Genomic DNA, 120,819 nt, shown 5'->3' on the forward strand with positions numbered 1-120,819 from the left:
AAACAGACAATCCAGCTCATTTCCATTTAAAGCACCTTACCAGAGCACCTGCCCCATGTGAGATAGTGGTGTCTTACCATGCTTTGGGTGAGCAAGATGAAACCGATAGAGGAGCCTCTGACTTCAAGGAAATTAGCCTGTCCTCATTTAAGAGGGGAATGGCTGTGATGAATGGCAGCCTGCTCACAGTGATAAGCCCTGACATTTCCATTACCAACTACAATATGCAAAGTGCCTGTGGATGTGCCTGTGTGTGCACGGTTAGAAGGCTGCCCTTATCTCCTGCCAGTGGATGCTGGTGGTCTCAGATTGCTTCCCCACTGGTTCATACAACGCAGTGCAGAGAAAGACAATCAGCTGAAGTCTCAGGCTGTTGCAAAGGAGGAGTGGGAGGAGAGACCGACTGAAGAAAATCTAGGCTTTTGTAGTAACTTAGATCATGTCAAATGGGAAACAAAATGCAGATTTCTCAAAATCGCTGGGAACAATCGCCATGGTTTCTTACTCGAGTGTCCTCGTGGCCAGTTCACAATGCCTGTCACATACCTTCCTCTCTTGCTGATGCTCCCTTTCTCAAACCCCAGGTGCCTCCTGTGAAGGTGACAGACAGGCAGTAATGCAGATGACAAATGTCTGCCTTCAACCCCTGCCTACTGCGACTGCCCAAAGTGTCTCCCGTCCTAGAGCTCCGAGAGAGTAGTTCTCTTGCTCTTTGAAGAACAGTTTGCGTGGAGGAGGGGCTCCAAGGAAGGGAGGTTACCAGGAAGAACAGCAACCCCAGTTGGGTTACTTCCTGTTTTGAAACCCAAGGACTTGTTTGCAATCAGGGATGGGTGTAGAAGTTGGCTAGACTGTCTCTAGTGTGCCCTAAGGACTGTCTGTGGCATGCAGTAAGCATGCCTGGCAGGAGACTCTTGAACCTGTTGCTCACATAACAGTATGCACTACTTGAGAGGCTGCGTTGCTCTAGGTGCACAGCAACACATGGCAACGTGTGGCGATCCTAGGAAAGGGAGCCTCAGGGTAGCAGCTGCTCAACCTGTGATTTTCCTTTCTCACCCCTCGGAGAAGGAACTGTTGGAGCAGCTGAGAACTTTCTACTTCCTGCAGCTCACAGGAAGCACAATTCAGGATTCTCAAACCTGACACCAAAATCACCACCTTCTTTTAAGGCACTGTCGTCTTCTCCTGCTTTGATGCCTACAGCGCGCTCTGAACCTCTGCCTTCCCCACTCACACCCTGGCCTTTCTGCAATGCTTAGTCCTTACTGCTGTCAGTTCAGAATGTCACTCTACGACTCAGGCTTGGCTGGCCAGACTGTGACATCACCTGACCAGGGTGACTGGTTCAGGGATGGGCTGGAAGCTAAACTAGGGGGTAATTATAACTCCATCCATTAAGCACTTACTATGTGTCAGACACGTAACGTCCAGCACGTCAGTTGACTCTCCCAGCAGCCTTGTGGGGTCAGCACTCTTCCTGCTAGAGGGGCTAAATAGCCTGTCGGAGGAAGCTGATAAGGTCACTGCCTGAACCTGACTCCAGGACTCCAGGCTGAGACTTAGGTGTGAGAGACATCACATGCTCTGCGGGTGTTTTCTTCAAGGGGATTATCCATTTAAGTATCTTCCAGTGAGGCTGGCATTATGCTGTGACAGAGGCCAGCCTGGGAAGGGAAGAGATTGCAAGACAGATGGGCATCCGGAACTGGGAAGGTCCTTCTCTCCTGTTCTCCCCAGCAACATCAGGGCAGCAGGGCAGCACGTATACCTTCTATGTGTTCTTTCTCTCTCTCCCTCTCTCTCTTTCCTTATCTCTTTCTCCATCCCTCTCTCTTTCTTCCACAGATGACCACCATATTATATATCTTGATGCATTGACCAGTTTTCCCAGCTGAAACTGATATGTGTGTGTGTGTGTGTGTGTGTGTGTGTGTGTGTGTGTGTGTTCCTGCATTCATCGTAGTGTGAAATGTTTGGGATCTGCTCCTTTCAGTTCAGGGTGAATTACGAAGAGTCTTATCATTACTCATGCATATAAGGGGCTGATCTGAGAGAAGCTGATAAGGACCCAGGATATGGGTCACAAGGGTCAGTGTAAGAGGGGCATAATCTCTTCAAGGCATAGACCTGGCTAACCCCACCCTGATGGAACTGTTGGGCTCAGAAAAAACTCCCCCAAATGAAGCCTCAGAGCCAAGCTACTCGTTGGCCTTCTGTCTTCCTTTGGCCCATCACTCTTTCCTGCTGAGAGCCTTAGGAGCCAGAACTTCTCCACAAGGTCAGAAATCCTTCCTCAAAGCCAGTCAGAAAAGCCAAAAATACTATTCTAACCTTCCCCGTCCTTTCTACATGACAGTGGGCTATCAAACCAATGAAAACTCTCATTCTAGAGGGTCCTGCCCTATCCCAGAGAGGAGGAAATGCCACAGGAAGGGACTCAGAAGGTTCTAAACCCAGGCTTGGTTGGGTTGACCCCTTGGTTTGTCAGCATCCCCATTCATGTTGGTATTCTGCTGTCCCTCCTTTATTGAGTCTGAATGTAAAACTGGACAATTCTCTCTAGGGCTTGGAGTCCTAGTACGACCCCTGCGCCTGCCAAACTCATGATTACATCAGTGTGTTAACCTTTCTCTCGTTAAACTGTAATTTGTCCCAGGGGTGTCTACTGAGATTGTGTGGCAAGAGTGACTGTCCACTGCTCTCCTGCTGAGAGGGTAATGCCAGGTCTCAGGTCTGTGGGGATGAACCCTTTTAAGCCGTGTGCTCAGTGAATTGTAGCTCGTTGCATTCATTTTCCTACTGAGAAGAGTTGATGTTCACACTCGGGACTATCAGATTAATTTATCCTTCTGAATGCGAACACACACAGTTGCTACATCCACAGTATGGCATGCCTTTCTCCACACACTCCTTTTGTCAATGGAGCAATATTAATCTAATAAAATGATTGCTGTGCAACTGATGCTGGTTTCTTTAAAAAACTTGAACATACACATGGCATATATCTTATATGAGATTATAAAAGCCCATAACAAGATACTTAGAACTAGTCAGAATCGCAGAGATGGAAGGCAGGGTGTGGCAGAAGGCTGTGGTGAGGCAGAGAGGAAGCTACATTTAGGGACATATAGTTTCAATGTGTTTCAAGAAAAGAGTCGTAGAGACAAATGGTGATGTTTCAGCAACGTTAGGAATGTATTTATTGAACGTCACTTGAAATACATACTGAACAATATTGACTGAATTTTCAAATTGCTTAAATCTATTTGGATTTCAGCAAATGAATATAAAATATAAAATAAAATAAAAACCTTAATGTGTAGAAAACTGTCTACATGCCAGCATATAATAAGGGATCTCAGAAAATCTCCAGATGTTTAAGAAAAAATTTTAAAACATTGAGAAATAATCTTTAAAAAAAAAAAAAGTCTTTGACTGGGTATACTGACTCATACCTGCCATCCCAAGACTTGGGAGGCTGAGGCAGGAGGATCAAGCTGGAGCTCCATAGAAGTAACCTGTCAAAACTCAGATGATTTAATTTGGCCTTTGGCTATGACCCATGAGGAACTGAACAGAAACACTAGACCTTGTTTCTTCCCTCGCTGTTTTTCAGTGTTAAACTGTCAGTGATGAGATTCTTAGCCTTTTCTGCTTCGATGACAAAATCCATCAGCCCTTTAATGTCATTTCTGTATTTAAGTATGCTTGGTGCCCATCCCTGGGCCTTCATCCTGCATTTTAGAATTTGCTTTATGTGTCTCTTAAGAATCATTACGATGATGATTTATACAAATATTTTTCTATAATAAAATGTTTTAAAAACAACGCATTCAATTTTTCTGATAAGTATCTATGTGCTCTGGGTAACTTAGGAGTCTGAGGAACTCAGGCACTAATGTTGCCATTATGGCAGGTAAGAACTGTGATCGAAGACCTGGTTTATTTCCATTATTTTTTTTTCAAAACAGAGTCTCATTGTGTAGCCCAGGCTGACCTCAAACTCTCACTATCCTCCTGCCTCAGCCTCTCATGTCCTTCAAAATGTGAGCACATGTATATTTGTTTCCTTAAGATAAATAACATTATTGGTGTTAAATATGTGAGCTACTTTTTTGTTCCAATTTCTCCTGCGAAATTAGTATGTGCTTCTTTATGTGGTATGTATAGATAATATATGCATGTATATGTTCCAGCCTCATAGTTTTTCTACATTTCAAGCAGTGTCATGTTCTGGCTCCTAGAAGGCTCGGAAACCACATGTATGATTCTGATAAGAGCTGGACTCCCCAGATAGTTTGTTTATGCCCTATCGATCCTCCTGTCTCAGCAAATTCAACCTTTCTTTTCCTAATCCTCTTTGCAATTTCTCTAGCTTACTGTGGTACTGCAGTTATATGGTTCTAAAAGTGCAGCTTTGTATCAATTCTTGTGAGTGACACATGGATATGAGCTAATTTTATATTGCAAGGGTGACTGACCAAAATATCAATTTTTTAAAAATTGTACTAACCGCTTAGTCTAGTACAGATCATGGCAGAGTGCAAGGATGTCAGTGTCAGAAAGAGACAGAGACGGAGACAGAGACAGACAGACAGACAGACAGACAGCTTGCTGAGCTGCCACGCCCATGGCCCTCGATCTCTGAGAGTCTGGTTGACTCCCTTCCCCCTGGCCTGCACATGTGCCAAGCCTCCTGAGCACTCCTTGGACTCCTTACCCTCCATGTAAACCTTTTACATGGTTTACTTTTGTTTTTAATGCAAACACCAGCACATGGCTCTGCTGCCTTTACCCTTCAGGGTTCCCCCAGAGTGCACCTGGGCACTTCCTAAATTGGTGCCACCCCTCGGTGTGGAAAGAAGAGCGAACGGCAGAGATGGAGAGCCAGGCAGTGTTGCAGTCCAAAGCAGAAGGAGAGGTCCCCTCCTTTCTCCATTTGTTCCCAACAACTGTGTCTGAGGACTAACAGGTGTCAGACACACTGGAGGCTCTGGAGACACGGCAGTGACAAGGCGGACACAGGGCCCCTTGCCTTCAGACTCACACTCTGTAGGGACAGGATGCCAAGAAACAGGTGAACACAGAAATGGATGAGGAAGTTTGAGATCCCGCCGAGTGTTGTACAGACTAGATGTGGGTATCACACTGGGGAGAAAATGAACGGGGAGCGAGGTGGCGAGCAGCTCTCTAAAGGTGAGGTGGTCTGAAGGGTCTTGTTGATGGCCCTTTATGTACAAGAGACTGCTCTAGAGGACGATGCCTCTTGGCTCTTTGTGAAATGGGAAGGGTTCTGGGTAGAGGTGTGGACAATGAGGTTGGAAAGACGAGCAAGCTCTCCTATTCTGTCACCCGCCTTTCGTTCCAGAAGCTTGCCATGGACTCGAGGTGTTTCAGACCAAAGGCCTCAGCAGTAAAGTCAAGGATCCAGTGTTCCTCCCCTGCCCGTTCCAAGCTCAGACCCTTTCCTGCAGAGCAGGTTTAAACCTAGCCTTATATTTAGCTTCCAGCAAGCTCTCCAGCTCTCCCAACATCCCCTTCATGAAAGAAGAGACACATTTCTCTTTGTGGTGGGGACACACCTGCCAGTGAGAGGCAGCATGGCAACAGGAAGAAGCATTAGAGAGACGAGGGCTTGATTAGAGCCTTCTCCAAGTCCTCAAACTCAAATCCATGTTCAGTCAAGAATATCTCACTAGGTGACGGTGGCACACACCTTTAATCCCAGAACTAGATAGGTAGAGGCAGGCAGATCTCTGAGTTTGAGGCTAGAGTGAGTTCCAAGACAGCCAGGGCTACACACACACACACACACACACACACACACACACACACTTCCTATATTGAAAAAACAAACAATAACCAAAAAAAAAAAATCACCTCTCCCATATAGGGTCCCAATTAAGCAGCTGTATCACCCATCCTAAGATCTGATGAGGACAGCCACAAAACTCTTCTTCTGGGCAGGTTCTCCTTCCATTTTGTGTCTTATTAGTGAAGGGCATGTCTTCTGGGCACGCCCATTATGGAGAATTAGGTTTTACACAGTGAATCTACTCCAGCGTTGCAATCGACACTAACCCAAGGGAAATCTGGCATCTCCAGCTCCTTCTCAGTAGGCCATTTTTTGACAAATTTGTCAGCCAACCAATCAAATGCTTGGTACCATTTTAACTGTACGGGCTTCAATATCAAACCTGAAGTCTCCGCTCAATGGTCCATATCAACAAGTTTAGACTGATTATTTTTTATGTTCCTTCCAACATTATCCCACACCTTTAAAATTCATTCCCACACAAACTCCCCAGATGTGTGCTTGAATGAGTCAAAAATTTACAAATTTTAGGTACGTAGCATGCTTTAGAGTTTTGCGTCTTAACATGGTAACACAGATCTGATCTATAGCCTTAGGCCTAGTCCCTGCCCATACTTTGGTTGTGGAATGATACGGGCCTGGTATTGTTTAGAACGCCTAAGGGCATCCAACCTTGTGGTCCCACACACACCTCCCTCCCAGCAGGCACTGCTTCATTCCAGTTATAGACACACTTAGATATTCAGACACAGTAAAGTACAGACACTTGATTCTGTGGAACTAAGCAGTAGTAAATATTTAGTATGCCTTGAAATTTGAAACATAGGATATTAGCTGGTGACCTCTCTGCGGGGGGTCACTTTCCTCTGCTTTGTTTGGCAAGATATTTAAAAACCTTAAGAAATATTCATGTTCAATATTTAATAATGAAATATTATTATCATTATTATTATTTAGATTATGCCTAAAATTCCGATTTCTAAGTCCATTTGGAGAAAACTAAGAGTACTTGACCACTCTGAACCAGGCAGTGGGTGCTGAGTGGTGGTGGCTTCCTTTGTTTAGATGAGCTTTCTAACCTTCTCAAGCCCTGTGGCTCTCCACAGTCTCACACAGACCTTATCTCCTGCTCCTTGACAGCCTGCTCTGTGACAACAGTGGAGTCCAGCAGCATCTGCTTACATCTGATCCCTCATCCCTTGGGTGGTGACAGTATTACTAGGAAGTGTGGGACCTCCAGGAGTAGAACGAACTTTGGTTATTTGGGGTGGGGGCTGTGACCTTGAAAGAGATTATGGACAACAGCTTCTTCCTCTCTTGTTTTCTGTCCATGCAGTAAACAGCCAATGTCAGCTGGTATGCCCACCAGACTCTCAAAGCAATGGGTCCATCTGACCATGGATTGGACCCTTCCAAACATGAACTAAAGCGAACCTTGTTTTCTCTTTATAAGTTGATTATCACAGGTATTTTATTGTACTAATAGAAAGCTAACTGATACAATCTCTAAAGTTCCCATCACTTATGCCCCTCTTCAACTACTCTTCTTTCAGCTTAGGATATATAGTCCAAGCTGATCGCAGCCCCTCTGTCACCGGGACTCCAGGCTTGTGTCTCTAGGTCCGGCTTTTGAGGTCTTGAAAGGGCACAAGGAGCTCAGGTTCCCTCCTCTTCCCTCCATGCTATCTCCCCCTGGATCCTAGGGGTGCTTTGCTATTTGTTTATTAGGTGCCTGCATCAAGTCAGAGTTGGACACAGAATCCCTCACACGCTCAAAGCCTTCTGGCCAGACACCCCAGGAACACTTCTGTTTTCATTCAGCTAATACCTAGGGCCCAATCTTGCTTTAGAAAGATTATATGATATCACGATCTGGTACATACCAGGAGCCAGTCAAGGAGAGGAGGAAAAGCAGGGGAGAGCAGTGGGTGGGTGGGTGAATGGATGGACGGATGGACGGATGGACGGACAGACGGATGGATGGATGGATGGATGGATGGATGGATGGATGGATAAGGAAGACGTGATGATTGATGTTTGTCACTCTGTAGAATACCTCCAAAGACTCTTTCTTTAGACCCTTTCTCTCCTTGCTCCAGGATCTTTTCTGTTTCCCTGATCCTAGCAACTTCTTACTCTTGTATAGTGCACAGGCTAGTGCAGATCAATAAATGTAGTTAAGACAGTAAGGAGGGTGGTTCTTGAAAATATCCATTGAGTGTACCAACAGACCTTGTTAGTCCTATGAGAGCACTGATGTATCCAATCATCCATTCCTCTGTCCCTACCACCATAGCTCCATCAATCCTCACTGGGTCAATCCACACAAGCATTCCTCCGCTCTCAAAAACAAAGTTGTTTGTGGTCTTGAAAATAGTAAATAAAAGCAGGAGCCTGCCCTGAAGTGTTTATTATGGCTCAGGATCCTTTTCTCTTACATCATGTTTAGGGAGGCCAGATTCCCCCAACAAAGCTGGTTCTTAGTTTTAGCAGTAGCTCTTTCATAGGTTAAAATGTGTTACCCAAAAACATCTGTTGAAGTCCTGGCCTTCAGCATGCCCAGGTATGACTTATTTGGTCACAGAAGATGTAATTCGTTAGGATGAGGTCACACTGGAGTAGGTGGGCCCTAAATCCAATATGGTTGGTGTTATAAGACAAGAAGAGGCCTAGATATGTGGTCATGAGGGGACGTGCTCTATGACAACAGCAGCAGTGGGCAGCCATAGTTGCAGGTCCAGAAACCACAAAGATGAGCAGCCACCACTAGAAGTCAGTGAGAGGCAAGGAGATGTGAGCCTGAGTTTCAAGAAGAGAATGTGGCCCAGCTGATACCTTGACTTGAGACTTCTGAACGTTTCTGTTGTTTTCAGGCACCTGCGTTTGTCATAGCTGCCTGAGGCAGCTTGGTCTTTGGATCTACAGGGGACAAAAGTCTTTCAAATGGGACCAAACAAACCAAATAATTGATTCCAACTGGGCAAGTTTGTGTATTAGAAGCAAATACGTACTCTTGGAAGATTCTAGAAAAGGTCTGATTTCCTCTAAGTTATCTTTTTCTTATCTAAATCTAAACCAGTACTAATGAAGTCTAAGGATGAAGGGGTGGGAGGGAGAAATTGTATAGGCTGTGGGCAGAGACTCTGTGCACCCTAGGCCCAGCACATGATCAGCACTATGGTCTCTCACAAGACTCCAGAGGAAGAGGTCCCACTGCAGAAGGCTCACAGAGAGAAAACACATAAGGAGTGCAGCAGGGTGAGGGACGAACCAAGGAAGTGAAGTTGGCAGAGAGTCTATGAGACACTGTTCCACTGAGGGATACAGAGAGGGGCAGACACGTGACACCAACCAGGCAGGAGGGGAGGAAAACCTTCAACCTCTGTCTTCTCCTGCCAGGGCCTCCCATTGGCTGAACTGGCAGGGAGCCCAGGGGACACAGTAGCCTGTAACAAAGAGAGGGCAAAGGGCAGGGAGAAGATCCAGGGAACCACATGGAGAATTTTTCAGGGCAGCCAGGAATTCTTTCTGAGCTTGGCGTTCTCATCTCCACTCTGCCAACAGAGGATGAGAATGGCAACCTGAGAGAGGCCAGGGGCAGGGGCAGGGGGAGGGGCAGGGAAAGGGACAGGAGGAGGGGTAGGGGGAGGAGCAGGGGTGGGGGCGGGGCGGGGGAGGAACACTAAGTTGGTAATGAGTGTAAGACCCAGAGGTAACTCCTTACAAATATGAAGCAAATAAACAACCGACTCACAGAAGCAGCTCTCATAAGGCATGCACGTTATTTCGTTTTCTCCAATGATAGACTTGGATGAGTTATGCACAGAGGGAATTGTGCAGCATATTAGAGATAATTAACTTCAAGCCAAATCAGGGCTGCCAGAATTCAGGAAGGATTCGAGTCAATCTTCTCCTAAACGGGCACCAAGGCCCACGTACAGGAAAGAAAATAGAAGGCAATTGACTCAAAACATTCTGTACCTTGCAGCCTCAGGAGGTTGGGATTGGAGGCATGAGTGCCTGCGACTAAAATAGCAGGTTCATCTGGCAGCATGTGACAGATGGGGGGAGAACTTCCTTGGCCACTGTGCAGTGGCCCAAAGTGGTGTCCGTTATCTAGGGACTGTTAAAGCAGAGGTGGCAAGATGAAGCTTCCTTAGGGCAGCTGGGTTCTGAAGGGGAGATGACACAAGGCTGACTCTCAGCATCTCTGGGGAACTCTGTCTCAGCTCTCCTCTATCTGCAAGGACAGAACAATGGCTGACAGAGTCAGAGGCCCCCCGTGCTCTGCTGCATTGCATCCTCGGAAGCAGCACGGGCAGGAGAGGAAACAATACTCAGGAGCTTTGCCTGTGTGCTGTCTTAACTAGGAGCCAGAGAAGAATTCAGACTTAGGTTGTCCTCAGCATAGGTTGCTCTCAGCATCCCACTATATGACTCAGGCACATTAACCAGGCTCAGGGCATGGTCTTGCCGAGCCTTAAAGAAATGCTGTTGCCATACTATTGACAAAGATGAAGATCCCCTGTGGATGCTGGAGAAACCCACGCCTTCAGAAAAGGCAGCAGAGATGTTCTGCTTTCCCTTTCTCAGGGGTCCCCACGTCCATGGGTACCACGAGGAGACATGGAACCTGAAGGGCAGTGGCACAGAGGATCCCGGAGCCTTGATGGCAGGCCTGAGCCGAGACGTGTCCTCTCACTGCCCACCTTTTCACAGCAGCACTTCCTGCTCTGTAAGATGAAGGTGGCCTTCTTAAGGAAGCCATCTCAAGTTTGGCATCTCTGCTTCTTTGGACAGGGGATGGTGTTTTCTGTGTGTTGGGAGGTGGGGGGGGGGTGTTCTAACTGGTACTCAACTTCAGAGCTCTGTGACACTGTTTCCATGCATGACTCCTACTGATCCTATGGCATCCGTCAGGTCCAGGTCAAAAATTACTCCTCCCTGTTAACTATGCACATTGCCTATCATTCTATCCTATCCTGTCCTTTCTGCAGAGGCCCTAGGTCTCATTTGTGTCTCTTATTTGGAAACAGCAACCCAAGCGATATTAGAAGATGGGCCTGAGGGAAGGGGTGTGTCTGTCTTCTTCTCTCCACATCTCCAGGACTTAGCACAGTACCTAGCATATAGTAGGTACTAAATAAGTCATTTCAGAACCATAGGCAGACAGCTGGGGTTCTAACCCAAGCTAGATGCTTTTCAGATCTCTTTATCTGCCTCTTGGGATTCAGGTTTCTTGGCTCCCCAGCAGCACCTATTTCTGTAGCTCATGGATGCAACTTCCTGGTCCGTGCCGCCAACCACAAGCATGCTTTCTTTGCACATGAACTCCTAAGAAATAGACAAGCAGCACTTCCACCTGGCTGCACCTCACTTCTTGGCTCAGTTTTGGAGACTCTATTCTCTAGGCCAAGATCTTGGACACTGACCTGGAAGGGCCTTATCACCTCCCCTCCCCCCACCAATGCCTCTATCCAGTCTGATCCCAGGGGTGTAAACTGGGGTAGCAATGACACTATGGAGCCCAAGAATTACCCAGAAAATAGAAACTGAGGCTCAGATGGAGAAGTGACCTTGCTGTAAGCAGTAAGGGGATGATGGAAGAGAAACTGGGTTTCCTTTGTATCCATATTCCACGCTCTTTCCAGTAACCTGTGAGGTGGGGACAGAGAAGACTTCACCAGTTTTGATTTTCTCTAGGGTGATCCAGAGCCCATCAGGGTAATTCTGTTGTCTCAGTTTTCTCATCAGAAGATTGGGGTGCTGAGCCAATTTCTGTATGGTGTGTGTGTGTGTGTGTGTGTGTGTGTGTGTGTTTGCATGCATGTGTACACAGGTTCACACTCCTTAGAAGGCTGTGTGAAAGTTGGCATGAGGGTAATAAAAGCACCAAAGCAGCTTTCCCTTGACATCTAAGTTCAAAGATCAAACTGGGATTTTTGTGATTCAATCATTATAAATACACAGATGTGTCCTTCACAGGATGCCTGGTGTAAAGCACCCATTGTCTATTGGTTTCTCCACTGGGCCATCTATCTGTCCCCAGCTCCAGTACATCTGGTGCCTGTGGTTGATCCATTAGCGGTCTTGCCTGCCCCAGAACAGAGCAATCCAGGACACTATGAAATATTTAAGCAGTCTTGACAGCAGATAGTTCCCTTTAACTGGATTCTGTTAGGATCGTGGGTTGGGTTACAGATGAGGCCTGACCAGCTAAGGGTGAGAAGCTGAAGGCCTAGTGCAGGATTGCCCATACCCAGAGAACGGACAGAGAAATGAGCCAGAGCTTATGGTTCCCTTTTGAAAGACATGTGGAGCTGGAGAGCTCAAGTGTCAGCCTTGCAGACCCCTAATGGAGATAGCAAGGGCTTACAAATCCATCCCAGACTCTGAGTTAGATCTGGGTTCCAACCCAGCCTGGCCTATTTCTAGATCCTATGGTGAATTACTACAGTAAGCCAAGACTCAGTTTCTCAGCCTGTGAGTTGGGGAGGACCCACCTTACCTTCCAAGAATACCATAAAACTTAACTGCTATAAAGCGTTTGGAGGTGTGTGGCAGGCACTCAGGTTTATGTCATGTGTTCTCTCCTTCCATGTATTCAGGGGCTTCTTACCTGGCTCCATGTTAGAAGGTACAGCAAGGCACAGCCTGGGAAGTGGAACATGATTGTGTTCAAGGTCACCTGTGCTGGAACCAAACCCATGCTCCTGGGCTTCAGAACATAGTACTAAGTATATTTTATGAAACAGTAAGTGTGAGGAGCAGTTAATGCTCAGAGGTGTGGTTTGGGTACTGTGTTAAGTGCTTTGTCCACCTTGCTACAGGATAAAACATCATACAGCATACTGGCAAAAGCCTGTCTGCTAAGCACTGATGGCCCTCACTGGCTTTATAGGCAGACCAACCCTGACTTCAAGTTCATGGCTATAAAATAAATTGTTTCAATGGGACTGAGGAAAGCTGGTTGGGGAGCATATGAGAATGCTTTGGAGTCACAATAATGAAAATGATTTTTCCTGTAGAAATGCCAACACTGAAAGTGTTTTTATAGCTGGACGTTTATGGTCATAAAATCCAAATTCTCCTGGCTGCCCTAATGTTACCTCATGTTGGGCCTGCCCTTTCCCCACCAGCTCCGACACTGGGAATTACACTGGGCAGCCTCTTCTCTTCTTTGCCATCTTTCCCAGCATGCGATGATGACGTCTCTCCAACAAGGCATGTGTATGTTCACAGCTGCAGTCTTTTTTTCAATTTGTTGCCCTTGTGGTTTGGTGAGAGGAAGAGGGAGCCTGTAAAGCCAGTTGTGTGTCATTTGCAAGACAGTCACTCAGAGTGCAGAAGAGAAGCTTATAGCTAAGTGGCGGTGGCCTCTCTGAACAACTTGGCAGCCACAGCCCAAAGGGAAACTCTGAAGTCTGGGCAGCTCACGCTTGCTGAAAGAAGCAGATCCTCTGGGCATTGATCCCCTGTTATTGCAAAGCAGGGTTCTGTCTGACAACACTTTTGACTTGGTGGTAACTCCCATGGCTGCACATGGGGTCTGTCAGCCTCTATGTAAAAACCCAAACAAACAAACAAACAAAAAAAAAAACCCAAACAAACAAAAAAAAGTATCTGGAGGCCCCTCCCTCGAAAGGGTGCCAGATCCACCTAGATGCATGCACTTTATTTCATGGAATCTGGATGACTCGGATCTCCATTTAACAGCTCAGGAGGAAGTGAGAGCCTTCCCAAGTTCACACAGCAGGAAGCAGTGGAGTTGAGATCTCCTCCAGAGAATTATATCATGTTCATTCAGGGCAGAATTCAACCCCAGCTCCTACCAAACTTCACTACACAACCTGCTAGCTCCCACCACATGCCTGGGATGATTGGAGATATTAGAATATGGTGGTGAGCAAGAGAGACGGACCTGTGCCCCCAAGGGGTTCCCTTTGAGACAGAGAAGAAAGCAGGCAGGTTCTGCCTGAGATGAGTGTTGCGGTAAAAATATTCAGGCCTACAACAGGCAGAAAAGATGAAAGCACAAGGCCACTGTAGTAAGGGAAAGTTCCTCTGAGAAGGTGCTATTTATGACCAGAAAACTGTGTGGTGGGTAGGAGTCAGCCACGGCAAAGAAAACAAGGGTGAAGGTCCAAAGGTTAGAACTGGCTTACCCTGGGACAGATGTGGAACCAGAAGCAGCATGGCCAGAAGGTGATGAATGAACGCCAGAAGGGCTCAAGATGATGGTGGACAGAGGTTGACCACAGGGGACAAAGTAGTAAGACAGAACATTGAGTTCAGCACAGGCACGGAAGGTTCTGGCCTGGAGGTGACAAGTCAACGTTCTATTTAGCCGATCCTTTAATGCTGGTGTGTCCGTGTCTGCATGCATATGCATATGTGTGTCTGTGTGGATGTGCACACTTATGTGTGCTGAACTGGAACATGGGAGAAGGCTGCATATAGGTGAGGGAAGCAAAATGACACTGATCTAGGCATCAAGGCAAGCCGGAGTGAGCTCTGTGTCCTGAGATGGGGGAAGATGCAGGATCCATTTGGAAACACAGCCATCTGGATTTGGAAGGCTTGGAGATGAGCAGCAAGGGAAAAACTCAGATTTGCTGCCACACCAATGACTCCCGTCTTGCGCCTTGAACACAGCAGGTTAGGTACAGGGCTGCCTGCCTGGGACTGTTGTAGCACAATGTGGGAGCATAGAAGAGCCCTGTTTCAAGACAGGCATGCCCCGCCTCTGCCCACATAGCAGGCAAGACACACTCAAGATAACACTCCTCTCTGCCCAGTGTCTTCCCGGAACACCAGCCAGCCAGGCCTGCGGCAGCTAGGGTGCTGCGTTCTCTAGATTGGGTTCCTGGAAAAACTGTTCCATTATTGATAAGGAGTCCTTCTGACATCACAGCAAGATGAAGAGGCGTTTCCTTGCTGCCCTGCAGATCTGGGTTCTCTGGTTCAGCAGCAGGAATGTGGGGGAGGCTGGGGAAGGGACAGTGTAACTATGAAACTCAGCCATCTGAAAACACCAGAGAAACACAGCATTGTAATAACTCACATTTGCTGGACACTTGTTCTACATCAGCCATCTCCTTCCAAAGGACCATGATCCTTCTAAGAACTCTAAGGCAAAGGTCCAAATCCTTTCCACCTCACAGACTAGAAAACTGAGGCAAGGGGAGGTCAGGTAAGTTGCTCCAGGTTACCCAACCTGCAATGGAAAGGGCCAGGATTAAGCTCTACCCATCTGGCTCCAGTTTGCAGTGCCCCACGCTGCTGAATAGCTCCAGGTGCTAACAGCCCCAGTCCACTGAGAAGTGGGACAGAAGCAGAAGGCACTCTCTGCCTTTCCTAACTTAAAAGGAATTAGAGCTAGGGTGTTGCTCAGTGGTAAAGCATTAACCCAGCCATGTGCACAGCCCTGGGATCCACTCCAACAACACATAAACATGAATCCGTGAGATGAGACGCCAAGGGGAAACGCTGAGCAAAGGCCATCCAACACCAATATTAAGTGCTCACCTGCCTGTTTCACTCCTCCGAGTAAGGAATCACACCCCAAACCTGGGCAGCTAGGAAGCAGAAGTGCTGGGATCTGAGCACAAGTAATGTAACCCGAGGGCAGAGACTCCCCAACTCCACTGCACATACTCATGTGTGCATACTGTCTACAAAACATCCAAGTTCACTGCACAGAATATTAGTGTCTCAGTGAAGAGCACACACTGCTTCTGCCCCCTCACCAAGCCCAGTGGAAGAGTCACTCTGGAGCTGGGCTCCAGCTGCTCCTTATGTGTCTCATCCTCTGACCTGGAGTGAGTGACTTTCTTCTTGCAACCTCAGAAGAGAGGAACTGAGAGCCTAGACCCATTCCTCTAACCTGCCAGTACACTGCTTGGAAATACTTGTCTGTTTCTTTCTAGTTTGCTGGATCTCACACTTTTCACCTCTGCTTCTTTTCATCCCCCTCCCCCTCCTGTCTACCGACTGGCTGGGCACCTGCAGACTAGTGTGAGGCTGGGGGAAGATCAAAAGGAGGAGAATTAGGCTGACTCTCAAGGCCAGGCCCACCCTTTGCTACCTCGGTGGGCTTTTCTTTCACCCTTCTTCTCTACCTACCATGTCCACCATCTAAACTGTCCCCAAAGAGAAGCAGTCACATCTCTGGCATACATGACATGCTGCGTCCTACTCGGATGTTCTAGCTCAGTAAATCTGTGGTAGAATTTGAGAGTTTGGGTCTGGAAGGGGACAAAGAAGGACTAGATGTAGACCTGCCTAAAACTAGCTTCCTGCTTAACAAGGAATCGGATAAGGAGTAGCCCGAGACAAGGGTTGTCCCAAAGGGGCAGAAAAAGAGCCCCAAGGGCTCAAAGAAAGAAGAAACACTTGCTATGGAAAGCCTTAGGTTTCACAGACCAGCCTGAAAATAAGACTCTCGATCCCCAATCCCGCACCACCTACCAAGGTTAGGAAAATGTTTTTCTAGATCAGATCCATATCTTCTCTGAATCCTTAGTAAAATAGAGCAGATGATGATGAACCTAGGTCTGGTCCCACCCAAGGACAAGAGCCAGCCAGGCAGATATGCCCTGTGGACAGCTGCCTTACCACAGCAAAGCCTCTGGTCCATTGTCTCCAAGACACAGCTAACATATATGGGGCATGGACGCCACACATTTATTGAGCTTACTGAGTAGGACACAGTGTATCATGTGTGTCTGAGTTGTGTGTGCTTCCTCTCTGGGACAGTGTAGATGGTGTGAGTACACAGTAGGAGAGAGGAGAGAGGTGAATATGGACTGTGTACAACAGGGAGCAGCTTTCAGTAGTTATCCTCTCTTGACAGTTTTGAAGTTGTTTATTAGTGGTGGGAGGCAGTGCAGGCGTGTGGACCACTACTCCTCTGTGGAGGTCAAAGGACAAAGGACAATTGTTGGTTCTTCCACTAGGGAGCCAACTCATAATCCCCAAGCTCACACACTTACACACTGCTCAGACATCTTACCTGCCCTGTTCTCCTGCTCGCCTTCCCTCCTCCTCCTCCTTCTCCTCCTCCTTCTCCTCCTCCTCCTCCTCCTCCTCCTCCTCCTCCTCCTCCTCCTCCTCCTTCTTCTTCTTCTTCCTCTCTCTCTCTCTCTCTCTCTCTCTCTCTCTCTCTCTCTCTCTCTCCCCCTCTCTCTCTGTGTGTGTCTCCCTCCCTCTCCCCACCCCTCTCTGGTGTGTGATTCTTCTTCTAAGACAGGTGGATGTCACTGGCAAATACTTTTGGCAGCTCTATTTCAGATCACTGAAGGATGCACTTGACAGTTTCATCTCAACCACTGCACAGTTGAAACTGCCAGCAATGTGTGTGTGTTCTGAGCTAATGGAGAAAGCCAAGTGTGACAGCGCCAGGCTCCCTGCCTCCAATGTAGAACCAAGATCAGCGCCAGCATCCACCTTGCTCAGCCACAAGCTCGTGCTGCATAATGGGTTCTAGTTAGGCAGACACTATGAATGCTCTTGTTGGCAGTTCGCTCAGAGGAGATGAGCAGTTTGGGCATCAAAGACATTTAGACAGAAGGAATAAGTGCTAGTGTTCTCCAACACAGGGGAGGACTGCACCTCACAACGATCCATTGTCTAGTTTATGAATAAGTAGCGGAGAGGAGCTCAAAGGCCCCAAACAAAATAATGACAGAGAGGGAAACAGAAACTCCTTGATCAGTTCGCATGGTGTACATGTATTGAGATATCATGCCACAGCCCATTATTATGTACAACTATGTTAACTGAAATTATTTTAACTGTTTTTTTTTTTTTTAAGTAGGACTACAACTGCCAGCAGGCCAGCACACTCAGTGGGAGACTCAGAGATGCACAAAGCACACTGTAGACTCCGGGGGACTCATTCATGCAGTCAGTCCATGCATATGCATGAAGTAACTGTTCAGTGACCAATCCAGAGACAGGTTCTGAGCAGAAAAGGATGGAACATTCAATCAGGGAAGCAACCAGAAACCTTGTTAAAACCCACGTTCTGCCTCTTTCGTCTTTTTTGAGCCTTGGTTCCCGTGTTTATAAAAGTGAGGATAAGATAACATGAGTAAGGTTATGAATATTAAATTAGAATATTGAGATGAGAATGGCCCGAGATAATGCTTGGAAAGTAGGAAGGGCTTAATAAATGCCTCTCAATGGGAATCTGAGGGCCACAGAGACATACATATGTAACAAAGGCTTATTGGTGTTCTATGATATGTCAGCTTTGTGCCAGCTTCTGGACATATGGAAACAAATAAAACATGCCATTGTGTGTCGCAGGGGCAGCCCATACTTTAACTGGATACAATCATCCCTTTTTATCTATGGCTCCTGTATCCATGGATTCAACCCAATGTCAAGAACAAATGAAGAACAATATTATTACCAAACATATATAGACTCTTTCCCATTTTTACTTCCTAAATAATACAGCACAATCACTATGCATGCAGCATTTACAGTACATGAGGTGCTTAGGTAATCTAGACACATACACAGGAAGATACATGTGATTATATGTAGGTACTACATCATTGTATGTAAGGGACTGGAGCATGTACAGATCTTGGTATGGGGGGCTACCAAAGAGACTAAAGAATATCACATGCTTTATTTGTGCATATGAAATGAACACAAACAAGTCAGTGAAGACAAGCTGGTTGTGAGGGACATAAAGGACTAGCAATCCTCTTAAGCCACCTCTTGCATTCAAGAGCATGGCCGTTTTCCAGACCCAATTCACTTTGAGTGAGGTAAAAGAGTCTCATATCACATGGAAGGGACAGAAGGCAACGCCAGGCATCAGTTGGTATGTATGTATGTATGTATGTATGTATGTATGTATGTATGTGTGTATGTATGTGTGTGTGTATGTATGTATGTATGTATGTGTGTATGTATGTGTGTATGTATGTGTGTGTGTATGTATGTATGTATGTATGTATGCCTTAGCTACCTTTCTACACAGTACAAGAATCAGATTATTATCACTGGGATTCCAAACTTACACTTTGCCTGGAAATTTTCAGTTTCAAAGTCACAATAGCTTCCCTGGGTATAAATGTTCCTGAGACTTCCCCTTGCTTGTCCAGACCCTTGCAGCCTGTACTTTCTGTTTTCCTTCTCTGTGCCCTGGGAGGCCGTTCCTTCCCCTGTAGGTCCTGGTAAAGAAACAGGATTGGGAAGTCTGATGAAGTGAGGATGGTGGCTGGGATATTTACACCCCATCTTCTCACTCACAAGGCCACAATGTGTTGTGTGAGTCCCTCTGTCAAAAGCCACACTCCCTGCCAGGTGGCTGCCTCCAGGGTGTTCTCTATCCCTGTACCCACGGGCCCAGGGGAGGGGACAACACAGGGCTATGACCAGCCCCAAGGAATTGCACCTTGTCTCATGGGTCCCCCTCAATTTTGCAAATATCTTCTTTACTAAATGCTCCTCACATTTTGCTTAATTTGAATGGTGCCATCTGTTTCCTCCAGGCCACCGACTGACACCTCTAGGTACCGGGCCTGGAGGCTGCTATGCTTTGTGCATGTATTTTGCTGAACCAGTGGAAAATAAGGCTGGAAATTTGGCCATAACAAGGTTGTCCTTTCAAATCTTCACACGTCCTGTGTGCTGGTCAGCTGGGGCTGACAACTGGAGTTGCTTTTCTTCTCAATGCTTAGAAAAAGCTCTCAGGTCTGTTCTCAGACCAAGAACTTCAGAGGTGTGTGGGGACAGAGTTCTCACGGACCGTGGGAACTGTGCACCTGTCACACATGTGGGGACAGAGTTCTCATGGGCTATGGCGTATCACTCATGGTGTTTCTCAGGACTCCATGGCATCGTGCCTGCTAAGCTCCCAGTGGAGCACCGAGCACTCAGTAAGGAGTTTGGACCCTTCCTTTCTGCTTCCATAGCTGCCTGGCTTCATTTCCCAGGGACTCCATGGACACTGCTCAGAATAGCTGCTCTGCTCCGTAGCCTCCTTTTTGTTTATATCTTAGCAATGTGTAGAAATATCATTCACATTTTTTAAATCTCTTACTAGTGCCCAGGCACCTTGAACCATAGAGAAGACAGTAGCTATTGGCATGGTAAGGTGTCTAATTATCTTTCCACTTACTAACTTTTGGGTTGAGCCAGTTTCCTAACCCACGTGTCAACGCCTCCATTTCCTCATGTGTAAAATGCACATATTCCCTCTCCTTAGACTTGCCAAGGAGAACCAGTGAGTAAGGTTTGTGAGGCACCTCTGCTCGTGCATGGTTACACCCACTGTCCCAGTCCATCCCTAAGACAGTCCTGGAAACATGAGGCTGTCACAACTCTGTAACTTTCTGACTACGGAATCTTGGTTTCTACAGACTGTTACTAAGGATATGTTATGTGACAAAATCCAAGCATCAGAGTGTAAAAAATATATTAGCGATGGCTGCTGGGTATTATTAGGTCATTACCATGTACCAGGAACTATGATAAACACTTCATATGCAGTATGCTGATTTCAGATCAAAATGATTCCACAGAGAACCTGGGAACCCAAGGGTTAAGCTGCATGCATGAGGCCATGCATAGAAAGGGCCTCCAGTGGAACTGAAGCCTAGTCTCTTGACTCCATGCTCTTAACTACCAGGAAAAGACAGAGACCTCAGACCCCTCTACTTCAAGGATCCTCAGAAGTCAGCTCTGCAGTATAAACTGCCATAAACCAGGCTGGCTCTCTGCTGCAACAGTGAGAAGCAGAGCTTAGTGCTGAGGCTGGCAAACGCAGCATCTGATGTAATCTGTTCTATTATGGAATGTGCAATGGCTCACATTCAAACAAAAGATGGAGAAAAGCAGAAACACAGGGATGTCGAGAGCATCACCAGCTGAAAAGTGGCAGTTGACACCAGCAAAGCTGATCACAACACCCACCAAATGGGAGGCATGAGAGAGCCCTAACTATCCAGGCCATCATGTTCCCAGCCTGCAGAGCAAGGAAGAAGGGTGCTCTGACAAGGGCCATTCAGGCTCCCACAGCTAGGCCCAGCTGTACAAAGCAGCATCCCTGCCTCAGGAGAGCCCATCTAGGGAACAACAGTTGTAGTATGGTCACCCTTTCTGTGTTCTGTTATTCCTGGCTGTCTGAGCTTGTAGCTTGCAGCAGAACAGGGGGAGAGTCCCCACGTTCCTTTAAGAAGGTTCAGTCACTATCCTAGTTTTCTTCCTGTTGCTGTGACAAACCACAATGATGAAGAGCAACTCGGCAGGAGGAAGGCTTTCTTTGGCTTCCACTTCCAGGTCACAGCCCATCACTGAAGGCAGACATGGCCAGGACCTGAGGCAGAAACATGGAGGAATACTGCTTGTTGGCTCATTCACCAGCTCATGCTTAGCTAGACTTCTAAGACAGCTCAGGATCACTTGCCAGGGAATAGCATCTTCCACAGAGACCTGGGTCAGTCTACAACCATTAGCGACTAAGAATCTTTCACAGACAAACCCAAAGACCAACTAGATCAAGAAACCTGCTTGTCTGAAAGTGACTTCTCAGGTGATTCTAGGCTGTCAAATTGACATTTAGTGCTAACCAGGACACTTGGATGGAGAAGGCGAAAAGTCTTGGGGAAAGATGTGACTTAATCCATTACAACATGGTGGAATATGGAACAACTGTGGGTCAAATGTAGTATAAAGAAGGCTGAGATGAGGATAAAAATGTAGGGGACCCAGGACAGAACACCGATGGGACCTTGAAGCAGGCAGCTACCATAATGGAGGAGCTGACACTTTGTTAAAAGCAGCTCTACTGTGTATTGAAGGCTTCTGGTCCAAGGGACTTCCAGGACAGGCAGTCTGAACTCCTCGCCTGGCTCCTCCCCAGGAACTGGCCTTTGGCCAGGGCCATGTGATTCTTCCCCTGGGAATGAGGATTGGATTAGGAATAGAGATCAACTGACCATTCATAACCTCACTGGAAGTGTCACCTCCAACAGAACTGGGGCTTCTCCCTCTTTCTTCCCCTTTAAAATTTACACTACTATAGCCCAAGTGCCCCAACTAAGGTCTGACGCTAGCAGGTGCTCTTTCTGTATGTTTTGGGCCAAAGTTTGGCCAATTAGTCTCCTAAAGACAGAGCTGAGGTTCCTTTAACCCAGAAGTCGGGTGTCCATGCTGTGTAAAATGGATGGAAACCCTCTGAGGGACAAGAAAGAGGAGAAGAAGGAGAGGGATGGAGGTCATGACAGGCTTCCAAAACACCTTTCAATATTCTTATCTCCTTAAGCTGGCTTGCAGGGGCTTTGATATTTAAAACCAACCACATCACTGCAACCACAATAGCATTGTCTCCCTGAAAACCTTCCTCAAAGGGACTGAAGAGAATCCTGTGAACTCTAAGTATTTTTAGCTGAGTACACTTGGAGGCCCTAGGGACAGCTTCAGTGTTTCCCCAGATACCTTGTCTGACCTGCCTCTGGAGATAGGCACAGGAAGGTAGCAGGGCTGGGCTGCCAGCTCCAGCGCCTAACAGCCTGCTTCCAATCCTGGTTCATCTCAGTCACCCTGCAGCTAGAGACAGCTGATGCAACTGTGTTGAGTTTCAAATCCTTCCTAGTAAATGGAGGCTGAAGCTGCACCCACTCTGTGAGTGGTCTTGAAAAAAGAAAAACACCACAGACGTGCCAGTACTGGGTAATGTATGAAGACACAGAACAAGCAGGGCTTCTCCTTGCTCCCACCTTCCTTTGAAGGTGCTCACAGTGTAGCACGTGTCTCTTGCTCCTGAATGAGAGTACAGACAGATCCATGCACTCTCTGATCTTTGGTAGGTAATGACAATAATAAAAGGCCAGTGGCCTCTCTAAGTCAGAGACACTGCCTCCATTCATTGTGTAATTCTTCCTTCTTCTTCTTCTTCCTGCTTGGGCTGCTGCCAGCAAGAACCTGTGGAGCTGGCATTTCTGCTCTTCCACTAGCTTGGGGACTTAGTTTCTGGTCCCTCCAGGAATCATGTGCGGGTAAGGAAGGAAGTAAAGAGGGTGGAAAAACTCTTAATTGGTTGGTACTGTCAAAGGTCGGCTTTGTCCTCTCAGAGGCTGACAGGTGCTTTCAGCTGACATTCTCCTTCCTGGATGATCTGATTTGTACAGTTTCTGGAGGCAGTCTTCCCTGGGCACCTGTGATGCCAGCTCTGTCAATGTGGGCAGGTTTCTTGTTTGGCTAGCCCTTCTCATTTCCCAGCATGGCCTCTCCATTCAGGTACTTCCTCTTAGACAAGGTAAGTTCCTCCTAGATCCAAGGCTGGCATTGCTATTGCTGTCCTAAATATGATGTTCCTTCTTCCCCTTCCCCCTCCTTTACTTGCCTCGGAGCCAACAATATGGGTCACAACCCTACTTCTATGCTGCCACCAGCCACAGTAGCTTCCATAAGCAGGGACAAAACTCAACCCCATCTCATGCCCCAGCTGCAAGCCACAGAGCTCTCCAAGACCCTCCATGGACCAGAGCTGAACAAAAGAATATATTCCTTCAACAATAGTCTTCACATACTCACCCCTAGTCATCAACACTCCAATTTCAGCTTTGAGACGTGTGTCACTGGCTTTTATATTTTTTAAATTTTCTTCACTTGCTTGGCTTTCCTCAGCTAGCTGTAAAGTATAGCAGCCATGTGCCCCTAGGCCTTCTTGTGGGCCTGGGCACTACTGATTCTGAGGATATCCCAAGAGGCCTGCCTGAAGAGGCAACAGCATGTGAGACACAGAAGGGAACTTCCCAGAAGTGTATGGAGTCAGCTTGCACCAGACTGGAGCTGGATCCAGAGAACAGATCAAGGAAGACCTTTCTTCCATTTCTACACATTCCCTTCTCCACCACCTACACCGGCGGACTCGCAGATCAGGGCTGCAAAGTCTCAATAAAGAAACTGACATGGGAAAGAACAAGAGTGTGGGGTCTTCCCCCTTTTATGAACCCAAACCAGACTAAACACAGAATATTTATATGTAATGCTCATACGCTTTTAGCATTTTCATAGAGAAGGTTGAGATTACTTGTACCAAATTTTGAGGGGCAGATGGTAGGGGAGATATGTACAAAGATAGCTTAAGAGCCTATGTGCACTTCTTTAATGGGCAAAAAGACAGCAGCTTCTTCCTTCTCCCTGGCATGTGTTCAATACCTGCTAGCATCCATTCCTGAGCTAGCTAGCTATAGTACCATGAGATAATCAACCCCCTTCCCTCTTTCCAGAGGCACTAATTCCAGTGAGAAAAGCTAACATGGAAATCCAAGGCAACAGAGTAAGGACTGGTATGGTCTGGAGCCATGGTGACATCACAGTCATCCAAGGAACCACATATTTAACAGCGAGCCCACAAGGATAATAGAACGCTTGCAAAAGTCCTTGTTGGTTCAAATGTAGTGCACTTACTGAGTGTCTGTAATGCTGCAGGCAGAACGCCAGTGGGTAGTACATTTGGTTATGGACAGTACATAATTCTTGATCGCATAACACCACGAGTCTTGTGCTTTCTATTCATTTGTCATTATTTTAGAGTCTGCTCTGGTACTTATAAAACAAGTGTTTACTCTAAATATGTGCTGTTCCCTCAGTAGCAACCATACACTTCATATTTGTCTCACAGCATCAAAAAGATCACACCAAGAACTTGACCTGAAATTACAAGTACATTTCCCAGAATATTCTGCATCCCTGCTGTGGCCACTCAGAGCGAGGAGGGATCAGGTGAGCTCTGAGGTGATCTTCCTGTGTTTCATGACTGGTACTGACTGACCAGGCTGAAGATTGCCTGCCCATCAGAATGGATTGCAGCTCAGTGCTGACAGAAGCAGTTTTCACAGCGGACTGATACTCGTGCCCAGTCATGACTTGTGTGCTCACTCTGCAGACCTACTTTGAATAGGAGCGGCGCTTGCTAGAGCGCCTGCAAAGATGGAGGAGAAGCCTGTTAGGGGAATGTTCAGGACCTCTTCATTTTTGATCCACTGTAGCTGAATGCAGCTGGGAAATGTCAGTTGAATTTACAAAAGAATAGCAAGTGAAGGAAAGAAGAGGAGAAAGTGTGATAGAGAAGTGGAGAAGGCTGAACCGCAACAAGAAAGCAACAATGTAGCTTTCGTAGGGGTCCATCCTGCCTGCCATGGCAAGAACAGCAGCCACGATTAGGTATGTGAAGCCATAAGGATGCTTACACTAGTCCCTGCCACATATTCTTACATCGGGATTTGTCTTTTCCAGAGAGAATATCAGCTTGTACAGACAGATCTATGCGACCCAAATCTCTTCTCTTAGCCCATATTCCAGAGTATAGTAGAGCAACTGAACTTAGGTGAATTGGGCACAGAAAAAAAGCTGTAACAAAATATTTTTGGATTATGTGTGTATGTTTTGCATACAGCATCCAAGATGCAAATCCACTACATCACTTGGGTTTCAAAGAAACTACAATGAATTTGGGCCAGCTGTGGGAATCAAACAAGCCTTACTATGCTGTGCACACCCATTTATGAAAGATAGGATCCTTTGGGAGGTAATTTTGGTAATATGCAATGTAGTCCAAGCTATCTTTAAAAGGTAACAGACTCAGTAATTGCAACTGTGTTGTCTGTAGCTTCCTAGTTGAGGGGTGGAGAGTTGGTCTGTGGGTGAAAGGATCTTGGCAGCCATTTTGATGTGTTGGTGCCCTGTGGTCTTCTGATTCTCTTAGTGGTCAAAACATCCAAATATTATCTAAAATCTAGGGTTTTTTTTTCTAGCCTTGAGAACATAATCACGTTTAATAAATGGCTCCTTGGTTTTTGAGATGCTATTCCCAGGTTCTCCACAATCCTGGCATTTCTGTAATTAGCTTTCAGATCCCAGAAAAGGCTCTGCAACGGCTCAGGAGCTCTGAGGGTGGGACCTTCACCCTGACAACCTGTGCATCCCAGCTCAGCCACAGAGAGTAGCTACTGCTGGGTGCATCTCTCTGAAGTACAACTGCCCCACAAGGCACCAAAAGTTTACCTTGCAAAAATATTACTTTGTACAACAAACAGAAAAGGAAAGCAAACCAAGCTGAAAGCTACTCCCTGTGTTTCTTTTGAACACAACTGATTAATAACGCACCCTTCAAATGACAGATATGTTAAGGATGTGTAGAAAACCAGATTTGTGTGCATTCATTAACTCTGAAGCATAGTCTGGTACTAATTATTTTTAACTAACTAATCAGCACATTTCATTCATAAATCAGGATTTATCAGTATAGTACATGAAAGGAAAGAACACATTATTATTTTAATTTGGTTAACATGCAGAATTGCACTGTATATGGAATGCCCTGCTTTTGCTAAGTAGCAGCAGTAGAAACTTCAGTGGCTGTTATTGAGAGCACTGGCTTCCAGGCCCAGCAGCTCAGTACTGGACTCGTGGTTTGCACCCTGACCTTTCAGTGTACATACATTCCCTTCAAAGCTACAGCCTTCTGCTACTTCTGCATCTAGAACCAGTTACATCTGCTTTGGTGGTAGGAGGTGGGGGGCATGGTGGCAGTGAGAAAGGGTCTCCCTTCCTCCCCTACCTCCCTTCTTTCTCTCTCTCTCTCCCTCTCCATCCCATCTCTTGCCTCCAGATACTGACAAGAAGAAGGCCCAAGGGAATGTAGCTCAATGGCAGAGCACATATTTATCATACATGTTATTCCTCACAACAAACATTTAAAAGGGGGTTGGGGAAGGGACTGGAGAGCTGATTTAGGAGCACATATTACTCTTGCAGAGGACACTAGTTGCATTCCCAGTACCCACATCTGGTGGCTATTCTCATATGAAACCCAAGCTAAGGGGTATATGACACCTCTGCCTTTGTGGGCACTGACACTCACATGTACATACCCCCCCCACACACACACACACAGAGAGAGAGAGAGAGAGAGAGAGAGAGAGAGAGAGAGAGAGAGAAAGAGACAGAGAGACAGAGACACAGAGACACACAGAGAGAGAATTAAAAATAATACAAATCTTGAACTAGGTATGATGGTTTGAGCCTTTAATCCCAGCACTCAGGAGGTAGAGGCAGGCAGATCTAACTTTGAGGCCAGTCTGGTCTACAGAGCAAGTTCCAGGACAGTCAGGGCTACATGGAGAAACCCTGTAAATACAACAACAATTTTTTTAAAATGACCTTAAAATAAATAAAGATATTTTTTAAAATTAATGACTATGACTCAATTACATTAATAAGCAATTCTACACTGATCTACTGACTCTTCCCACGCTGCGCCTCGTCATCGCACAGACCATCTGCTCTGCAAGTACACTCCCTGTTCTTATCTGCTCCCACAGCGTTTCCTTCATGTATGTCTCCTCTCACAGTCTGACCAGAGCAGACCTCAGGGTTATGCAGTCTGTAAGGAGTCTGGATTACCTCCCCAGGCCCTCTACACATGATGTTTACCACAGAACTGGAGTCCGTGCGGCTCCTTCACCAAGATAGAGAACTGCTCTGGCCTCACCTAGCAATGAAGAGTGGTGGCTAGTAGGGGTCACTGTGGTCTTTCTGTGACACACTGGAGCTGGGTCTAGTCATGTTTTTTCTGTCCAGCCCTGGAACCAAACTGCTGAGGTCTCTACCCCGGGGACATCTTGATGTGGCACATTCTAGAGCTAGGCCTTGCTTTGTGTTTTAGAAGAGGCCATCTCCTCTTCTGTTTTCTGAGCATTTTAAACCTTTTCGCTGTAGAAGCTCTTTTTAAATTGTGGAATGCATGTTTACTGGAGAAGACTCAGAAGAGAGGACATTTACCTTCTTAAAGTCTGAAAAAAGACATGGCTGGGCATCGTGGTGCACACATTTGGTCCCAGCTCTGAGGAGGCAGAAGCAGGCAGATCTGAGTCCAAGGCCAGCCTGGTCTACAGAGAGAGTTTCAGGACAGCCAGAACTATGTAGAGAGACCCTGTCTCAAAAACAAACAAACAAACAAACAAACAAACAAATAGGTTAGTCTGTAATTCTACTCCCAGGAGCTAGTCAGCATGAGCGCTCACCTTCAGAGTAGCTGCTTCCTACTCACTGTGCAGAAACAGAACTCAGCAGGAGGGAAAGCCTGGACTTCTTCTATCTCTGAAGCTAAGAGGGTTTGGTATGTATGTACTATAATAAGAGTCTCATGAAAAACTGCATGATTATGTCTGGGATTATGCATGATAGAAGTCAGAATATCCCTCTGCGTTGTACAGCTGCACATAAAAAGCTATGTCAAAGTCTAAATAAATACAGGGCCTGGTCAAATGGCTCTTCTGGAATCTATCAACCCACCCCTGTATATATACTGCTGTGTTCATCTCATATCTGAGACCACACTATCTTCATATTTTTATATTGTTTTAATGTTATTTTGTGAACCAATACACAAGTCAGCAAAAACTCTTCTATAGCAAGGGTTTAATAGTTACCCAGCATTCCACCATATAAACTTACCATTTACACTCATCCATTATTAGACAACTTAGATGAATCTGTTCTTTTTGTCGTTGTAAATAATAACCACATTGAACATCTTCCTGTAAAAATCACTGTAAATAAATAAGGCTATCTTGTTTGGATAGATTCCTAAAAGGAAAATCACTGGGCCATGGAGTAAAAATGTTTTCTGAATGTCATGTTTCATGTTGTTCAATTTGTTTCCAAAGAGATGGTACTGAGTTACCATGGAAATTAGGACATTTTCATTATTTTCACTATCTTTAGTTACACAAGTGATTCATGGAATACACTCTCTTTATAAAAAAATATTTTTTTAAAAGTTATGTCTCTCTTAACGGCCTCTTCCAATATCTTAAGCCTTTGGGACTTACCAGTTTTCAGTTACAAAAGACCTCTACTGATGTGCTGGCTTCATTGTCTGTGTCTCCTACAACTGCGTCTGTGAACTAATTGAACATGTGCCTCTATAACTACAGACATGCAGCATTCATTCCTATACAGGGACAGTCTCCACAAGGACAGCCTTTACGTGGGTGACCTCCACAAGGGTAGCATGCACATCATGTGACTTGGTTCATGCCTCCAGCAGTGGGCCTTGGAGGTTCCTGCAGGGTTATGGATATTGCCATACTTTTCTATGGAACAGACATCAATCTCTTTAGTCATTCCCTATACAAACATATTTGAAACATCCTAATCTAGTTTTCCCAAACTGTGCTGCCAACAATACTCTTTTACAGGAACTGTTTTTGTTGTATTTGTTTGTTTTCTCTGCTTGAAACTAAGCGGTAGAATTTCTGAGTCATTCATGGGATAGTCACACTTTCAACTTTAATAGATTCTGTCCAATTGTACGGGGCATTTGAAACTACTTTTGTCAACAACTTAGGCATAGTTATCAATGCTGTAACGGAAGTGCTCTGTTATATAGGTTGCCACCTAAAGGTCCCTTCACATTTTCTTCATCAGCTCTCCACCCGTCTGTTCAGGTCCACTGTGGTCCCTGAGCTGTGTGGTTCCTGAGCTGAGCTGTGGTCTTCAGAGTGAATAAATGTGGGTTAGGTGCTCTCCATCCTCTCAGGGCCCCACTGGACACCTGAATCCTTTCAGCATCTGCCAAACCCCGGCTCATCTTTCTAGACCGCACTCAAATATCCATTCCTGGAAGCGTTCCTTGGAGATGAGACTGAGCGAGGCACCTAAGCTTCCCTGTCCCCATGGCACCCTTACTCATGGGCTCCTCTGGCTTCCACTTGTGCTCACCTCTAACTAGAGTGATCTGGATAGTCTGTGCTTTAATGGTGCATCACAGTTGGGTGTCACCTTAAACATGTTTGTGGATCACTGAAAAGACTGTGTTGAAAGGAAAGACCCAAGCACATATAGCTGTCTTCACAGACAACACAAGAAGAATATAATATTAAATAAATTAAATAGCCAGTAGTTGACTCTTGATGGTGCTCACGAGTTCAATAAAAATGATGAAGAATCGGAGAGTAAGGCAAGGCAGGATCCCCCACATACAGATAAAAAAACTGAGCCACGTCCATACCTCTGGAAAGTCTTTATAACATTCTTAGTTCACCAGATCGTCATGGAATCGACAAGATTTTAATCTGGTTTATCTTTAACAGAGAATGAGTGAGGGAGACCTGTCTAAGCAGGAAGGATAGGAAGAGCTCATTGTCCTAACATTCTAGTGAGGGTGTCAACTCTGAAGAGAAGTGTATGTGGAAAGGGGGCTGGGGGTAAGTAGAACAACCATCAGTGGAAGCTGCTGCAGGGGAGCTGGGATGGCAGGGCAGCTGCTTATATTTGCATTTCCAAGCATCCAGCCTATTTTGCCCTGTGCTTACTTTTAAACCAGAGAAACAGAAATGACCAAAACACTTTTAAAGATATTAATCCAGTTTCTCAGAAGAAAAAGTTAGATACAGTTACAGTGTAACTGTGTAACAGTGTTTAACAGGAGAAAACAATTCCAAAAGAGTTTAATCCCCAAATCCCTCCCTCAGGTTAGACAGTCACTTATTCAGTATGGGGCAGAGGGTATGGTAGCAAACAAGTCAGGTACAATTCTTCCTCTCACAGAGCTTCCAGTCTAATAAGAGCCAGCAGCTCAAATACCAGACAGGGTAGCGAGCAAGGGGATAAAGGGAACCCACCAGCAGGCAATGCAGTGCTAACATCTCAACACTTGGGAAAATAAGTTAATGGAAGCCTGTCTCTCACATGTAGCTACCCCAATATGCAAAAATACTATTTCCAAGAACCCTCCAAATATTAAAATCCATGGGTGCCCAAGCTCTTTATGTAAATTATCCTGGTATTTGCATATAACCTACACAATCATCTATGACATGTTTCCTTACTTCTAAAGTACTAGCACAATAGATTTTGTGTAAAAAGTCTGACAAAATATAGTTTAGAGAATGCTGCATGAAAATCTCTCCAAATTCAGTAAAGATACAGCTTTTCCCAAATAATTTTGACCAGTACTGACTGAACCCACAGATAAGAAAGGTAGCCAGCTTGTGTGTACCATCTAGGAGATCTCTGTAGAAGGAAATTAAGAACTTTATTTATATGCTGCTTGACTACTGTCTAGTTCTGAAAATGATATTCCTCAATCCTTAAATATCGTGTGTTTGTAAGTAAGCGATGGCAGGGCTCCATGTCTGAGCACATGCTCAAACTTCATGTGTCCTTTGCTCCCCAGTAGCAATCATGCACTTAGGATTTGATGTGTCCCCAGGAGCCATCAAATAGAGGCCTGATGTATGAGTCTGCACGTTTTCCTCTCTGACGATGACTTGGTTCTCCTTCTCTGACCTGCTGTCTTAACCTAGGCACGTGGCTCTCACTGCATTACACATACACTGCTGTCATTATCTCTAACATACAGCCGTCACTTCAAAAATTATCAGCATGTCTCCAGGACCTATGAAAGAGCCTGTCAGATGTAGACGCCTGGTAGATTTTGTCTCAAGGCATATTCATTGGTGTTTGGCACCCTTGAATGACACATACGTCCCCAATCAAAAAGTTAACAATAACCATAGTTGGCACACTGCTAAAGCCTACCAGCTACCCTAAGAGCTTGGCGTGTCTCACTTCATATAACCCTCTACAAAACTGCCTGGACATCTCTGTCATTGTTTTCCAGGCACAGAAACAGAGAGTCAGAGAGAAAAAAAGAAAAAAAAAAAAAAACCCACAGAAGTCACTCAGCTGGTGACAGAGAGGGGACTTGAACCATTACCTAATTAAAACATCTGTTTTCTTACTCAGTGACCTAGTGTTTCCTGAGCGACAGTCTCTTGCTTTGATTACATCTGTTGGACTCAATGTGCATTTATTTCAGCATGTATTAGAAAACAGTTAACGATGGCATAACATATATGCCATGTCATAGTGATCTTTTAAAATATGTATCAGTTACACAAGTTTTCTTTCAGCTTATTTACTTAAGTTCTAAAAATTATGTCCATTTGAAAACAGTGTTGAATAGCAGGCAGCAGAGCAATGAATACAGATTATGAATCTGTGTATCTTAAAGGAGAACTGGAAATAAACTACCTCAAAACAGCCATGTATGGATTTAAAAGGAACACACATACACATGCATTCACACACACACACACACACACACACACACACACACACACACACACACCAGGAAACTAAGTTTTAAATTCTCATGATGCACTTACAGGGTTATGTAATGCTGTTTAGTATTTAAGCTGTATCTCAGAGGTTGTCAAGTAAGACTCCACACACTCCCCAAATTTCTGCACTTGAAGCATATTCCTTCCTTTCTGCTTTTTCTTTTTGGAGCTTAAATAGCTGAATAGATTAAAATTGCCTTTAAATAAAAAATGAGCTAGGGGCTCTGTGCTCTCTCCTCTGCCTCCTTTCAACTCTGAGCGAATGGTGAATTACTACACCTCGGGATGTGGTGGTTTCTAACTACCACGCTGTCAGCAGCACAGAGTGTGGCCATAATGCTACCTATTTTCCTTGCTAAAATATTTATGCACTTATTAGACTTTACACAGGCCGCTGGATGTGGAGGTGCTCTGGCGGGGGCTGGGTGATCTCAAGAAGCCCATTCCTGAGACTCACCTCAACTACATTAGAGACTGGAGCATCCACTTATCTGTGATAGCGCTCATTAATATTAGACAATTTCTGTCTCTGCACTTGTTCTGAGGTGCTGATAACATTATGTATAAGCATGCATGTGTGTAGACACGAGTCAGTTGATGGCTTCTGTGCAAGCCACTTCATTAAGAAGCAGTTTAACTTGGAGGGTGTATCAATACAGACCAGCTTAATGCAACTGCAGCACTGTACCTAAGACGATTCAGCCAAGTTAAGCAATTATTATGTATAAAGTGTTTTACGCAAGGTTGAAATGGCTTACTATTTATAAAAGAACTCTCTGGGACTTATAATGACTGACTTGCCGTGAGATCCATGGCATAGCAGAGGTTCTACGTCGATGGGAACTTCACATACACCAGTAGGACACTGCTGTATCTCCCTACCCTGCAAAAACCAACTGAAAAGTAAAACAAGGAGTGCTGTTTGTAAAGTGTTCAAAGTTGTTTTTTTTTTTCCAACCTAATGTGTATTACTTTGGACTTACTTGTGTTTTGTGTAGAAGCGAAAAAAAAAAAAAAAAAAAAACCTTAATTTCAAAAACGCTCACTAAAGGCCTACCACAGGTTGGTACAAAAGGAGGGAAGAGGCCTGAGCTTGAAGGATGGCTAGTCAGTGGGAGTCAGTCGATTACACAATGGAGACTGCATGCCGAACGTGGATGCCCACCTTGGAAGAGAGGCCACTTCTGCGGGTGGCCAGAGAAGGGCATTTAGGAAAGGACCCTGGACAAGCAAAGTAGGTGCTCTTGGCAAATGGGCACAAACGCAAGGCCGTACAGTGGTGAAGGCTGGCATGGACACACCTGCTCTCTCAGGGCCTCCTCGTCCTGTCTACAGCAGCTTACCGCTTCAGCTCAACACTGGATCCTCTAGCTGAAGGGAAAGTAGGTCCAGATCCAGGCTCAGTATGACTCAGCTCCCACCAAAAGTCCTAACAGTGGGTTTTTAAGGATGTGGTGGGCCTCTGGAAAAGATCTTCAGGCATGGGGAGAAATTAGGCTCTTTGCAGCCCCGTTTCTTATTTCTGAGAAGAATTATATGACAACTAGGCCTGGGGACTGGGATTGACATTTTATGACCTCGAAGAAAGCTAAGAACCTTGACATCACTAGCTGGCTAGCATCAGCAAACACACGTAGCCTTCTTTAGGTGTGACAGAAATCTCTTCAAATGGCATTGAGCTCTGTTGCCATGTGTCTCGCTGCTTGTAGAAAATGGCACTCATAGCTCAGAGTTCAGTTCATGGAGACAAGTCTTGCTGGACAGTGTCCCAGGACAGCGGCAAGAGAGGTACTGAGACAAGTCTTGCAGGGTGCTGGGCAGTGCCCCAGGAGAGGGCAATAGAGGTCAGGCGGCAAGTACCAAGTGATGGGCCCTTTCACCACATTGTAAGAGTTGGGCATTGGTTTTCAAACAATGAAAGACTTCTTACGGGGTAAGTGAGGTGACTGTGGTGCACAGACAACAGGACATTGGATCACACAATGAGAAACTTCACTATTCCTTTCCAGTACTTCCCATTACAGAAAGAAGATCCGTCACAGTTCAGACTAGGACCTCTTTAAAACCCTCTCCCACCTTATTACTCTTTGCTTCAAACAGAAGATGTCAAAGCCAGGGCTTTTGACATGCACACAGGGTCTAGGAGAAAGTCAACACCATCTTTGTTCCCATGGCTGTAATTCTGAGAATCACATTCTGGTGATACTAAATGATACTAGGCTTATAAATCTTTATGTTTCTTTGAACATATATTTAAGTTTTGAACATATATTTAAGTGTTTTGAAATAAGCTAAGTGAAAGAGAAAGATCAAGTAAGACAAATGGTGATTTCAGAATGAAAACCACCAAGGTTTGGTGGGAGTTGAGTACACATGATAGCCACTGAAACGTTTCAATCATACAGTAATATAATTAGACTCCCTCATAAAGATTCTGTAAGCAAAGCCAGGCATTAAGTCTGAAGATTGCTTTGGCAAAAGAGTGAACACATGAGAGAAAGAAACAAACACACAAGGCAAGACACGATCAGACTTGAACCAAAGGAGGAGAGAAGAAAATAAATGGTAAGGAAAGAAAAATTAAAAAAACAAAAAACAAAAAACCAAAAACCTCAAGGGTGGATCAGGAGAAGGTTGGGATGACGTCTAAGGTTGGCTTAGGTGGCTGAAGGATGAGCCATACTACTAAGTGAGCTAGAGAAAATGGGAGGAAGGCTGGGAGTGAAGGAGGGTGATGCTGATGATGGGATGCATGGGCCCATTGCTCTGCAAACCCTACAGTCCAGTTCTCAACATGTTTTCACCAAATCAGCAACATCAGCATCACTTGGAAACCCGAGGGCCACAGGGCCAGGGTGAGAGCACCTAGCAAAGATACCTGTGCAAAACCAACTGCATCATTCCACATAAGGCCTTTTGTCAGGCCTGTTTCCTCAACTATGAAATGGATGGCTGCAAGACTGTGAGAAAGTCACTAAAGCTTGCTGCTTCTGAGAGCCCAACCCTCAAATATCCATCACCTTGCTTTAATAGCAGAGCCTGACTTTTAACAGAGTACTGGGGAACACGAACACGGCCATGCTTTCCAACTCCTTTGTAAAGTAGGTGTGGCTGTGAGGTCTGTTGTGGCCAATGGGAGAATGGAAGAGATGCCTACGACTTCTGAAAAGCCTCCTCAAAGAGAAGACTTACATCGCTCTTCATCTCTTTCTCTGTCTTCCAGTCAGGAATGCAGACCACACATCTTGGCTGTAAGGTGGAAGGCACACTTTGAGGAGAGGAGAGGGGAGGAGGGAAGGAGGGAAGGAGGGGAGGAGGGGAGGAGGGGAGAAGAAGAGAAGGGAGGAGGGGAGGAGGGGAGGAGAGGAGAAGGGGAGGAGAGGAGGAGGGGAGGAGAGGAGAGGAGAGCCATGGAAGGGAAAGCCCAGGTCTCATGAATCCTGAAAACCACTCACTGCATCAACTCTCTTTTAGTCCCCAAAACTACTCTATGTACAAAGGGGCATTATTATTTCACCAATTCTCAATTTGGCATCTCTGTGCTCTTACATTATCACGAAGAAGCCTGTTCTACCTTGTAATGTTATAAGAAGATGCTGTGAGAAAAAACTGAAGATTAAGCCAGCCTTTAATCCCATCATCCAGGAGGCAGAGCTAGGCAGATCTCTGTGAGTCTGAGGCCAGCTTGGTCTACATCCAGAGTTCCAGGACGGCTGGGGCTACAACAAACAGCAAAAAGCATGATCTCCTGTATCTTGGGGCCCAGCCTGGGAATCTGTATTTTATAAGTTCCCATGGACTAATGTTTGCTAGTTACATATGTTTACAGAACAAGAGAGCAAGAAATTTGGACACAAAAGTATCATTTTTAGTCACCCTCTCCTATAGATAGATGGCACTTTTTTAAAAATAGAAAACAAAATTCAGAATTGACATTCTCTTTGCAATATAAATTCTAGACACAATCAAATCATTTGATGAGTTAGACCAGTATTTGTGAGTTTATGGATATATTGGGATGAATTATAATCCCTGACTCAAGATTCTCTGTTCTCTGGACCCTATAGTTCCCAGCATGCTCTGCAAATCTACTGTTTTTCCTGGTGGTGCAGGTTAGATTCTACAGCCTAGCTATGGGAGTGAGATGGCAGGTACTTGGCAGCATGATCATGGTTTTGATGCAAAACAAAGTGAATCTACTCAAAGCCCACATAGGGTGCTGGAGTCCTGAGAGAGTCCAAGTTATTCTGTGTGATCCCTAGCACAGTTTGCAAGGGGCAACCCAGTTCTTGCTCACCTATGTCTTTGCAGGATGAGTCACTTCGTGGGAAGCATGTCTACATGCTGGGCCTCACCTTTTCAAACCAGTTGTTTGGTAAGGATGCATTGGAGAAGCTGGCTGTTCCCACCCAAACAGCTTGTTAATTAGCGCCTTGTGCTAGCACTCTGCGGGAAGGTGGGAGGAGAACTCAGAGGCTTGCACACACTGCAGAACATCAAGCAACAGAAGAAAAAAAACAACCGAGCAATTAGTCATTAAAAATGGTGTGTTCTAAGGAAATGCGCACCACTTTCCAATACTGGGTCTCAGTGAAAAGCAGACGTGGAATTTGAGAAAAGATCTGTTCTGGGGATTGGTTCCATCTCTTTCTAGCTCACCTTGTGGTAGCAAGTTGCAGGCACTCCTGGAAATGAGATGGTTCAGAGTTATCCCATTCTTTCTTTGCCTTCACAGGAGTTGCCTTTAACTCTTAAGTTTGTTTTGTTTGCTTGTTTGTTTGTTTTTTGAGACAGGGTTTCTCTGTGTAGCCCTGGCTGTCCTGGAACTCACTCTGTAGACCAGGCTGGCCTTGAACTCAGAAATCCGCCTGCCTCTGCCTCCCAAGTGCTGGGATTAAAGGCGTGCGCCACCACTGCCCGGCTAACTCTTAAGATTTTTATATTCATTAAAAAGTATATTGTGGCATTTTATTAAGAAGCTCATTAATGTCGCTAGCTAAGTAGCTATTGAGTATTAATTTCCTGTGCAGTCAGACTTTATACCTGTCTAGACTTACCTTCTTACTAAAACCAATACTAAGGACACTAAGTCCTTCAATTCAATTAACAAGCTTCTGGGTTGCTGACTCTAAAAGGATCAATTGCTTTAAATATTTCTGCATGCATAAATATGAGCTTATATCATTTAAGGTAGTATCTGGTAGCTTCTTCTGTAGAGGTGCCATATTTTATAATGTGTCCCTGTGTTTTATAGAAAGAAAAGGTCCCAGGGCCCATGTGCTGTATAACTCTTGTGGGTCTCATTCACATACCAGGTAGTCTATGGTACCTTATGGAACTGAACAGTACACAATATATGCAGCCTTGGGTGAAGGGTATGATTGCTAAAGTCATTAGATAGGCTTCTAGGTAGCTTGGGTGTGGGCTATTTGGAAATGGCTGGCAATATATGCTTCGAAGACAGTAGTGAGGACATCAGAGCTCTAGGGGGCCAGAGTTTACCTTGTGTGATTATGGTATGAGACTTACATCATCTGCCAAGCTTTAAAAGAAAGAGGCTGGTGAAGGAGACAATAACATTACTTCCTAGAAGGCTCTAAGTTTAGGGTATGGTTGGCTTCAAGACCTAGAGGGGGCTGGGCAGCAGCTGGCAGGGTATAGGTATTCCTTAGTCTATAGCTTCTCTAAGGGTGTGTCTATATACTAGACAGGAAGAAAGCTGTGTAAAATTTATTTTTGAACCTGGTAGCACCTTAATGGTTAGGCAAAGGATGCTTTCCCTGCAACCTGCCAGCTTCCTGTTGAGCATACTTCATGGACAGGACTCCTAATGCCAGCTGAGTGCTCCAGCCAGCTCTTATCTGCAACAGTAGATCCCTTTAAAGATCCTAGAGTTGCTGAGCTGTTGTCATGGCTAGCAGGGGATAGTTGCTGAGGCCACAATGTTTTCAAGAAAGGTAGTCTTGGGTTGAATATCCTAAATTTCTGAGTAGGCAACAGACTTAAGAGAATGGTTTCTCCCTTCCTTCTCCCTTCCTCCCAGAGCTTAACCACGAACCTGACCCTCGATGACTCAGATATCCCAGTGGTCATCTTAGTCTCAGCCCAGACCAAACCTTAAACAAGCAGACTGATCTAGGGTGGAAGCACTGAACGATCTCCGTGTGTCTTCTCCTGCAAACCAAGAGAAGTTCCTGAACACTGGTCCATGCAACTTCATCTAAGTAGAAGATGCCGCTGAAGTAACTCTCTGGACTCCATGTGTTAATAAGGAACATGCGTCTTGAGCCCTGCATATGGGCACTGGACTTATACAGACCTCAAGTAATTCACTAACCTAGGAAGGGTCCTGGGGGATACTGTCCACATGGATCTATGGGGAAGAAAGGACTTGGAGTGGTGATGCTGAAGGCTGCACAAGGAGGAAGCAGCAGAGTTGGGTTCAAATTCAGGGCTGCTTGGTTCTCAGGGCAGACCAGTTTCCTTTAAGCCACAGTTGCCATTTTAGATGCTGAGAAGAACTGATAGCTCCAACAGACCCATAACCATCTACTGGATGCAGAACATCCATCTAGTCATTAAGTAAACACATACTGAGTCTGTTCTGAGCCAGATCCTCTACTGGTCACTGGCGACATAAAGATAAATCACAAAGATCTTTGCTGTTAAGAAACTAACCTACTGACACCTGGTAGTAATTTAAAAAGAGGCATCTATAAGACTCTAGTAAGGGGAAGTTAGGGAAATCATTCTGGAAGAAATAGTACCTGGCTGAGCCAGTTCAGTCTCAAGGTATGTCAGGGGGAGTGGCAGAAAAGGGGAATGACAGAGTAAGACTCAGAAATACCTTTGCTCAAAGAACTCACAGACCTTCAGAGGTCATTAAGAAGGAGAATAACATATCTGAATAAGATCCACATAGGCAAGCCATATAGACGTGCTGGAGAAGTGAGACACTATACATAGCAGGAAGGGTCAAATGACGGTGATGATGAGTCTTTGAGACAAGGTCTCACTATATAGCCCTGGCGAGCCTGGAACTCTCTCGATGTGTAGACCAGGATGGCTTGGAACTCAAGGATTAAAGGCGTATGTTACCACACTGGGCCAATTTTTTTTTTCTTATTTTGTTAGAATTACTTCCGGCTCTAACCAAGTTTTATTTTTCTTCAGTTTCAATTTCCAAATGAAAGGAAACATTTATTCAACACGCATCCAAAGCTTATGCTGAGGCCCCAGCGGAGCACATAATGGTAGGCCTATACAGTAGGCCTATACAAAGGCGAAGACATGGAGTCCTTGAGTAGACAGCAAACAGCCAACATGTGAGCTCCAAACCAAAAGGCATAAGGAACTAAATGATTAATTCAGACTTGAAAATCGGACCTTTCAGAAAAGATTTCATTATTGCTGCTTTCTCCATGTATGTCTCCATTCAAGATTCATTCCCTGGTGCTTTGCATCCTCAAAGTCAACGCTTTAGAGCAGTGGTTCTCAATCTTCCTAAATGCTGCGATCCTTTCATACAATTTCTCGTGTTGTGGTGACTCTCCCCACCATAAAATTATTTTAGTTGCTACTTAACTGTAATTTTGCTACTGTTATAAATCGTAATGTGAGCATCTGTATTTTCTGAGGGTCTTTGGCAACCCCTATCCTGTCAAAGGGTCGTTGGACCCCTGAAACCACAAGTTGAGAACTACTGCTTTAGATCAAGCACTGGTTTAGAGACATAAGCCACCAATGTAATATAATGCCATATACAAGCATGAGCCGTATCCAGGGTCATGTATGCCTGTAAAAAGAGTATTCAAATGGCAGAGTAGGTAGTTTGGAGACTTATTCCTCAAAAGAAATAAGAGTTTGCCAAGGAGAGACGACAAAGGCATGGAAAAAAGCACAGAGTATTGCCCAAAGGTTATTAAGGCTTGAATTATGGAGTTTGGCCTTTATTCTCCAGGTAATGGACTGCCATTTTTTAAAAAGGTTGAGCAGAAAAGGACCGTGACTGGATTTTCGTTTTTTAGGAGCATCCTTCCGTTCTGCTCGGTAGATGGAGTAAAAATTATATAGTTGGTGGCTCAGCCATGGACGCCTATAGCATCTGCATCTCAGAGGGAGGATGGGAGAGTAGGCAGGGCGGGTGGAGGAACGGAGACCGAAGGGAATCCCTCTGGAGATGTGCGTTCTGGATAAGGACTATGCAGTTCTAGGGACAGCACAGATGCCGGGAAAACCCACCTCCCCCTCTATCCCTCGGGGGCGGAGCTCCTGCCAGAGCACGTGATGCCCGGGGCACCCACCTTTACTCAGGGCAAGCCTCTCAGTTATTCTCGGTTTCATGGGTTGCCACTTCGACCCCCAACACTTTAGCTCAGTGTTTCAGTGTGCAAGATGCCCATTCTCTTCCGAACGTCTCTCTACCGGCTTTCTAAGAAGCCTGCTTTGGGAAGGCTAAAATCGCGAAGGAATCTTTGCCCACAAAAAAGATGGCGATGCACCGCTTAAAGTGGGTGCACAGACCCAACGCCGACGCCGGCCCCTCTGGGCGAGGCGCAGGCGGAAGAGGCGGCTCTGAGTTGACCGGAGACCTTCCTGGGAGGGGCTCTGAGGCTTGAGGGCGTGGCCTAGTCGGAATTGTAGTGTCGGATTGGTCTTCCGGCTGCTAGGCGTGGCCTCCGCAGCACCCCACCCCTCCCTCATCGAACCGGAAGTGTCTCTCGGTCTTTCCAGCTGGTTGTCATTTCACTCGGCTCGGTCCTGAGGAGAAGGACTCAGCTGCGGCTGCGGGACCTGGGCACCGGAGGCAGTGGCGGCGGCGGCAGAGGTGGTGGAGGCAGCGTCGACAGCAGAGGAAGACGAGGAGGAAGAAGGAAGAAAAAGAAGAGCCAGGCGGAGTCCGCAACGACGACAGCTGGGACTGCGGGACCGGGGAAAAGCGGCGCGGCGGCGGCCCAGCAACCGTGAGGAGAAACAAAAGCCTTCTAAATTATAGTTTCCAATCAGTCTAGGGGAAAAGAGAGCGCGAGCCCAGGGGGGAGGCTTTTCTCCTTTAGAGTAACTACGGTAGTGGGGTTTTCCTTTTTGTCCATCCCCCTTCCCCCTCCCCCCGGCGGAGAATCGAACTGAGAGAACTGAACAAACCGCCCCTGGGTCCCATGAGGGAGAAAAATCCCGGAGCCGCAGAGAGGGGAAGAGGCAGAAACCGCAGGACCTTCCAGGTCGCCCCCTTGCTCCCCGCACCCCCGGGCCGCCAGCTCGCCCTTGTCCAGTCTCGCTAATCCCTCCTGATCGCGACACCCCCCAGAGGGAGAAACGGGTGTTCCAACCCCTTTCATGGGGGAAAGGAGGCCGAGGGGAGCCCAAGAACAGCAAACGCAGCAAGATCTGCACCCGGAGCCCCAGGAACAGCCCCAGAGGCCCACACTGCACCCTACAAAAGAACAGAAACAGGACCAGGAACAGCAGAAATCTCCCTGCAATCATCTTTCCTTTAGTCAAGGCTGATTTCCTCTTTGGCAACCAGAAATTCACCTCCCGCCCCAGATAACCTAATATAATCTATCTATATATAAATATATAATATATAATGTTCTTAAATTATTCCTGATTTTTTTAACCAAGCTGCCAAGAAAAGAACGTATTCTCCCCTTAATCCTATTCTAATTTTTATGTGAATCTAAACTGCTGAGGAAGACCATATGTGATTGTTAAATTTTATATATATATATTTTTACTCCGCACAATGCTTATTCTTCTATATCCATAGATGCTTGAGAAGCTGTGTTTTTGTCATTCATGTACATTTTCCTTTGGAAAAAGAAAGCGCCTATTTTACTAACCAAAGACTTGATTTTTACCTTTTTCCTTTTTATTCCCTCCTAGAAATAAACCCAATTGGATTCATATCAATATTTTAAGAGGTTTTTTTTTTTTTTTAGGTTTTTTTCCATTCAGAGAGACCAGAATTCCAAATCAGAGATACGTAGGGTGATAAGCTGTGATCTTTGAGTTAGCTATAAATAAGATACTTCAAGCAAACAAATTTGAGATACAGGGGAGGAAAGACGTTGAGACATTAGGTTGTCTTTTTTTATTGTGAGATTCTGATCCTAAAAATAATAAATGGGGGATTACGGGTTTGGAGTGCTAGTGCAAAGCAATACTGGGAATAAATCTGCTTTTCCGGTCCGATTCCATCCACATCTGCAGCCTCCACACCATCACCAAAATGCCACCCCCAACCCTGCTGCTTTTATAAATAATAACACAGCTGCCAATGGCAGCAGTGCTGGGTCAGCTTGGCTCTTTCCTGCTCCAGCTACCCATAACATTCAGGATGAGATCTTGGGGTCAGAAAAAGCAAAAAGTCAACAGCAGGAACAACAAGACCCTTTAGAAAAGCAACAACTCTCCCCGAGTCCAGGTCAGGAAGCTGGAATATTGCCTGAAACTGAAAAGGCAAAAGCTGAAGAAAATCCAGGCGACAATTCTTCAGAAAACAGCAATGGAAAAGAAAAACTACGCATTGAATCACCAGTGTTGACAGGGTTTGATTACCAAGAAGCCACGGGCCTTGGGACTTCCACCCAACCCTTGACATCCAGTGCATCATCCCTTACTGGTTTCAGTAACTGGTCAGCAGCGATAGCACCTTCTTCCTCCACGATAATCAATGAAGATGCAAGTTTCTTTCATCAGGGAGGGGTCCCTGGCGCTTCAGCTAATAATGGTGCTCTCTTGTTTCAAAATTTTCCCCATCATGTCAGCCCTGGCTTCGGTGGTAGCTTCTCCCCTCAGATTGGGCCTCTCTCCCAGCACCATCCTCATCACCCCCATTTCCAGCACCATCACAGCCAGCATCAGCAGCAGAGGAGGTCTCCTGCCAGTCCCCACCCCCCACCTTTCACACATAGAAATGCTGCTTTTAACCAGCTGCCTCATTTGGCGAATAATCTTAACAAACCACCTTCTCCATGGAGCAGCTACCAGAGTCCCTCTCCAACCCCCTCTTCTTCCTGGAGCCCAGGAGGTGGCGGCTATGGTGGCTGGGGAGCTTCTCAAGGCCGAGATCACCGCAGAGGGCTGAACGGTGGAATAACACCCCTGAACTCCATCTCACCTTTGAAGAAAAATTTCGCAAGCAATCATATTCAGCTCCAGAAGTATGCTCGCCCTAGCTCGGCCTTTGCTCCAAAATCCTGGATGGAAGATAGCTTGAACAGGGCTGACAACATTTTTCCTTTTCCGGTAAGATGTTGTTCCATTAATAGATTAAGATGAATAAGAAAGTAGTGTGGTGGAATGAAAGAATCAGAATTGTTTGTACTTACATTAGAGATCTTAGGAAATGAATCGGTTGCCAGTCTTTATTTTAGCAAACAAGTATAATTGGAAGAAAATAGTTAACCGTTTCTTGGCCTTAAGTTTTCCATTTATAGTTAGATACCGGATGGTTAGAGATGTCCTAATTAATTATAATACCTTTCTTGCTTAATGAGAATTTTCTTCACTTGCTTGAAGCAGAATGGTGAAACAATAATGTGTAGCAGAAATGTATTTTATTATGGAAATTAATGAATGTTTTCTGCCTATCTGAAGGAACTGAAAACGACCTTTTTTGACATTGTAAGCTAGGGAGTCACTGAAAGCAACTCAGAGTTCCAGATTTCCTCCCGGTTATATTTAGACGTGGACCTTGCAGTCTGAGCAGTCTGAACTGATCAATTCAGCAATTCCTCTTAGACCTCTTTGCAAACTCTGACCTTGTGTCAGTGAGGACTACTAGTTAGGGAGAAATGGTACAGATGGTTTCTTTGTCATGCTTAACATGTATTTATTTATCTATCTATTTATTTTGCAGTGCTGGGTATACCCATTTCTTTTTGAATACCATGAAGATGTTGATTTCAGAATTTCTGTTTTGTTTTGGGGGGTTATTGTTTATTTTGGTTTTTTGATATATGATGCCTTTTCACCTACTTGTTTATTTTCCAGTGTTAACACTAGGGGTGTAGATAATTAAACTATTCCTAAAAATAGGTCCAGGCAAAGATCACTTCTTTGTTGCTACTAGTATATCTTTTTTCTGATAGGAATCACATTGCTTGTTTTTGAACTAATGAGCAGCCAGTTTGTCTTGCAGAAACAAGGTAAAGGGATTTCATATCTTAGCTCAACATTACTTGCCACACTCAATTTATATACTGTAGAGTGATCATTTTTATGTGCTTAGAAAATTTATAGAAAGTAGTAAGGTCCATTGAGCCTGTTCTCATATCAACTTCGAAAGGTAAGTTCTATCGTTATCCCACTTATAGATAAGGGAAGTCAACATGGGCTTAAAGCCAGGTATACATGAATGTGTCATGCACAAGTGTTACAGCAAAAGGTTTTTTTTAGATACACTTTTGCAGGGACTAAAGCATATTATAAAACAGTTGTAGTGTTCCTATTTAAGGGAAGTGAAAGTCTGATGGAGAGAGCCCTGTGTCAGACAAGGAGTTAAATATCTCTTTATTCCTTAAGGATACAGGTGTAAGGAATCTTAAAATATTTGGTCAAATTTAGTTTTAAATTTTCTTAAAAAGACTTTTATTTTTGCCTATCAAAAAGTTGTTGGCATTTTGCTTTTAGAAAACACTATTTTTTGCTCAAGCCAAGTGCAATTGTCATTTAGTGACAGATAAATAGCTGTTTAGGACATTGACAATGGCTTTAAAAAGTTGTTATTAATATTCTTTAGAACATAAATATTATAGCAACGTAATGCAAAGGTGACTTACGAACTTTTAAAGTATTGCTAATTTTAAAAAGCCATACCTTTTAACTGAATTATGATTAGAGTGGGAAGTGAGTACGCTTTCCTTTCTTACTTGCTGCTTTTTATGCTAACAGTAAATTTATGTGATGTTATGGTCATTTCCTCATTCTGAGCATCCTGATTTATGGTAAATGTTTGTTTGGGAAAATGAGAAGTATAGGAAATGAAATATCTATGTATGTGTGTCATTTTTTTCCCCTATGGGGCTGATAGTATGTGTAACATGTGGAATCCTTTTGATCAGTTTCATTGGTGATTAACAGACTAAGATTGATACTAAAAGCTGTTGTTAGAAACTAGCTCTTTTCAGAGGGTTGGGGTTGTCACTCAGTAATAATAGAGCATTTGTCTGGCCTGCAGAAGGCTTTGGATTTGATCTCCAGCACTGAAAAACAATTACTTTCCTCTTGTCTCTTCTTGTCTATTATGCTGAGGATAGAAAAAGGGTGGTCAGGAAGCCCAGTTCAAATACAGAAAAGCTGGATGTGATAGTTCATGCCTTTAATCCTAGCACTTAAGAGGCAGCTGGATCTCTGTGAGTGAGTTCAAGGCCCGCCTCGTCTACATAGCTAGTTTTAGGCTAGTCAGGCTACATAGGGATATCTCATCTCTCTCTCTCTCTCTCTCTCTTTCTATATATATATATGTATATATATATATATATATACATTTATATATGTATATATTATTTTTCAAATATGGAGAGATTAGAAAGTAGATTTTTTTTCTTCTCCCATCTTCATCATTTTTGTTAGTGGTTTTAATTTGAGGTTATAATATTCGTATACAATTAGGATAGTATGGAATTGGTATATTAAAAAGAAATTACCTGAAATATATCTAATATTGGGCAACAGTTACTTAATTGGAAATGAACCAAAATGCTTTTTGCATTTAATTATTACAGGTATGTTTATGTTCTGACTATATGCAGGCTATTAAAATTATGTTTGTGTATGTGTGTACATTTGTACATGTGGGGGTCAGAAGAAAATTTATAGGGTCCAGTTTTGTCCTATCTCCAAGTGGATCCAGGAATCAGACTCAGGTGGTGCTTTTACCCAGCATGCCATTTTGCCTGACCCCAACCACCACCCCCCCTTTTTTGTCCATTTTCAACTTTCTGTTTTGCCCACATTTATGAAACCTAATTAGGCATTCCAGAAGCCCCCTAACTGATCTTCCAAGGAGGTATATTTTGAGAAAAAAAATTGATTAAAAGTTGCTTCTGACTTTATTTAGCCTAAAACTTCAAGGTATGAATTGAGAAGGCATGGCTTAAATCCTGTTTTCAGACACATTAAATTAATATGCATTTAATAATATATAAGCTGCCTTTATATTCTAAGTGCTTTATACATATTAATTTATTCACTAATCCTGTGAGGTGAAAATTATTATTTACATGCAAGATTTGGCTCTTAACCATTAGTTATACTATGGTGCCCTTTACAAAATCATAATATAGATGGGGGTGAGAGGAACTCCTCCCAGAGTAGGTAAGATGAAAGGAAAAAGTCAACTGTATTTATGACCAAAAGCTGAGTGTAAGCCAGATGTCGTTTCTGCTACCCTGGAAGCTGAGGCAGGTTGGAGAGTGTAGAAGTTACAGGCAGCCTGAGTAACATAGTGAGGCTCTCCACTAACCAACAGAAGGTGGCTCATGGAGTTTTCAACATAAAAAATAGACCACATTTGTTTATCAACTCTAAATGTTAAACTTCATAAAGTTAAGGTCAATACTTAAAATTGTTATAACATTTATTTATTTATTACATATATTTAGTTATACAGTATTACAATAATATTTTAATTATTTATTACATTTATTTATTGTATTTATGTATGCATGCCAATGCCACAGCACATGCATGAAGGTGAGAGAACAGCTTGCAGAAGTTGTTTCTCTTCTACCATGCAGGTCCCAGGGATTGAACTCAGGTCACCAAGGTTTGCAGCAAGGGCATTTATCCAAACTCGCTGGCCCAAAATCCTTGTGCTTTTAATTCTGAGTAGTTACTATAAATCAGGAATGGGTGAGGCGCCCTCACATAGGCTCTGTCACTTCCTATAATAGGATCTTTCAACCCCATGATGTTTGTTGTATTGTCCTATCTTTAAAATAAAGAGACAAGGCCCATATTCATGTATGATTTGATCCTTAGGTTTAAAAGAAAGTCCTATCTCTCCTGCCAAACACATCCTGAAGCTTCAATCTCCAAACCAAATAATAGATTGGGATGCCTGCCAGTAATTTTATTTGAATATAGCACCTTTTTGGAGTAATGCCTCGATCTGTCCTTACAAGAAAAGTGGAGCAGAATTTCTCAGTCTATATATTATTATCTAAAGCTATGTTTATGTTCCCATCTGCATCAGCTAAAAACCAGGGAAGTGGCCACAAAGATTGTCCTCCATCTTGACTGGTAGAGAGTTCAGTACTTTACTTAGGGCTCCATTTGCTCTTACCTTAGACACATCACTTGTTTAAATTACACAGGTAATTCTTGTCACTATGATAACTTATCTGCTGTTGTTAGTTTAGTATTCTTAAAATTATTTCTCACACTGCATGCTTAGAAACAAAATGTCACTGCAGTGCTTTAGGTCAATAAGTCTTGGTGAATTATTAAAAATCATCATAACATACAACTTCATTCCGTTTTATTTTTTTCTTAATGTGATTCCAAGAGAGTTTTTTGTTTTATTGTTTGTTTTTTGCATAGCAAATCTCTTGTTTTACTTAGAGAGAAACCAATTTTGTAATTTTGAAATATGTGCTGGATGGTTCTAGCTATGGCAGAATTGAAGTCCTGGAAAACATTCTGGGAAAATCCTATGAGGTACAACATCTTCTTCTTCGTAGGAAGCTTCTAACTAGGTCCATTATTTCCCAATGGAGCTGAAACTAACCATTTTTAACCCTTTCCCTTCCATGTTTTCCTCATTTTTAAAGAAGACATTTATTAATTTTTATTTTTTGTGATTTGCCTGTATATATGTCTATGCACATCATGAGGCCTAGTGCCTGCAAACCTGAAGAGGGCATTAGATCCCCAAGAACTGGAGTTACAGATGGTTGTGAGGTGCCATATAGGTGCTGGAAACTGAGTCCAGGTCCTCTGCAAGAGCTCTTAACCACCAAGCCTTCTTTCTAGCCACCACGGTAGAATTTTAAACCATATTTTGAGTGTGCCTGTGTGTTCTCAGGGAAACCATGAAATATGATCAAGAATTGTCCAAAAATCTATCAGGAAAAGTTTACTTATTGCAAGCCTAGTGAATATGGTCATTGCTAATTAAAAGTAGGAAGGTCATACTTAGTTCACCAAGGCAAGCTTGTGAGAATAATCCTTAGTGGTTCTCCTCAGAAAGAAACAGTTAAAAGTACTCTTAAAATTAACTTAGGCTTATGTTTGAATTTTACAGTCTAAATTCATTTTTCTTTCAACTTTTCTGTCTTGGTAGAGTGAAAATAATCTTGAAAGCTCATGCTGTCATGTTGTTTCCAACAATGTGCTATATATACCTGGGCTTTTGGTCTCATCACAGATAAGATAGTGTGAACAACATTCTTCGCTTTAAGGTCACAAGCCCACACCCAGTATGACTATTATTCTCTTTTAACTTTTTGTAACAAATATTCATTTTATTTCATTTGAACTATTCAAAGATGTGTTGCAGAAATTAAAAGACAGTTTTGGCCTGATCTGTTTAGGGCAGGATGCATACTTTACAATTTAATTTAGTGTAGCTTTCTTTATATTTTATATTACTGGAAAGAGATGGAGGTACATTTTCTAATTTTAGAAAATAACTGGTAGTTAGATAAGATTGTATATATTATTATTTAAGTCAGCTTCTGAATGGGAAATATGAATAACTACTGGGAAACACTATTAATGTGAGGCCAAACTGTATTTGGCTGAGACATGCTTAAATTTGATTCTGAACCCAAACTGAATGGCCTGGAGTAAGTCCCTTAAATTTTGGAAGCTGATACCTTATTAAGATAATAATGGTGAAGGATTAGTGTAAGGTACCTTAAATATGTGGTCATGCTAAAATTGGAAATGTGTCTTTCAAATGTTGGATAAAATTGTAAAGATAATTACAAATGTAGCTGGGGTTTCTCTGAGAAATTCTGAACACTCTCAGTATTGTGTATCTTATTGTTCATGCTTTGTTTCTCAGAACACACCTTTACAACCAGCTACACATGCAACCTGGGAGAGAGAAATCATTTAACAGAGTTACACATTTTCTCAGAAAAGCAACTTTTAGAAATATATATATATATATATATATATATATATATATATATATATATATATAATGTGTGTGTGAGCTTTGATTTAAAGTTTGCCTTTAGAGATACCATTTGGTCACAGAGTATAAATAAGTAATGTTTACAAGTATACAAAGTAGCTTATTTAAGAATTTATTTACAAATTTCCAAATATTACAAATTTCCAAATAATTTTGGAAATTTTGGAAATTTCTGTTTTAGTAATGATCACATTTACATATCATTTCTGTTATGCCTAAACTTGAATCTTTTAGTTTGCCTTAATGTTCAATCAGTTAGCTCCTGGATTAAAATAGAATTAAACTATTAGGTTAGTTTATGATTTCCTTATAATGTTAAAAAATGCATGCTAAATGTTACTCAAACATTCGAAAAGGTTAAAGAGAGATTATAAATATATTATCAAATCATTTTTATAAGAGTTCTGTACCTATTTCATAACATAGTTTCTCAATAAATTTATGCTAAAAATTAAAGTATAAAATAAATTAAAGTATAATAAAATAATATAACATATAATATTTTAATATTATATATAAATATATGAAAAAGTCATACAATATGCAGTTTAAATCAATGATACTATTTCCAACTTCTGAAAAGTTACACGTTTTCTATTAAGTATATTGTTTTATTAATATATAAATTTAATTTATGGATCCTTTAATATATATATATTGTAGTATTTAAAGCAACACATAATAAAGTTCATTTTCATATTTTAGACAGAGTATCACTGTGTAGTCCAGGGTGACCTGGGACTTGCTATGTAGCCTAGGCTTGCCTTGAACCTGTGATCTCAGGTATCTGCTTCCCACTTTCTTAGATTACAAGCATTTACCACCATGCCTGGTGCCTAAAACTTTTAATAATCCAACTCAATGCAAACCTTTGGATAGCAGAATTCTGGTCCTGCTTCATGACAAAAAAACAAAACCCAAACCAAAAACCCAAAAACCTCGATCAGCTATTTAAACTTTGACTGGTATTAATCAACTTGTATCATTCAGTATTTTGAAAGATTTTTGCATAGAATTGCTTTATTGAAAGTTTTAGGCACCCGGTATGGTGATAAATGCCTGTCTCATGTTTATGGGCCAAATTATTAAACTTTAAAGTTATATAACTTATGTTATATAACTTTATATTAAACTTTTTAAAGTTATATAAACTATGTAAGTACTTCCCATACTGTACTGTACCAAGGCTGGACAAATTTGAATTTGCTGAGTATTTTTTGATATACCAAGTCATTTTTATACACCTAAAATAAGGTATAGTTAATCTTTTGGTACTAGTTATTTCAAAGCCATACTTGTCTTTAGAGTGTCATGTAACATTTTAATAATAGTTCTTTCAGAAAACTAGAAGGATGTATCTACTTAAGAGGTTCATGGTGCTAGCTAGTAAAACATATGGGGTCATTTTGTTGTCTATGACCTCAAGAACATTTCTACCCCTAAAATAATCTTAATTGTAATAAATCATATCTGGACTGTAAGTATGGCTTTACTACTTACTAGTCATATAACTCAGGACAAACATGCTACTTTCCTGATTCTTCCTTTTATATTTTTTTCCTTTGGCCCTTTTGAGAATAAAATTAGATTATATATAATATTTGTCTTCCAGAAAATTCTGTTATTAAAGGAAAACAAGATTTTCAATAACAATATTAGTCAGGGCCAGTGAGTTGGCTCAGCAGGTGAAAGGACCTATAGCCAAGACTGATGATATGAGTTAGATTCCAGAAATCCATGAGGTAATAGGAAATAGCCAACTCCTACAAGTTGTCCTCTGATTTTCAAACATGCACCCTACTAGATAGCATTTGTACATGTGTGCATAGTACACATACACATATACATTAATTTTGAAAAATAATGACTGGAGAGAGATGGATCATTGATAAAGAATACTTTCTACTCTTCAGAAGACTTGAGTTCTATTCCCAGCCCCCATGGTGGGTGTATCACAAAATGCCTTTAAATCTAGCTCTGAGGGATCCAATGCCCTCTTTTGTTTGGTCTTTTTGGGCACCTGTATGCATGTGCTTGCACACACACACACACACAAATTTAGAATAAGTCTTTTAAAAATGTACTATTTTGTGAATAGCAGTTTCTTTAAATGTCAAAAAAAACAGCTGGTGAGGTGGTGGCTCAGTGTGTATATGCACCAGCCACCAAACCTGGTGACCTGTGTTTGATCCATAGAACCTTCATGGGAGAAGAAGAAAACTGACTCCTTCAATTTTATCTTCTGATCTCTATGACAGGTTCATGGCACTCATGTACCTGTACTTGTGTGTGTGTATCCCCCACACTAAATAAATAAATAAATAAATAAATAAATAAATAAATGTCATTTAAATGTGGAAATCATTGTATTACTGGTACATGATAATTAAACTTAATTTTAAAGAATATTTTTATAAGTGAATTACAACTTTAAACACAAAATTGTTGCCATAAATAATAGTGGAACTTGGGCTACATAATACTCTTTATTTTTCTGAACACAAATATAGTGTCTAATTGGTGACATTATCCCCCTTTTTGTTAAGACTTTTTCTCCCCCACGTGATTTTTAATCATTTATTATGGAAAAATTTAAACACTGAATACACAAAATAGTGTTCTGAACTCCCATGTGCATGTCACATGGCTTCTGCAGTCACCGGCTCCTGGGTGACCCTTTCACTTACACTACAAACTCTTTTCTGCCATATATCTTAAAGCAGTTCCTACACATGGTTGGATTTCATTGTGAAAGAACACTCTTCTCAAAGATACAAAGTCTCTAGAGGATAGACAAAGAGTATCTTCCAAGGGTCTTTTAAAGATACTGGTGGTTCACATATCTGTCATGCCTGTTTTCCTTACTTAGCCTAGTGTTTACTCCCACAAACACCAGTGGCCTCATCTCTTTCTGAGACATCAAAAAGAGTAAATAAGATAAGCTCAGTTAAAGCAACAAGTCAGCTATTGGTATCTATAAAATCTAAGTAGAGTGTAATATTCTTTAATTTTGGCCTTCTAATTCTAGCTTCTGTGGAATTATATAATATCTGAATATATATCTTGAGAATATATATATGTATAATATCTGGGTATATATATCTGTGTATAATAACTGAGAATAATTCAAATGAACAGGACAGGGCTGTGCTTTGGGGATTGTTTTTCTGTTTTGTTTATAAAAGGAATTCGGGGATTTGAGGTATTTGGGGGCCTGTGGAGTGCTTCAAACCTTATTCATTCACCTCTCTTTCAATATACAGATATTCACTTTTACTGGGTTGTAGTAGAAATATTTGTCTATGGCCTTCTCATGAAGAGTACAGTCTGGGAACTTCCTATTTTGTTCTTGTGAGTTGAGGAGTGTGTTCTGCTTAGGAGACTATGAATATGGGGTAGCCTTGTTAGAGGCTGAGCATTGGGTGCTTTTTGTCATCATTGTCAAGGGTCACAAAAAAGAGATGTCAAGGGTTGCAAAACATAACTCTCAGCTTAGGCATAAAAATTGTTCATTTTGGTTTGTAGTCCTTCTGCTAACTGGGCCCTGAGCTGGCCAGGTAGACATGGAGAAGGGGAACTACTCACAGTTGTTTAGGGTTTTTCATGTGTCTTTATGACCCAACTTAGTCTCTCGGGACAGCATTTTAGTTTTGTTTACTTTTTTGATAATAATGGCCTCTTGTGGTGAGTAGCTTGTTAAATAGAAGAACATTGCCTGTTATATTTTTAGATGCAGAGGTTTAGGTTTATTATGATAATCTGTATGAAACTGGCCATAGTAAAGCAAGGGACAACTGGACTATTCAGATATACCAGTGGCCTATTTCAAAATGTGTCTTGTGCACTCCCTTCTCGTCTACCACAGAGAGAAGGCATGCAGGATGTATACTGAGTGTCTGCTAGCTGGCAGCCGTCAGGCCTCACTTTCACATACCATGTCTCTTTTATTTCTTACCAGTTTTCTATTTGTATGTGTGCATGTGTATGAGTGTGCAGGAGCAGATGCCCAGATGCCCATGTGCACACATGCACAGACCAGAGGAGGATGTTGGGGAGATAAGACCTCTCAGTGTACAGGAAGCCTCACCATTCTGGACAGGCTGGCTGGCCAGCTAACTCCTGGGATCTGGCTACCTCACAGTGCTGAAGTTACAAGCACATGAAGTTGTGCCTAGCTTTTTTTTTCTTTTAATTTTATTTACAGATCCTAGATTTTTTTATTTTATTGAAAATATATTATTTTCTCATATAATATGTCCTGATATCGTTTTTCCTCCCAGTTCCTCCTTTCCTTCCCTTCATCTGAATCTACTCCTTTTTTTTTTTTTTTTTTTTTTTTTTTTTTTTTTGTCTCTCACTAGAAAAGAACAGATTTGTAAGATAACCACCAAACATGACCAAATAAGATATAAGATAAAGGAAAAGAACATCATATCAAAATTGGACAAGGCAATCCAACAGAAGGAAAAGAGACCTAAAAGCAGTGTGCCTAGCTTTCCATGTGGGCACTTGGAGCTCAGGTCCCCATGCCTGCAGAGCAAGCGCTCTTACCCCAGCTGTCTTCTTAGTCCCTCATCTCAATCTTACAGAGATTGTGTGTGTGTGTGTGTGTGTGTGTGTGTGTGTGTGTGTGTGTGTGAAGAGTGTCAAGATTCCTTATCCAGTAAGTAAAGATGTAAAATCAAGTATTACAATGAACTATTTTTTTCTTCCAAGCAAGGTTAGAATGACTAAATAGCAAAGAAGAAGGAAGTCCATTGAACTAATGGAATCTAAATTACCAGTTTTGTTTTTTTTTTTTAATTCAAATAAGTGGCAACAGCTTTTTAAAAAAATCACTTTAAGGATTTTTATAAGATTCAAAATATATAAATACATGTTGCAGTTAGTGAAGAGAGTAAAAGGCAGTTTTCTCAAAGGCTTTCTAAAGAGATCTTCTGATTTATCAGTTCATGTGGAAACCAAGTGGTTTATGAGCTGAGCAAAGTGATTCATCTATAGTTTAGAATTCTGTGAGGAAATATTTAGTAACCTAAGCAAGACTCTTTACCTTTGTTGAAGGTGTTATGATGAGAAAGTACAGACTCCGAAGAGAAGTGGTGAGGAAATATGAGGCACTAGTAAATGTCTTTACCTTGCTCCTCTTCCTATTACATAATTACCTCTTTTATGTCAACCCCTGCATCCACTTACCTGCATCCAGGTCATGCAGACCCAACAAAGAATTGTATACCTTGTGGATGTTATTAATGAACATTTTAGGTTATAAAATGACTTATTTAAATAGATTTTTAAAAACTAAGTCTTCGGAGGCTAGACTTCATACCACCTACAGTGTGACTTTCAGCATCATGGTCCTAAAATGGGATAACAGCAGCTAGTGACTCCACATGGTACTTGTAAGAAACTAATGCAGATAAATGATACATAGTTTGTGTGAGAAATGCAGCTCAGAGCCAGGAGGAACAAGGTAGCATCTTGCTTTATTGGTGGCAGTAGATTTATAGCAAGCTGGACCTGTACTGTGGGAAGATTGTAGTCCTGTCCAGGGAGGTAAGCAGCAGCCTGTCTATCTGATGCAGTCTGACAGTGTTGAGGGACTCTAGGGAAAGAAGTGTACTCTGTGCTGGGGTGAGAGGCCTTTTGGAAGCAGAGTCCTGAAGGCTAACTGTACAGTCACCTCTTTGTGATTTGTGGACATAAATAGTATTTCATCCAAGACGAATATTTATATTTTGGAAAATCTTGGATTAAAACTCCCATAGTTAGCTTTGATTAACTATGAGCTCTCCCAGAGCTTTTTAGGCTTCCTATTTGTTTTGGCAGCTGACACACTGGCATAGACTTTCCTTTTGAACCAAAATATTTTCCTTTCCCTTCTTCACCAGGGAAAATTTAAGCCAGAAAGAGAAACTTCCACAGCCTGATATGGATTAAGAGCAGGCTGAAAGTGATCATAGGAAGGGAAGGAAGAAAGTAGGGAGTTGAATTTTGGCCTGGACTCTTACTAATCTGGTTACATTCAAGTAAGTATATTCTGTGTACCATACCAGTCTGGTAGCACCTAAATGTGGATGCATGTTTATAAAAAGAGCCAATAAAGAGTGGTGGTAGTGGTTAGCATGAGAAGATTTAGTCTGAAGACAGAATCTCTGAACACAAAACAACATCCAATAAAAACTGTATAATATGATGGTCTGTTGTCCTTACCTAGTAAACATGGATTTCCCTTTAAATAAGAGTAAAACATGAGAAAACTATGCCTTGAGGGTCTCTAATCCTAGGGATTGACAGAGGTAATAATTTCCCTCTATAACTGATTTCCAAGGAAATCCATAATGTTTAACAAGTGTTAGGTACTGATATTTTACACAAAGATTCAACTTGGTGTATGACGAGGTCACATTTGGTAAACAGTACGGCCCAGGATGTGCTATACAGCACCTTAATGTAGGCCGTGGATTTTAACTAAAGAACTAAAGAGGAATTTAACGAAAGGGAATCTAAGAATCTTAACCAAAGACAAATGAGCATGTGCGTCACCTGTCTTTTTAAATGGAGATGGCTCATAGAGCATTTGATCAACAGTTTTGAGAGTAGACACATTAATTAATAAATGTCTGAAGGCAGGTATGCTATGTTGTTAGGTGAAAAAAATAATGATATGCCTAAAATAACAGATTCTAGATATGCCAGAGGTAATAGTGATAGTCTAGGTGCCAGGTTCGTATTTTGTTTACTGTTAATGGTGAACTACCTGCTTTCTTTAAGAGCAACTCCCCATTTGTTGAAATTGAACTTGGTTTATATTTTCTGAAGGGGTGTGCTATAGAGTTTGGAATTTTTCAGTTTGGAGAACAAAGCCCTTCTCTTTATAAGGAAACTTAAAATGTTTCTTGTAGCTTACTTAAGATGGAATACATACAGTTAATTGGGATAAGATGCAAACCACAACCCCAAATAGCTAAGGAAAATAATCTGTTGATAGGATTGTTTAATTAGTAGATTTTAATGTGTTGTCCCTAGTCTCATATGGAGACTTGTCAGAAGTGTGATTCTTAGGCTCTAGTTGGGGTGACTCAATAGTCTGTTCTTAAACAAGACCCCCAGGTGATACTGAGTATAAAAACACGGTGGCTGGCTATGGTGGTATGCACTGTAAACCCCAGCACTCAGGGAGCAGAGACAGATGGGGCTCTACGGGTTTGAAGCCAGCTTTGTCTACATAGAGAGCTCTGGGCCAGAAGGTTGCATAGTGAGACCAGTTACTTACATGCAACTTAATGTTAAGTATAACAAAGTGTAACAAGTGAAGTCTAGTGATACTGTACCTGAAATCCTAGCATTTGATAAGCTGAGGCAGGAGGATTAAGAGTTGGAGGCTATCATGGTTATACAAGACCACTCAGTAGGCAAGGGCACCTCTGCCAAGCCTGATTAATTACCTGAGTTGAAGGAGAGAACTGACTCCTGCAAGTTCTCTCTGATCTCAACATGTGTATCATGGCACACATTCACCCTATCCTAACATGCACACAAAGAAAATAACTGAAAATGTAATTTAAAAAAGAGAGCTAGAGATCAGCCAGAGCTATACATACAAGAGGAATCTATCTTAAAAATAAACCTATAAGATTACAAAATAAAGCGAAGTCAGAAAATTGCAATCAAGATGTTTATGGAGCCTTGATATTGTTGGTGTTCTTTCATATTTCTGGGTAGTTATTAAGTTCATAGGTTAGAGTTACAGGCCTGGATTCAAATTCTGTTGCTCTACATACCTGACATGATAAAGTCATTCTGTCACTGTAAGCTTGTTTTTTCATCTGTGAAAGGAGATAATTGAATATACCAGATTATAGAAAGCTTTTGTGAGGGATAAGTGAGAGTGTGCATCTAATATTTGAAATTAGCTTCCAGCATTATTAGTATTAGAACCAGTTCTGCTAATTTGGTTTGTAGTTGATAACCTGCCAATTTGTTTGTCATGGATGTAATGTGTATTCTTTATCTAACTGTCATCCCATGGGGAGACAGGACAGGGCTTTGTGTTCTCATGTCTTTTCAGATTTCTGTTGTATCCTTATCACCATTGCACATTTTGTTCACCTGTTGTTGTTGCTGTTGAGCACTATTTGAGTACTTCCTGTTTTTCAGACATTTGCCATAGGGATGCCCTCGGAATCCTTTAAACAATCCTCTTCTCCCACTTTGTAAATAAATTTTAGTGGTCCTGGGATGGTTACCTTGTCTAAGGTAGTACCACTGGCTTTGGAATGAGGCTTGAGTCACAGCTGTGCTGTTGAACTCAGCAGGGACTTGCCTATGCAGTAAATTGTATAAATTTTCCTTAGTCTTAGCTTTTATTATTATATGGGAATAACAGATTCTAACTTAGAAAGTCTCAGGCTTATAATTAAGACAGTGCTGATGCAGTGCACAGATTGATTGTGGGTACTTCCCAGTCAGAAGTTCAGCTTTCTCCCAAGGGAGCCTATCGAAGGTAATGTGAAACAGATATATTTGTTGGTTATGGGGAGGGTGTTGTTAAATTTTTACAGTATATTTTATCTCCTCAACAAATCGAATAGGTAAATTTTTTTTAAAAGCTTGTTACTTAGCTTTAGGTTTGCATAGTGGACTAGTTAACTCTGTTAAGGAGGGCTGGGGCTATAGTTCTGTGGTATTTTTTTTTTCTTCCTGTTTCTTTTTAACCCCACAGAAGGTGGCTGAGGCCCACAGAAGGCCTCAGGTTCAATCGCTAGTATCTAAGAAAGAAAACATTCAATTTCTTTCTCTCAATGATCTCTGCCTTTTGTAGACTAAAAGTGAACTTTGAGTAGTGATTCAAATCCACATCTCTTGTTTTTAACATAGTTGTCAAAATTGATAAAATATACATCCTTCTAGAGCTCAGACAGTTACGATATTGGCAAACCAAAAGAAGAAAATTGGTTGAGGATATAACATCTTACCAGAACACTTGCCTAGCACCTGGAAAGCCTTGGATTCTATCGCCAGATCTGCAAATACAAACAATTGAAAAGCATTTTGTGCTAGGAAAAGATAGTAGACAGTTAATGAAATTCCTTCTTTTTCTGGACCAGGAAAGCCTTCTGCAGGACAGCAGCATCCTGAGAAAGTTGAGGCTTCCTAAGTGTCTAATACTCACTGCACTGACTTAGACTGGTGTTCATGTTTTGGTCATTGGCTCAAGGACAATTAAGAAGAGCTGTCACTTGATAAATTTTCTATTTTACAAATACTTTCTGGGAAATAGATCCTAGAAGCTAATCAGCAATTATATGTGGTCCATTTTGTAGTTGAAAGAGGCAAAAGGGAAAAAAATTGGAAATCAAACCCTCCTTGATAACCTCAACTTTGAATAGGAAAAGTGACATTATTTGCTCTGTTCCTATGTGCTGGCCTTCCTAATGTATTTCTATCATTCTACCTACTTTTTATTAGCACAAGAGAGGATTGTTAAACAATTAAATGTTAAAAATAGAAAAGATCACCAAAGGAGAAAATTAAGAATGATAAACTTTGAATTACCATTAATAAAAAGCTAACTTAACAAAATATGTGCCTTTTGACCCCTTGAATTACCAGAGCACTAAGGAAACAAATGTTCTATAAATGTAGCTTATAGTAAATCTAATTGTTATTCTAGTTTGACATACTTTTCCAGTTAAAGTTAGTGGTTATTAAATTTAGTAGAAGTCAATGTTCCAGACAGTATATTTGGGGCCGGAGTAGAGATGGAGTTGTTTACTGTTTTAAGTAAGTTATTAAATTATTTGCTAGTGTCCCATTAATAAACAGAAGCTTTCTTGACTTACCAGAAGTAGCTTTTGTAAAGAAGCCACACAAAACCATTGTTATATTTTGTATCAGCTGCTTCTCTTCATTTTTTGATTGGCAAAATGCAAATTCTGGAAATTCACAAGGCTAGTACTGCTTTAGTTCCATGGAAAAGAGTGAGTAAGTTGTTGGCTCTGTCATTCATTTTGTCAAATGGAAATGCACACCTGTAATGGGCAATGTATAAACAAACCTTAAGACAGAAATAGAGAATAAAAATTTCACATGCCTAAAGCTCCCTTGAAGACATTCACCTGCATGTGGATTTAGCAATCATTTTGAGTTCCTGCATCCAGTAGATGTAGTTAATGCACAGTGATACAGAAGGATGGGCAGTGCTCCTTAACCCGGTTCACAGCATGAGCACCAAGAAAATAATATTTCAACAAAGACATCAACATCGAGGTTGTGCCATCTCAGGCCCTTCTAGGTAGTCCTGTATGGCAAAGTGGTAGGACTAACTTGGCTCACCATCACCCATTTGAGGTCAGTGCTGCAGTGGGACATATGTTGTAGACATCCTACTGGAAGCATTTGATGTAAAACAGACCCTGCCCTTAGGACCTTGTCAGAGAATATAGCAGGTGAATGCTTTGTACTGACTATGGCTTTGGTAGATGACCTAGGTATAGGCATAGTTCATAGTCTGCTGGAAAGAAGAAAAATCCAGCTGCTATGGATGGAAGTAGTGTGAGTTGGTATTGACTCCCAACCCTTGCCTTATGCCTCAGATCCATTTCACTTCCAAAAGAAATTGCAGTAAGGGTTTGATGTTGTCTTGCACTTGAAGCCTTAAAAATTTGAGCAGTTTCCCCTTTTACTATAGCTTAGAAAGTCTAATTCTGGCTGTATTCCTACTTCTGGGGGAATCAAATTGATAAAGGAAGCTGAGGAGGAAAAATCAGAAAAAGGTGGACAAATCATTTCTGGAGTGAGTGGCATTCCTTGAGCAGAATCAAATGTTAAAGCACCCCCCCCCAACTCTTATCCCCATTCTCACCCCAAATCTCCCACCCCTAGAGGCAAACCTGTAACATCCTCTCTTCTAATATTAGATTAGATCTAGATGTAACTGTACCTAGACTCCCTAAGCTACAGAGTATCAGAAAACCATTTGTTCATTGAACATTGCTGAGTATCTATATGGTAGGTGCAGGATAAGGAGGAGTGTTTCTGTTTCCCAGAAGTATAGTACAAAGTGTCACAGAAGAAGAGGGAAGAAATGCCAGGTTAATCAGAAAATCATCTTGAGTGGAAGATAGGCCCTGTTAGCCTACAAGTTATATATCAAAGTAAAAAAAAAAAAAAAAAAAAAAAAAAGATGACCCAGCAAGTAAAAATAAAATCAAGAGCAAGGCAGAACAGTCTAAGGCGCTGAATTAAAAGATTGGGGGGGGGGGGGCATTGGTTGGTTGGCTTTGTTTTTAAACAAGCTGAAAATGAGTTAATAAGTAACTCAGAGCTATGTGGATTCTTAGCATTCATAAGGCCTGAGTTTACTACCAAGAAGAAAACGCAGAGACTAAGAGGAAAGTCTGAGTAACTGCAGAGAGGTGCAGAGCTTGTCAGGTTCCAGGGGGGCAGGGCAGTGGGGGGTGGGTCCTGAGACTCAGTGGTCTTTGGGTCAGGGTGAGGGCTCAGATGTCTTTATTATCACTTCCTCTCTCAGTTAAAACCTTCTGTGCACTTTAACTTCTCAAGCTGAGCTTCAGTTTTAGTAATTGCCTTCGTCTGAGGAGTGCTAGCACAGTAGAGTGACTGGAACGCTTCTTATTTTTAACTCTGGAAGTAGACTTCATTAAGGTGGGGCAGGCTCCACACTCTTTCTCTGTTTAACTTCAATGGCAGCAAAGTCTAGCCCAGCTTGGCAAGTAAATAGGCACTGAGGCAGATTTGGGGCTTCTTGTCCAGGTACCCAGTCTGATCATTGTCTTTTGTCCTCCGTCTGAAAGAAGGCTAGGTTTTTAAAGAGCAAATGCCTTTTTATGTTGGAGAGAGTAAGTGGACAACCTTCGCGCTTAAAGCAAGCTCTGTCAAAGCGAGGAAAGCAGCGTCTAGTGTCATTATTCTATCATAACTCGTGGAGAGAGGATATTCTATTAAAATCACTATTTTTATATGTACATGTATTTGTGGTATAGTATATGCTTCAGTTATGGTAGGAGTGTGTGTGTGTGTATCTGTGTGTCTATCAGGTTTCTTCTCCCCATCTCTCTCCTGCTTTGTTTTTGAGACAGTGTCTCTCGCTGAATAAGAGGCTCATTTGACTGGCTGAATCTGAGACTTATTCAGTTGGCTGCACATTGTGTTTCAGGGGTCTGCCAGATTGATAGAGAGCTATTAGAACAGTTTAGAAAGGTTTACCCTATTAATCTAGTCTTAAGTGGTGAAGATTAGCTTTTTTAAAACATTTATTACTGTTCTTAAGGTGAAGGCTCGTTTTAATGGTTTAGGCTTTATTAATAAAAGTGATACTTTTGTTGAATTCTTGTCAGAAATAAAATCAGTCCCTAATGAGCTCTGTGCATTTTTGTGTGTCTTGATGTTTTTGGAAGTGCTAGAATATGTCCTGCTAAATGCAACTTGTTTTCCTCTTGTGTAGGTAAATGTGGTGGGAGGGGATTATTTGGAACTGAGTCTCAACACATACTAGTGTTCTGCTGCTGTGCTATCTCCAAAGCTTAAAATACTATTTTAAAAGTGGTCTGTGACTATTTGTGTTTACAGGATCGCCCCAGGACATTTGACATGCACTCACTGGAGAGCTCACTCATTGACATAATGAGAGCAGAAAATGATTCCATTAAAGGTAAGTTAAGAATTAGAACTATTCTATTTTAGTAATAGTTAGAAGTATATTATCTACTTATTCTGGTAAGCAATATTATTACTATGAAGTCATTGTATCTAGTAAATTCTATCAATTCTACACATTAACTTTTTGTTAAAAAGTCATACTTACTTGATGAGCATCTGCAGTAGAGCCCATTATGATACCAACTAAGAGTACTGAATGAGTCCTTACTGCTAAGAGTGGGCAGTTAATTCAAAGACCATCACTGCTGTGTGACAGACAGAAACCTTCTCAGAACCCTAGAAGTTCTAAAATGTGACAGTAACTACATAACTAGGGAGAATTCACATGTTGGTTACTTTTGACTTAGTTTTACAATTTAAAAAATGGCCCACAATTTCTGATTAAAATCTTTTATAGTTAATTTTTTTCTATATATGATGATTAAAAAATATACTATTTTTTGATTGAATTATGGTCTCAAGTTTATTAGTGACTAGCTATGTTACAGTTTGTAACAAGGCACCAAGTCTCACTAGGCCCTTTTCTTCTCCTTGCTAAGAGACTCACGGTCACTTGGAGCCTTAAAAATTAAATACATAAGCATGGTCCCCACCTCATATATGGAATATGGATTTATCATGTTCTCTTTTAATGTTTCAGATCATGTGACCATGTAGCCAGCTTGATTATTGTCAGAGTAGGCATTCTCTGGACTCCTTATGAAAACTACACAAAAGGAAACCTTTTTCCTTGTAAGAATGTCAGTTTACCAGGAAGCACTGGATGCACTGAGGCAGGGTAGCCTGTTGCAGTGCTGACTAGCCCAGCCCATTCCCCAGAGGTTAGTTAGCATGTCATATCACTGATAAAGTAAAACCTTTAAGAATAAACTTATTTTTCCTTCAGAACTATTTGGGGTTTTAATTTTTTAAATATGGTCATATCCACCCCACCACACACACACATTTCCCTCTTCAACAGCTTCCATATCTCCCATAAGGAATCTTTGTGTGTTCTGCAGATATGAGACATAATGTATATATCCATCCATCTCATAAGGTCCCTTAGAAATAAGGACATTTTGAAGTTGTTTAGGAATATTTTGAAGGTCCTTACTGAATACCTTGTGGGATTCTGGGTACATGTTTTAAGATCACATTCCGTATGTGAAGAGAGATTCTCTTTCAGAGTTTGCTGATTTTAGTATGACTGTAACTCAGCCTTTTCTACTTTCTTTTTTGTCATAAAAAATTAGGTGAGTCTAAGGCATTATTAGCATCAGAAAATTGTACTTTTTCAAAGTAGCTCAAAGAGAAATGTCGATTTCCTGCTTTTGTACTTTGTAAGAGATTACCAGTTTGGGGACATAGAATAAAGGGTATATGAGGGTTTCTCTGTAGTACCTTTTGTAACTTGTGTGTCTATAATCACTGTAAAAATTATTTACAGGAAAGGTTTGTAAAGGACATTTAAAAAATTGTTTATTAGGTTCTTGAGACCCTCCCTTGTACTAGATGTTGGGGAAAGTTGGTAGAATAGCAATGGGTACAGTTCGTTAGGTTTGGTTTCTGGGGAGCAAGTCTCTAACTAGGATTTAAATAGAAAGAGGCTTGCACACATTGTATAATTAACTGAAAGATTTCTTTGGTTTATCAGTTTTACTCAGGATATCTAAGGTTAATTTTTCTTTTTTAGTTTGATAAATTATGATTGCATAAGCTTCACATTTATTTTGTATTCTGTATAAAATTTATTCACACTAATATTTACTTAGGTCTCTTCAGCTGATTCTGTATGGGAAATCAAAAGTTAAGTGACAGAAAAAAAATCTGTGGAAATGGCCTAATGTGGGAGCATAAGGAGGCTGCAGAGCTGTAGCAAGGCGGGATGCAAGAGCAGCTCAGAGTCAACTGTCCTTCCAGCTGTGCTGATGATAGTGGGGTTTACATGGCAGCATGTGTCTGTCAAAGTCAACATATGGTCTGGCTCTGGAAGACACTCAGGAATTAATGTGGATTTTACTGTTATCTACTAAGTCTTTCACTGTGCTTATCACATGAGGAAGCCAGGTTCAGTTCCTTTCAGTATTAAATGAACCTGGTAGCTGTCTTTGGCTACTTTGTTGGTTCTTCTTTCTTCCACCCTTTCAACCCCCTAACACATGATAAGAGAGAAAAAAGGATAAAGGGTCGAGGAAAGAGCTCCCTGAAGAATCAGGGGTCGGAAAGGGGTGATGTTATCATTCGAGTAACTTCCTGCTGATCAGGGACGTGAGGTCCTTGGGGCAAGTTTGATCTTTGCTGTCAGGATATCTCATTTCTTCTTGTTTCTTTTTTTGCACACAACAACCAACAGCACCCTGCCCCCTTGGAACCCTAGCTTTTATAGACCCTCTGAAAAGTCCCCAGAATTCCAAATGTCACACAGTCGCAGAAACTCTCTGCAGCTGGCAAAACCACCACAAAGAGCACAAGTCAAATCCTAGAGCACAAGATACAGACAGCTGCCGGGGATAGTCTGAAGCAGCGCCGCATGCCACACCTGGGACTAAAAGGAAAACATATTTTTATAATTTTTCTGTGTTTTTTAAAGAAAAAAAACTCTAAAATTGTAACTACAAAACTTCACATTTTTTCTTTTTAAAAAACAAGGAAGAATTCGTAGATGGAGGCATGAGCCTAAAACCAATTTATAGTTCTGCTTGGCTTTAAAAAGTCCTAACCCTCCTGTCAGTGCCATCTTCACTGGCAAATGCAGCCCCGTTGAGAGCACTGCTTCATCTCCTCAGGCTCCTCTTTGAGCTGGAGCCTTTTGTACAGCGATGGTTGATTCTAATAGTGATTCTAAAGGTTTTGTTTTAAAGTGATCATTACCTTTGCCTTAAAAACAATTCATTGTCTTCTAAGTCAGGCACTAAATCCTGCCAGCCCATTTAGACAATAAATCGTCCTCCTAGTGCTCCTTCCTCAGAAACAGGGCAGAAAATCACCATTCATCCTGTGAGATCAGCATACCCCCTAGAAAATGTAAATTTTAACTTGACAGTGGTGCTAAAGATTTAATCATACAAAGACATTTTGTGTTTGGACTAATTTTGTATTAGAATAATTCCATAGAACATGAATGACCTCATTTATTTATCTCTTATCTGTAGTTCCTTCTAGATATCTGTGTTTAAATAATAAAGCCTAAAATTAATGCCGGCACTATAATGTGAATCATTGTTGCTGCATACATTAGTTTAAATGAGGAAAAAAGTTACAAAGGAGAATTTGCATTTTCTGTTTAGGAAAATATTTCTTTGGTACGGGGTTAAGATTTTTTATTTTTGCCATCAACAAATAAGATACGATTATGATTATATCTAGGGGCATCAAAGGTAGTGTTTGAATTTTCTTATGAATGTGTTGTTGATTCCATCCAACTGGTTTCTTCAAAACAGATGTTCAGAAAGACTTAGCTTTCATTTGATCATGAGTATCAGAGCTTTTTGTTTTAAAATAATTTTTAAATACTGCTTTTCAAAGAGCTTTTAAGTTCCTGTCATTTGCTCCATGCCAGGGGCTTAGGTGCTGGGGGAAAGGGTCCTCCATAGGCTTTATCTTGTGTCATCGCTGAGGTCAGTTGGCAAGTCCTTACGTTATTTTTGTCCTGGAGACCGTATTGCCTTCTCTATAACCAGTGGCAGTGACAAGCCACAGAATCTTGTCCCCACAGACCAATTTTGGTTTGTTTTTGTTTTTGTTTCATACCCAGACTCATACGCCAAGAGCCTGAGTCTGTGAGTTTTGATTTCCGCATGTGGCACCTTGAACATGGTAATCTATAATACTGTTAGATTATCAGGAACAAGCAATGCACTCCTATTTAGACGTCCAGGTAAATGATTGGGGAATACTGATATTTATTGTACTTTTTTCTTGCCTATGACATTGGTACTTTTTAGAAAGAGAGTAGCAGATCAGAGCCACACCTGAACACAGCTGTTTTCAGCCTTCAGAAGCATAGGTTGGACACATGAAGTTGTCATGAAATGTGTTTCTCTCTTATGTGTATATTGTAAGACCTTTAACAATCATGGAGCTTTCTCCCTCAGCTTGTGCAAGGAATAAGGGGAAGTAGGAATAAAGTAGGAAGCAGTTTATGGAATGGAGTCAGATTTATTGGATAAAGAAAAAAATTAGAAAAAGAAAAGATGCATTGGATAAAGAAAAATTAGAATATGTCAGACAATTCCATTTCCTAATAGTGACTGAATATTTTAAATCTGATGTATAAAGTCAATTTAATATACAATTTGCTTCATTTCACTAGAAAGCAAATTAAACAGCAAGACTACTGCAAGAACAAATGCAGTCCGTAAGTCTTGCAGCACTGCAGTTGTTCTTTAGTTACTAACTAAATTATGAGTCAGTACCATATTTTACCTTTGAATGTAGTGAAAATGGAGTCTTTTGTATTGTTTTAGAATAAATAGAATAAATTTTGCTTTGAATTTTTGGGAGAAAGGAGACTCAACATGCTTACTAGCCATGATTCTTATGTGTGTGTATCAGGCATGTCAAATGCTAAATCTGCATGTAAGCTATAATGGTTATTTGTAGTGCCTGTTGTATGAAACCATCTGTGCCTACGGACCCTGTTAGAAATGTATATGATGCATGTTTCTGCCTCATTTACTTCATAATTCATAAGGATTTATTTTAAGAACTGTGGACTTAACACAAGAATGTTCTGCATTTTAATTCCTGATTGCCAAAGGTGTTGCGACCTTCCATTTTAAATACTTTGGATATTTTTCTGTTTCTTTATATATCAAATCTCAGGGTCTTTCCCCACTATTTTCATTATTGTACATTTTTTCCCTTAAATAAAAGATTAACTGTATGGGCAAGTGGTGATTCCATCTGTGCCTCTTTTCTTTGTTGCTGAGCAAAACAATTTATAATAATCTCTTTAAAAGAAAATCATGAAATTCAGTTGAAGTTCAGAGCATAATTCTTGTTTCATTAGTTTCATATGAATGGTGGTTAGGGTAATTATGCAAATTCTTTATCTTTGTCATTCAGAGAAAATAAATTTAGTGCTACTTTTTTGGGAGAGATTAAATAATGTCTGGCAAACCTTTCTTATATACAGTTCTCTTAATATTTTTATGCTCCAAATTGTAGTCACTTAGTTCTCTATTTTAGAGAACAGGTGTTGTATCCTGAATGCTGAGGCCTTTGACTTGATTTCATGTAGGTTCTGATTCTGATAGAACTCTAGACTACCTACTGAAAGCTATTGAATGAGGACTACAGTTGGTATTTATTTGTGTCATGTCTTATGTACCTGAGATAATTGGGCCAGAAACAAAACTTTCAAAAATGAAAGGAGTTCCCATGAAAGAAGGCTAGTCTTTAACATAATGTTTAATTTTCAGTCTTATGATAAGTGCGTATGATGTGGGGTGTGTGTGTGTGTGTGTGTGGTATTTGCTCCTTTTCTACTTAAATGTTGGCCTCTGTATGAAGACAGATCGCTGCCCCCTCACTCTACCAACCATTTTAAAGGGTTAGACACTTTCCTTTAAGGGGCATATAGCAGACAAGATACAAACTGCCATGAGGAAGATCCAAAAAGAACAGGGCAAAACACAACTAATTTATCTTGGATTCACAACCAAATTCCCCTCTCAACTAAATTACTATTTATGTTATCAAGTGTCTTCTAGAAAATTGGGGAGTCTTAAACATTACATGTATGTGGAGTTCAGACTCAGCCAAGCAGTGTCCCTGCTTATGGGACCCAGCCTTCTGAGAACACTGGTTTCTTATTGTCCCCTTTGGATGATACCAAGTAACTCAAAGCAGCTGAGCAGGGGAGTGGTCGAGGTTTCCAAAGTAGAAAATAGCCTTACTTCTAAAAGTCTCCTGAGAAATGGAATAAGAGCCATGGCAAAGCGTATAATTTCAACTGGACTACAATTAACTTCGTGTGCAGGTGGCTTGAAATGAAGGCTGTTTCCCACCACCACCACCCTCTCCCCCCCCCCCCCCCCGCACTTTCCCTTTCCTTGCTGGGGAAGTGGAACATCCTGAATAGCCTTCTCTTGGGCTGGTGGTGCTGGACCTAGGCTGTGTGGGGGCAACAGCACTCATTGTGAGGAAGAGGAGCTGGGTGGGTTTTCTTGAGTCACTGCTGGGCGGGGAGGGGGGGGGTGTGAACTCTGAGCAGCTGCTAGTTTCCAGGGTTACTTCTGATCAGGATTTATTGGATACCTCAGTCGCCATGTCAGTAGAGATAGACTGTGAACATGCTGGTTCACTCTTTCAGATTTGGGGGTTTCTATCTTTTAAGAAAAGTAGAGGAGGGGAAAATGGGGAATGGCCTAGGTGAGAGGGAAGTGTGATGTTGAACATTGATGTGCTAGTGGAATTGAATTGACATCATCCTCACTGTGCTTCCGAATTCAACTAGTTACACAGAACACACATCCTGTTTACCTCAGACCCACTTGTGTCCTGCTTGCGTATACAGGTTGGGAATAGTGACCCTCCCTCCTCTGCCATACATCTGTGATAGAATATTTGGTGCTTATTTTTATTCTAAAAATTATGTAATGAGTTGTCACAAAGCAGGAATTTATCTTATGTCATCCATAATGTGAGGTCAAAACTGCCTAAGCAGTCCTCTGTTTTCTTCTTGAACATTGAGCACAAAGAACCTATTTTGAGCCTGCAAAAATTGAGTGGTCCTAGTCACTTTAGAACAGTGCCACAACTCTGACTTTATCTGGATGGCAGGTGAGGGTAAGGAGGGCCAGGGCAGAGGAATAATACTAAACCGTTCATTTTATTAGAAGGTTAATGATCATAAGCATTTTCTAAAAGTTACCTCAGAAAATTATTATTTTCAGCCTCACTAAGGCTCCTATGGCTGCTGTAACTTAATTTCGTTTAAATGGAGAAGATGTGTGTGGGGGTGCTTTGATAAAGGTACAAACCAGATATGGTAGGCACTTTTGAGATAACAAGCACTGGTAAAGTAACACATTGCAAATAATTTAGTGTTTTTATACTGCCACCTTAAGTATTGAATGTAGCTTAAGTAAGCATGGCTTATACGAGATAGATGGACAAAATAGTAATATTCTCCATTTACAAGTGAAAACTGAGTAATATTTTAGCAAGTTTTTACATAGTGTTAACAGTTTGTTAGTGATAAATATGAAAACTTCTGCTGTGTAAACAAGAAAAGGGGTTCAGAGTTGTACAGCCCCATGCTGCTGTCACTTTCTGTCTGTATTAATGTGTGCACTGTACACTTTTTGATTATGTCACTTATTTGTCTATTTTTTCCTTCTCAGAAGTTTCTATGAAACTTTTACATAGAAGTATTCTTGCTAGTGCATTTCCTGAGAGCTACTAAGACAATCCCATATGCACATATCCTTGTTGTCTCATCTCTAACGAACAGTCCTCAGGCCTCCCTTGATCATGGTGTGTAGCCCTACCTATGGTATTGGGGGATTTTGGCAAGGGAACCAGGTTGCCTGGTTCATACCTGTCATAAAAACGTCCAAGATTCCTTTTGCAGTTAACTTAGCTACAGCAAGAAAAGAGCAGTCCATAGTATGAAAAAATTACTTCCTGGAAAGAGAGAAATGGCTCAGTGGGTAAGAGCCCTTGTCATGCATGCATAAGGACCTGAGTTCAGATCTGAACCCCTGTAAAAAGCCAGAAGTAGTCATGTGCTCACTCATTAACCATGGCAGTTTAGCTCCAGGTTCAACAAGAGATCTATCTCTGAGGGGTAAGGCAGGAGAATGATAGAACAGGACACCTGATGTCCTCCTCTGGCCTCTGTATAAGCACCACCTGCATACACACTACACTAACGTACACACTGTGCACTCATACACACTCATGAAATTTTAAGAAGTGTTCCTGATCTGCTTGGAATACTTACCTAAATATTGTGTGCAGTTAATTCTTTATCAGCTGTTTGCACCTGACTTACATTTCTTTTTTATTTCATGGTGCCCATGTACTCAGTACCAAAACTTTTAAAAGGAAAACAAACAACATCAAAACCCAGCAAAGTTTTCCTGTCCAGCAATACAGTTTGAATAAGCTTTTAGTTTTAAATTGGTTACTACTCTGAAAAAATACTTGGGGATGGCAGTGTTCCCTCCTGAGCATCATTTATCTAATTGGCTGATTCTGAATTCAGTTCCACACTAGTGCATCCAACTCTAAAAGCTGGGTTTTGCTTTATTCTGAGTTGCCTGGAAAACAACCCAGTCAGACCCTGAAGGGAAGGTAGTTCTAGAATCTTTCTGGAGCCTCAGGGGTACGTAAATGTCAGTGCTATATATCAGAAAAGAGGAGTGCCAGGCAGTGGTGGCATGCACCTTCAGTCCCAGCACTTGGGAGGCAGAGGCAGGCGGATTTCTGTGTTCGAGGCCAGCCTGATCTACAGAGTGAGTCCCAGGACAGCCAGGGCTACACAGAGAAACCCTGTCTCGAAAAGAAAAGAAGAAAAAAAAAAAAAGGAGTCAACTAACCTTTTTAGTGCCCAAGAAATTAGCACTAGAGTGCAGCATTTGTTCTGAACAATAGTCCTGACTAGTAGAAGCTATAAATAACTTGAAACAAATCTAAAAATGTCTACTGGCTATAAAATTCTGAATAATAAATGTCTGGCATGATTGAGTAAATAGACATGTTTAAGTCAGCCAATCTCACCCCGATAATCATAAGCTGTTCACTCAGCAGTTCTCAACCTTCCGAATACTGTGAACCTTTAATACAGTTCCTCATGCTGTGATAACTTCCCAGCCATAACATTATTTTGTTGCTACTTCATAACTGTAATTTCGCTACTGTTATAAATCCTAATGTGAATATCTGCTATTCAGAATATCTGATGTGTAACCTCTAAAGGGGTCAGGACTCACAGGTTGAGAACCACTGGTCTAGAGCTGGTCTAGAGCCAAAATCCTCCCATAACTAATTGATTTAATCCTGACAAGTTTCAGATTATATTCTTTCTGCAAGCTCCGCAATACTAAACACTGTCAAATCTTCTAATATAATGTATAGATGGCTGATGGTAATTTAAAGATTGTTAAGTTCCACCCTTTCATTTATAAAGTGAGGAAAATAAGGTCTAGAGAAAAGCCATTGGCACAAGGCCTCATTACTGGTAATCAGAGAGCCAGGTCTGAACACAGTGCCAAATGTGTTTCTTATTATTTCTTAATATTTCAAGAAGTTTATTATAGGCTAACACAGGAGTTCTCAATCTGTGGGTCGCAACCATCAGAAAACACAAAATTCTAATGGTCTTGGAAACTAAAGTACTGCTCAGTAGCAAAATTACAGTCATGAAGTAGCAATGAAAATTTATGGTTGGTGGTCACCACATGAAGAACTAACTGTATTAAAGGGTCACAGCATTAGGAAGGTTGAGAACCACTGTTCTAGAAGGAAGTGTTAGTTTGGGCGTTTGCTTCCAGAGAGAGTCTATGATGACAGCAGGAGCACCTAAGAGCTCATGTCTCAAACAAGCAGGAGGTAGAAAGTACATTAGGAATGGCACAAGGCTATAAAACCCTGAAGCCCAGTCCCACTGGCACTCCTCTTCTGACAAGGCCATACCTTCTCAGCCTCCCTAAACAGCTCTACCAACTGGAGACCAAAATTCAAAAGTCTGAGCCTGCAGTGAACATTTTCATGTAAACCACCACACTTTGCACATGCATGCTTGTTTTCCAGAAGTATGTGGATGCTGGTGTAATGCAGTTAAAATGTGTTTAAAGGTGGTGATGAGTTCTTTTTGATTCTTGCTAAGTTTTTAGTTGTTTTGTTTTTGTGTTCTGGGTGAGGTAGAGCTTGGGTCTTTGTAATATAGTGAAGTCACTATGAAATATTTCCTTGTAATAGGTCTTAATATTTATTAAAGATTGTGAGGTAGTTCTAGAGACTTCTCTAATTGTTCTACTTTCTGTTAGGATGTTCCCTAGAACCCAAAAGAACATAGTGCTATAAAGGAAGAAACATAGAGGACGAGGAAAGGAGAATGGAAATGTATAAGTTCACTTACCTTATAGTGTCATCTCAAGCAAATAGCATTTTGGAGCTTCATTTCTGTATTTGAAGCAATATTTGTCATTTGAGACAGTTCTAGAAGAATGGGGACAGCCCTGATAATGATGAGATATAGCCATGTGGCTTGGAGGTCCCCTACATTTGGCTCCTGCCTCTTCTAGGTCCCAAAGATTGCACATGTTCATATTGTGTGAGATCCCTTCCACTATGTGTCACTGTGGACAGCAGTGTTGATGTACATGCCCAAGTGGGAGAGTACTACTGGCACTGTCTTTTTTTTAATTTTCTGCTCTTTGGAGAATTAATTATCTCTAACCTAGACCTTACAGAAACGTTTTCTCTGAATTTTGTGATCTCTAGTTTATAGTTGAAAACAGGTAAAGCCCAAAAAGGTAAAACAACTTTTCAAAGCTAAAGTTACTCAGTTTCCCAGTAAGGGAGAGAGGGTCACTGAAAGAAAGGAGCATAGCTTTGTGCCTCATAGTCGGTGGCTCAAGCATTTGTAGTGTAGACTGAGAGAAGGTTGTGAACATAAAATGTAAGTGTCGCTTTGTGTGCTTTCATGGAGTAGGCATTAATATTTTTTAGTTTCAGTTAGGAATTCAATTTAAAATATGTATTATCATGATTCATGATAATCTTCTATAGAAAGTGTGGACCTCACACTGTATGAGTCCCTGTTACAGAATGGAGCCTGGTGTTCTAGCCAGATTCTGATGCCTCAGGCTGCCCTGGGGCTCATGTGTCCTGTTCCCTAGGTGACTCAGACCCGCTGCTTTCCCTTCCCTTGCTTGTTGGTCTGTCTGTTTGTTTGTTTGTTTTTACTTTTCTTCCCATTAGATTACACCTTCCCCTCCTTTTTAACGAGCTATGGCTGCTTTAATTGGACAAAAAACATGCCTGTTTTTTTTTTTAACTTAAACTTTAGTCATTAATCACTGGTATCATAACATCCTCTTAAGGCAAGTTACCCTGTTGCTGTGTCCTCTCGCTGCTGCATCCAGAGTCAAGAAGGCTTCTGGCGAGGATAAAAATAGCCTTCCTGCTTGCTGGTTTGTTGTTAGCTTTCCTGGCAGTCGGAAATCTTTTGAATTCCTTAATTAGGTCAGCTCCTTGGTAGCTTCTCTGCAGACATTCCCTTCTGCCTGGAACTCTTAGTTGCTTTTAGACCTTGCAACTTTACAGCTGCCTTGAATTACAGTCGGGTAGTCTTTCATTCTGTAAAAATGTATTACATTGGTTTTTACAATCTTGTTTTCCACTGTCCTATTACAATTTAAAATTGGAATTTGAGGTTTGGGTACAAAAAGGTGCCCCTTGTTTATATTACTACTTGTCACTGAAGGTGAGTTTTGATGTTTCCCTTCCCTGAAATCCTGCTACTGTGCTAGTTATAATAAAAGGTGGTGCTTGAGTTTTGTCTTCTCTTTTTTCTCAGAAAAGATGTATATCCCTGTTTACAACCAAAGATACTAGTAAACTCCTAATTCCCTGAAGCCAAAAGTTCCCTGGATTATTATTGCCTTCTCTAAAATTCCAGTTTAGTAATTATTAGACAGAAGAAACTGCCTGGTGTCCTTTCTCGTGAAGGTGGAAAATCATTGCTTATCCTTGGCCATTGTTGGAGACAGGGAAGGAATTGCTGTTAGTTGCTGAACTACTACTACACAGTAGGGGTAGTGGGGTTTTATCACTATGCAGAGGTTATTTTAGGACTCTCTCACAATGCCTATAAATGGAAATACGGACCTTTGTGTTCCTAATATTCAACAATATGAAGTAAATTACAGACTGTGATTTTATCCTTTTTCCTGTATCTTCTAAGGCAGAGACATCACCACCTTGTGTCCCCCCCCCCCCATTCATCCAGCAGCTGATTACTGAGTACTTTTCTGTGCTTGGGTTCTGTAATCCAAGACTATAAGTCTGTTTTCAAAAAGTTTGCTGCCATAGAGGAAGAGATAGCTTCAGAAGAAGTGTGACAGTTTTGATTGATAGCTTGACACAACCAGAATCACCTGTGAAGGGAGGACCAATGAGCAATTAGTTTGGCCTGTGTGTGATTGTTACTTGAGTTAACGGAAGTAGGAAGACCTATATCCTGAATGAGATCCTGCATTTTAATGGGCTGGGCCCTGGTCTGAGTGAACGGGAGAGAATTAACTGAGCACTAGGAAGCATGCATGCTTTCATTCTCTGGCTGCCTTTGACTATGGATGTACTTAAAGTTCTTGCTGCCTTGATTTCTCCACAATGATGGGTTGTAATCTAGAATTGTGAGCAAAATAACACCTTTCTTCCCTAAGTTCCTGTCAGTAATATTTTATCACAGCAACAGGAAATGAAGCTAAGACAATCAGTAACCTTGTATGAGAAGTGCTGCCACACAGAGTAAACCAGAGTGTGGGTGCAATGAAATTGGGAAGACTTCCATAGGAAATAAGGCCAATAGGGACCTGCCTATAGCAGCGGGGCAAGGGATGGTAGAGGAATGGAGGTAGAGCTTGAGTGGTAAGCCATTTCAGCTCAGAGAGAGGAGGGCATTCCACAGAGGAAGTAACCAGATATAGAGGTGAGGAGTTAGCAGATCTGGACGCCTGGTGGGTTTTGTAAGGGTAGGGAAATGGCTCTGTGGACAGATAAGAAAGAGCACAAGTGTAAGGATTTCTCCTGGCTCTCACACTAATGGCCACATCCATCTCATAGGACTATGAGGCTTTTGTTTAGCTTTAACTCTGTTTAAATGAGTCTTTAGAAAGAGCAAGAATCTGTAGCTGGCATCAGTGCCAGTTCTTCCTTTGTGATTTTACATAGAAATGCTATAAACATTTGGTTACAGGACAGGTAGATCACGAGACCAAGAAAGGGTTATGGACTTTGATTATTAAGCAGTCTTCTTATCATAAGGTACAGAGCATATCGAGTACATTGCATTAGGTCACACTGACATTGGTTCAGCATTTGTGTAAATACAAAGTTGGTATCATAACCAGTGAATTTATACTGGGCCTTTAGCCTTTGCTATATGTTGACCAAGTATCCATAGCACCATCTTGCTACAAGTACCAGGCAGTGTTGATTAAAAACAAAAGTGTATAAAGGCCATCTGTTAACTTTAATCAGAATTTGTGACAGTATAGCTTTGATTTAAATGTGAACTGAATAAAATTATCACTCTCAGAGTTTTTCTTAAACAACTACTACAATGTATCTTCATATACAAACATATATGCGTATGTGTATATGTATGGAAGTATGGAAATTTTAGTGTGGGTCACTGAAAACGCCTCCTTTTCTTTTGGAGTATCTAGGTTAGTCTAGCTTGAGCCAATTAAAAAAATAACTTAGAAATGAAATTCTGTTTGCTGCTTAGGATTATATAGGTCTACATTGGCTATGTTCTAGACAGCAAAGCTGTTATTTCTTATATAAGTTGACTTTTACCATGTCACAAATTGACTATGAAGAACAGAAGATCATAGCATGATATCCAGGGGTACTGTAGAACATCTTGATAGTTTTCATTGTTTGTGTTTGAAGTATATGCTTTTATTATTATCACTTCCTGATGAATCATCTGCAACAATAATGTCTGCATTTCTCCTTGGAAAATAAATTTTAATTATGAAAGTAACCTGGATATTTATTACTAATAAAATAGAGCATTACCTTTTATCTCCTTGATGAACTTGCTTAGTCCTAAAGGAATGTATTAGTACATACTGTTATACTCTTCTTACTAACTCTTAAGTCCATCCATTTGCTAAACAGTGGTTCTTTCCAACTAACCGATGCTCAGCATGGAACTGTCAAGTTGGTACACAGACCTTCTCTAGCTGTAGAATTTGGTAATGCTGTTCCCCAGAGTCACACTGTATCAGTTGCCTATATTTGGCTAGGTTGAATAGTGTCTACAAATATAGCCTCTGGTCTTTGTATGAGATGTGCTAGGCTTTGGCTCCAAATGCCATCGCTGTCTCCAGAGACACATTGCATTTCTGGCGATAGTGTCCTTTAAGAGGGGGAGTGCTGATCAGGTGGTGGTTTTTTATGTCTGCGACACAATAGCAAAAGCCTTCAGGGATTGGATTTTAGCCATCAAATACGTTCATTTGCTTAAAATCCTAATGTCATCCTTTCTCCTTCAGAAACTAAAATTTAAATGTACAAAAACATATTTACAGATAGATGAGTTATCAAAAAATCAACGCAGCAAGACCACAGGTACTGGATTATATTTATGCTCACCTGTCTCAATTATTTTTTATTTTATCCTTTACTCATTATGAAATACTTAATGTTTTAAGTTCAGTAGAATGAACTCATTGTTTTCTGGTGCCCAAACAGGAAATGTAGGGCTGTGTTTTAGTTTTAGTTTTAGTTTTTTTAAATGTTTTAGTTTGAAAGATCATTTATTATATAAAGGAGATAAGAGAAATTTATCCACTAGCTGAAATGGTTACGTAAGACTGGCTATTGCTGTGGCTAGAATTTAGAGAGCTAATTTAAAAAGAGGTTTCCATTTTGGGAAACGTGTCTTGAAGAAGAAGATGGCCCTGAAAATGTCTGAAAAAGCTCCTCAAAAAGCTTGTATCCTTAACAAAAACCAGCAGAGATGTTTCTAACAGGTTAACTAATAACTGTCATACTTAGAAGTATTCAAAATATCCTTTAGTAGTTCCATACAAACAGTGTAATATTATTTGATACTAAAAGAAATGAGCTGTCAAGCTCTAGAAAAGACATAGAAGAACCATAAATCCCCAGTAAATGAAAGAGCCATTTTGATAAGGCTTGGTTCTCTGATTTCAGCCAAATGATTTCCTAGTAAAGGGAAAGCTATGAAATTAGCAAAAAGATCCGAGATTTGGGTGATAAGACAGAATGAATGGACGAACTGAGAAACCTTAGGATAGTAAAGCTACCGTGAGTCTGCGTCAGTAGGTGTGTATGGATGCGTGTTGTTACACACTTCTCTGAACGGTAAGAGTAAAAGTAATATGAACCATGATTCTTTGGTGTTAATGAAATGCTTATTTAGATTCATCACTTAAAACAATCGTACCACTCTGGAGCTAACTTTTGCTGTGAATTTTAAAAAAGATCTTCAGGGAAGAATTGTTGACTGTTTGAGGAGGAGATCACATGTATATTATATGGGCCTCTGAGGGTCACAGCTGGTGCTTGCAGTAACCTTATCAGAAGGCAAGTTAAAGCCATTAAAGGCTCACAGTTAGTGTTCCAGCTGGGATGATGCTGACAGTGGCTCCCTGTGTCATGCTGTATCTTGGATGCAGGGTAGAAAGCTAAGGGGCAGACCAGCTGTGAAATATCACTGACCTAAAAGTAGGTACACACCTGAGCTGAGCCAAATTTTTGTATCTGTAAAGTCAAAATATTTCTCAGTTCTTCAAAAATACCCACAGCAGTGGCACACGCCTTTAATCCCAGCACTTGGGAGGCAGAGGCAGGTGGATTTCTGAGTTTGAGGCCAGCCTCGTTTACAGAGTGAGTTCCAGGACAGCCAGGGCTACACAGAGAAACCCTGTCTTGAAAAACAAAACAAACAGACAAACAAACAAAATACCCAGAAGATGTGTTTCTGGTAAGATTGAACTTTGTTCAGTCGGGCCAGCCAGTGTGGTAATCTGTCACTTGGATTCCCTTGTTGTCTGTAGCCTTTCTTAGCCCAAAGACAAGGCTCATGTGGAACAGCCCCAGCTTCAACTCCAGTGCCAGCACCAAAGGAATGACAGCACGTCCTCAGAAATTCAGATAGCTCTTCTCAGCCCTTAACTGTAATCAATATAAATGCTTTTATTTACATATTATCTTCTTAGTTCATCTTTTAAAACATGTTTGATGGTGAAAGAAAGCTGTTTTAATAGCTCCTGTGAACTCATTTGCTTAGAGGATTACATAGTAACAAAATCTAGACATGTTTCATTAAAGGAGATCAGGTGAGGCTGCTCCGAAGGTTTAGTGGTTCATGTCATGCTCCTGTTTCACCCATCTCAGGTCCGTTTTTTTGTTTGTTTGTTTTTTTAAAGTATGCTGTGACATGAGTAGAATCCGGGCTGTAGTTAAATCAGCTCCAGTGGCATTTACCAGAGTTAAGTACTTGAATTGCACATATCAACAGTAAAGAAGCAAAATATATTTAGGCAGAAGTTGAAGTATCAAAATCAGGTTTCACTTTTTCCCTAGTTCCATTTCTCTATTCACTCCCTAAATAGCAATAAGCTGAAATCTTAATGAGAGCAGTTAATTTTATCTTAGAAAGTCCGTTTATTTGATTTTTAAATTGGTTGCAAAGTTTAAATCAGTTGTGGTGTGATCATGTTGGAGCCAAGGTTTGGGATACAGGTTAGTTACAGATTCTGGCAGCAAAGAACATGCTTTTTTCCTGACATGGGGCATTCTTGTGAGTTCCTTTCAAAGACAAGAGTCTCACATTGAAACTTCCTTCTTAAGAGTTGTTTGTACGTTGTGTTGGAGTGATGGGACCACATTAGCTCTGGTTCCCAGAGTGCTCTCTGAACTGAGTGGAGTCTTGCTGGCATTTAGAGAAGGCCTGTGCCAGCCTGAAGGCTTGGCAGAATCTCTGCCTCTTCTCTGCTTTTCCACAGCCATAAGCCTCACTGCTCTGAGGTCAGAGCTCTGTGCTCTCTCCTAAAGGAACCTTTGTACTTCAGAGTCAGTTAGATACTGGCAGCTACTCCTGACCATAGTAGAGAATTAGCGGCCAGGTTTTTCAGCCCTTGCTGAACCTGCTGAGGCTCTCCACCATTTTCTTTCCTTTTTCTTATTTTGAAGATTGGTAAAAATGGGTACATGGAGTATGGAGACTTTAAAATGTTGCCACAACGATGTTTACTTTATAACTTAGTGTGTACGTAGATGTATTCAATGAGGATCTGTGGTCTAGATAGCTCACTCTACATGCAGAAGAGCTTCAAAGAACAGAAATACAATTTCTTAAAGGCAGAGAAATTACATTGCCTTCCCTTGCCAGTTTGGGAGATAGTTCATCCAGCACTTTGAATACTTTCACAAGTTATTTTTGGGGAATAGCTTAAATGGTGATTTTAGCTTCAAAATTTAGGAACCATTTCAAACTCAGAAGCTGAGGGACCAGGGCAGTTATTGAGTGCTCACTTTGCATGGCCCAAAACTCAAATTCTTTACCTGTGAAAGTCTTTTTCCTAAGGAAAAAGAAAATATTGTAGTTAATTGCATCCTTTAAAAAGGGTAACAACCAACACAAATAACTGAAAAATATTGCATACTTACAGGGCATAAAATTTCAAGATTGTTTTAATAGATTGATGTTGGAACACAGTGGTATAGAGGAACATATTTTGGGTGGTGATTTGAAAATGACAACGACCTTAATAGTTAGGTAGTTCATATGTTATAAGTAGTTAAATATGAGAGACACTTTATCACCTTCAGACTTCAGTGCATCAGTGTTTGACACATCCTCTCATTAGCCATGTTCCTTAGAACAACAAACTCATGTCCCATAATGCAGATTTGTAAATATTTTGCATATTAGAAGCCACCAACTCTGCTCTGTTATTGAATAAGTTTAAACTATCTATGAAAAAAAATTAGTAACAAACGGCCTTCTTTTACCTTCAGGTCGTCTAAACTATTCATACCCAGGATCCGATAGTTCTCTGCTTATTAATGGTAAGTGATAATTGATTTGCCCTAGTGAAGTACACAAACCTAAAGTTAGTATTAGGTTAAGAAAATATAGTATTTATGCTTCAACAAGTGCAAAGGTGGCACTCATTTGCTCTGCAGTGACACTTATTGATTGCTGTTAATCACCTATTTTAACAGTAACTTTTGTCCATAAAAATTGTGATAGAAACTTTTCTCTAAAAATGCTGTGAGTCACTTGATTCTCCATTCTGAAATTAATGAAGAGTGGGTGTGAACCCCATAATGACAGACCACCATCATCAAATACTAGTTAGCTTCAGTAGAGCAAATGAAAAGAGATGGTAACCAGAAACTTAGAACCTGAAAGAGGCAGCCCTTTCATAAAGAAACACAGTGCTTTATGCTCCAAAGAGAAGGCCATTCATTATTTACCATCAAGGAGAGCACGAAGAGAGATGTATTAGCCTTTATAGTTCCTTCCATAGTCTCCTTCCCTGACCTAAACACCAGTAATGTGCCCACAAATCTTGCTTTTATGTGTGCATACCAGAAGAATGTTAAAGGTCACAGGGAAGGCAAAGGCAACTACTCACAGAATTAAAGAACTTTAAAATGCATAGATATTTTTGGTATCACAGTTTAGAATAAGTAGAATACAGAAAAAATTTTTATTTGCTAATGTATGTGTTTTTAAGATTTATTATGTGTATTTGTGTGTATGAGTATATGTCCCATGTGTGTGGGTTCCTGTGGAGGTCAGAAAGGGCATTGGATTCCTTGGAGCTGAAGCTACAGGCTGTTGTGAGCTGCTGGGAACTGAACTCAGGTCCTCTGAAAGATCAGGAATCACCCTTAACCACTGAGCCATATTTCCAGTTCCTGAGAGGTTTTTTCCCCCCCAAATTTCTGTTACTTTCAAATCTCTGTTCATATCTCTGTCCAAGAATTATTTTTGCTGTATTTTCATCATTCATCAAGCAAACAGAAACAGCAAAAAACTACCTTGTCTGTTTCACATGCTAAGCGAGGGATTGAAAATGATTATTATAATTAGGTCTCCTTTTGGTTACTACTTGAAAATAGTGACCTATGTAGACTACAGGTTTCTTAGCCACGCCCAAAAAGTCAACAAGAGCCCAAATGAATGAGAGGTGCTAGGCCCAGTAGCCCTTCTGGAAGCTGTATAGTACATTAAAACCTCACTTTTTGGTCAAAGTTGAGTCTCCTTTCGCTCAGTGCCAGAAATTTATCATCGTCATCGTCATCTTCAATAAAATAATGCCACTATACTATTCTAGCAGAAACCATCATAATATGCTCATGATATAACACAGTAGCACAACAGTATCTAAGCTAAAACCTACCAACCTACCACTTAATGATGATGGCATAAGGGGACATCCCATCCACAGAGCAATGCTACCTTTTCCTGTAAACTAGATCCATGCTCAGGTCCATGTACTGGAAATTATGGTGAGCTGAGATTTGGGATATGGCTGAGTGATCCCAGGCAAAATGGTTGACTTTTATTTGTGTTAATTACCTCATGAAGTTGTTTAGTTGGATCAGTTGCCTTTGGAACTCATCTTTGTGAAGTGTGGAAAACTCCCTAGTAGCTTTTCCTTAAAGATCAACACATTTACATTTTTAAATTCTTTTGTTATACCTTTCTTTTTCACATTAATATTTATCTTTTATGAATAGTTAATTTTCAGTGACTCTTATTTGGTAGAAGGGAAAAGGAAAAATAATAAAGATGGCTTCCCCCCCCTAAGTATTTATGTTTTGAAATTGTGTTGGTTCATAGACAATAGAGGGAGGCCAGATACTTCATTTTCATTGTTTCTTATATAGAATTTTTATTTATTATAAAAGTATACTGACTGGGGTTAATATTAATATCATCTCAAACTGAAAGATATAAAGATGAAGAAAACTAAAAAGTTATTTAAGAAGAAGAAGGAAGAAGGAAGAAGGAAGAAGGAAGAAGGAAGAAGAAGAAGAAGAAGAAGAAGAAGAAGAAGAAGAAGAAGAAGAAGAAGAAGAAGAAGAAGAAGAAGAAACAACAACAACAACAACAACAACAACAACAACTCTGGCTCCTTAAGCCAGACCCAAGTGTGCGAGGTCATGATTACCATGGTCTCAGGTATAGTGTGTAGCTTCAGAGGGCCCAACAAACTAGGTTTTGTCAGATGTGACCTAGAGTTAGTTTTTAGTAGGAAACCAGTAGGACCAGATGCTGATTTCTTCATTTGTAGTGAAGAATGAAACTTGTGGTTAGACCAGATAGCGGAACTGTAAGACTTCTTCATTCTCCAGGATTAAACTCAAATATGCTAGAAGACTGTTTAAGCGAGAGCAAGAGAGATGGCTTAGTGGTTAAGAATGCATACTGTCACTGCAGAGGACCCAGGGCTCAAAACTACTTGTTACTCCAACTCCAGGGAGATCCAATACCTCTGGCATCCTCAGGCACCTGTACTCATGTGCATAAACTAATACACATAATTAAAATATAAAGTAAACTAGTTTTAAAAGATTACTTACATCAGAGGCTTTTAGAAAAGGACAGTGAGACCTCATCACATTGACTTAGGTGTAGGTGTTGGCTATTTCTTCAGCCATTTTTATGAAACAATCTTGTGAATGGACCACTTCTATAATAAACCGATCTTACCACACTGATGCATTAGTAGCTTTGTTCTTAGGTCAGATTTTAGATGTATTTATCTTTGAAATCTAACATATGGGAATAAATGTGCTTAATGTAGACAAACTCAGAATTATGGAAACCTCCCATCTCGCAGGTAAAGATTAAATAAATATAGCTAAATCACTTATCATCATACCAAACACATAGGAAGTCAAACTAAAATCATTCATTTTTTTAAAGCTAAGGATATGAACAGTAAAATTTTACAAAAGGGAGCAACAACAACAAGGGATTTAAGATGAGTCTGTAAAATCTGCCTGAGGTAAAAACACTTTTTTTTTTTTTTTGTAATTGAGATAAAAAACTCAAACCACTACTTTTAAATGTACCTCCCTCAACTTTTCACTGTCTTTTAAAATGGATACTAAAAGCCTGATATCATGTCATCTTGTCACCAAAACTGGCCATCATAGTTTATTCTGACTTTTTCGGAAGTGATTCTGTCTATGAAACGCCGTGTTTCTACATCTTCCAGAGCTTTATCTCATGAGTGTCAACAGTCAGAGCCTTTTTCTCTTTCATTGGGACTAGAAATAAAAGCTACTCACCTCCTCTTGCACATTTCCATGCAAATACTCTAATTTTGACTGATTTTTATTATGTAACTTGTTTTTAAATTTTCAAGCAAGGAAATGGGTTTAAATCCTATCTAAATAAAAAGAGTGGGGCAGAATCCTTTCCAGTTTGGGGTAGTTTAGATTTGGTAACACTGGAAGTTGTGTGCACAATGATAAAAGGCTCACTCATCCGTAGATCCCATGACTTCTTGTTTTGCTTTGCTTTAAATCCATTTTCATACTATCCAGTAACCGTCATGGACTAGAGACTTCAAAGATGAGCGTTGTTATTCAACCAATAATAATTAAACCTAGGTAATACTGTTACAGACTGTTATTACACACCTTGCTTCTGTGTTAATTATAGAAGGTTCGTTTTTATTTTTTTTCTGGAGGGAATTCTTGGGTATAAATGTGTGAAAAAGCCCAAGCTTTCTAGCTACCTTTTGAGTGCCATGTTAGTGTATTAGTCTGCTGAGGGTCAGTAATAAGCACACAGACTATGGGACTTAAATAACAGTTATTCCCCATACTTGTGGAGGCCAAAAGTGACTTTGTGTGGGTTTTCGAGGCTAGAAGTCTGAGATGAAGGAATGCTCAGAGCTATTTCTCTGAGACACATTCTTGGTATACACATGGCTTCTCATTACATGGTCTACCTTTTTATACATCTGCATCCTGTTTTCTTCTTAGAAGGCAGAGGTCATGTAAGATGAGGTCACCAAATGCCCTCACTTAACTTTACCTCTTTAAAAAACATGTCTCCAAAAGCCATCATATTTTGAAGTCCTTAAAGGTAAGACTTCATCATAGAAATGTGGGTGTGGGAAAATTTCAACCCATAATGAATGTCTTTTACTAGTAAATTTTATGTAATAAGCACATACATTTTATGGTTCAAAAACTTAAGCTTGAAACTCAGTTTTTCAGTTAAGTAAAAGTGCTAAATGTGAGGCAGACTTACCTCTGAGCTTTTCTGTGGGACTTAGCTAAGCACTAAATTAAATGTGGACTGAAAGATTAATTGTATTATCTCTGTGTTGAAGATTAATTTTATCAAAGGAAACCAGTCACTACCACTGCTAAAACAGAGAAGTCTGTACTTTTGTTCTGTCATTTTTTCCTTTAATTTTTATTTTCAATTCTGTATTCTCCACTATTTTAGCACTTAGAATTAACTGTTTGATAGATGAACTTTGGGCACAAGAAAATCCAGAACAATAAAAGAATGGTAGGGTTTGGACTTATTTGTGTAGTTGTTTTCCTCTGATGTTGTCTGTTCATTTAGAAGCATCAGGTCTTTGCTTGTTCCAGAGAAGGAGTGTTGAGACCAATCTTTTAAAGGCTACCAAAGTCATGTCTCTTAATGATAGATTCTTAGAATGAAGCAGGAAGATTATTTACCTTGAGTGTGGGCAGAAATCTATCAGAAAAAGGAGGCTGTAAAGATGTATAGTTTTGAATGCTACTGTACCAACAAACTAATGTGACATAGGAAATTTTAATTATCAGTTATGTGTGTAAATTAATTTTGACAGTGATTTTATTGAATTAGAGGCTAATTGTAAAATCACTTAAAAGTATTATTTTTGCATCTTTGTTGGACTGGATGTAGACATAGTTGCAAAATAACTATAAGCTTCAGGTCTTTGAATTTTATCTGTGTGTGTGTGTGCTGGTACATGTAAACAGTAATATTTGCACATGTCATAAAGGGTCACATAATAAATGCTTTATTTTCATAAATATATTCTAGCATGGATACTTTCAAGTGAGGAAAAAGGGGTGCATATTAAAAAACAAATAGTAACTCACCTTCATACTGAAAGGCATGCAGAGAGAGAAAGAAACCAATTATTCTGTACTTTCTTTGCAATTCTATCCCAAAGACTAATGGGATACTTTACTAGAGGGAATTTGACTGAATTCTTATATGAAAGCCATTTGTAAGCAGTCCTGTAGAGGTGCTTTAGAGATGAAGCACTAATCAATAAAAGTTATAGACATTTATGACCACAATTTTTCAAGCATGCTTTACTATTCTTGACTCTTGTTAATTCTGAACATTAAATCAGTAACAACTCTATAATCCCAAATCCCAATAAAAATAAAGTAGAGACACACAAATAGTATTCATTTTTACTCTTAATGAAGACTGGGAAGGCATTTACTTAGCAAAACTAGCATGTGTCTTTAAAAAAAAAAAAAATCATACTGGCCAGCCCCTTAGTAATTTTGGGAAAAGAAAATTCTTAGCAGAGTGTACTTCAGCTGACTTAACTAGAACTTTTCAAAAACATGTTGGTCATTGTGAATGTTCCCCTTTGTCATTTCCTCAGTGTTTGCAAAGCATCAAATGATATGTTAGACTTTGTATCATGAGATTAGACATCTGTGTGACATTTTCCCCAGGAAAGTCTGTGTTACAAGTATGTCATCACAATGCGTGTTCCAAACATAACTTGGAGTCAATGAAGGAGAAGCATTAGAATATTTGTGTCTATAAAGATGCAACATTTAGCACTCAGTTACCACATGGATCTGGTTTTATAGACATGTTCATCAAAATGCAATTTGTTTACTTTTCCATATATGTCACATGTCAAAATTCACATGCACACACATCCAAAATATAAGTCAAAATAAAAAAGTACATTCTCATTTTTGAGTTCCAAACATCATTATTTTTCAGTACTAGTTTACATCAATTTTTTTGTTTTTTTTTTCAAGTTTTTATAGTTGTAAATATTGTACCCCTACATCCTATTTTCCCTTAATATGAGAAAAGGTGTCTGGTTAGTTTTCAAACATTAATTCCAGAATTTAACCCTAAATGCCTGTATATTAACCACTTAATTTTGTGGTATATAAATAAAGAATTCACACTTGAAGATTTGTGTGGATACTTTATTTTAATTATTTATCTGTAGCTCTTATTATTCTTGAAGGTTTTGGTTTTCATTAATTTTTTTAAATGGGAGCCATGCGAGTTTTCATGTTGTCTGAGTAGCTTTTAAAAGCCATTCTTTTAAATCAATATCTGTTTTCCCAGGAATTGAAGTAACACCAATCTACTTTTAAAGATAGAACTCAGATTCCCAAGTCATTCTTTTCTCGAACTGCTTTGTCTTTGAAGTGGTTATCTAAGTAGAATGTTCTCAGGCAGACTCCCACTTTTGTGATGTCACTTGTTAACCTCTGTCTGGTAAGTCGGAAAGTAGCTCATTACCAGCTAGCCTTGAAGTTGCTGAAATGAGTACCTGTCAGACTTTCCTGGAGGGAAGTCTTAGCACTGTTGTAGGCCATTCATCCCAGCAGTTCAGTGGACTCCAGAGCTATGTAGTAATGGTAGAAAGGTATTTTTATATGAAAACTAATTTTATTTTGCAAAAATACTTACCTGGTAGTTCTGAGTTAAACTGATTTGTATTGAATCTAAAGGACTAAAAGTGAAAGTCCTGACAGTTTTTAGAGTGACATGTAACTGAAGAGCCTGTCTCAGTGTTCTTTTTAAACCCAGTCCCCAACCCAGTCCCCAGCCAAATGTCACTCATGTTCCATACTCCTGAATATAGCAGCGCTTGCCTGTGGCGTGGCAATCCTGATGCTCCTCCAGGTTTCTTTTAAGATCCCACCTAGGTTCCTTCCCTGCTCCCCACCTTGACTTCAAGGCATTCTTCCTCTTCTGTCCCTGTTGCACATGCTACATAGCCAGTAGAATTGTGTTCATAGAGACATCCAAGGCTAATGGCTGTGTTATAAATTGTGTTTTCTCTTACACATACACACCTGTAGTAAAGTTTAGTTATAGATGAGGTGTGTAAGAGATTAACAACAATAATGAAAGATAATTTAAATGCACTGTAATAGAGATTATATAAATAGAGTCTTCCTCAGAATATCTCTGAAGTGACTGACAGGCAGGTATCAGAATATCTCTGAAGTGACTGACAGGCAGGTAGCACAGAGCAGAAACACACTGGACAGGGATGACTCAGTCCACCTTGCATAATGCTACTCAGAACTTACCAATTATATTTCTGTATTTTTTTTCCATTTGATATTTTCAAATTGAGATGTACCATTGGCAACTGCAACCATGGAAAATGAAAGTGGGTAAAGAGAGGTCTGGAGCCATAGGCATGGCTCATTGGCATCACAAACTCTGTGTGACCCTATGGCATAAATGGTCACTAGTTCCTTGAGGTCAAAACCTCAGGTTGTTTTAGCCACTGTGCTTAGCAAGACCACAGGGTTAGGAATTATTGAACCATGCCAAGGCCCTAGAACAGGATAAGCCTTCAGTGCCAGTTCATTTCAGGGAGAGAGCATTTCCTCAGATGTTCTTGATCTAAAGTTGATGCTCTTTCTTGTAGATTCAATTAATTACCTTTTCTCTTCCTTTGAACTGCAACTGACTTGATGACAGAATGCCAAACCTTCAGTTTTGAACATTTGGGACTGGGTAGGAGGGTTTCTTTTTGTTGGTTGTGGGTCATTTGTTTATTTGCCTAAGGCCAATGTATAAATTGCCTAAAATTTTCATTAGTTATGATTTTCTTCTATTTGGAATGAACATAAAATACTATAAATATATATTCTGTAATGGTGAAAAGTCATAAATTCAATATTGATATGATTACTAAATTGTTAACATGGAAATCTGAGAGAAGATATAATGAACATAGTGGCACTTGGTATGGACATGTCACACACAGCCTTAGCTTCCTAATGTCTTCGCTCTTGGATGCTGACTACAGCCAAAGACTTTCTTTAAAACAAATGAGGTTTAGTAAAGATTTATAGTGTCTTTGAAGTTCTTTTTAAAAATGCATGAAACTGACCACCACCGTCTAGTTCCTTGGTTTTTGATACATAGACCAGGAAATGTAAAGAGTATGGCCATCTTTCCATTTCAAAGCTCATAGATGAAATCTCAGTGGATTCTTTGACAATGTTTGAAAGGTTGTTTTTTGTTTGTTTGTTTTGTTTTTCTTCTCATTTGACATGCAGCAAGGACTTATGGGCGAAGGAGAGGTAACATCAATGTTTCTCACTTTTGAATGTGTCAGTTCTATATGGAGAGAATTGGGTTTACCCAGTTTATAATCTCTGTGGGGAAGGAGTGATGGGAAGTGGCTGGGTTTGACCTATATGGATCTCTGTGTTGTAGTTGGAGCTGTAGACATTCTACTTGTCTAAAAATTATCTCATTAATTGGAGAGTCATTTATACTTAAGTAACTTACATGAGCTTGTTTTACTAAGTAAACATGATATATGTATTTAGTTTAAAATATGATGAGCTGAATCAATGAGTAATTCTACAAATGCTTTAAAAAACGGGATTTTAGAGACTCGTTTCTTAGATGTTCCTAGCTAAACTTAATTTTCTTCTCTGTAATACTTTTGCTATTTTATAAGACCATTATGTCACTTAGACTTAAAATGTGATTTTAAAAAAGACTATTCAGAAAGTAATCTCATTATGAATCATAATTTACTAATAGCATAAAGGATAAATTTGTGGCAGAAGCACTGTTGTTGTCTATGCTTGGGAATGGGACTTACAAGTGTGGCAACCAAAGGGCTTGTGATCATTCCAATAAAGGAAGGGACTTCTAGAGTACCATTAACGGTTCCTCAGAGAACACCTAGAAGTAAATAACAGCCTGAGCAGGGCTGAAGGTTGAAAGATGCGCTATCTGCACCTCTGTGCTTTGCTTATAATATAGACATTTCTATTTTCCTATCAGGTAAGTATGGGGAGACTTATACACATTGGTGTTTCTAGTCTTTCTACTTTATGTATTCCAGATGATTGGAATTTCAGTTTTTAGAATAGCTTTTCAAAACAGATGACATCCTTGGTAAGCTGATAATCACTCAGCTCTAGCATACCTTCAGATCTTAAACACTGTAAGACTAGAAGCTGAATTGGGTACCAACATTAAGTGGGCTTTGATTATATCCTATTAGTTAAGGTAAACTAAAATGAGTGCTCATTTAAATTGACTTGCTCACTTTAAGTACATTCTTAGGAAAGTGTGCAGAGACTACATAGTTTGGTCCATTAAAGCAGTTTATGTGACAAGCATTTTATAGCTAAATTTAATATTCCATGTCCTTGTGTAAGTTGCCATGGGGCACTTGCCAAGGCAGTGCAGTCTGCTGCCAGCTGGTTTCAAAAGAGTACTCTCTTCTAACTGGGCTTCCATTTCACATTCTGAAGCTTCTGTATCCCTGTGGGATACTTGAGTAGCCCTCTGTTTAACCATATATAGTCTCTCTGATGCAGTAGACCTTAAAGTGATAACAATTGAAGAGCATAAGTGATCCTGTAGTGAACAAATAAAAGCAGTAGTTCTATCAACTCATGTTGTCTTTACTGTGTGTAATAGTTAGTAGCAAGGAGCCTTTTCTATTAGCTTTCTGCTCTGCTTTCTGTTCCAGGTCAGTCTTCATTGTTTCCGATGGAAGATGGATTCCTGGATGATGGCCGTGGAGATCAACCTCTTCATAGTGGTCTGGGTTCACCTCACTGCTTCACTCACCAGAATGGGGAGAGAGTGGAACGATATTCTCGCAAGGTGTTTGTGGGTGGATTGCCTCCTGACATTGATGAAGGTATGTTCAGGACGGACTGTTTGGAGCCACATGCCACTCTGTGGCCCATGGGGAAGTTATATCTAGGGTTTGCTGTTGTTACGGTCCCTGTTTTACCTGGCTCTGACTCTTTAGTCTCATTCACCTTGTTCTCTTGTCCTGTATCCTATGGTAATAAGCCATAATGCCGTCTTACATTAAGAAGATTAGTTGTCAGAGGAGGAGGAGCAGGACTGTGAATATGAGCTGAGGGCCAAATACAATGGAAAGGAGGAAAGACCCCAGAGAAGATTTTCCAAGGATTCAATTGTAGACAACATGGGCTTAACTGCCATATTTTGTTTTCTCCAGTTTTATTGTTGGTTTTTTTTTTTTTTTAAGTTTCTTTTCTACCTTTCATTGTTTCAAATTTTTAAATTTTAGATTAAGCGTGAACATTTTAAAAATCTGTAGTTATACTACAACAAAGAGACTCGTCAAAGTGATATATATATATGCTTATTTATTTATATTATATATAAATGAATATATATATTCATTCATTCAGCAAACATGTTTCTAAAAAACAGCAGCACTGTTCTTCAGCTTATTTATAGAAATAAGTAAGATAGAGGAGCCCTGTTTGTAGAATCTACATTCTAATGGGAGAAGGTGTATCAAAAGTATGCAAACATAAGAGAAGGTATCAGAGAACAGTGCTGGAGAGCAAACAGTTGATGGTGTCTAACATGCAAGGAGTCTTCTTAAATTGGATGGCTAAAGAAACTCACTTTAAGAAAGCAGTACTTGAGCTGAGACTTGAGTCAGTAGCCAGCTATACAAGGACTTGGATTAGTTATTCAGTAATATTGAGTTTGTCTCTGGGTTTCAGCAACTGTAATAAAAGTCACAGAGGCAGACCATCCAGCAATTATACAGCCTTGGGTACTTTGTTTCTTTGATCTTGGTTTCCTGAATGGAAATGGAAATAGACCAATTCATGTTCTAGAACATAGAATCAATTTCTGTAAAAGTCTGTCAGATCTAAAAATATTTAGTCATTTGTCACTTAGACTGAGATCAAGTTTATCAGACTTCTAGAAGGTTGACGGTTATAACAAACACACTTGTTAGATATCTTGATAAAATTGCTGTAATTCAATTCCATTCACTTCCATTCTCCATACCACCCTCAGAATGCAGAGCTTGAAAAAATCTAGTCTACACAATTGTGCAGAACAAAATTACATAATGTTATGGGATGTAGAATGAGAAGCAGATCATTTGAAGTTGAGTAAGCTTTGTACCTGAAATGAAAGCAGAACTAGTACGTGGGCAGTCCAAGCAAGTGAGGTAACCAGTGTGCTGTGTGCTATGACAGCGCTCCTAAAGCAGCAGAGTTCAAATGCTGCTCATAGTCTTGGAAACATGAAGAACACCTGACAGGGGGCCAGGAGCCCTCAATGCTGGTTCCTCTTCTCTGGCAAGAGAGCCTTGCTTGTTGCATTTGGATTTAATCCTCTTAAACTGGAGCTGAGAGGGTCCCAGCTTCTCATCACACAAGCAGAGGCTCTCCCTCTCCTAATGAGGGATATGGTTACTTCTCTTCTCACCATCTAACTCATCTCTCTCACAAAAAGTGACTAAGGACCCATACAACTCCCAAGTTAGCCAGCAGAAATTTCCTGCAAGCCAGTCTCATTTGAGCTGAATTGTAGTGCAGAAACAGGTAGAGCAGAGTAGACTGCACTGTTTCATAGCTGGAGGGAGATTAAAACAAGGGAAGGAAGGAATGAGGCTAGGAAAACCATGAGATATTGGAGTTGCATTGGAAATATCAAAATATGTTTGCTTGCTTTTATAATACATAGGTATAAAATAGTTATAAATACATTTGTTTGCATGTATATTCATTTATTTCCAACCTTGTCTACTGAAGACTTGGAAATAATGAATACCCTCTAGTTATGAGCATATGGAATTCCTTTTTGTTATTAAAAGGAACCAAAGCTATATTTTTAAAAAAGCATTCTATAGGTTGGCATGATTCTATAGGTGAGGCAAGAAAACAAGATATGGAATATCTTCCTGAGCCACAAAGTATGGAAGAGCAAATGACACGGAAAGGTCAGAAGGTTCTGAGAGCTCCCAGTGGCCCACTCAGGAAAGGAGAGAGGAGACAGAGGGAAGATAGTTGGGTGAGTAGATGATAGGTAGGTAGGTAGGTAGATAGATAGATAGATAGATAGATAGATAGATAGATAGATAGATAATGAAAATAATTAAACAGGGAATTGGAATATTTTAACCTGCTGTGTAAAGTGTACAAATATAATAAACAACTAAAAGAAAAAGAGAGGTCTTCCATGCTGTGCAATACAGATGAGCAAGTGTAGGCGGAACAGTGGCAACAGATCATCAGTCTTTGGCAGCCATCCCCGTGGTTACCAATCTATTGGTGGGCACCTTCTAAGAGATGGCAGCAGGAGCTGGTAGGTAACACAGTATTCCTTGCAAAGTTCAAGTCAGATACAGAGAGGAAAATGCTTTCTTGGTAGAGAAACCAGGCAGAAGCCAGTGACCAGAATCATTGTGTCTAGTTAATGAGGAAGTGACACAGCATCGTTTGTGTTTGGGATACATAGCATGAAAGTGGTCGTTAGGAAGCAGAATACAGATCCAAATGAAGGCACTGCTAGGTGAAAACACCATAGACAACAGGAACTTTTCATAGTTCTGGGGGTTGGGAAGTTCAAGGTCAAAGCATTAGGCAGCTCCTTGCCTGATCAAGTTTTTGATAATAGACCTTGACAGAAGTGATGAAGGAGCTCCTTGGGGCCCCTTATATTAATAAATGTGCTAAACTGATACTCTTATGGGGCTTCTACCTCCATAACCCAGTCAACTACCCAAGGCTCTTCTAAGCCCTCTCACATTGGGAATCTGATTTTAACATAAGATTTATAAGATTAAGTGTAATCTATGGTAGCCTATTATAGAACAGTGGTTCTGTACCTTCCTAGTACTGTGATCCCTTAATACAGTTCCTCAGGTTATAGTAACCCCCAATCATAAAATTTTTTTATTGCTGCTTCATAACTGTAATTTTGTTACTGTTATGTAATATAAATATCTGATATGTAGATGGTCTTAGGTGACTCCTGTGAAAGGATTGTTTGACCCTGAAAGGGGCTGAGGCCCACGGGTTGAGAACCACTGCTGTAGAGAATGAGTTTGGAGAGCTAAGAAGGGCTAGCACTTCAGGGAAGTGACAGTACAACATGTGCTGTGGAGTCTTGGAGGTGGAGTCTCAGCACTGCAGAATAATTGAATCAGTATTGGTTACTTGAATGTGGAAGCTACATATAGAGTTATAAAAGAAAGCAGCCTTGCTCTGAACTGATAGCAATGGTAGTATTTGGGAATTATAAAGCATAATATCAGTAAAAGATTGTAGATGGATGAATTTATTCATATATGTATCTAACTAGAGGAAGAAAGAGGAAAAAGATGACGATGTTGAAGGCAGATGTGCCAAGTCCTGAGTGATGAGTACATGCAGGAGCTCTTTGTACTGCTGTTGGAGATGGAGGGAGCACGGGTCATGGCAGGACATAGACAGCCAATTGTGTTCTGGTTTTACCTGTTGCTCTCTTTTTTGTGCCGGATAAGTATAAAATAAAATGTGATTGACGGTGAAAACGTGACGCTCCAAGTGAAGCTGTCCAGCCCTAGCATGCGTGTCCTGAGTGCCAGGCATCCACTGAGAGAGACGCTCAGTAGACTTTGGGACTAGGCACATACTTCTTTGAGTGACCACATTATTCTAGCTGCAGGATATTTTTATTTGTGACTTCATTAGAGTAAAGTGATTTTATATTACAAAAAACATCTAAAACTAATACTACTTTTCGTTGTTTTTCCATTAGACGAGATTACAGCTAGTTTCCGTCGCTTTGGCCCTTTGATTGTGGATTGGCCTCATAAAGCAGAGAGCAAATCTTATTTTCCACCAAAAGGTAATTCTTGAGATTCTAATATTGAAGTACATTTTATTCTCAGATTGTCTAATTTTGAGCATTTTCATAAATGTTTAGTTTTACTTTAAAAGTTTCTGTTGTTAAATTTATATTTTTCTAAGTATGTTTTTAATTTTTCTACCTTTTAATTCAATTTTAATAACACATTACAAGATGATTCCAGATTCTACCAAGTAGAGCTGGTGAGAAAGATCAGTACTTGTGCCATACCTGACAACCAGAGTTCTGTCCTCCTGGACCCATGTGGTGAACAGGATAGCCAGCTCCTGAAGGTTAACCCTTGACCTTCATGTATCACACACACACACACACACACACACACACACACACACACACACACACACGGAGAGGGAGGGAGGGAGGGAGGGAGGGAGGGAGAGAGGAGGAATGTGTGTGTTTCTGTGACCTCTTAAGATTCTACTAAAAATTCTGTTCTACTAAAGATTCTACTCAAATGAGGTATTGATGTGTTCAGACTTTTAGTAGGAATGTTGTTTTAATTTTTTATATTTTCTATTCTTTTTCCCTTTCTTAATTTTAGTCTCAGCTTTTTATCCTAAGTGTATGACAAAGACAGGAAAGCATTTAGGTCTTCTATTCTGTTTCTTCCTTCCCAGGCTATGCATTCCTGCTGTTTCAAGATGAGAGTTCTGTCCAGGCTCTAATTGATGCATGTATTGAGGAAGATGGAAAACTCTACCTGTGTGTATCAAGTCCAACCATCAAGGATAAACCAGTGAGTATCGGTTAGCATAAAATCGCCCTTTGTTTATGCCTCCACTCACTTGCTTTGTTTGAAAACTTCTTAAGATTTCTACTTAAATCTGTATGTTTGAAAATTGAATATAACAGGTTTTATAATGTATTCTTTGGTAATTTCACAAATGAATACAATGGGTACCAACCCCCCCCCCCAGCTTTTAGAAAGTATCTTCCACTACATCTTTCTCCCACCTATATCATCTCTTCCTCTTTCTCCCCATCTTCCTCCTCCTCCTTCTGGTAACTTCCTGAGTCTAAGTAGTGCTGTGTGCATGGTGTAGAGCCATCCTCTAGAGCATGGTCAACCAACAGTGGGCCATACTACTGAAAAAACTGATTGTCCCTCCCTAGTAGCCAACACCTGCCAAAAGCATCCAGGATGGGGCCCTGTGAGCATCTCTCTCCCCATGTTGGAGCAGTGGCTGGCTTGATCTTGTGCAGGCAACCACAGCTGCTGTGAGTTGGTAAAGACACTATTTTCCAGCATCCTCCTCAACCTCAGCTCTCACAGTCTTTCCACCCCCTCTTTCTAAACCTTTTGAGGGTGAGGACGTGTGAGAGAGATGTCCCATTACCCGAACACTTCACAGTCACATATTCACAGCACTTCGAACAATTGTGAGTCTCTGTATTAACCACCATCTGCTGCATAAAGAAGCTTCTCTGATGAGCGGTGAGATATGCTTAGTCTACATGTATAAGGGTAAATATTTAGAAGGTAGTTTAATACTATGTACCTTAAGCAAAATAATAGCAAAACAGGCTGCCCTCTTCTACCCAACGACTTACCCAGCTATAGTTTGTTGGCCCAGGCAATGGTACCATGCATGAAGCGGGCCGTAAGTGCAATAGAAAGCTATTGCTTACTCCATAACATTTATACCACTACTGTTCCGATGAGCAGATCTGCCAGGCGGGTTGTTTTGTAGCTCACAGGGTTCACGGCTGGGTGAGACTGCTGACAGATTTTCTTCCCCAGCAGCCTACAAAGCACCTTCTAGGCTGCAAGTGGGAAGGTATAACTGGAAGAGGATGTGGAGAGAGTAGAAGAGGGGTTGGAGGAGGCTAACACTGAGGGTGTTTGAAAACCATATGGAAGCATATGGAAATAAATCTTTAAATATAGTTTTAATTAAAATGAATTTATTAAAATATTTATTAATAAACTAAATTTTAAAACATTTAAATGAATCTTTAAAACTTTTTGCAAATATTAACAATATTTTTATTTTGAAATAGTTTTGAAACTATTCTATAGGTGTGTGTGTGTGTGTGTGTGTGTGTGTGTGTGTGTGTGTGTGTGAGTGACAGATAGTGATAAGGAAGGAATTAGAGTTACATTATACAGAGGGACAGTCCTCCTGCCTGAAGCCATAGGTTACCTTACAAAAGCCCAATTCCAGCTGTGGGACAACCACCTCCCCCTCCATTTGAGTTGTTAGTTGGAGGCCTCACAGACCACCAAACTAATACAGGCTATCGTCATTGTTCTTGGCTACCCACAAAATCTTGTTGGTAAGACCTTATTGCTAAAGACACACTCACAGACCCTGGAGAAGTCAAACTGGTACAGAGGCTGTACAGGCTTGCCCCACCAGGCCTGGCTTATTATTCTCGGTTAGGCTAATGGACACTAAAGCATTAGCAACATAGCACTGCTCGGTGGTTGAGAGCACTTGCTGCCCTTGGAGAGGACCTGGATTCAGTTTCCAGCACCTAAATCAATAAAAATAAATAAATCTTTAAAAATATTTTGCAAATATTAGCAATATTTTTACTTTGCAATAGTTTTGAAACAATGTAATAGATTCATTAGTATCAGCAATAAGTCTGCATTTTCTGGAAATATGCTGAGTCCTATTTTATTTAAATTTAAATTATGTAGCTCCTGTAAGTCTGGGTAACTGGGAAAACAATTAATTAACAGTTAAAATAATTAACTTGTAGGCAGTTAAGGATGTGTGATGTGTTCGGGGATTTGGCCTATAGTAAGTAAACACTTCATGGGATATTCTTAATCTGAATGAAAGGCAGGGAAAGCTTCTGCATCTAAGCCTTTTGGTCTTATAGCCCTATTGGATTGTGATAAGATGGGGTATTGTAAAATACTCTGCACTAACTTTGAACTTTTCTTGATGTGAGCATTTTGGTTTATACACTCTGTAGGTGCAGATCCGGCCCTGGAATCTCAGTGACAGTGACTTTGTGATGGATGGCTCACAGCCACTTGACCCACGGAAAACAATATTTGTTGGTGGCGTTCCTCGACCATTACGAGCTGGTATAGTTAACAAATGAAATCCCTGCATCTTTAGCATATGAGAGCTATAAAGACCTTCAGCTGAAACACTTCATGAGCTTTGAGTTAATGTGAAAGAGAGAGTTCTAGTGTCTAAGCATTTGGGTTGGAATTAATGTGCTTGGACAAATTATGATTGTATGTATGTATGTATGTATGTATGTATGTATGTATGTATTTCCTAATTCTCAATTTTCTCACCTGTTAAATGGAATCAAAAGTGCATTACTTTATAGAGTTGAAGATTAAATGAGATAACTAATGCAGAGTGCCTAAGTGTAGTACCACAATGCTAGTCATTGTTATTGTCGTTTATAGGAAATCCAAAGGCCTTTTGTGCTGAGATGTGCAGGGTTTCTCTCCCATGTCCTCAATTCCTCAGTCACTGTTTACTGAGTTCCTAATACAACTACAGCCCCAAATGATTTTAGAATAACTACAAAGGAATTGCATCCCCACTTGACTTAAATAACTTGAGGTTTAAGAGGATAGTGAGATTAAAATAAAGTTTTATGTTTTTAAAAAATACATCCACTATTTCAAGTTTTTGAAAGAGTGTCTTATTATTTTCTACAATTATCCACCCACCTTCCCCCAGGCACCTCTACCAAGTCCCCTCCTCCCTTTATGTCTTTTCCTTTTGTGTTGGTTTTTTTCTTCTTCTTCTTTTTTTTTCTTTTGTGTGTGTGTTTGTGTGTGTGTGTGTGTGTGTGTGTCCCATAGAGTCCACTTGGTGCTGTCTGCTGGAATTGCTGTCTGGTCTTGTTGGCTTGATGATATGCATGTTACCACAGCTGTGGTGACTTCATGAGTACAGTGGCTGTGTCATACTCAGGAGGCGGCATTTCCTGGTGCTCTTCCCCATATGTTCTTACATCCTTTCTGTTCCCCTCTTCTGGGATGTCTCCTGAAACTTATGGGGACAGATGGTTAGATGTCCCATTTAGGACTAAAAACTCAATAGTCATTTGTTCTCCTTTCTGTGACCAGTTCTGAGTCTCTAGCCAAGCCTCTCTGGCTAGGTTGAGGCCAACTCTAATTCATGTAAAGAAACAAACCCTTGAGAGGCAGTTTAACAACACTTAGGAAGACAGCAATGGTAGGTCCCCCTTGGGCCTATGACCTCCTAAGCTGTACAGTCCCAGGCATGAATTCCCTCCTGTGCAAAGGCATCAAATCCAATCCAAAGCAGTTGGTTACCCTTTACCCTTGTGCTGCTGCTGAGCACCAGTGAGCATCTGCTGTCTGACAGGTTGATACAGTAGCATCCAAGGTTCACTGCAGTGTGATTCCACTGATGCTTTTTCTCCATCAGTCAGCCTTCATAGCACCTTCTAGTACTATGGAAACTAGCACAGTACTCCACAGTATGCTGTCTCTTTGCAATACAATTTGCTATCTAGTTATGATGGACAACTCAAGAGCAGTGATGATGGTCTGTATTGTTTAATAGACCTCTAGGGTATCACTGATCAATAACTCATAGGGAGGTTTCCCAAGCCTGGCACTGAGATTTTCATTTATTAGTCATTATATTCTGGCAGAAGTATTGCCCATCCATGCAAGGTACCTATGCTGAATTTTTTTTTTAAGATTTTACTTTTATCTTATGCAAATGGGTGTTTTGCTTGCCTGTATGTTTGTACACCACGTATGTATAGTGATCCCAGAGTCCTGAAAGGGCTTTGGATCCCCTTGGACTGGACAGTTGTGAGTTGCCATGTGGGTGCTGGGAATCAAACACGGGTCTTCTGAAAGGGCAGCCAATGTAAGATGTGTTAGTGAACAGCTATGTGTAAACAAAGGTACGGCTTTGATGGGGAGGAGGGCAGGGCCTTCCAGAGAGCCTCCCAGTTAACTTTCTAATGTTCAGTTTATAGGAATCAATACCTTGATAACCAGTACAGAAATGACAGCAGTGAGGCCAAAGCAGACAAACCTTAGGTTCCAGGCCTGGCCCTGTCACCCGGACAGACCATTCATCTTGGAGCCTCAGTTTTCTCAGAAAATTACTACCTATTTCATGGATTGTGAAAATTAAGAAAGCACATTGTAAACCAGCCAGCTTGCAATTAAGCAGTCACCCAGCAGAAAAGTTATTATAATAATGATTTTGATTTTAATAATGATTATAATGATCCATACTCAGAGGTCACATAAACTTCTTTGGTGAGATGTTCGGTGAGGCAGATGAGTTTTCCTGATAGTGTCTCTGTTCCTTTCTTTTAGTGGAGCTTGCAATGATAATGGATCGGCTGTATGGAGGTGTCTGCTATGCTGGAATCGATACTGACCCAGAGCTCAAATACCCAAAAGGAGCTGGACGAGTCGCGTTTTCTAATCAACAGAGTTACATAGCTGCTATCAGTGCCCGCTTTGTTCAGCTGCAGCATGGAGAGATAGATAAACGGGTAAGTGCTGGGATTCATTTGGAAAGTTCTAGAAATGGTGCACCATTTGTGTAAGTTGATGGACACTGGCACTTCCCTTGGGACTGGGACTGGCAGCCAACATGGTGGCCTATATTCTGCTGTCTTCATTGGTTGGTTTTGATTGTGCTGTTCTCAAATCTGAGCTATAAACAAGGTCAGTGGTGTTTCATACTCACTGCTTCAGGTCACCTACGTACTCAGCGTCTGTGGTCCTTCTCTAGTGTGAGTGCTAGGCTACAACTGGCGCACAGTCACATGCCTGCCTGCTCCTCCTCCTTCGAACTTCCCTGTCAATTCGCGGCTCAGAGCTGGAGCTCGTCATTAGAAATGCTTACTTTTGGTTCTCCAAAGTGAGATCCCTGGGTCAGTCAGGGTTCAGCCCCTCTCCAGATCCTCTGCAGTGTGGGACTTAAAGCCTAGATGCCCTTCCTCATCTTCACAAGTCCTAGGAGGTTTCATCCCGGAGTCTCCCAGGACCAAGCATTACCAATCTTTTATAGCCGGTGAGGTAATAACTAGGTCATTTTGATGCCTGAAAGGCTCAGGTGATAGCTGGCCTGCTGTACTAGTAAAGTCACCTCTCACTTTTAGATCCAAGTGAACTACTCTGACAACAAGTGAGTCACATCATGTTGTACAAGACTCCCAGCTTTGTGACTACAAGCCAAGATGTAGACACTTAAACCACCAGCCAGGCTCAGCAAGCACTCAAAAGTTCGTGGGACAGAAGTCAGGCTTGGATGGTTTTGTTTAAATTATAATTTCAGTAATGATAGTTTCTGATAAAATTCTTCTTTTGTTTTTCTTTTTTGTTTGAAACTTTAACATGATAAGCATGTAAAATGATAGATATGAATATCTTATGAAAAGCTATTTAAAGTGGACGATCTTCACTTCAGTAAGAGTATCAGTGCTCCTCCCTATGGCACCTTGGTACAAGGAGGTCGAAGCACAACATAAAAGTGTACTTGCACATGGTACCGAAATGCCAACTCCCTTTTTATCTCTCCAATGCAGGTGGAGGTTAAGCCATATGTCTTGGATGACCAGCTGTGTGATGAATGTCAAGGGGCCCGTTGTGGGGGGAAATTTGCTCCATTTTTCTGTGCTAATGTTACCTGTCTGCAGTATTACTGTGAATATTGCTGGGCTGCTATTCACTCTCGTGCTGGCAGAGAATTCCACAAGCCCCTGGTGAAGGAAGGTGGTGACCGCCCTCGGCATATTTCATTCCGCTGGAACTGAAGAATGAATGACTCCAGAGCTCATTTGCAGGCCTCAGAAGAAGTGCCCTCTTCTGTTAATTCCGACTCTTCCTCAGTCTCTTCACACTGGCATGTCGTGTGCAGCAGTGTGTAACTAACAGTAGTAGAATGAAAAGAACAACCTACATCATAGGTGTTTTGTAGACTCTCGTGTCACTGCAGACAGTACGTTCAACTCCATCTCACATTGCCATTATGTTGCATGCAAGTTTTAATTCTCTTGTTTTGCTGGAGGCCAAGAGGATCCAAACTTGCTGTAACATCTTCTTAGAGGAGAGAATTATTAACAGAGAAATGAGACAATATTTTGGGGTTTTAATTGCTGGTAATGATATAACATATAAGAAAACTTTATTGAGATAATCACCAACAGTAACACTATTGTCTGCTCTGACACAGTCTCCCCAGGGAAGTGCTCTTGCTGTTTCTTTTCTTTCATTCCTTCTCTCTCTTTTCTATCCCTTTTTATTCTTTTAACATCAATGGAGGGAGTTAACAGTTATTAACAGGAAAGAGTATGTCAGAGCAAGCAAACGCATGAGCAAGATTGAGCAGCGTAACTGTAAGAGCTTTGAGGCTGAGTATAGCTTGATCAGGCCTCAAATGCCTTTATACATCAGAAGAAATAAAGTAGGCAGAGCTGAGTTTGTTTTCTTTGAAATAATTCTTAAAATTCCGAATGTAAGAATTGGGTGACTTTACTACTGAGGGGGGAGTGTGCTTATATTTATTTAACTGACTTCCTAATCACAGCCCCAGGAAACCTACCAAAGCTAGAATTAATGATGTCTGGTGGGAAAACAGAAGAACAAATACATGAATTTATTTTTGTTGTTATATATAAACTCTATATCCTAATTTACTAACAGTCATCAGGTGTCAGCCTTTGCTCTCCATTTTGACATTAAAAACAACATATCTAGACATACCTCAAGGATATCATTTTTGACTTTGTGTTACACTACACTTGTAGCCCAAACTGGAAGATTAAAACAGCATAAAGACCGGCTGCCCATTGGCCTTGTTTTCCATTTGAAGTTACTTTGGAATCCTGTAATTTAGTTGTAACATAGAAAATGTGGGGGGGGGAAAGGTTTAAAAAAAAAAAGTCAAGTAGTTGCAAAGTGTTTTGCACTGTTGAACTAAGTAATTGTGTAAATCTGTGCAAAAGTCCGTATGTTTATCTTACTCTTCCTATAAGGTACAATAACATACACTTTCCGAACTTAGCATGGGACATAGTGTTTGAAGTGCCAACTTCATCAAGTAATGCATGCTTTATTATAAATACAACCCTAGCTTTGACAGATGTTCTTATGTTTTGAACAGTCTGCTTCGGGGATAAATTTAAAATAGTCTCTTGAAGCCCTGGTCATGGAAGTAACTTTTGGTTTAATTGACATTCTCTTATTAAATGCCCTACCGTAGTTCAAAGGATTACTATCAGTGTGCAAAGCATTTAACAGCAACAGTCTAAGTGCAGTCTTTTGAGCTGTGCTGCCTGACAGTACCATCTTGGATCCTTCAGAACCAAAGACTTGCCCGCAGTGCTGTCACCCCCTGGCTGGTGACCCCTCTGCTGTCTGTAGGAAAAGCAGCCCTTTATTTTTAACACAGGCTTTAATGAACTACACCTGTTAAGTTCCAAAGGTCAAAATGGAGGCACTTGCTGTCTAAGAGTCCAATAGAAAGAGGGAGCCACTGTCAGAGAATCCCCTGCTAACAGAACAGCGGAGCAGCTGTGTGGTGGAGGGTGCTGTCTCTCTTGTAGCTGGTCAGGGACGTTTTTCTTTTCTCCTGAACTACATGATTCTAATTGGAATGTTCATTTGCCTCTCTCTCTTCCTTTAATGCTTGTAGGTGGCTTGGGGTGTGCTATCATGCTGTTCCTACTCAGAAAACAGGTGTGATGAGCTAACAAGAAATAACACTGCTTGAGAACTAGCTTTGAACAATACTTTCCCTTTGTACAGGGCCTGCTGAATTTCGGTACAGTGTTTGTAGCTAACTTACTTTGTCATGCACATGATGTATATTTGTTATGCACTACTTTTATATATCTTGTTTTTCCAACAGTGAACACTTTTAGGCACACTTTTCACTGACGGGATATCTCTTTATGCAATACCTCAATTTTTCATATTGCAAAGAGTAGCTTTTTGTACTTTTATTACTGAGAGATCTTCATATACTTCATTTTTTAATATAAATAATTTTAATAAATTTTATTTTCTTATATTCTGCTTTTTATACATTTCAGTGCTCTGCATACATTTTAAATTATGAATGTTGTGCACTGGCAATGCTATTTTAGAGTCTGCAGAGAAGAGAAAGCATGTTGCTTAAACATCCTTCCCCAGCACCAGCTACTGGTGTAACTATAATTTAAGAAATAGTCTATGTAAAGTCACAAATTAATGAAAAAAATTCGCATGAAAATGACAAGATAACACTGTAGTTCCTTTAAAAAAAATTAAATGCGTAACCATAGGGTAGAAATTTAAAATAACAAAATTGTCTACAGCTTCTTACTAAGTTTTTTAAATTATTCATAAAATGCAGACATTTTGGGCGAATGTTTAATCATTTTTAATCTTAATTGATGTTACATGTTTGATTCAGAGATGTCTGCTCTTTTAAATTCTATATAATAAAACAAAATCGCCTGCCACAGACAGGTTTGTAATGTTAGTATGCATGACTAATGTAAGAAATTGTTATTCTGCTAATATTTACTTGTGATTGTGTGACAAGCGTGTTTACAGATGATTTGGTTCCACTTCTTTACAGGGCATAAACAATGATTATCTATTACTCTGAACTTTATGATTACATGTCCTTCAGATTACATGGGATTGTAGTTGGGAGTTACCATGTAACTCAAACATTATTAACATGTAATTAGTTTACAGGTTTTAGGGCATCACTTCAATTTACCAAGCATGTAGTTCTAGCGCACTAGCATGGCACCAGCCATGTATTTACAATGTAGTTACAGAGTAATTACATGGTTATTTTTGCAATGTAAAATAAAGTGTTTCTGATTATTTTCTATGTAAAGGACCCCCCCCTACCCTGTCCCCATCCCCTGGCTTTGGTATAATATATTTACTTCTCCATACACAGACCTCTGCAGATGCAAAATAAAACTTGCAGTGAATGAACTTAGCATTTTATGAGAGTGCTGTTGGAAAGACTTGATAATTCACCCCTTTTGTTTTGAAGAGTTGAATCTTCTGTTAAAAGGTGATTTAAAACTTGAATGTGATGAATTGTGGCAAGCTCACTCCAGTTATGTGCAATACTTATCTCACACTTTGGAAGATCTTTGCAGTGTAATTCTTTGTTTTTAATTGCAGACATTAAAAAATGTCATTTTCTACTGTTAAGAGTAATCCTCTTTCTTGCTGGTGTTTCTAAAGAAAAGAATCAGAAATCAATCTTTCTACTAATGTAAATTTGAGATTATTTTTAAAAATGGAATAAAAGAGGTTTTGGTCATTTGCTTTATTTTATTATCTTATTTTAAAGCTACTGTGATTGATAGCATTGTAAGAATTGGGACAATATTGTATTCAACTGTTTTATTTTTTATATTTTTAAAATTTAAAGTATAATTAGTTTTTATAATTTCATCAGATTTTTGTTATATTTTTTTGGAAGTGAAACTTTTAGCAAGTGGGTGTCTAGTTTTTACTAATCCCTGATTTTCCCGTGTATTGCTCATATTATCAGAAGGGAGCGTTATTTAAGTGTGTCAGTTAATTGTACTACTTGGCTGAATTTCCATATAGTTTTTACTGTGTATGGGGAGGTTGTAGTATTTATTCTAGCATTTTAAATAAGGGTAATTCATTTTTTATTAAAGTCATTTTCACGTTAAGTTCCTATTTTTGTATGTTCTACTCTTAAGTTATATAACACAGTTCCTTTTTTAAAAGAGTTCATTTGTTGAAGTGCTAGTGGAAAATTAATGTTATTAAATAGTTTGCAAATGACTATTTATACCAGTATGCATATAATTTTTAAATATTTGTAATGTGAGATGTTGAATGAATAAAACTTTTAACTCAGATTTCTTTCACTATACTTATTTCTTTTTAGCATAAGTAGACTCCTTCATTGGGAATATAACATTTTAAAAACACTAGGACTGTCTTGTTGGGCCCTGACTGAACAAACCAGTATGAGAAAGTCTTTAGTCATGGGAGTGCTTGTGGCAGGCACTCATGGCTTCCGGAAGTTGTAGGAGCCATCAGCTGTAGTATCTTTGACCTTGCTGTTAGTTCATGTACTGCCTTGTGCTGTGTGGTATCTGGGGGTGGGGTATATCAGCCTGCAATCTAAGTGTTCTTTCTCCCTCCTGGAGACTGAACCTGGCACCTCCCATGTGATAAGCACATGCTCTACCACTGACCCTCATCTCCTGTTTCTAAACAAGTCTCCTTTGTCTTTGGACTCTCAGTTCTTTCAGAGACTGATGCCACAGGCTGTGGTCTCTGGAGTTATACTCTGGGGTTATAATCCCCAAGATCAGGAACTGTATGTGTTGTCTTTTATTTGGTCCATGTCTCATGTCGACTACTGAATACTGTAGTGTGTTAATATTTATATTTTAAGATATATTTAAGTTTTCAATAATAAATTACAACAGAATATACCCCGCGGATACCCTGTTTGGGAAGTAAGGTATCTGTGCTCTCTTCTCATGACATACTGTTCTCAAGAATAGGAAGGCAGGAGACAAATGGACTGCGAGATGTTTTACTTCTTAATTTTTTTCCCCAGCATGGAAACCAGCCATTGGGAATGGTGGGGAAGCGGGCTACACTGCATACTTTTGCCCCAGGAATTCTAGGTTGCAGGACTTGCCTCCACAGTATATTGAAACTGCCCTAGGAAGCCCATGTCCCATTAGTCACACTGACAGAGCTGTTTCCATTGTCCACCCATATGCGACAGGTTCCAGGTTTGCTTCTAAACCACCCAGTCAATCTCCTTAATCCCTTCCTCAGTCCCTACGTAGAGGACTAGAAATGAGAAACTACTCTGTAGCCATTTGAATTAGCTTCCACTGACTTGGACCAGCACTTACAATTGCCACAGGCACAGTCACACCTCCCCTATAAGCCACCGGCTTTGAATCTACCGTCCTGGGTATGCTGTCTGCTTTTTGAATCATATGCCTCCTTAAGCATCCTCTGAGAATCCCCTCAGTCAGTATCCCCCTTCCCTCATACTCCGGGGATGGGAACTGCTGGATTTGAAAAGCCAAGGACTTTATGTAGCCATTCCAGGTCTCTTACCAGAGAACATTCTGTTTTGACATGCCTTGGATCTTCTCTAGATAGTTTTAAGTCCAAATCTTACTCTAGACCTGTTGGGCGTTACCACTGGCCATCCGGGAACATGTCTTGCTCTGACTGAGTGTGGTGACAAATTACAAAAGGACAACTTGTCTCACAGAAGTTAAAAATGAGCATCGGCATCAAGTCCAGGATGCAGACGGAGCAAAACATCCACGTTTTGTGTTGCACAGTCTCTGATTAGGTATCGGTGAGAGATGATGCAGGCGGATGGAGCCTGAGGGCGGTGAACTGGGGACACAGATGCTGGGATCTAAGCTTGAGCCTGCTTTATCCTCTGCCTTCTATTTCAGGAACTGGAGCTTTGATGCCATACAAATGTCTGTGTGATCAAGCAAATGTCACCATTTTAAAGAGATTATTTCCAGCTCTTCTCCCACACCTCTGTGACATCAAACAGAAGAAAAAAGAACCAGGCAGGCCTAGAAATGATTGCCTAGAATCCGCCAAAGGCAACAAGGCATCTCAGCTTGTTCTAAGTTACCCGTAAAGGTAGCTAAGAAGGGGGTGGGGAGGGTCAGTCATTGAAGTGTGTGAGGTGGCATATGTGATTTTAGGTAACATGTAGCAGAGACCTGATGCCTCCATCTTTGTTGGAATGGAGGCCACACTTCATATGAGAGGGCCACATGAAGCTACATCTCATGTCATCAGCTGTTGAAAGATGTAATGACAATGTCGTGGGGCAGGATGTGGAAAGTGGTCTCTCAGCAGCCCTGTTGCCACAGTGACCACAAGATTTGATTCTGGGAAAGAAATCAGTCATGGCCAAGCACCTGTACCCATCAGTAAGACTACCCCCTCAGAAGGTATTGGATAGGATATTTAAGTATCCTGTGGGAAGGCAGACAGTGTAGGCATTGTACACAGCTACCATACAGTACAGCCCAGATTTCCACTCTCATCTGTCAGGGGCCCATTGCTTTCCCTGTGGTCCTCAGAATCACCACTGCCACCAGATCAAGGTTAAAAAATAATATAGGACTGGGCAGTGGTGGCGCATGCCTTTAATCCCAGCATCCAGGAGGCAGAGGCAGGTCAATCTCTTGAGTTCAAGGCCAGCCTGGTCTACAGAGTTCCAGAACAGGCAGGGCTACACAGAGAAAACCTGTCTCAAACAAAAACCAAAATAAACAAAAAATTTTGAATTAAAAATTAAATTGGATTTTGTTTTGTTCTGCATGAAAGATTTGGAATTCTTTAAAAAGCGCCAAATTCCTCAAATTCAATAAAATATTTTTATTAATGAAAAACAGGAGTAACAACAGGCCACATGAGTGAGAGCACCCAAGAGCATACATTGTTTTCGGGCGGCCTTTCTTTTACGGGGTCTAAGAGTAGGGGAAGCGTGGTTACTACGGGTATTTGAGGGTGAAGATCTGTGATTACTGCATTCAGTCATAAGCATTTTCTTATTTTCTCATGCACTTTCCCACAATGCATCTGTTTGTTTTTCTTTTTTATTTATGCTCTCATATATTACATCCTGACAGCCATTTTCCCCTCCCTCATTTTCTCCCAGTGCCTCCCCTCTTTCCCCAGATCCCCTCCTCCTCCTCCCATTTCCCTTCAGAAAAGGGCAGGCCTCCTGGGGATATCAACCAAACGCAGCATAACGAGGTACAGCAAGACTGGGCACACTCCCTCATAGCAAGGCTGGATAATCCACTCCAGTAGGAGGAAAGAGTCCCAAAAGCAGCCAAAAGAGTCAGAGACAGCCCCTGCTCTCACAGAAGGCAGCCCCACAAGAACAACCAGGCTACATAACCATACCGTATATGCAGAAGACCTAGGTCAGACCTATACAGGTTCCCTGATTGTCAGTTCAGTCTGAGTGCCTGTGAGCCCCGGCCAGTTGATTCTGTGGGCTGTGTCTGGTGGTGGCTTTGATCCCTTTGGCTTCTCAATTCTTCTCCACCCCTCTTCCACAGCATCCCTCAAGCTCCATCTATGTTTGGCTGTGGGTCTCCAATGCATCTTATTTTAATCATATGCATATTCAATTATTCGTTAAACATATGATGCTGATCAATAGAATTTGCCCCCTAAAAATTCACACAGGGAATGAATGCAATTTGTCTTAATTGCATGTGCACTCAAAACTAGTTTATGCCAGATCAGTCCTCCTACCTGGATATAACTAGTTAGAGTACAGTTGAATAGAAACTGATGATTGTTGGGAGAGGAGGAAGACTGCACTGTTCAAGGTGTCGAGGTATACAGCTCAGTCCAGGTCCTGGCTTGTGAACAGGTTGCTAGGTATATTGTTTGGAGATGGGTGGATGTGTGCATAGTCTATGCAGGCAAGGGTCCCAGGCTGCCAACTGCATTATTAAAAGAGGGGCGTATGCGTAGCTCACACCAGCAGAGTCCCTTGATGCTAAACTGTCCCGTATGTTTGCTTGCCTCGGTATGAACCTGTGAGTGAGAACATAACAGCTGCTGGTGTTGAGGCAGTGCTTCCCAAGCTCCAGGCCCTGTGCTGGAGATCATTCCTTTCAACCTTCCTACCATCTAAGAAGCTATGTTCTGTACTCATGCTCAGCTTAAGTTGAGCAAGGGCCAGATTCCTTAGGCAATCAGTAAAGCGGGCTTTCAACCAGGCACACAGATTGCGGATCCTGTCTCACCTTTTTTTTTTTTTTTTTTTTTTTCTAATTTCTAACCTATGAAGAAGCAGTTGCCAAAAAGTTATGCTGAAATGATGCATATCATCTCCTGAAACTTTGGTTTGACAAAAGGACCTTTAACAATAACAGGATAGTGATTCCGTGGGAGTCAGGTCCTCATACATTGTTCACACGTGTTTCAATTTACCAACATCACATGGGTGCCAAGAAAGGATAGCCACCTACCTAGTTAAGTAACATTTCTGAATGCTGGTACTTAGGTGACATTAGAAAGAGTAGAGAGATGACAGAGAATTGATCATATATAAGTCATAGAAACTTTTTTTTTTTAGTTCAAACAAAATCCCACTGGGGAGAATTTTTCTGTAAAACTTCTTAACCAAGCATCTTACCCATGTTATATTTTGAGTCTCTGGGTAGTCTTTGATATCACAACACTAATTCTGAAATCTGCATGGTAGCAGACACTTTTGCAGTATGTCCTTGTGACTTTTTCAAGTCAGTTTTTGCTTCTGCCCTGGAATGTTAGCAGGGTCAAAGTGCATTCCTTTTGGAAATTTCGAATCTTCATTTTGTATATATTCGTGAAAGAGAAAGTTTTGCCATTTTTGGAGTAATGGGACTTTGGAGCAGGCACAGGCTTTAGATTTGTGCCACAGCCTGAACAGCTGCTGTTGAACAGATGTGCTGCAGTGGAGCCTGGAAGAAGCAAATAGAGCGTTTGATTCTGGATTACAGCAAGACACCTTCAGAGGCAGCCGGTCACGCAAATCCCTCAAGGTTCCAATCTAAGATAAAAACATGGAGCTCCAGAAGTGCAAAGGACATACATAGGCTTGATTTAGTCCCATAAGGGACCTTAGAAAGTCAGAATCAGTACCTTCCCTAAGGGTGATAAGGGATGTAGGGGAAGGGACCCTGGTTGGGGTAGAGAGTAGAGAGAATGAGGATGGTGGGAAGAGGAGGAAAGTGGAACACGCATGCGCGTGACTCGAATGCGTGCTAGACCACCTCCACCCACCATCACACTCTCAGCTTGCCCAGGGTAAGGCGGTTCCACAGTGACGCAGTCTATATGCAAAAAGGGAAAGTGCAATCCTCCTTGGCTCTCCGCATCCCCACACTGCGCTTCAATATCCTTTCCTCTGAGCTCCAGATAGAGAATGAAGTTTCCTGATCAGAGGATGTTTTGAGTCTGTCATCTGTGCAGAAGCAGCACTGACAGCCACACCTTGCTACAGACCACGTGTCTGGCCTGTCCCCTCTGTTACCACTAGCATTGCGGTTGCTCCTGTAGTTATCCCTCCTCTTACAGTCCCTGGCCCTGTGCTGGGTGAGGCCTAGGAGCAGAGCTGCTGCAGCAAGTGGGAGCACTCAGATGCCCCTTGCCCAGGTTGATTTTCTCCTGTGTATCCTCTGGTCCCCATCCCTGGCAGCCCACAGCAGTTGCTATGGTAACAGAGAGCAGTGAGACTCCAGGCTGCCAAGTTTTGCTATGCAGGGCCAGCTAGTCAGTCTCTCTCTCTCTCTCTCCCTCCCTCCCTCCCTCCCTCCCTCCCTCCCTCCCCCTTCCTATTTCCCTGCCTCCTTCCCCCCTTCTTCCCTCCCTATCTCCCTCTCTCCTTCCCCTACCCCTCCACACATACACCCATTTCCAGGAACAGAAGTATTTCTTCCACTGCATGGGGCTATGCAGGGCAGCACAGGGTATGAGTCTGTGTTGGCAAACTGGACACAAACCCCTGAAGGGCTGTGTTCTGTGGCTTAAGTGTTCTGAGTGGTTTTGGATGAGCCCAAAATCTCTTTGGAGAAAACTGTAGGAAAGAAGTAGGGACTGCCGGAAGGAACGTAGGCTTGTGTGGCCCTTGGGTGGCCTAGCATTGATACTGCCTTTAAGGAAGTAACAAATTCTTGTTCTTCCGTCTTTGCCTTGTGAGTGCAAGGTTACATAAAGGTGAGCCAAGGCACAGTAGGATGGACGGATCCAGTTGGATCTGGGAGTTAGACAAACTTGGGCAAAACCCCAAGGCCTGGCATCACTGTGGATATGGCTCTGGGTGAGCCTGGGTTTCTGTGCCTGAGCTGCCCGCCTATGACTGACCACGTGACATGACCATATTAGAAAGCTCCTGACGACCAGCTTTGGCATCACTGGGTTGAGGTGACAAGGAACTGAAGTGTTTACCACAGAACCTGAGCCAGGAATCCAGCGGCCTCCATTTTCACTAGCATTTATTAACAGTAACTGCCTGGAAAAGGCAAGTCCCCGCCCCCATCCCCGTCCCTCCTTCATGTTCCTTGCTCCCCCATCCTGCAAGTTGGTTTTGCTTTATTCAGTGTTTCCTTTGCAGAAGCTTCCAGTTTAATTTTTATCTATTGTCTGTTTTGTTGTTTGTCTGCTTGCTCGCTTTGGGAATTTCTGGAGTCTCCCTGTTTACTTCTTGCTTCCCTGAAACTCACTATGTAGTCCAGGCTGGCCTCCAACTCACAGAGGCTCTCCTGTCTCTGCCACCTAGTGCTGAGATTAAAGGTGCATACCATCATGCTCGGTCTCTGTCTGCTTTTACTTCTGAGGTCTTGTTCAAAACATCCTTGGCTGGTCCAAGCTGTTCATGAGGTGTCCGTTTCCTTCCAGTAGTTTTGTAGTTTGGGGCCTTACATTTAAGTTCTCAAAATACTTTGAGGATATATGTGTGGAGAACCACTAAAAAGCAAGCCACAAGGGCAGGACATGGCTGGCAGTCATGAGACGCTAGGTTTCGCTAGGTTTCCAGGGTGGGATAGACCATGTGGGAGGGAAGGGCAGTGGTTTGGGTGAGTGATACTGGTGGACTTTGGTGGGTGATGGTGGCTTGAGCCAGGCAGGATGCTGGCAGCCCGCAAGACAGTTGGAGGAAGTGTGGGTACTGAGGACGACATATTTGAGCCAGTTGGTTGTTGGCAAAATCCTTCATTCTCTCTTTTGAAAGGTGACACAGCCTACAATGCCTTTCTAACCCTTTTTCCTTAGGACCCATCAGCAAAGACAAAATATCCCAAAAGCAATCAGAACCTGCCCTAATTATACCAGAACTAACGGGATCCACCAAAGAAGACGTTGCTTGCTATGGGCGGTATCCCTTGTAACATTTGTCTGGCTTGGCTGTTATTGGAGAGAGACCTCAGTGAGTTAGTTGAAGGGACAGCCTGTCCTGCTGGGCATGGATGGTACTGTATTCTTCCCTTCCCTGAGCTCTGGGGTCACACTGAAATTCTTCTTTGCTTATTTGACCAGGCACAAGATTCTGCTTTACCTCGAAATGGCAGTGCGTGGTACTTAGATGCTCAGAAAAGATTCTAATTCTGATTAAGCATGAGTCTAATGCAGAAGAGGGTGTGGGAGGAAAATGAGGTCAAAGGTGTGCCATGGATTGTCCAACTGCAAGACAGAATGTAAAAACCAGGAGTGTGTGTTGGTCTAAGGCGAGTGAGGTAGCTTTCCAGCTACTGGGTCTGAGGGAATTGACTCTCACTCCACAGAGCATTGTTCTGGCTTGAAAGTGAAGCCTCCTGCTGGGAACTTGAATGAGAGGCACACTCAAGCCTTCCCAGTCACAGGGGTTAAAAAACAGAGTCTGGTTGCCCTTAACCTAAGACTGAGTCATAGCTGGAGGAGCCATTCACTGACCTGAGAATATACTTGAGCCATGGCCACCTTTAAGCCAGGAGTTGCACCCTCTGTCTGTCACACAGAAAGAACCTACTCTTTAAGAGGAAATCATTTCTCAGGAAAAGCACAGTTACGTCACAGTGCACTGTGAGAGTTGACATCATTTGCTTAAAGTAAGCATTGTAAATCTGTCACAGTTTCTTCAAACCGACAGGTAAACAAGACCTTGCCTTCTATACTCCTGTGAGGTTGGATCTATTGTCAAGGGAAGTCTCAGGGCTAGCTTTCAGAAGGTTGTAGTGATTGGCAGCAGAGATAATGACAGCCCTACCCCCCTTCACACCCCTCCCCATCTGATTAGACAATGTCCACTCTCAGGAGTGGGATGGTCAGTGACATCTGAAATTGGTGGCAGATCCAGTGGAGGGGGAAGGGGACAGATGAGATAAGAAGACCTTTTCTGACAATCATCATGATGGCTCCTGGGGGACAGCATATGTTCCTGTACCCACTACTGGCCGATGGAACACACAGCAAGGACTCTGTATCTTAAACATTTTTGTTTTATTAGAATATATTAATTATACATAATAATGGATTTCATACATGCACGTATCACATGCATGCTTCCCACCGTGTGTCATCCACCTCCCACTCCCATGAATCATCTTCCTCCTCCCAGCTAGCTCCGTCCTTCTCTAACTTTCATGGTGTGTGTATGTGTGTGTGTGTGTGTGTGTGTGTGTGTGTGTGTGTGTGTGTGTGTCAGGGTGGGGGCTCAGTAGGTTTCTTTAGGGTTATGAGTAGGAGTGTGCTTACAGAAGCATGTGTATCTTACTGGCAGCTACAACACTGAAAAGAAAAAACCAAATCTCTCCCCATCACCTCTTACCTCTGTTACCATCAGGTAAAGGGGGCCCCACTCATATTCATGCATAGGAATCTCGGGTTCCTTCTTAGCTCTTGCTGCTGTTTGGTGAGAGTGTTGGAGGAGCAGATCACACCCTCTGTGGGTGAGAATCCCATCTTCCCTCTCTGACCACGGCTTCTGTGCTGCGCACTGGTGCAGCACCCTCTCTCTGCCTGCACCCCGCCTCAGACCTCCAGCACAGGAAAGGAACCTCATCATCTGTCCCGCAGTGACGCTCGCTCTCTCCACGCACCAGTTCAAAAGGCCTGGTCAGAGACTTGTGGGGTTTTGTTTCTATTTCAGACCGCTTATTTGTTTGTTTGTTTAGTAATGATAAAAATCGAGCCATTGCCTCAAAGGGAGGAGGAGAGGGGAGAGAGAGAGAGAGAGAGAGAGAGAGAGAGAGAGAGAGAGAGAGAGAGAGAGAGAGAGAGAGAGAGAGAGAGAGAGAGAGAGAGAGAGAGAGAGAGAGAGAGAGAGAGAGAGAGAGAGAAAATAATCCGGAGACCGTGACTGCCACCTGGTGGATGATATTAGTTGAGCAACTGCAAAAGGCTTTGCTCTCAGGGTGGACTATGCTCTCCTTGGGTGCTTTCCTTGGAAGAGCAGAGGGTTGAGGAGAAGACACAGACAGCTACAAGTGTGTGACTTTTGCGCACGTATCCCATGTTCGCTTCCTCCCCACCCTGTTCAGAGACAGTCTGAGATAGGGTGAAAGAATGTGGGTGCTAGAACCTCACTACTTGCATTTGAATCCTCTAGCTCTAGAACGTTCTGTGGCTCTAGCTGAGCGATTTAAGCACTCCTCCACTACTTCTCCCTTATCTGTAAAATGAGGACAGTTTTAGTTACCCATGGTCGGACTTGGAGACCATGAAATGACGAGTTCCAAGAGTAAAGTCATATTTAAATCATGAGCCATCCGAGGTAGCATGATGTCACTGAGGACAGGAACCTTTGCCCATCTCATATGGGTGTATATGTTACCTGCTGATTTAGTCATTTCACAGCTCTAGAGCATGGCGGGGCTTATTATAAATAATAACTTAACAGTGGCCCCAAAGTTCAAGAGCGGTGATGTTGGTAGCTCAGACATGCCAAAGTGGAGCTGTGCAGTGCTTTAAGTGAAAAATAAAATTGATTATATGTATACAGAAAGGAGAGAAGAGACTGCGTGGGGTTTGGTAAGTCTCCAAGTTTTCAGACGGAGCCATGGTGCCTGTGTCACAGGGTAGTTGTGGGAATTAAGTGTTTACTTTGTGGAAGCACCTAGCACTGATGGGCTTTACAAAACCTGCTCGGCAAAGGTTCCTTGGTGGTGACCCAAGACCCTCCCATCTGCCTGCTAGGGAGGAGATTGCACCAGGAGGGAGATCCAGAGACTCCCCCCATAAGTGAACCCCCACATTAACCCTTCCCCCTCTCCTCCAGCTCCTCCCAGCTCAGCTCTCTCAAGCTCCCCCATCCCAGTCCCTCCTACCACCCATTCAGAACCCCATGCCTTTTCTACTGGCTCCTGTCAGCTTGAAACTCTCTAACACTGTTCGCTGGCTGCTGGGGACCCTTATGAGTAAGCCATGCTTTCTCACAAAGGCCTGCTCTCAGCCTAACGGAGACCCTCCAGCTGCCTCATAAGGCCTGGAGACCAAGGCTTCCACATCTCAGCCTACTGGACTGTCTCTGCTTAGGAATTCCCAGTGCCTCATCCACCCATCTGGGACCTCGTGTCTCTTCTCCCTGCTCCTTCCTGCCCTGGACTACCTAAAGCCCCTCCAACCTTCTACTCAGGACCCCCAGCCACTGCACAAGACTGAGCACATTCAGTCTACGTTTGGATCAAAACATGATATTAAAATGTAACTAGCAACCAGATGCCTCAGAATACAAGCAATCTGAAAAAAAAAAAAAAAAAAAAAAAAAAAGACAAGCAGCTTCACTCCCCAAGAATCAGCAGTCCCATAGGAGGGCAACTAAGACAAAATACAGGGCACAAGTCCAAAAGGACACTTGTAAACATGATCAATGAATTCAAAGCAAACATCATAACCCCTGAATGAATGTAGAGAGGGCACAAATGAGCTGACTGAACCCCCCACGCCAAAACCCCACAAACAGCTGAATGAAATGAAGATATGAGAGAGAATTTAGAAACGCTCTCCCAGCTGGGCTAATTTGGTGCTATGCAGAAAAGTAACAGTCAATAAGAGACCGGAATACTGAAGGGGGTGAAAAAAAAAACAGAAATGAAATTGGGAATGCAAAATTCAAACAAAAACTTCAGCAGAAAGCCTTTCCTAAAGAATGGCTCGTGCAGACACAGACAAGCAAGGCCTGAAGGCATACACATGGTAAAGATGTAAGAAGAGCATGGAAGGGATATGCAGAATTGTGGCAGCTCGAAAAGACCGAGTCTACAAATCATGGGCGGGGAGAGAGAGAACTGCAGGTCATTTAGGGATGGATGGGTGTCTACATGAGGCACACAGGACATCACACAGGCTGGACCAGAAAATAAGTTGCACATGCTGTATCATGGTCAGACCACAAAATACACGGAGCCAAGCAAGGGCATTGAAAGCTGTAAGGAAGCCTGCCACCCATCAAGGCACACTCAGCAGAATAACCGCTGATTTCTCAGTGGACACTTTAAAAGCCAGAAGAGCTTGAAGCAATGTGATTTAAGCCTTGAAAAAGCACAGATGCCAACCCAGACTACTTACCCAGAAAAAACTGTCATAAATGAAGGAGAAAGAAAAACTCCCTATGATACAAACAGGCTAAAAAATGTGTGATTACTAAACCATCCCTCCAGAGAAGGCAGGAAGGAATATCTCAGAATGAAGGGACAGACATACATCTGAGACTCTTCAGTGAAACACTAATGCTAGGATAGCTGCTGTGCAAAACACACACCATAAAATCAACAAAATGATAGAAATTAGTATATACTTTGTAATAAATCTGAATACTAATGGCCTCAATTCTCTAATTAAAAGGCACAGGCTAGCCAATTGGATGAGAAAACTGAAAGCATTATTGCACGGTATTTGATCACACTGTGAACCCTAAAATAGTGTTGTTTACTGGAAAAACCTGTTTTTAGTTATGAGGTGGCTCAGCCTCAGCACACACCTTTAGTCCAAAAGGTTTTTTTTTGTTGTTGTTGTTTATTGTAAAGTCAACCATAGTTCAAGAGGTGGAACAAGCAATCAGTTGACTGGGGGTGAACATAGGAAAAAATCATAGAGAGTAAGAGGAAGTCAGGAGGATGGATAGAGAGGCACACAGGAAGTAGAAGGGAGGTGAGATGATGTGGAGAACAGCTCCCTTCTCCTTCTGGGATGTCCTTCTGGGATGCTGTGGAGGAAGGCCAGCTGGATTCTTCTCTGAGCTAGCAGGCTTTCACCCCAGCATCTGGCTTCTCCATCTTCATTGGTAAAATCAAATGATTGAGATTTTGTTAAAAAACAATACTTGGTGCCTATCTCCAGTTAGTGTGAAAGGATGGAGAAAGGCATTCCAAGCAAACAGGACCAGGACTCGAGCAAGCTCTGCTATTCTAATATCTGACAAAGAATAGACTTCAAGACAAAACCAATCACAGATAAAGAAAAGTTCATCCTGATCAAATGAACAGTTCATCAAGAGATGTTACAATCTTAAACACCCCAAGTTCACATGCACCCAATTTCATAAAAACTAAAACCACTGGGCATTAAAGCCACAGATTAATGCCAATACAGAAGTAGTGACTTCAATGCCCCAATCACACCAAGGAACAGGTCATCTAGAAAATATAAACAGAGAAACAGTAGCACTAAGGAATACCATAGAGAAAATGGTCTTAACAGACATCAACAGAACATGCCACCCAAGCACTAAGGACTATAGGCTCTTCTTGGCCATCTATGGAACTCAGTAGGTCATTTATGAGGGTGCAAGGGAAGTCTAATAAAGACAGAAAGTTGAGGTAACTTCCTACATTCTTTCTGACCACAGTGAACAATAAAAATCAGTTGCTGGAAATCAATAATAAGAGAACCTACAGAAAATCCATGAACACATGGGGAACACACAAGCAATGACTGGGTCACTGAATAAATCAAGATGAGAACTTAAGAATTCCTAAAATTAAATAAAATCATAGAGACTGGATACCAAGCCCTATAGGGTACGATTAAAGTGGTCCTAAGAGGGAGATTATAGCTCTAAAGTCTTTAGATTATAAATTAGAGACATCGCCTACTTGGTTGCCTCATCTGGCCTTCATCCGAGGGGAGGTGCCTAGTCTTTGTGCAACTTTGATATGCTGAGTTCAGTTGATATTGAGGGAGGCCTGCCCTTTCCTGAATAGAACCGAGGTCGGGTTGGAGGAAGGAGGTGAGGAGGGAGGGGATACTTTGGTCAGGGTTGTAGGGGCGGGGGGAGATGAAAAAAACTACCAAATCAGAAAAAAAGTATGAATGTCTTGATAAGTTTACCCTAAGTGGAGAAAACCTCAAAGCATGCCCAGACCAACCTGAAGACAAGGTGTCCGCTCTTCTTACTCCTAGTTGATGGAATACTTGAAGTCTTAGCCAGAACAATAAGACAAGGTGAAGAAATGAAACAGGTTTAAATAGAATGAGAAGCCATGTATCTCTATTTGTAGGTGATGTAATTCTAAAATCAGGAACAGGAGAGAAATGTCCACTCTCTCTCCACTCTTATTGAATGTCATTTACATTCCTGAAGTCTTAACTAAAGCAGTAAGACAAGATAAAGAAGTGAAATCTATGCAAATGGGGAACTCCAGCTTAGGAATCCTTCTGGCTTCCCCTGGCACCTGCGCGCAAATGGTATTCATTCACAGAAATATGAGCACATGCACATAATCCTCACTCCTGTGCTGGAAAACCTGTTGACTGACTGAGCGGGCTTGGTCAGTCAATAAAAATATTACGTTGGAAAAATAGGAAAGAAATAAAGTCTCTTCATCTGCAGATCACATGATTCTACACACAAGAGACCATAAAGTCCCTCCCAGAAATCACTCTTGGAACTGATAACTACTTTCAGCTGAGTGTCAAAATATAAAGTTAACATACAAAAAATCAATAGTCTTATATACCATGCTGAGAAATACATCAGGGGGAAAATTGTCTCAGAACAATAAACACAGTGAGAAAGTTAAAGAGCTATCCAATGGGGGCTGGAGAGATGGCTCAGAGTTAAGAGCACTGACTGCTCTTCCAGAGGTTCTGAGTTCAATTCCCAGCAACCACATGGTGGCTCACAACCACCTGTAATGGGATCTGATGCCCTCTTCTGGTGTGTCTGAAGAGAGCGACAATGTACTCATATACATAAATAAATCTTTTTTTTTTTAAAAAAAAGAGCTATCCAATGAAATCTTTAAAGTATTGAGAAATTAAGGAAGACCATCACTAAAAGATGGAAAGGCCACCCATGCTTATGAGTTGGAAAAATTACATTGTGAAAATCTCTACCTTACTAAAAGCAAACTACAGATTCAATGCAATCCTTACCCCCATCAAAATTCCAACACCATTCTTCATAGACTTCTTTAAAAAAGCAATCTTAAAATTCATCTGAATCTGAACACCAAAAGATTTGGGATAACCAACATAGTACAGAGTAGTAGTAATAGTGATGATGATGACGGTGATGATGATGATGATATAATGCAAGAGGCATCACAATAGCCATTTCAAGTTATACTATGGAACCACAGTAACAAAAACAGCCGCAGTACTGGAATAAAACCAGACATGTAGATTCTTGGATAAAAGACCGAAACATAGACCCACAAGTCTACAGTCAGCTGATTTTTGACAAAGATGATAAAAACAGCATTGGAGAGCAGCCAGCCTTGCCTGAAAACGGTGCTGGGGAATGCCTACTTGTGGAAGAATGAGGCTAGATCCTCATCTCTCACGCTGCACAGATATCAACTCCAAACTGGAAAACAAAATCCTGAGATCCCAAACTTGGAGACTGGGAGAAAGCAAAGAAACCAAGCAAGAAAAAAAAATCAAATTAACCAATAAATAAATGAACAGACAGTTCTCAAGGGATGAAAAGCAAATGGCCAATAAACATATAAAATTGCCCAGCCTCACTGGCCATCACAGAAACGCCAGTCAAAGCTACTCTGAGCTTTTGTCTTACCACAGTCAAAATGGCGGTCATTAAAAAAAACAAATGCTAGAAAGGATGAGGACAAAGGGGAATCTGTCTACACTGGCGGGAGTGTGAACTGCTCCAACTCTTGGAAATAAGTATAGAGGTTCCTCGAAACATTAAAAACAGATCTAGCATATAGCCCAGCTCTACTGCTCCAAGTCAACATACCGCATACACACTGGCATGTTGGTGTTTACTGTAGCACCGTTCACAACATCAAAGTGATGGAGGAACCTTGGTGTCCAGCAGCAGAGGAATGGACAAAGAAATGTGGCGTGCATATACAATGAAAAATGTCTAACAAAATATAAAAATAAAAAAGCAAAAAAATGAAAATTATGTCATTTTCAGGAAAATGAAGACAATTACAATAAGTGAATTAAATCAGTCTCGAAATGACAAGAGGATGCTGCGCATGCATTTCACAAGTCATTTGTGACTCCTAGACTTTTATATAGCTCCCTCAGAGAATGCCTGCACATGAAAGTAGAGGCAAAAATATGGTGGGGGGGAAAGCGGGGGGTGGATCAGCTGAAAGGGAAAGGGGAAGAGTCTGTGAGGGGAAGGAGTGAGGAGAGGATGGGTTTAGGAAAAGTAAGAAGAGGGGCCCACGTATGAATGAGAAGGCACATATGAGAACTATTACAGAATATAGCTTAGGCACAGAAGGAAAAAAATCCAGATGTAAAACCCCATTCATGTGGGAAAAAAACAAATAATAAAATTACAAAAACCAGAAATTGCAAAAATTAAAATTGGAAGAGCAAAAATTTGTGGTGGTTTGAATAGGTTTGAACTCCATAGACTCATGTGTTTGAATGCTTGGCTCATGGGGAGTGGCATTAGGAGGTGTGGCTTTGTTGGAGTAGGTGTGGCCTTGTGGGAAGAAGTGTGTTATTGTAGGGATGGACTTTTGAGGTCTCCTATGCTCAAGGTCTCCTGAGTGTTGAAGAGAGTCTCCTCCTGGCTGCCTTCAGATCAAGATGTAGAACTCTGGGCTCCTCCAGCCCCATGTCTGCCTGGATGCTGCCATGCTTCCCACCATGATGATAATGGACTGAACTTCTGAAACTGTCAGCCAACCCCGATGAAATGTTTTGTCCTTTATAAGAGTTGCTGTGGAAGATGGGAGGACAGCGGCAGCCACAGTGTAAACCTCCACAGGTTGGTCCAGACAGCCTTCTCCACTGGGGTCCTGTGAGAGTCAGCTCTCTGTAGGATCCCAGGTCCTCAGTGTGGGTTGCTGCATTGCACACCTTCCTCCCCACCCCACCCCAACCCCACCCCAGCTGCAGGCTTCTCTCTGGCATTCAGGGTCATCCAGTCTTCCATAAGTGCTTTTCAGCATGATGGAGTGGAAGCACCTGTGCCTGTGTTTAACGTTTGCTGTTTAGATGCTCTTCCTGGTTTTCTGCTGTGTTCCCATTGTGGTTGGGGTCCTTCCTAGCCTACTTAGTAGAGGAGACAGGTTCCTGAGTTTGGTGACGCCATAGCACAAAATTTCCCGCTATTCCTACTGGTGACCAGTGTCTCTCAGAAGTAGTACTTCCTTTGTCCTAGCCTAGAGGGAAAGCAGCAGAGGCTTCAAGCAGGACCTTGAATGGCAGGCTCTGGGGCTTTTTTTTTTTTTTAAACACAAACTGTGTGTGTATGTGTGTGGGTGAAGACTCAACTTGTAGAAGAAAAACCTTATCATTGGAAAAGATACTTGCATGAAATTAAAAAAAAATTAACATTCGTAGAGAATATGCTGTAGAAGTAGAGGTGACATTGTAAAATCTGGTGACAATTTAACAGAGTTGTGGAGGGTCAGCTGAGGCCAACATCTAAAGAGGACAAAAGCCCTTGTTAGTGGGGAC

General features: G+C 41.4%; 1 protein-coding gene across 4 annotated transcripts; it reads left to right on the forward strand.

Annotated features, from left to right (window-relative positions):
• The first annotated feature begins 40,701 nt into the window (after window positions 1-40,701).
• Cpeb4 (cytoplasmic polyadenylation element binding protein 4) lies at window positions 40,702-104,294 on the forward strand. Of its 4 annotated transcripts, XM_034504898.2 has the most exons (10): window positions 40,702-43,230; window positions 61,724-61,805; window positions 79,535-79,585; window positions 87,851-87,874; window positions 89,290-89,463; window positions 93,351-93,440; window positions 94,079-94,197; window positions 96,390-96,504; window positions 98,752-98,933; window positions 99,972-104,294. In XM_034504898.2, exons 1-10 carry the CDS (start codon window positions 42,106-42,108, stop codon window positions 100,197-100,199), a joined length of 2,190 nt encoding a protein of 729 aa, XP_034360789.1. In that variant the 5' UTR covers window positions 40,702-42,105; the 3' UTR covers window positions 100,200-104,294. The 4 variants fall into 4 exon arrangements, with proteins under 4 accessions (XP_034360789.1, XP_034360790.1, XP_034360791.1 ...); XM_034504899.2 differs by lacking the exon at window positions 87,851-87,874; XM_034504900.2 differs by lacking the exon at window positions 79,535-79,585.
• The last annotated feature ends 16,525 nt before the right edge of the window (window positions 104,295-120,819 follow it).

The sequence above is a fragment of the Arvicanthis niloticus genome, chromosome 6 (genome assembly GCF_011762505.2).
Source record: "Arvicanthis niloticus isolate mArvNil1 chromosome 6, mArvNil1.pat.X, whole genome shotgun sequence".
Taxonomy (NCBI): Eukaryota; Metazoa; Chordata; class Mammalia; order Rodentia; family Muridae; genus Arvicanthis; species Arvicanthis niloticus.

Coding starts and splice junctions, on each gene's coding strand:
- Cpeb4 (XM_034504898.2), top strand. CDS start 42,106: ATGGGGGATTACGGGTTTGGAGTGCTAGTGCAAAGCAATACTGGGAAT. Junction 87,875..89,289: donor GACTTATGGGCGAAGGAGAG/GTAACATCAATG, acceptor TTTCTGTTCCAG/GTCAGTCTTCATTGTTTCCG. Junction 96,505..98,751: donor TCCTCGACCATTACGAGCTG/GTATAGTTAACA, acceptor CCTTTCTTTTAG/TGGAGCTTGCAATGATAATG.